A 144,179-nucleotide genomic window follows, 5' to 3' on the forward strand; every position below is an offset into this window, starting at 1 on the left:
TGTATACGACCCGGGAGGCCTGTAAACAGTAGCTATAAAAAGTGATTGAGAAGGCTGCATAGATTTCATGACTAGAAGCTCAAAAGACGAAAACGCAGTCACTTTCTTGGGGGGTAAATTGAAATTTGCTATTGTAACTGTTAGCAACACCTCTGCCTTTGCGGGATGCGCGGGGGTTTTGGTCACTGGTGTAACCAGGAGGAGAGGCATCATTTAACACAGTAAATTCATCAGGCTTAACTTCTTATGGCTTGGGGGCAGTATTGCGTAGCTTGGATGAATATGGTGCCCAGAGTAAATTGCCTGCTACTCAGGCCCAGAGGTTAAGACATTTTTAGTAGATTTGGATAGAAAACACCCTGAAGTTTCTAAAACTGTTTGAATGATGTCTGTGACTATAACAGAACTCATATGGCAGGCAAAAACCTGAGAAAAAATCCAACCAGGAAGGGGGAAATCTGAGGCTTGTAGGTTTTCATCTTTGCCTATCCAAGATACAGTGTAGATTTGGTCCGATTGCACTTCCTAAGGCTTCCACTAGATGCCATAGGTCTGTAGAACCTTGTTTGAGGCTTCTACTGTGAAGTGGGGGCGAATGAGAGCTGTTTCAACCAGAGGTCTGACTGAAGGCCATGAGCTGATCACACGCACGCCCGTGAGAGCGACCTGCGTTCCATTGCATTTCTAAAGACAAAGGAATTCTCCGGTTGGAACATTATTGAAGATTTATGTTAAAAACATCTAAAGATTGATTCAAAACATCGTTTGACATGTTTCTACGGACTGTAGCAGAACTTTTTGACTTTTCGTCTGGACCTAGTGATCGCAACTCAATAATTTGGATTTGTGAACTAAATGCGCGAACAAAAAGGAGGTATTTGGACATAAATGATGGACTTTATCGAACAAAACAAACACATCTGAGCGCTGTACTCAGGTTATTGCATGGGGTGCTTTTTCCGTAAAGTTTTTTTGAAATCTGACACAGCGGTTGCATTATGGAGAAGTGGATCTATAATTCCATGTATAACCTTGTATCTTTTATCAATGTTTCTTATGAGTATTTCTGTAAATTGATGTGGCTCTCTGCAAAATCACCGGATATTTTGGAAGCAAAACATTACTGAACATAACGCGCCAATGTAAACTGAGATTTTTGGATATAAATATTAACTTTATCGAACAAAACATACATGTATGTGTAACATGAAGTCCTATGAGTGTCATCTGATGAAGATCATCAAAGGTTAGTGATTAATTTTATCTCTATTTCTGCTTTTTGTGATTCCTCTCTTTGGCTGTGTTTTTCTGGGACTAGGTGCTGACCTAACATAATCATTTGGTGTGCTTTCGCTGTAAAGCCTTTTTGAAATCAGACACTGTGGTGGGATTAAAAACAAGTTTAAAATGGTGTAAAATACTTTTATGTTTGAGGAATTTTAATTATGAGATTTATGTTGTTTGAATTTGGTACCATGCACTTTCACTGGCTGTTGTCATATCGATCCCGTTAGCAGGATTTCAGCCGTACGAAGTTCAGTCATGTTTCAGTCAGGCCAATCACATCAAGATTATGATCAGTGATTAGTTCATTAACTATAACTGCCTTGGAAGTGAGGGATCTAACATTAAGTAGCCCTATTTTGAGATGTGAGATATCACAATCTCTTTCAATAATGACAGGAATGGAGGAGGTCTTTATTCCAGTGCGATTGCTAAAACGAACACCGCCATGTTTAGTTTTGACCAACCTAGATTGAGACAGACACTGTCTCAGTGGAGACAGCTGTGCTGACTACACTGACTCTGCTAGTGGCAGACTCCACTAAGCTGGCAGGGTGGCTAACAGCATGCTACCTGGCCTGCACCCAATCTCATTGTGGAGCTAGAGGAGTAAGAGCCCTGTCTATGTTCATAGATAAGATGAGAGCACCCCTCCAGCTAGGATGGAGTCCGTCACTCCTCAGCAGGTCAGGCTTGGTCCTGTTTGTGGGTGAGTCCCAGAAAGAGGGCCAATTATCAACCAGCGATTGAGTTGTGAGACTCTGCTGTAGAGCTCATCACTCCCCCTAACTGGGAGGGGGCCAGAGACAATTACTCTATGCCGACATCTTTCAAGCTGATTTACACGCTGAAGCTATGTTGCGCTTGGTGACCTATGACTGTTTCATCCTAACATCGTTGGTGCCGACGTGGATAGCAATATCCCTATACAATCTACACTCGCCAGTTTTAGCCTTAGTCAGCACCATCTTCAGATTAGCCTTAACGTCGGCAGCCCTGCCCCCTGGTAAACAGTGTATGATTGCTGGATGATTATTTTTAAGTCTAACACTACGGGTAATGGAGTCGCCAATGACTAGGGTGTTCAATTTGTCTTAGCTAATGGTGAGGCTTCGGCATCTCAGACCCCGTAACGGGTGGAGGAGAGACCAGAGAAGACTCAGACTCTGACTCGTTGCTTAATGAGGTTGAAAGTTTATGTCGGCTGAATGAGCGACACCGGTTGAACATTCCGTCAGCATTTCCTTCCAGAAGCCATGAGAAAATTGTCCGGCTGTGGGGACTGTGCGAGGGGATTTATACTACTATCTGTACTTATTGGTGGCACAGACGCTGTTTCGTCCTTTCCTACACTTAAATGACTCTTGCCTAACAATTACTTCTGAAGTTAGATTTGCAGCACGGCTATCCTCGCCATAAGGCGATCATTCTCCTGTATATTATGAGTACAGTGACTGCAATTAGAAGACATAATGTTAATGTTACTACTTAGCTTCGGCTGGTGAAGGTCGTGTAGAACCATGTCCAGATAAAGCATCCGAGGTGAAAAAGTTGAATGAAAAAAGTTGAGCGGGGGAAAAATAAAAAATGGTAATTAAAAAGTAAAAACCGTAAAGTTGGCAGGAAGCAAAGAAACATTAGCAACAAACTGCACAGCAGCACGTAAACAAGTCTACAAGTTTTTGATATTGGCCGCTTGGTAGCTACTTCCCACGCAGTTGCCGGACAGTACTGCTTGTCAAGCGGGAGTAAAGGGATTAAATTATGTATGACATGGATCCCCAGATCTTCAAATAGTCCTACAGCTGGCCTCCCGGGTGGTGCAATGGTTAAGGGTGCTGTATTGCAGCGCCAGCTGTGCCACCAGAGACTCTGGGTTCGCACAATTGGCATAGCGTTGTCCGGGTTAGGGAGGGCTTGGCCGGTAGGGATATCCTTGTCTCATCGCGCACCAGCGACTCCTGTGGCGGGCCGGACGCAGTGCGCGCTAGCCAAGGTTGCCAGGTGCACGGTGTTTCCTCCGACACATTGGTGTGGCTGGCTTCCGGGTTGGATGCACGCTGTGTTAAGAAGCAGCGGCTTGGTTGGGTTGTGTATCGGAGGTCGTATGACTTTCAACCTTCGTCTCTCCCGAGCCCGTACGGGAGTTGTAGCGATGAGACAAGATAGTAGCTACTAACAATTGGATACCACGAAATTGGGGAGAAAAAGGGGGTAAAATTTAAAAATGTAAAAAATAGTTCTACAGCTGCACCATCGAGAGCATCCTGACCGGTTGCATCACCACCTGGTGTCTCACCTGCTCGGTATCTGACTGTAAAGGCACTAGAGAGGGTAATGCGTACGGCCTAGTGCATCACTGGGACCAAGCTTCCTGACTTCCTGACATATACTTTGCGGTAGCAGAGGAAGGCCCAAAAATTTGTCAAAGACTCCAGTCACCCAAGTCATACTGTTCTCTCTGCTACCACACGGCAAGCGGTACCGGAGCGTCAAGTCGCGGACCAAAAGGCTCCTTAACTTTGGGAAAGGTGGGGCGCTAGCACCATCTCGACAACATCCGGTGAAATTGCAGAGCGCGAAATTCAAAATACAAAAATCGTAATATTAAACTTTCATGAAAATACAAAAAAAAGCTAATCCAGTCGCTTTGTCAGATTTCAAAAAGGCTTTACGGCGAAAGCATACCATGCGATTATATGAGGACAGCTCCCCGCGTACAAAAGCATTAAAAACATTTTCCAAACCAGCACAGAGGGGTCAGAAAACTGAGAAATAGCGATAAAATAAATCCTGTACCTTTGAAGATCTTCCTCTGTTTGCAATCCCAAGGGTCCCAGCTACACGACAAATTTTTTTTTCTTTTCGATAAAGTCCTTTTTTATATCCCCAAAAAGTCACTTTAGTTGATGCACTTGATTTAGTAATCCACCTGTTCCACTCATTCAAAATGCATACAAAGGAATCCCAAAAGTTACCAATAAACTTCATCCAAACAAGTCAAACAACGTTTCTAATCAATCCTTCGGTACCCTAATATGTAAATAAATTATTACATTTAAGAAGGAGAATAGTGTGTTCAATACCGGAGATAAAAACGAAGTGCACACCTTCGTCCACGTGCGCCACAAGACTACAATCCAAATGAGAGCCACCTTGAAAAACTACTAATTCCAACTAATTAAAAAAAAACAAGCCTGAAACCCTTTCTAAAGACTGTTTACATCTAGTGGAAGCCAGAACTGCAATCTGGGAGGATTTCCTTTGAATTTCCCATAGACAAGCATTTCAATGGGTGGTCATCTCAACCCAAAATAATTCAGGATGGATTCGGGTTTTTGCCTGCTATATCAGTTCTGTTATACTCACATACATCATTGTAACAGTTCTAGAAACCTCAGCGTGTTTCCTATCCAACACTACCAATTATATGCATATCCTAGCTTCTGGGCCTGAGTAACAGGCAGTTTACTTTGGGCACGTCCGAATACTGCCCCCTATCACTAAGTTGTTTTTAACAGCTTCTACCCCCAAGCCATAAGACGGCTGAACAATTAATCAAATGGCCACCCAGACTATTTACATTGACCCCCCTTTGTTTTTACACTGCTGCTACTCGCTGTTTATTATCTATGCATAGTCACTTTACAAATTACCTCGACTAACTTGTACCCCCGAACATTGACTCGGTACCGGTACCCCCTGTATATAGCCTAGTTATTGTTATGTAATTTTCTTGTATTTTTTTACTTTAGTTCATTTTGTAAAGATTTTCTTAACTCTATTTCTTTAACTGCATTGTTAGTTAATGGCTTGTAAGCAAGCATAACATCTGATTTGATTTGACCATGCTTCAAAGCAAATCAAATCAAAGTTTATTTGTCACGTGCGCCGAACACAACAGGTGTAAACCTTACAGTGAAATGCTTACTTACAGGCTCTAACCAATAGTGCAAAAAAGGTATTAGGGGAACAATAGGTAAGTAAAGAAATAAAAACAACAGTAAAAAGACAGTGAAAAATAACAGTAGTGAGGCTATAAAAGTAGCAAGGCTACATACAGGCACCGGTTAGTCGGGCTGATTGAGGTAGTATGTACATGTACTGTAGATATGGTTAAAGTGACTATGCATATATGATGAACAGAGAGTAGCAGTAACGTAAAAGAGGGGGTTGGCGGGTGGTGGGTGGCGGAACACAATGCACACACTTGACATTCAGGCCAAAACAAGCCTGAAATGTTGGTTTCTCAAGGTTTGAGAGTCTTTAGGTGTCTTTTGGCAAACTCCAAGCGTGCTGTCGTGCGCCTTTTACTGAGGAGTGGCTTCTGTCTGGCCACTCTACCATAAAGGCCTGATTGGTGGAGTGCTGCAGAGATGATTGTCCTTCTGGAAGGTTCTCCCATCTCCACGGAGGAAAGTCTATCAGAGTGGCCATCGGGTTCTTGGTCACTTCAATGACCAAGGCCCTTCTCCCCCGATTGCTCAGTTTGGCCGGGAGGCCAGATCTAGGAAGAGTCTTGGTGGTTCCAAACTTCTTCTATTTAAGAATGACATTTTTTGTGGGACCTTATAAACTCAGCAAAAAAAGAACGAGCAGTATGGCTGGTGGCATTGTCAGGCTGGAGGGTCATGTCAGGATGAGCCTGCAGGAAGGGTACCACATGAGGGAGGAGGATGTCTTCCCTGTAACGCACAGCATTGAGATTGCCTGCAATGACAACAAGCTCAGTCCGATGATGCTGTGACACACCACCCCAGACCATGACGGACTCTCCACCTCCAAATCTATTCCTCTCCAGAGTACAGGCCTCGGTGTAACCCTCATTCCTTCGATTATAAACGCAAATCTGACCATCCCTGGTGAGACAAAACCGCGACTCATCAGTGAAGAGCACTTTTTGCAAAAAAAGTATTTCTGTCTGGTCCAGCGACGGTGGGTTTGTGCCCATAGGCAATGTTGTTGCCGGTGATGTCTGGTGAGGCCCTGCCTTACAACAGCCTACAAGCCCTCAGTCCACCCTCTCTCAGAGTATTGCGGACAGTCTGAGCGCTGATGGAGGGATCCTGGTGTAACTCGGGCAGTTGTTGTTGCCATTCTGTACCTGTCCCGCAGGTGTGATGTTCGGATGTACCGATCATGTGCAGGTGTTGTTACACGTGGTCTGTCACTGCAAGGTCGATCAGCTGTCCGTCCGGTCTCCCTGTAGCATTGTCTTGGGCGTCTCACAGTACGGACATTGCAATTTATTGCCCTGGCCACATCTGCAGTCCTCATGCCTCCTTGCAGCATGCCTAAGCCACGTTCACGCAGATGAGCAGAGACCTTGGGCATCTTTTTTTGGTGTTTTTCAGAGTCAGTCAAAATATTATATTTATAATATTTCATACATTTGTATAAAATCAGCCACGCAAAACTGTCCTTTCGACACACCCACTCGCCCATACTCCAGTTGCCATAGTGGGCTGCAGCTACCCATATTTGTATTGCACACACGCACCTCACTAAGTAAGTGGCCCCTAATGAAATATGCTAATAAATGCTAGAATGCACCAATAGGTTCTCACTAGCTCTTGCTTGGCTCTGCCCACCTCCGTCCACTATGATTCAAATGCTCCCATTGGGAACGACAGGCTCTGGTCTATCTAGTTATACAATTCTTTGCTATCTGCGATAATATTGCTATTTTATAGAAAGCCCTTGTTGATACTAATCACATGGCCACAGCTAGATAACTACCTATCAAGATGATGAAGAAACTATTTAACTCCCATACTGCCATGCCAGCCCATAGCCAAATGTTTAGCTATCTAGCTAACATTAGCATATTCGCTATCTAGCACAACATAGCTAGCTAGCGAAGGACAGAGCACGAACACAGGCAGCTGTTTAATTAATGGGCATCTAATTGTGATTTAATTCTATTGTCAATACTAGCTACAGTGGTTAGCTAGCTTGGAGGGAGTATTTAGTATTGTCTGTGCACTTGCTATCTATCGTCCAATATAACCCACATTGCATATGAAGCGTGACTATCTCATCCGTGGATTTAAGGTGAAAATGCCCTCTTGTCCTTTAAATAAGTATTCCTTTAAATATAAGTCATCTGATTTATTTGTTTCTGAATTGTTTTAATTAAAACAATTGCCACCAGCTCCTGATATCAGGGCATAAAAACTACAATATGTCTCCTGAACTAGCCTAGTATGGTAGGCCCGAGCTCATTTTCCCTCGCTAAACTAGCTAGCTAGCTGAACTATGCTAGTTTTTGTCCTCATTGCCAAACTTCATAAATATTGCTCCCTCAACTTCAACACTCCTTTGCTAGTTATACAATCATTCAACTTAACAATTTGTTGGAAAGAAACTTTAAAATTATGTATTGTTTCGTTGGTCTGATTGGTCTTGGAACTGTGACAATGGGCAGCCTCTCCCTGCTTGGCTCGCCGTTAAGTAGTAGTAGTGATATGTAGTGATTTTGCCAAAACAGACATATGTACACAGTTGTACCTATTGTATTAGTTGATTACATTTACTTGATTAATGAGTAATCCAGGAATGTCACGAGTTAATTGACACCACAAGAAAATGGAGAAAATAGAAACTATTGCAATGACTACAATGAAATGGCTAAATTACTTCCGGACACTAAGGGTCCGCAGAGCTCCTCCTCCTCACCACTCTATTGTGATTCTACAAGTACAATTGGTAGGTTACAGTGTATTCGGAAAGTATTCAGACGCCTTCACTATTTCCACATTTTTGTTTTTAACGTTACACACAATACACACAATACACACAATACCCTAGAATGAAAAAGCAAAAACAGGTTTAGAAATTTTAGCAAATTTACATAAATATTCAGACCCTTTGCTATGAGACTCAAAATTGAGCTCAGGTGCATCCTGTTTTCATTGATCATCCTTGATGTTTCTACAACTTGATTGGAGTCCCCCTGTGGTACATTCAATTGATTGGACATGATTTTGAAACGCACACACCTGTCTATATAAGGACACACAGTTGACAGTGCGTCTGAGAAAAAACCAAGCCATGAGGTCGAAGGAATTGTCCGTAGAGCTCTGAGACAGGATTGTTTCGAGGCACAGATCTGGGGAAGGTTACCAAAAATGTTCTGCAGCATTGAAGGTTCCCCAAGAACACAGTGGCCTCCATCATTCTTAAATGGAAGAAGTTTGGAACCACCAAACTGAGCAATCCGGGGAGCAATCAGGGGAGAAGGGCCTTGGTCAAGGAGGTGACCAAAAACCTGATGGTCATTCTGACAGATATCCAGAGTTCCTCTGTGTTGGTTGGCTCTTATGTCACACTCAGTTGGATGTTATGATGTTCTTGAAGAACCTTATCAATTATTACAACTGTTTTACCCTGTCTTAACCCCAAATACAGTTACAGTTGTATTAGGCTTCTCCATTGTTTATGTTTTTGTCGTCATATGAGTCTTTATAAACAGTGATTCAAAATATGTTTAAAACTATCATGTCAATCTCATGAACAGCCAGTCCTTGTATAGCTCTGTAGGCAGGCTATAGAAATGACAGGTTGTGTCTTTAGAGCAAAAAAGATCGGCAGATTAACACATTAAAGCATTGCATTTAAAAGTGAAGTCTATTTATATCTTCTGATGACATACATTTTTAATGTAAATTGCAGCGAAACCTATGGTAATCGCTGCAAGTTGAGGGACTATCGGTTACAATGTAACAATAATTCTACGTATTGTCAATCATCAAACTTCCTTACTCATCCTATTTTTTCCCTCCTATCCTTATTTGCTCTCCTATAGGTCCATATCAGCCGGCAGATGACATGATGCTCATGTTTCATAGTTACTACAAGCAGGCTATGTTAGGGCCTTGTAACATTCCAAGACCCACAGGATACTGGGACACCGCAGGCAAAGCCAAATGGTAAATTCTGTTTCTGGACTGGGTCGTGTTCATTAGCACTCACCGTAGCAAAGCATTTTTGCAACAGAAAACAAACATTTGTGTTTCTCATTGGACATGTTCGGATAGAGTAGAACCTCCCAGTTTCACTCCGCTTTGGACCTCTTCAGTTCTGTGGCTACTGAACATGACCCTGTTGAATGATGTTGTTGCAGCAATAGGTTATCAAATCAGCTGATAGTCAATTTGCCCCATGTTAGGTATAAAATATTGCATATAACATATATTAACATATAAAAGAAAAACAAGTAATTGCGAACGTTGTTGACTCATTCGTATTTGACTACTAAAACAGGAGATATGCCAGCCTACAGCAAGAGCACTTCTGAAAGTACTGCTTGGCAAAGCAACCGCTTGAAAATGTGATTAAACAGCAGAAGAATGACATAGCGAGGCAAAGACGAATGAAAAGTAAAAACATTGGTTGAGTTTTTGCCTCAAGGTAGTGGGCTGCATTCCTGCTGGACCTGACAGAGATCATAGCGGCGCAGTCAGCATTTATTATGCTGCGGGCTGGAATGGGTGGTCAGACAGACAACTTTGGGATGAAAATGTGTTTTTGTCTCGCAGATTATTTGGAAATGGTCGTCTTTCTGCTTCGTATGCGTTAGCCTACCTATTGTATGAAAGTCAACTCTTTGTTGCATTTTTCACACACTATCAGTATTCCGCTGCTTCGTTCAGTAGACTACAGATGTTGTTCAGGATCATTGGACAGTGACAGTGATTTTGAGCACTTGAACAGTTGACTTTGAGTATTGAACAATCCATTTAAGAAGGTCAACAAAGCAAGTGTGAATAGCGATAACAAAAACCATGGCTAAATATTGTACGTATCCATTTGATCCTGAACCTAATGGGAAACGGTCTATGACTCTGTCATACAGTACATGCTTTTTGTTTTTGATGTCATAGGCTACCTGCCTAAAACGCTTGCTCGCTAGCCTAACTTTCTTTAATGGATAACGATGAGTTGACTGTGCCATTAAACAGCTTGAAAATTCCAGAAAATTATGTCATGGCTTTAGAAGCTTCCGATAGGCTAATTGACATAATTTGAGTCAATTGGAGGTGTACCTGTGGATGTATTTCAAGGCCTACCTTCAAATTCAGTGCCTCTTTGCTTGACCGCATGGGAAAATCAAAAGAAATCAGCCAAAACCTCAGAAAAAAATTGTAGACCTCCACAAGTCTGGTTCATCATTGGAGCAATTTCCAAACGCCTTAAGGTACCACGTTCATCTGTACAAACAATAGTACGCAAGTATAAACACCATGGGACCACGCAGCCGTCATACCGCTCAGGAAGGAGACGCTTTCTGTCTCCTAGAGATGAACGTAGTTTGGTGCTAAAAGTGCAAATCAATCCCAGAACAACAGCAAGGGACCTTGTGAAGATGCTGGAGGAAACGGGTACCAAAGTGTCTATATCTACAGTAAAACGAGTCCTATATCGACATAACCTGACAGGGCGCTCAGCAAGGAAGAAACCACTGCTCCAGAACCGCCATAGAAAAGCCAGACTATGGTTTGCAGCTGCACATGGGGACAAAGATCGTACTTTTTGGAGAAATGTCCTCTAGTCTGATGGAACAAAAATAGAACTGTTTGGCCATAAGGACCATCTTTATTTTTGGTGGAAAAAGGGAGAGGCTTTCATGTTGAAGAACACCATCCCAACCGTGAAGCACGTGGGTGGCAGCATCATGTTGTCGGGGTGCTTTGCTGCAGGAGGGACTGGTGCACTTCACAAAATAGATGGCATCATGAGGAAAGAAAATGATGTGGATATATTGAAGCAACATCTCAAGACGTCAGGAAGTTAAAGCTTGGTCGCAAATGGGTCTTCCAAATGGACCCCAAGCATACTGCCAAAATGGCTTAAGGACAACAAAGTCAAGGTATTGGAGTGGCCATAACAAAGCCCTGACCTCAATCCTATAGAAAATCTGTGGGCAGAATTGAAAAAGTGTGTGCGAGCAAGGAGGCCTACAGACTTGACTCAGTTACACCAGCTCTGTCAGGAGGAATGGGACAAAATTCACCCAACTTATTGTGGGAAGCTTGTGGAAGGCTATCCCAAAAGTTTGACACAAGTTAAACAATTTAAAGGCATACTACCAATTGAGTGTATGTCAACTTCTGACCCACTGAGAATATGATGAAAGAAATAAAAGCTGCAATAAATAATTCTCTGTACTATTATTCTGACATTTAACATTCTGAAAATAAAGTGGTGATCCTAACTGACCTAAAACAGGGAATTTTTACTAGGATTAAATGTCAGGAATTGTGAAAAATTGAGTTTAAATGTATTTGGCTAAGTTTTATGTAAACGTCTGACTTCAACTGTACATATTGAACTTCAATCCTCTCAGGCCAGGGGCACAATGTATTAATTTATGGTTGTATCAGAATCACCGCTATAATCATTGGCCAGTACGGAGAATTAAGTAAAACCACAAGGTTAAATCCCTATCTCCATCCATGGCTAATTTAGAAGGGACGATTTTAGCTAGCTTTTTTATTTTTCCCTTATTTTGCCAGGTAAGTTGACTGGGAACACATTCTAATTTACAGCAACGACCTGGGGAATAGTTACAGGGGAGAGGAGGGAGAATGAATAAGCTTATTGGAAAGTGGGGATGATTTGGTTGGCCGTGATGGTATGAGGGCCAGATTGGGAATTTAGTCAGGACACCAGGGTTAACACCCTACTCTTATGATAAATGTCATGAGATCTTTATGCTACATCTTTATGGACCACAGAGTGCCAGGATACCCTACACAGGGAAATGTCCACAATCACTGCCCTGGGGCATTTTGATATTTTTATTTGTAAAACTTTTTTTAGCTAGCTAGCCACCGGAGGACAACGACACAAGAATTTTGTTCTGTTTGTTTGTTCTGGAATTTAGCTTTTGATGTAACTGGTGTGAAGCCAAATCCAGACATACTTTTTTTGGTGTACCAGGACCATTCACAGTTGAGCTCACTCAGTTTGGCTCAGATTGGTGTTATTTTATTGTATTTTTTATCAAGGGAGGCCACATGCTCGCTGGCTTCCCTTACATTCAATGCTACGGGCGGCAACAACGTTATACTCTATTTGACCAGACAGCATCAGATAGATGGGCAACACATACTGAGACAGAGGGGCGCTGTTTTGCTCGTTTGGATGCTTTCTCTGCTTTCTCTGGTGCGAAACATTGCGAATTGAAGGAAAATGATTTAATGTTTTTTTTCTTGTTACATTTTTTGGGGAAGCCTGGCTTCTCTTTGGTATTAAAGACCTTATACCAAGGCCTTATACCTTTTAAAGGGTTAATAAATGATGTTATGATAAGGTCTCCTCCTCGGTGTGTGTGTTAAAACCTGTTTTGAGTGTTGTGACCTTCAGATACTATCACAAGGCATCTACATTCAGACTCCTCCTATCTGGATCCCACCGTGGTTATCTGGTTTTCTGAGAACACAAGGCTGCCACAGACCTGATGAAACTAGCCCCCTGTCAGAAGATGCTTACACTCGTTCACCTTGTTATGGTCAAAGGTCAAGTTTCGGTCAAACCCACTTCTGAGTTTTTACTTGCTGATAAGATGGTTGCTGCTGTCAGGGTGAGGTTAGATTTATTCAAATGTTGTTGCCAGGGAAAGTTACATAAGGGGGATTGGGGAGGCTATATGAGTTACAGGATGTCTTAGTTTCTCCCCAAGTTCTGCAAAATGTCTTTCATATACTGTTATATTGTACTCTGTACCAATTTCTGCCTACAAATTATTTTACTAAATTAGTATTTTTCAATACTTAAACAAAGAGTCTGTGTTTCCTTTCCATTACTAAAGTATGTTTGATAATTATATAGACCTGATCATATGTTGAAGAAATTGACCAACAGTACTCATGAATCCACACCACTGCTGATGTCATTAAACCATCAATACGAGTTAAAGTCACCCGCACAGCTGATCTCAATCGCAACCATTATTGGTCACCTCATTACTGCTCCCTAAAAGATGTCGGTGTTATCCTTAGACCTGCTTTCAAGATATGTTCACCCTCTGGTTGGTATTGTAATCGGAACAACTTAGTCTTTTTTTTTAAGTGTAAGGGTGATTTATTTATTTGAGAAGCATTCCGGAACAATATAAATAGAGCATTTAATTGTTTACCACGGCAAATCTACCGTGGTAATTTACCTGACACTTTGTATGAATGGGAACTAATGTTGGTGTAGGCTGCTGACTGTTATTACTTTATTTGTTTCCTATTGATGTTATCCAAAAGTGTCTGGTATGGTCATCTCTTATCAAGATCGGGTGTAAATATAAATGGACTGTCCTTATTTGAAAGGTGTAACTAAATCAAGTCCATCTGGAGGATTTAGTTATTTGTGCCAGAAGGGCGCAGGCCAGAATAAAACCGACACCGATATGGTAGGCCTATATGTGCAATCTGAAGGCAGCAGCCCTAACCGCTAGACCACCCCAGGTTACAATATATATATTTTTTTATATTAAGATACACTATGTCGTAGCCTAGTGGAGACCAATATCTATCTTGTGTTATATAAAATGATGGTTGCATTTTTGAATGTTGCAGTAATAAGATCTAGGCCTAGGTTTAAGCGAGCGAGAGAGGAAATGATTTTGTTAGCATGCCCTGATCCCAATGACTCGACTGAGAGAAAGAGAACTGCTCTTTTTAAGGGACTCACAAGGCTCATTTGATTTTCCTGGTGCAGCAGGAAAACTCTCAGTGACAAAAGAGTGATCAGATTAAGATTCAACATCTGTAGCTCTCTTGAGTTGGGCGTGTGCAATCAAGTGCACCTACAGTATATCTGTGGTCTCATTTCAATAGAGTAGGCTATAGCCTGTGTGTAGGCCGGAGAAGCACAGAGTGGTTATATTTCCAAGGAAAATAACTTCTTAAATAAGATTAGGTTGTAGATAACTATATTGCCTATAAATAAATATTTTCTACACTGTAGAATAATAGTGAGGACATTAAAACTATGAAATAACACATATGTAATCATGTATTAACCAAAAACTGTTCAACAAATCAAAATGTATTTTATATCTGAGATTCTTCAATCGAGCATAACATTTGCCTTGATGACAGCTGATGACAGCTTTGCACACTCTTGGCATTCTCTCAAATATCAAACCAACTTTGTTCTAAAACTCCTTAAGACGTCACGTCTCATCTTATGTGTCTGAACTGTGCTTTAGAAAGTAGCTCGATTTATCTTTCTTCATATAGGAATTGCATCTATTTCCCAATTGCCTGAAAAGCTGGCAATCAGCTACAGTCAGATTTCCTAGCTTTGGCGCAGGCCTGATTTCTCATCATATTGAAAAAAAAAAAAAAAAAAAGTTCTATGGAGAGCCAATGATTTTTTAAAATGTTAATTGCAAGGTAGTTCGATTCGGCCAAAGATGGTGATAAATACTGACTTTTGTGCGGCCCAAAACGCATACCGTAAATTCTGGGCCAAACTGTTGCTTCTCTCAGTCCGTGCCTCTCGCCTCCATAGCTAGCCTCGTTGAGAGTGAAGTAACAGTTTACACAACTGCACATGTAGATGTAGCAGGTCAACATCTATCTTATACTGCCACCTATTGGTCGAGCGAAATAGTGCCATTTGTGTTTGTAGAATTTTAAACCTCGGAAACTATTTGGGAGTGTGCTGTATTTGGTAGTCTGTACAAGTAAAACATTACCACGACTATGCCTGCTCTAAGGCGTTTGATGGGGGCGTGTTTGTCTTTCAGTGAGATAAAAATAGATTAGAAAAGTTTTAGAGCAGATTCAGGGTCAGGCGTTTATTGGTATGAATCTTGTCCTGAAGACAGAGCTGAGCGATTTCCACTAGATGGGCCTGCTGCAAAAGCAAGATACGCAATATATTGTAAAAATGAATGAAAACAAAAATGTGGTTTTTGGTCTTAATTCAAGGTTAGGGTGCGGTTAAGGTTAGGGTCAGGTTTAAAATCAGATTTTATGACTTTGTGGCTGTGCCAGCTAGTGACTATCCTGCAGAGCCTCCAGTACATGTGTCTTTCCAATAAATGCCAAATTGCAACCTTTTTATCAGGGCTAGTGTCATGCCCCCAATAAGACCAAGTGAGACCACCATGGTCTACATTTTGTGTTAATTTTACGACTAGATCGTCTTCTCAGGCTAGACAAGAGGACGCCTCATCCCTAGCAAGAAATGTATGTGCTTGTGTCTTACCATTAATAATAGTTCAAATATATATTTTTAAATCGAATATCTTAAAACATGTACACATTTAACAGGAGGGGTTTAAAATATGTAATTATAAACAAGAGAAGTGCATTGCCTTCTGTTGGCTACTCTTTAATGTCAACACAGATGAGAGAAATGATAAGTTGTCTATTTGGTTTTCCAGAGTCCTTTTCACCTGTCCCCTATCACTGTGGTGTTTGCTACTGGCTGGCCTTTGTTCGCTCATTGGCTGGTTCAGATTTACCTACAACAAAAGAGGAGGTGAGTGTCCTATACTGTATGTCATTTGTGCCCTGTGAATTTTTTGTATTTTTATTAAATCTTTATTTAACTAGGCAAGTCAATTAAGAACAAAATCTTATTTACAATGATGGCCTACACTGGACAAACCCGAACGACGCTGGGCCAATTGTGCGCCGCCCTATGGGACTCCCAATCACAGCCAGTTGTGATACAGCTTGGAATCGAACCAGGGTGTCTGTAGCCACGTCTCAAGCACTGAGCTGCAGTGCCTTAGACCGCTGCGCCACTCGGGAGCCAGTGAATCAGTCATATGTAAATACAGTACCATCAAAAGTTTGGACACACCTAATAATTCAAGGGTTCTTCTTTATTTTTTTACTATTTTCTACATTGTAGAATAATAATAATAGTGAAGACACCAAAACTATGAAATGACACATGGAATCATGTAGTAACCAACTTTTTTCTAAAACAAATCAAAACATATTTTATGTTTTAGATTTTTCAAAGTAGGCACCCTTTGCCTTGATGACAGCTTTGCACACTCTTGGCATTCTCTCAACCAACTTCATGAGGTTGTCACCTGAAATGCATTTCAATGAACAGGTGTGCTGTGTGTTGTAACAAGGTAGGGGTGGTATACAGAAGATAGCCCTATTTGGTAAAAGACCAAGTACACATTATGGCAAGAACAGTTCAAATAAGCAAAAACAAACAACAGTCCATCATTACTTTAAGACATGAAGGTCAGTCAATCTGGAAAATTTCAAGAATTTCAAGAAGTTTCTTCAAGCGCAGTCACAAAAACCATTAAGCGCTATGATGAAACTGGCTCTCATGAGACCCAGAGTGACCTCTGCTGCAGAGGATAAGTTCATTAGAGTTACCAGCCTCAGAAATTGCAGCCCAAATAAATGCTTCACTGAGTTCAAGTAACAGACACATCTCAACATCAACTGAGGAGATTGTGTCGACCGGTGGAAATCTGTCCTTTGGTCTGATGAATCCAAATTTGAGATTTTTGGTTCCAACCGCCGTGTCTTTGTGAGTCGCAGAGTAGGTGAACGGATGATCTCTGCATGTGTAGTTCCCAATGTGAAGAGTGAAGGAGGTGTGATGGTGCTTTTCTCGTGACACTGTCAGTGATTTATTTAGAATTCAAGGCACACTTAACCAGCATGGCTACCACAGCATTCGGCAAGCGATACGCCATCCCATCTGGTTTCCGCTAAGAAGGAGAGTGATGGAGTGCTGCATCAGATGACCTGGCCTCCAGAATCACCCTACCTCTACCCAATTGAGATGGTTTGGGATGAGTTGGACCGTAGAGTGAAGGAAAAGCAGTCAACAAGTGCTCAGCATATGCTAGAACTCCTTCAAGACTGTTGGAAAAGCATTCCAGGTGAAGCTGGTTGAGAGAATGCCAAGAGTGTGCAAAGCTGTCATCAAGGCAAAGGGTGGCTACTTTGAAGATTCTGTAATATAATATATATTTTGATTTGTTTAACACTTTTTTTGGTTACTACATGATTTCATAGTTTGATGTCTTCACTATTATTCTACAATGTAGAAAATAGTCAAAAATAAAGAAAAACCCTTGAATGAGTACAGTAGCAGTGTCCAAATTTTTGACTGGTACTGTATACTGTAGCTAAGAAAGTAATACTAAGTGTATGTTGTGTAGTACGTTTTTAGTAGCCCATGTGCCTTACCCTAATAATTTGGTTCCTTTCCCCCTCAGAACTTAGTCTACTGTTCTGACTTTGTGGTGCACATGTAGCCTATAGCCTGTTTTAGAGTAATGTCATTTAATATTGCAAGAGCTTTCTTTTGTCTGCTTATATTATATACCCCCTTTATTTATCCTACGGTTCTGACTTGGGGTACAGGGAGAATACTGTAAAAACGGCCCGTGTTCGGAATTCTGTCTGTACATTTCAAAAGTGCTGAACAAATAGTTATATTGACTACGTCCATCTTTGCTCGCTCATTAATGTATTAATAGAAATTACGGATTGCCTCTTATCCGCTCATCATTCCATAGTTTATACTTCTAAATGTTTATAGGCCTATTGCTTATATAGGTCTATCTCATTAGTATATTATTCATAATTTTAGGCTGTTGGAATGACTTGATTGTTTTGCTTACTTTGTGTATTATAATTAGCTCATGTGCTTTTCTTGACAAGGAGGAGATACTATATAATGTTGTATTTAATTTAAATACTTTAGAATTGCATTCATTCGTATGGAGGGCTGCCTCTCAATGGCCAATACATAGCATCAGCAATCCAGGGTTTATATGTTTTTACAGTCTGGTATACGTCATTGGTCATGACCCACACTTTATGATAAGATGCCTTAATTTGGGTGAACTATTCCTTAAGGGTTGTTTCTTTAAGCCTTTAGCCAGCGAATTTACTCCGGTTGTCAAAAAGAAAAATATCCGGTTGACCTTTAAAATGAGCAGCTTTCCTCTTGCGAACTTCACAAGCTAAATGGGTGGATCGCACATTGAACAGGAGTTTCAGTAACATTAGCTAAAGGAACACAGACAGAGAAAGAAGGAGAATTCGGAAAGGAACGTTGAAACATATTTGTTGGCCTGTCTAAGAGCGACATTGGAAATGTTTTCCTTGTCAACAACAGTCCAACCACAGGTAAGAAAGTAGCTAGCGTTAATGTAATAGAGTAACTAGCTAGCCATTGACATTGAGTGTTGAATGTTTACCAGTTAACGTTAGCTAGCCATAGTTGTGCAAAGCTAACCTTATCTCTGTCAGTCGTTTCTTCTCATGAGATGGTTATTGAGCAGTTTGGAAGGGATATGTTGTCAATTTCACCAGGGTTTTAAAATATACTTTCACCGGCAAACGTTAACTAGCCTAGGCTAATGTGTCTGCCGCTGCAGAAATGCTAGAAACTCAGCACTGCTCTCTTCCTGGGTAATATCAACAATCTAGCTAGCACAGCTAGAAGTCAAAGCTGTATATACAAGCCAAGAGTTGCAGACCCAGAAACATAATCAACTCTTCAATTGTAGCTAGTTTATGCTATTATTGTAATACCAGGTGGATAGCTTGTTACATTGAGGTCTGCAGAACAGTATCACGAGTTGTTATTTTGGTGCTGCTATTAATCTCTGGTGGACATATGAAACGGCGAGAATCTGTCAACGCTCACGACGTATAATTGTGTAATTATGAGCAGTAGTAGTTTTTTTTTCCATTATTTGGACGAATCAGGATTTGGCAAAGGCGGTGCTTAAACTAGTGCGGTGGTTTCCAAGCCCTTGTGCAGACGATAGACGGATTCTTCAGCCCAAAATTACTTTAGTGTGGCCAGGGAGTTGACATATGACGCCTCCTTGCGGCCATGTTGTAAAACCACACAATCAATTATTTCGACCACATCTGAGAGGCTACCCCAAGCTGCGTGCTAACGGTTCCTGAAACTAGTTGATTCATCACCACAGTCCATTTCTGTGCTGTATTTGGTTGCTCTATAACAAGGTAGAAAAGACAACGGGAAAATACGAGATAAGACTCAAGAACTGTCAGAAAAGCGAAGAAACCTTTTTGCCCGTCAAGACCTGAACCAACTGGTAAGTCCAATTTCGAGTTCCGCTGCTAACAAGGTGTTCACAACAAGACTATTAAAGTCAGCCAACATTAGCTAGCTAGATAGCTTGTAGTCTCTCTTACATAGGCAGCGCGTGAGTTTCAAGTTTTTGGGAACCCCCCCCCCCATAAAAATTCACCTTTGTGACAAAGGCTTGATTGCATGCATTTATCATTGCATTTGCAGTCTGATGTAAGCCTACTATTCCTAATGTGATGAGTAGATTGGATAGTCATAATTTAGGCTATTAATGAGCGCGTAGGCCTACAGGATATATCAGAGGAGTTTCTTTCCATTGCAAAAAATGTGTATTTTGTTAAACTTTTCATGACTGGAAACATTAGCAGAATCAGAATAGCCTGGCGCTGTAAACAGATAAATAAAAACGACCTTGTCTTGAATGCAACCATGTAATCTTGGCATTTGAAAAGGGGTCATGGCTAGAAGGGATCCAGCAAATTAACTTTAAAACATTTTATGGCATTTTAGCTTACCCTTTTCCTAACCTTAACCTACTATGAAAAGTTAAATTTGACATTCATTTTACAAAAGCTGGATCCCTTCTAGCCATGACCATGAAAAAGGGGAGACACAAATTGTACAATATGACTGACTACCATATAGAGTCGTGGCCAAAAGTTGAGAATGACACAAATATACATTTCCACAAAGTTTGCTGCTTCAGTGTCTTTAGATATTTTTGTCAGATGTTACTATGGAATACTGAGGTATAATTACAAGCATTTCATAAATGTCAAAGGCTTTTATTGACAATTACATGAAGTTGATGCAAAAAGTCAATATTTGCAGTGTTGACCCTTCTTTTCAAGACCTCTGCAATCTGCTCTGGCATGCTGTCAATTAACTTCTGGGCCACATCCTGACTGATGGCAGCCCATTCTTGCATAATCAATGCTTGGAGTTTGTCAGAATTTGTGGGTTTTTGTTTGTCCACCCTCCTCTTGAGGATTGACCACAAGTTCTCAATGGGATTAAGGTCCAGGGAATTTCCTGGCCATTGACCCAAAATAGTGATGTTTTGTTCCCAGAGCCTCTTAGTTATCACTTTTGCCTTATGGCAATGTGCTCCATCATGCTGGAAAATGAATTGTTCATCACCAAACTCAGAGGATGTGTTACCATTCTTTATTCATGGCAAAATTGTAAGTGAGCCCACTCCCTTGGCTGAGAAGCAACCCCACACATGAATGGTCTCAGGATGCTTTACTGTTGGAATGATACAGGACTGATGGTAGCGCTCACCTTGTCTTCTCCGGACAAGCTTTTTTCTGGATGCCCCAAACAATCGGAAAGGGGATTCAGAGAAAATTACTTTACCCCAGTCCTCAGCAGTCCAATCCTTTTGTACCTTTTGCAGAATATCAGTCTGTCCCTGATGTTTTTCCTGGAGAGAAGTGGCTTCTTTGCTGCCCTTCTTGACACCAGGCCGTCCTCCAAAAGTCTTCGCCTCACTGCGTGCAGATGCACTCACACCTGCCTGCTGCCATTCCTGAGCAAGCTCTGTACTGGTGATGCCCGGATCCCGCAGCTGAATCAACTTTAGGAGACGGTCCTGGCGCTTGCTGGACTTTCTTGGGCGCCCTGTAGCCGCCTTCACAACAATTGAACCGCTCTCCTTGAAGTACGCAATGATGACGGCACTTATTTCCTTCCAGGTAACCATGGTTGACAGAGGAAGAACAATGATTCCAAGCACCATGCTCCTTTTGAAGCTTTCAGTCTGTTATTTCGAACTCAATCAGCATGACAGAGTGATCTCCAGCCTTGTCCTCGTCAACACTCACACCTGTGTTAACGAAAGAATCACTGACATGATGTTAGCTGGTCCTTTTGTGGCAGGGCTGAAATGCAGTAGAAATGTTTTTGGGGGATTCAGTTCATTTGCATGGCAAATACAAACTGAGGTAGCAGACTTTGAATTAATATTTGTTTCATTCTCAAAACATTCTAAAAAAAAGTGATAGTCTAACATCAGGTATGCTTTTTATTTGTTTTACTGTAGGTTCACCAGCTGATCTCTATCAAGACACCCATGTTGACTGGATTCATCTACGAAGATGAGCAATGCTGCAGCATCAGTTTCTCCTTTACTAATTTGTCCTTTTCCAGATATGAAAGGAGACATCCCTCAGTTACAGTGCATTTGGAAAGTATTCAGACCCCATTACTTTTTCCACATTTTGTTACATTAGCCTTATTCTAACATGGATTTAAAAACAAATCCTCATCAATACCCCATAATGACAAAGTGAAACAGGTTTAGAAAGCTTTACAAATTGTATAAAAAATATAATTATTCAGAGCCTTTGCTATGAGACTTGAAATTGAGCTCAGGTGCATCCTGTTGCCATTGATCATCCTTGAGTTGTTTCTGCAACTTGATTCGAGTCGACCTATGGTAAATTAGATTGATTGAGCATTATTTGGAAAGGCGCACACCTGTCTATATAAGGTCTCACAGTTGACCGTGCATGTCAGAGCAAAAACCAAGCCATGAGGTCGAAGGAATTGTCTGTAGAGCTCCGAGACAGGATTGCGTAGAGGCACAGGTCTGGTGAAAGATACCAAAAATTGTCTGCAGCATTGAACAGTGGCCTCCATTATTCTTAAATGGAAGAGCTGGGCCCCCCCCCGGCCAAACTGGGCAATCGGGGAAGAAGGGCCTTGGTCAGGGAGGTGACCCAAGAACCCGATGGTCACTCTGACAGAGCTCCAGAATCCTCAGTGGAGATGGGAGAATCTTCTAGTAGGACAATCATCTTTGCAGCACTCCACCAATCAGGCCTTTATGGTAGAGTGGCCAGACTGAATCCACTCCTGAGTAAAAGGCACATGATAGCCTGCTTGGTTTTGCCAAAAAAGCACTTAAAGGATTGACCATGAGAAACAAAATGCTCTTGTCTGATCAAACCAAGAATTAACTCTTTGGCCTGAATGCCAAGCATCACGTCTGGAGTAAACATGACACCATCTCTACGGTGAGGCATGGTGGTGACAGCATCATGCTGTGGGGCTGTTTTTCAGGGACTGGGAGACTAGTCAGGATTGAGGGAAAGATGAATGGAGCAAAGTACAGAGAGATCCTTGATGAGAACCTGCTCCAGAGCACTCAGGACCTCAGGCTGGGGTGATTGTTCACCTTCCAACAGGACAACGACCCTAAGCACACAGCCAGGACAACGACCCTAAGCACACAGCCAGGACAACGACCCTAAGCACACAGCCAGGACAACGACCCTAAGCACACAGCCAGGACAACGACCCTAAGCACACAGCCAGGACAACGCAGTAGTGGCTTCGGGACAAGTCTCTGTCTTTGTGGCCCAGCCAGAGCTCAGACTTGAACCCAATCTCAGGGAAGCACAAATACATGCTCGTCATCCTCACCAGGGTCTTGACCTGACTGCGGTTTGGCGTCATAACTGACTTCATTGGGCAAATGCTCACCTTCGATGGCCACTGGCACACTGGAGAAGTGTGCTCTTCATGAATGAATCCCGGTTTCAACCATAACGGGCAGACTGCATGTATGGCGTCGTGTGGGCTAGCGGTTTTCTGATGTCACCATGATGCCCTATGGTGGGGTTATGGCATAAACTACAGACAATGAACACACTTGCATTTTATCAATGGAAATTTGAAGGCACAGAGATACCTTTACGAGATCCTGAGGCCCATTGTCGTGCCATCTGCTGCCATCACCTCATGTTTCAGTATGATAATGCATGGCCCCATGTCGCAGGGATCTGTACACAATTCCTGGAAGCTGAAAATGTCCCAGTTCTTCCATGACCTGCATACTCACCAGACATGTCACCCATTAAGCAAGTGTGGGATGCTCTGGATCGACATGTACGACAACGTGTTCCAGTTCCCGCCAATATCCAGCATCTTCGCACAGCAATTGAAGAGTGGGACAACATTCCACAATCAACAGCTTGATCAACTCTATGCGAGGCAAATGGTCACACCAGATACTGACTGGTTTTCTTGTCCACACCCATACATAACTTTTGTTTTTAAGGTATCTGTGACCAACAGCTGCATATCTGTATTCCCAGTCATGTGAAATCCATAGATTAGGGCCTAATGAATTTATTTAAATGGACTGATTTCCTTATATGAACTGTAACTCATTAAATCTTTGAAATTGTTGCATTCATTTTTGTAAAGTGTAAATGCAATTGTGTTTTAAAAAGTTTTTGCCACAATTAAAAAAAGCCTTTTATAAAGAAGACCGGCTTCATCAGCACGACACACCACTTTGCAATGAGCTGGAGGCAGTATGCATTTTGAAAACATCTAGCTACTTAACTAATTTTTTGAAACCTGAACGTTTTACTACATATGAGGCATGTTTTACCTTGCTTTCAAAGTAGCCTAGGCAAAATCCGACCATATCAGGGAATGCAATTATTTTATAAACATTCCCATATGCCATTGAAACCACTAGGCTATTTCTCTCATGTTCTATTGGTTTTCAACGTTCATTGTCCTGTAGCCAAATGCACACTTGCATGTTCCATACTGCCTTGTGTGCGTTGCTATAATAATAATAATAAATAATAGTTTATCAACATTTTAAGCTTAAACGTTCTGTGCTGTTACGTCAGGTTCTGAGTAGCCTAGTGGTTAGAGCGTTGGACGAGTAATCGAAAGGTTGCAAGTTCGAATCCCCGAGCTGACAAGGTACAAATCTGTCGTTTTGCCCCTGAACAGGCAGTTAACCCACTGTTCCTAGGCCGTCATTGAAAATAAGAATTTGTTCTTAACTGACTTGCCTAGTAAAATAAAAAAAATTAAAATGATGTACCTTGGCCTACTGGTTGTATGAATTTGGAATCTATCGTCTCACAGCTGTCCCCAGAGTCTGTTTGGGCTGTCTCTTTCACGACAAGCTGACCGATTGACATAGGCGCCGCGTCCATAATGCTAGGGGAAGCTTTCCCTAAGTAAATTGCCAAACTGATATAGCCTAATTTAACCTACAGTACTCCTGTCTATACATAAATAAATAAAATAGGCTACTAAAGCATGATTTGGGCACAGGGGATCATTAGCTTCCCCTAGCCTTAAACAAAAATAAGCTGTGGATTGTTTTAAATCACATGGCCTACAGTCCGGAAGGAAAGGCAGCGCGCGCAGCAAATACTTAATAGATAATTGTTGAGTTGCGACTCTCCGTGAAAAGTAGAGGCCCAGCCAGCCAGGCATATCGCAATATAATAAAATAAAATAAATTGTGGGAAATACGAAGACAACTTAAATACGAAGCTAACTCAACTTAATTGAGTGAACAGTAGGCCTGTCTTATTGGCATCAGCGAGTGCGCACTGCGCATGTTCACTCTATCATTGTTAGGTCAGTGCCACTTAAGTTTGTTTTTAGACAATATTTTCCTTCTTTTAGGCCTATTATATGATCTGTTTGTCAGTGTCAGCAGATTATGCTACCCTGTAAATTGTCATATTAAAAAAAGATTATGCTCATGTCTACCAGTCAAAATGTAGTATAATTGCTTGAAATGGATTTTTCCTGTGCGAAGAAAGAAGAAACGTATGTTATAGCCCAGGGCTATACACGCTCAGTCATTCATTGAACAGACTTTTTTTTGCAAACAGTGAATGAGTTCTATTGTTAGCCTGGCTAAATGCAGTGATTAAGTGCGCTGGTTAGCCGCGGGAAGTGCGCTGGAGGAGCGGATTTAATTGAAATACATTTTCCAAAGTTATAGAATTACTACTCTGTTCAGAAACAAATGAAATAATTCAGAATAGTCTACCAGGAGTATGCCTATAATTTATCCAGAGGACCAATGGCATCTTAAAATAAAAAAAATAAAAAAGCCTAGCAGGCCTCCGGAGTGGTGCAGTGCTTGAGGCTTTGCTACAGACCCAGGTTCAATCCCAAGGAGTGTCACACCTGACCGGGAGACCCATGAAACGAAGTGCACAATTGGCCCAGCATTGTCTGGGTTAGGGGAGGGTTTGGCCGGAAGGGATTTCCTTGTCCTTGGTGCAGCCGAATTTCGGGTTAAGCAAGCAGTGTCAAGAAGCAGTGCAGCTGGTAGGGTCATATTTCGGGGGACGCATGGCTCTCGACCTCTCCCGAGTCTGTAGGGGAGTTGCAGCGATGGGACAAGATTCTAACTACTAATTTGATATCCTGAAATTGGGGAGAAAAGGGAGTAAAAGTACAAAAAAATTGCCCCACTGTGGATTGTGATTGTAGCCCAATCACAAGGCATATAGCCCGGGAAAGCTCGGCAAATCTGTCAGTGAACAGTATGCAGCCAGAACAAGCTTTTCGCAATATTTCAAATACAATTGCGGGAAAACACAGGTTGGAAAGCAATTGGCCCCTTATGAGAGAATACTCAAATCTGACTGTAGGCTACCGAAATATTTGATCAACTTCCAAATAAGCCTATTGGGTGGAGAAAAAAATGAATACAAGTAAAACAAGCTGCACATCATTGGTTGAGTGAAAGCTTTTCTAGCACAACATTGTATGTCTCCACACACCTAGGCTGGTGGCCGTTTGTATTGATTTCAGATTCTCAGTGCCATTGTGAGGTATGAAGAAAGTCTCCAGTCATAAAATGACTGAACACATTTCATGCAATTCTAAAAGGGCAAATTCTTCCAGGACCCAATAATAAAATAAACAAATAATCCCCAATGTGTGCAACTTCTAAGTGCCTCAAGGCCTACTTTTTGTTTCAGCATCTCCTGATTTACAATTTAAGCATTGCCTAAATTATGACGGTCCAATCTACTCAGCACATTACAAATAGTAAGCTATTTTGCATAAGTCTGCAAATGCAATGATGCATGGAATGCTTCATTATAAAAGTGAAATTTTATGGTGAAAATTTGCTTCCCCAAACTTAACTCATACACCGCCACCTATGCATAGACTAGTGATTTTGCTGTTCGTTACTCATCTTGTTGGCTTAGGAAAAGTAAATGTGGACAGTTGGGTTGTGTCTACACTTGATACTTACATGCGACTTCTGCTACCAGAATCGAAGATTACATTGAAAAGACCGGTCTAGATGCACAAAAGTCACTTTATGGTCTGATTGTGTTCAGATCTGGCTGACCACTTCAGGAGGTGGAACCTTTTGCAAGCCCCTTTGACATTACTGTATCTAGCTAGCATCAAAGCAGTAAGCTACTGCCATCAGTTATGTTAACAATATGTTATCTATTCCACTATAGAATGCATACTGGCATTTGAATATAGCACGGGAAAAGCCAGTCCGGACACGGTAGACACATTTAAATGTAGGTGTAGACGCATGACGCCTTCGGAATTCCATGATCAGAATATTAAAGCTGCATGAACTTTCAAGTCTAGACAAGGCCTTATTCTAACATCTTCACAGTGCGCAATAAGGACACGCATTAAAGCATTGTTGACTTGCATGTTCGGTTAAGATTAATTACCATAATCTAAATGTGATTTGTCATTATGAGCACCGTGGGTGGACGTTATGTTCTTATTTTTCAGAGTAAATAACTATCGGACACTAGTTTAATTCTTCCCAAAGGGTCGTTACAGCTGTAATTTAGACGATTTCACACAAGCACTGATATTTAACCCTTTCTCCTAGGCTGAGTCTCCTCCAGTCTCGATCACTCCTTAGTGATATCGGTTCTTCCTCACTTCATCTGACCTGACCTCTACCCCAAAGTGCTCACTCCTCCCCAACTCAAGGCTGTCATGGTTATTGATACCAGACTGTCTCTTCTCCTCCCAGAGGATCCCTGATGGCTAACAATTAACATATCCTGACATAATGTAAACGTTATACATTACCCTCTCTCCTTATCAATGCCTTCCACATGTAACCGCTTCCCTGCACTCAACAAATTCCAAGCTTAGTTGCACCCACTATATACACCGTCCTCCTATAACCCTTAACTTCTGTTGTAGACCCCCAACCTTATCACTCCAGTGGCATGAAGAAGTAACATTTCATATTCTCAGAACCCAACAATGTCCTAATCAGGTTACACATCCAATGCATATGGGTCCGGTAAATTTAAAATGCAACTGGTCAAATGTCCAGCACATTTTTACAACGGAAACCCTGACAGCCATACACTCGTATCCCCCGTGGACCCGGTCGTACATAAAGGCATCAATTTCTTCAGCTTGATTTAATGGTGAGAAGGCAGGGGCGAAAAACGCACTCTTTTAATGACCATCTAAAAGGTATTGTTAACAGGGGTAATTTGAGACTGACCGTCCTGCCCACCGGCACAGTAAATTTAAATAAATGGTAGACTCGGCGATAGGACGTAGATGCAGAAAGTGGGTTAATTTCCACAACTAAGAGCGTTAAAGCGGGAGGCTCAACTTTTCCAGTTTTGGTCCCGTGGCTACCACGCTGTGAGCAGCATGAAGTGAACCCATGCACAGGGGGCTGCTGATGTGACATCACAGGTACGTCTCCTGCCGGTATGCATTTACCCCTACATAAGGCGGCGCATAATTGTCCCAGCGTCGTCCAGGTTTGGCCGGGGTAGGCAGTCATTGTAAATAAGAATTTGTTCTTAACTGACTTGCCTAATTAAAAAGGTCAAATTAAACAGCTCCAGGGACGCTGACTTGGCTCACAATTTAACATGTAAGTCAATACACTCGAAAGCCAGAGATACTAAATAAGACTAAGCTTTATTGACATTGAAAAAACATTTGTAGTAAAGTTTGACATTTTATTGCAGTAAACTTACAATTTACACACTCTGAAAAAAACTAATTCATGTTACCTTCAGTGGTTTCACAGACCTTGTTCTGGATTAATCAGAAATTCCCCTCAACCTAGACAATCACAGACCTACCAGAACTGCTGACATGGGTCATTTAGGATTTGATGGGCTCAAGCTACAAAGCTGTATGAGAAAAGACCAAATTAAAAACAAATTCATTGCTCTACTAAAATTAGGCCTACTCTGACAATTAGCCCGATTCAGAACATGGCAGATCGCACTACCCAAATGTCACTTTTGGTACAGTATTATTGCAATATGAAGGGAACTCACTCCAACCAATGTGCATGAATTGAGGAGCGAACTAAAGTAAATTAATACAGCTATAAGCAAAAACATAGTAAAAAGGATGAAAACAAATGTGAAATGTACAGTGGGATTGATGTACAATATGGGAAGATACAGTATCTCAATAGATATCCTCTAGGCTATACAGTGGCAAGAAAAAGGATGTGAACCCTTTGGAATTACCTGGATTTCTGCATACATTTTATCTATTAATTTAAGTCAAGACAAACACGGTGCTTGAACTAACACAAAATATTGTATTAAATATAGACAAGAAAAATACATTTAAACATTCAGTGTAGGTTGGAAAAAGTATGTGAACCCCTAGGCTAAAGACTTCAAAAGCTAATTGAGTCAGGCGTCGGCTAAACTGGAGTCCAATCAATGAGACAAGATTGGAGATGTTGGTTAGAGCTGCCCTATTAAAAATTAACCTCACAATTAAGAGTTTTGCTATTCACAAGAATTGACTGATGTTAACCATAGCTTGAATAGAGCTCTCAAAAGATTACGGATCATTGACTTGCATAAAGCTGGAATGGGTGACAAAAGTATCTCAGAGCCTTGATCATCAGTCCAAGGTAAGACAAATAGTCTATAAATGGAGAAAGTTCAGCACTTACTACTCTCCCTAGGAGTGTCAGTCCTGCAAAGATGATTGCAAGAGCACAGTGCAGAATACTCAATGAGGTTAAGAAGAATACTAGTGTCAGCTAAATACTTACAGAAATCCCTGGAACATGCTAACTCCTCTGCAGAGTCTACAGTCCGTGAACCACTGAACTAAAATGGTGGTCATGGGTGGATACCATGAAAGAAGCCACTGCTGTCCAAAAAAACCCATTGCAACATGTCTGAAGTTAGCAAAAGAGCACTTGGATGTTCCACAGCGCTACTGGCTAAATATTCGGTTAACAGATTAAACCAAAGTTGAGTTGTTTGGACGGACGGAACACAACACTCTGGAGAAAAAGGCACAACACACATCAAACCTCATCCCAACTGTAAAGTATGGTGGAGGGAGCATCATGGTTTGGGGCTGCTTTCCTGCCTCAGGGCCTGGACAGCTTGCGATCATTGATGGAAAAATGTATTCCCAAGTTGGACATTTTGACAGAGAATGTAAAGGCTATCTGTCCGCCAACAGACGTTGGGTAATGCAAAAGGACAATGACCCAAAACAAGTAAATCAACAGAATTGTTTAAACAGAAAAAAATGCACCCCTACCTCAACCAGATTGAGATGCTGTGCCATGATCTCAAGAGCGGTTCACACCCAAGAATATTGCTGAACTGAAACAGTTTTTTAAAGAGGAATGATCCATAATTCCTCCTGACCGTTGTGCAGGTCTGATCCACAACTACAGAAACCGTTTGGTCGAGGTTATTGCTGCCAAAGGAGTCAACCAGTTATTAAAACCAAGGGTTCACATACTTTTCCCACCCTGCACTGTGAATGTTTACATGGTGTGTGAAAATAAAGTCATGAGAAATTGTGTTTTAAGCAGTCTATTGTTGGATGAAGATCAGATCACATTTTATGACCAATCTATGCAGAAATCAAGGTAATTCCAAAGGGTTCACATACTTTCTTGCCACTGTATAATTCAGTCGGTCAGTGGCAGAGTTTAAATTGACAGGTGGATACATAAAGGAATGCATTTATATTCGAATTTCAAAATGGTCATGAGTTCATTGTGTTGAAACGCCTGATGTTTATTAACAGTGAGAATCGCAGAATGGTGAACTAAACGACGGAGAGTTTTGACTGTGTGTGATATTAGATTGCTTCTTGTGTAAATATTTTCTGTCTGGATTTTAATGATTTGTAAGTCACACATTTGTCCAGGGTCTGTGAAACCAAGTCATCCACAACTATAACATTTTTGTAATCAACCAGATTTTATGACAATGAACACATTAAAATGTCAAAAGAAAATTATTGAAAACAGACAAATCTAAAAATCTCTCACAAGCTGTCCTGTTATAAATGTTACTCCACTGGTTATGTCAAAGTAGGCCTAGTGATCAGGACTGACAGTCAACAAAAAAAAAACGACTTAAGTCTAAATCATAAAATGATCTGAGGAGTAACATTGATAAGCAAACTACAAGGATTCAATTGGTGAACAAACCCCTCAAGTTGTGAAACTGTACATTTTAATGTAGAAATTTGAGAGATGTTGGGTTCAAAGCAAATGCATTTGTCACACGCTTCATAAACAGGCGTAGACTAACAGTGAAATGCTTACTTGTGGGCCCTTCCCAACAATGCTTTCCTCCATTCCCCTTTCTGGTTTCACTTTCCTCAGTTCACCTTTCCCGTTTCACTGTCCTCTTCGACTGGAGGAAATCCTTCCTCGCTTTTTTCGTTGGAGTTGCAGGATCGATTGACTGGAGGTTCACCGTTGGCCTCATCTTGCTCTGCCTCGGTCTTATCTTTATTTGCTGCACTAGGGGGACGGCCCCTTTTCCGTGGGGGACCATCATAGATGGGGGGGTTGGGATTGGGGGGTTTCCGCAAGTGAGCACCCCTTTTCTCCTCAGACTTGCATGGGCGGCCTCTTCTTCTAGGCTCAGTGACTGGTGGGTCATTGCGGGGATGGATGCGTGGCCTTCCAAGTTGCTTCAACACTCTTGGCTGACTTTCCAGTTTCTTTCTCTCCTCTTCTTCCTCGGGTGTTAGGATCTTCTTTGGCCTACCCCTTTTTGATTTAACTTTAAAGGGTGTGGCCGGGGAGGGGTCAACCACTTTACTGGGTTGGCCTGGCGACGGTTTGCCTATAACCTTCAGCATCTGGGGTTTTGTGAACACGGATCCTTTGGCCTTAGGTGTTATGCAGCTAGCACCTAACCTGGAACCTTTTGGCTCACCTTTTTTAGGTGTTGTGGTGCTACTATTAGACAAGGCTCCACTTGGCCTACCTCTTCCCTCCTCGGGGACTGATCTTTTGGGCCTACCCCGTTCCCTCTTAGGTGTTGTGGAGCTACCATTGGATAAGGCTTGATCTGATTCAGAGACGAGTCGGTTTTTGGGGGGCCTACCCCTGCTTCTCTTAGGGGTTGTGTGGCTACCATTAGACAAAGCTTCATCTGACTTCTCTTCGCTGCCAGCCACATCCACCTGCACTTCTTCAGACTTGGTTGCCTCTTCCACCTCCATTGTAATCTCCTTTCCTTCTATTCTCTCAACCTGGCTCTTTTCAGATTGACCTGTGATCTTCAGGGGCGCAAAATACATTCACATGGTTACTTAAAACAAATATTCTTCATGGCTCCCTCCATTGCTTTGAAAACATAAATTCAACAGGTTGTATAATTAAGAGAAACAAAATGGTCAATAATCGATAAAGTGAGCAGAAATTTTACCCTAAATGTGTGATTTTGTTTAGGCCTATATTGTGTCAGTTAATTCCTGTTCCACCGCCAGACATAATTACTCCGTTTTATCGAGGGGAGCTAGTCAGGCATGTAGACGTAATGCTGAATTTAGTGGCATGCAAATGGCAATTTATTGTAATATCACGTTTCCAGCCCAGAACCACGTTACCCTGATGAGACATGGGCCGAATTGACTTCAATAAAAACCGTCAGCGAAAAGAAAAGCCTACTTATTGCAACCACCGAACGAAAATAAATGGTCGAGATCAATGTAAAAGACACCAGTCATATGAAATGGGCTAGGACTGCAGTGACGCTAATACAAACAATTGATATTAGTTATGACAATGTAAGTTTTGAAATGGCTTCAAATGCGTTTGCATGGCCCGCGTGTTGGCATTTGTCCACTTTGTGTAATCCAACCCCACACAAGGACACTTTTTCCACAAGCAACAGCATGATGAGAAAAGGATTATGGCAGAAGACAGGTTCTAACGCACGTTTTTCAGTTAGCTAACGTTATCTAGCGTTACTGATATTAGCTAGCTACCAAGAAGTTAGTCTAATAACGACATTTTAACCCACATTACACAGCAAGCTCGTTCATAACGTTACTAACTAGCCACAACAGTGCCGAAAACATTTTAGGCTAAACAAAGAAAAGCATACACGGTAATGGCGCCAACTGGGTTGGGTAATCAATTATTCTAGCTAGAGACGCATGCTGTTAGCCTTATTGCTAGTTACATTTACATTTAAGTAATTTTAGTTGACGTCTAGTTGAATAAAAATACACGGTATTCATGCATTACCTTGGCGGGAAATCTTATTTTCACCACGATGGTTTCTATGTCGTTGTTTGTAGCTACCCCGTCTGAGAATAATAAGTAACGAATCTTTATCAGCGTCTCGTCAGCAACAATAATAAAACATTTCCGGTCACAGAATTTCGGATTTTTTTCTAAATAAAGGTCCCCCACATAATAGTACACTAGTGTCAATAACCTGTATTTGTTCATGATATATTAATAATAATTGTCTAAACATTAACAATGATTCATGTGTTAATATTTAAGTCACATTTGCATAAATGTGGGGTTTTAAAACATGTTCCAAGGTCAAATAAATGCCCCCAATGGAAATCGCTGTATGAAATACATATTGGCGAATAGAGCAAATGTTATTCTATGTGCAGCAGTAAAAATGTTGTAGGGAATACTCAGTGGGATCTGTAGAATGTATATAAGGGGTCATTTCATAGTGCATTGAATAATACCGTGTTGCTGGCCTTTTAGTCCACCCATTGTACTTGTGCATGTGACAATAAAACTTTAAACCTAATTTGAAACTTATGTGTAACTGTTGATGATCAATTTGATTAATTAACTTCATTGTGATATTTGTTATCAATAAAATTTGCTTTCTTGGGCCAACTTTACTTGCATCTCTCTTGACTTTTTGAATAAAAATAGTGTGTTGTATTTTTTTCCAAAGTGTCCACCAGATGGAAGATTCTAAGATATGTCTTTTTAAATTCTAAAGTATTTTGGTATGACAATATATGTGGCCTATGACACAGTGCTATACTTGAACCGTATAGGGACCTGTCACCCTATTTTAAGCTGTTTGACCACAGTAAAAGACCAGCGTTCCTATGACTTCGCTTTTTGTTCAAACTCACCCTACTGAGCCTTTTTCACCCCACTTTAGCTGAGACCGGTAGTGGAGTCCCATACAGTGTATTGCATTGGGGACTATGGAGGTGGTGGAGTAAAAATCCAGCAACAGTCCGTACGACACCATCCCCTAAACATATTTGGTTGGTGGAGACCCTATTGAGTCTTGCACCTCACTTTAGCTGAGAGGTGTAGTAAACGTTTTCCTCTGCAGTCCAATATGTATTCCTTATATAGTGAACTGCATTGGCAGCTATGTCCTGTTGCATGGGTAAATAGTCACAAACTCTGAATGACCAAATGATTTGTATTTATTAGCAAGAGATGGCAAGACAACTCCTGGGCACAGCACATAGTGTTATGGTTTCACAGAGCTGGGATAAAACGCATGAGGCTTTAAGACACTAGTGACTAGGCCATATTATCATCCAGGAATACAACTCAAGCAAACTGGAAATAAATTATAACCGTGATAGGATCTGTAAGAACCAAGACACACATTTAAGCATAGCACCAGTCATACACATATCATAAAATTACATATTAAAAACAGCCATTTCTCATTGTGCTCCACTTTTTATAATATTATTTATCTTCTATAAAGTAGTCATTCTCTTTAGTTTAGTAGTTATAATTTTGTAACAATTTGAACATTATGCACCATGACTATGCAAAGCAGCAAAAATATATCAATTTCGTATCATACACATAGCGTTTTAAAGCAGACCTTTATTTTGAAGGCAAAACCGAAAGTCTTATTGTTGCTGCCAATAAGTTAATCAAATCTTTGCAGCTGTATTTAAATGTGCAACTGCTTCCGGTCAACCAAGGTTCATTTAACTAAGGGTTCTGCTTTTGCAAAATTCTACTTTGTTCTTGTTTTTCTTCTGTGGGCTATGATGGCGGTTGGCATAATTCTTTCTGCTCATAGTATTTACTATAGTGTAGAATATACTGGCCATTGTTCATTCATATCATTTTACTCCATAATAATAACAAAAAACACCCAGAATGTATCTTCACTCATAAATGCTTTCTGCTTCTCGTTCCTTGTTTACTTCCATCTTTCCTTGTTTCTTTACTTCCTTTTTATATAGTAAAATACAATACTTTTACAGCCTCACTTTGTTCATGACAGCGTTCGTGTTGTGTGGACAAAGGTTTAAATTGGTCTTGCCCATTTTGTAGTTTTATACTCAACAGGAATTAGTGTCTTTGAATGGATGTCATCCTGTTCTGTGTTTCCTGGCAGGTCACTGTCCCCCTGAGTCACCTGATCAACGCCCTCCACTACCTGAAGAGCTCAGTGGGAAGCAGCAGCAGTGCCACTGCTAAACCTCCGCAGAAACAGCATGCCTCAGAACAGGACTTGCATAGTAACGAGGTAAACACACACGTGACCTACAGATTATAGGCTTGCCAAGAACTAAGGCAAAGCAGCTTGCAAATACTGCTCTGTGTCAGCGGTCATGGGCAGCTTAGTATATATGGTGAAGGTGCTTTCTGTATCTACAAGTGTCCATGTATCTGTAACCTTTGAAATGTGTGAATCTTTTTGATATGTAATATGATTTGTGGATTCAAATAAAGCATTTAAAGTGTGTGTGTGTGTGTGTGTCCATCCCTGTTTGTGCTCGTATGCATAGCCCACATGGAGCCTGAGTGACCTGGGCCTGTCTGACCTGGGCGTGCGGCAGCTGGACGAGATAGTGAGTGGTGTGTTACCTCGTCTGAGTCAACAGGGTGTGCCGTCCTCATCCAGCCCCAGCCAAAAGGCCTGGAGGACCTCCCACCTGTCCTCACAGTCATTCTTTCACAACAAGCATGGTGAGGCTAAGGACATGCCTATTGATAATGAAGACTATTGTGTGTGTGTGTGTGTGTGTGTGTGTGTGTGTGTGTGTGTGTGTGTGTGTGTGTGTGTGTGTGTGTGTGTGTGTGTGTGTGTGTGTGTGTGTGTGTGTGTGTGTGTGTGTGTGTGTGTAAATTATGTACCGTTTGTCTACGGTGTATGTAATATGTTGGCACCTGAGCTGAGCCATAAGGGAGATTAGGCATCTACCACCCCACTACCACAATCAGATTATGGGGGACAATGTAGCCTGTTTGGTTCTGACATCCCCATCACCCACTAATTCACTTATTTTGGGTGATTTAAGTGTTTCCGCTAGTAATGTATCAATATTTATCGTTGACAAATTAGCTATGACATGAATATACAGTGGGGCAAAAGAGTATTTAGTCAGCCACCAATTGTGAAAGTTCTCCCACTTAAAAATATGAGAGAGGCCTGTAATTTTCATCATAGGTACAGACAAAATGAGAAAAAAAATCCAGAAAATCACATTGTAGGATTTTTAATTAATTTATTTGCAAATTATGGTGGATAATAAGTATTTGGTCACCTACAAAACAAGCAAGATTTCTGGCTCTTACACCCCTGTAACTTCTTCTTTAAGAGGCTCCTCTGTCCTCCACTCATTACCTGTATTAATGGTACCTGTTTGAACTTGTTATCAGTATAAAAGACACCTGTCCACAACCTCAAACAGTCACACTCCAAATTCCACTATGGCCAAGACCAAAGAGCTGCCAAAGGACACCAGAAACAAAATTGTAGACCTGCACCAGGCTGGGAAGACTGAATCTGCAATAGGTAAGCAGCTTGGTTTGAAGAAATCAACTGTGGGAGTAATTATTAGGAAATGGAAGACATACTTACAGACCACTGATAATCTCCCTCGATCTGGGGCTCCACGCAAGATCTCACCCCGTGGGGTCAAAATGATCACAAGAACGGTGAGCAAAAATCCCAGAACCACACGGGGGGGACCTAGTGAATGACCTGCAGAGAGTTGGGACCAAAGTAACAAAGTCTACCATCAGTAACACACTATGCCGTCAGGGACTCAAATCCTGCAGTGCCAGACATGTCCCCCTGCTTAAGCCAGTACATGTCCAGGCCGGTCTGAAGTTTGATAGAGAGCATTTGGATGTTATCCAGAAGAAGATTGGGAGAATGTCTTATGGTCAGATGAAACCAAAATATAACTTTTTGGTAAAAACTCAACTCGTCGTGTTTGGAGGACAAAGAATTCTGAGTTGCATCCAAAGAACACCATACCTACTGTGAAGCATGGGGGTGGAAACATAATGCTTTGGGGCTGTTTTTCTGCAAAGGGACCAGGTCGACTGATCCGTGTAAAGGAAAGAATGAATGGGGCCATGTATCGTGAGATTTTGAGTGAAAACCTCCTTCCATCAGCAAGGGCATTGAATATGAAACGTGGCTGGGTCTTTCAGCATGACAATGATCCCAAACACACTGCCCGGGCAACAAAGGAGTGGCTTCGTAAGAAGCATTTCAAGGTCCTGGAGTGGCCTAGCCAGTCTCCAGATCTCAACCCCATAGAAAATCTTTGGAGGGAGTTGAAAGCCTGTGTTGCCCAGCGACAGCCCCAAAGCATCACTGCTCTAGAGGAGATCTGCATGGAGGAATGGGCCAAAATACCAGCAACAGTGTGTGAAAACCTTGTGAAGACTTACAGAAAACGTCACATCTTCAATTTAAGCCTAGAAGACAGTGTGTGCCCTCAGGCCTGGAGGGAGGCAAAGGTCATTCCGCTGCCCAAAATAGCAAAGCACCCTTTTTAATGGTTCCAACAGCCGATCAATCAGCCTGTTACCGATGCTTAGAAAACTTTTGGAAAAAGTTTGACAAAATACAATGTTATTTTACAGAAAACAAATTAACTGACTTTCAGCATGCACTCCACATGCTCATCACTGACACAAATGACTGATGATTGGCTGAAAGCAATTGATAATAAGAAGGTTTTGGGAGCTGGTTTGTTAGATTTTAATGCAGCTTTTGATAGCATTGATCATAACTTATTGCAGAAAAAACATAGGGGTTATGGATTTACCTTATGGATTTACACTCTCTGCCTTATCATGGATTGAGAGTTTTATCTAATAGAACACAGAGGGTTTTCTTTCATGGAGGCCTCTCTCATGCAAATTCAGTTTAGTGTGGTGTACCGCAGGGAAGCTGGCTTGAGACATTATTGTTTTCTGTTTTTACTAATGACCATCCACTGACCTTGAATAAAGCCTGTGTGTCTATATATGCTGACGACTCAATTGTATACACGTAAGCTACGACAGTAAAATAAATAACTGACACCCTTAACATAGAGATCCAGTCAATTTTAGAATGGGTAACTAGCAATAGGCTGGCACTAAATAATGTCAAAAACTAAATACGTCATTTTTGGGACAAAAACTCATTCAACCCTAAACCTCATCTTGATCTATTACTGAATAATGTGGTGATTGAGTAAGTTGAGGAGACTTAAACTGCTGGGTGTAACCCTAGAAAGCAAGCTGTCATGGTCAAAACATATAGACTCAATGGCTGTGCTAAAATTGGAATAGGTCTGTCCATGATAAGGCATTGCTCTGCTTTCTTGACATCTATATCAACCAAGCAAGTCCTACAGGCCATAGTTTTGTTGCACCTGGAGACGCCAAATGAAGAACTGTTTGAAGTTGTGATCATTCTGTGTACTTGGTGACTGTACAGTTTAAAATAAGTATTTTTTACCAAGTTTTTTTATATTAAAAGGAGGACTTAAAAGAAATGCTTCCCTTGGCCTCTGTTGCTTCTTGTATCAAACTTCAGAGGTGCCAAATCTTTTCTCCTTATAGGTCAAAAAAGAGCAGGCAACTGATACTATCGATTTATATTTTATAACACATGTGTAGTCATGTGCGGCAAAGAAGGACAGGAAAATTGCAGTTGGTCCAGAACAGAGCAGCACTTATTGCACTTAGATGTACACGGAGGTTGAATGTCAGTGATATGCATGTCAATCTCTCCTGGTTTACTATCCTGACACTATTGGTCATTGTGCGTGGTGTTGATGTGTTAAATGTAGCAAACTGCCTGTTCAAGCATTTGGCACACAGTTCGGACAATCAGTTCTGCACAAGACATGCAAAAAGAGGTCTCTTCACAGTCCCCAGGTCCAGAACAGAGGCTGGGAAACACACAGTATTAAATAGAGCCATGCCCATGACTACATGGAACTCTCTGCCACCCAAGGTAACTCAAGCTAGCAAAAAAAACAGTAAAAGAAATGGATAAAAGAACACCTTACGGCATGATGGGGACTGTGAAGGGGCACATTGTTATACTGAACAAAAATATAAATGCAAATGTGTTGGCCCTATGTTTCATAAATTGTTTTATAAATTGAATTAAGATCCCAGAATTTATTCATATGCACAAAACACTTGTTTATTTCAAATTTTGTGCACAAATTTGTGACTGGTTTCAGGAAACTAGGCGTATGTCACGCGTCACTACCTCACAGGACAGCCATTTGAACGTAAACTTTTAAAACTTTTATTATTTTCTTTTTTGGGGGGCAGAAATGCCTTCTGGAACATGTAAACCTTCATGTGCCTTAGTAACAAACTTGTATGCCATCTGTAAATAGAAATAAAATAGTTAAATTACTAGCCTAGTTGGTTTAGCCACGGAATAAGACAGGAACCTTCCCACTAGCCATGATTAGCTGAGGTAATGGCTGGGCTGGACATGCCGAGAGATGAGTTCGGATTGGTCTGCCATGTAGCATGCTTTCTGTCTGTAACATGAGCTGGTCAGTATGTGTAGGCAGGGGCGCAACTTTGGTTTTAGAGGTGGGGGGACATAATTATTATAACTATTGAAATATTTTATCCTGTCGGATAAACACTCCAAACAGCCTACCCAGCCGCTCTGAGGTGTTTGCATGGTCCTAAAGCACATCATTGCCTCGTTTTGTATCACATTCCAATTATAAAACTGGTGGGAGCAAAAATGCAATTTAAGAATGTGGGGTGGACATGTCCCCCCAGTGAAAGTTGTGCCCATGACATTGTCAGTTAAAGTATATGGTCATTATTTGAACTGGCTAACTAGCTAACTTAACATTAGCTAGCCAATAAGCTAAAAGCGAACCAAAACAAGTTGCTTTTCATTTTTAAACGGGTGGGTTTATTGGTGTTATGCTATTTTGGACCACCAGAAAGCTGATGTCATGCAGCCTGTAGTTTTTGTGTTTATACCTTTTCATAACGACAACGACAAGTTTGATGTCGGATGACAATATAATGTCACTGCGACAACTGTCAATTTGATATAGTATAAACCAGCCTTTAGTCTTGAATTCTTTGGTTGTTTAGTACATGGCCTCACATGTGAATCCTTAGAGATGCGTGGGGCTAAGGCTTAAGAGGGTGTGAATGATGCTGAATGGGTGTAGAAGAGAGAAAGAAGAGCTCTCCAGTAGGTTTACCAAAATATTCAATGGCCATTTTCTCAAGTGAGGTTACAAGTTCCTCAACTGTAGTGTATATGATATACCATTTTGTAGCTCAAAGTCTATACTTTTATCCAGTGTTACAAAGAAAATGTTGCTACATAAGACCTAATCGAGCCGGTCGGTCACATTTGTTTACATCCCTGTTAGTGAGCATTTCTCCTTTGCCAAGATAATCAATCCACCTGACACATTTGGCATATCAAGAAGCTGATTAAACAGCATGATCATTACACATGTGCACCTTGTGCTGGGGACAATAAAAGGCCACTCTAAAATGTACAGTTTTGTCGCAAAACACAATGCCACAGATGTCGCATGTTTCGTGGGAGCGTGCAATTGGCATGCTGACCAGAGCTGTTGCCAGATAATTTAATGTTAATTTCTATACCATAAGCCGTCTCCAGTACGTCCACCCAGCCTCACAACCGCAGACCACAATCAATAGCCAGATCAACTCTATGCTGAGGAGATGTCACACTGTATGAGGCAAATAGCAGCCACACCAGATATGGACTAGTTTTCGGATCCACACCCCTACGTTTTTTAAGGTATCTGTGACCAACAGCTGCATATCTGTATTCCCAGTCATGTGAAATCCATAGATTAGGGCCTAATGAATTTATTTCAATTTATTGATTTTCTTATATGAACTGTAACTCAGTTCAGTATATGTGTGTATATATAAATTCTAATGAAATTTGCATTGTGTTGTATTATGTAGTGTTTTGTGTATATATTTTTGTGTGTGTGTTTTGTTTACTGTTTGGGCCCCCCGTAATTGGGGATCCTAATAAAATATAAAATACCAAAAATGCATGTTTTTGCATAGCACCGATTTGCTGTATTTTATAGAATTAATTGTGTATCGTTTATATGAACACGTTTATTTTAAAACAGAGAATCACAAATATGTGGTTATAAATGTAACTAAATCCTAAAAGGATTGTCTGAAGTGAAGAAGACCATTTGGGTTGAATATGTACATCCAACTCTCCTTATACTGTCTTTCTAGGGTTCTTTGGTGGCAAAATTGGCATTGACTCCCCTGTTTTCTGCAGACAGATCCCCTCACCTCTTCAATCCATTTTCACAGAGCTCCACTACTGGCCAGGTAACAGAAATTCATTCTATTCTATAATCTATTTAAGCTTAAAGTGCCCGATGCAGTTACTTGCTGACTGATAATATGCTTAAATTACTTATTTTATTAATTCCCCAACGTTTTGTAAGTCAGAGCACAAAAGACTAGCCATTCTATGCTTCTGTTTAATAAACATGTCTCTGGCTTCATCCACTGGTCATTTGCGTCATTACATCACATTTTGTCTCCTCTTTGCCACCTCACGTCAAGGGGGCGGTCCTTAGAAAAGCTGCTCTTTCGGTCCATACCTCCCGATTCCTATTCATAGCTGTATGATAAAGATTGCGACCTACACACTCAAACTGAAAAGTAAATAAGTAATTTTGTGTAGAAGTCAAAAAGTATATATATATATATTTTTATGTCGGAGACAGACAAGCACATCAGTAGAACCAAGAAAAAAGTTAAATGTTCAGAGTGCATCTCCCCTGGTCGATAAGGTGGACACACGCTGTTTAAATGGCCAAAATGTTGATTTAGACTTTCACAAATTTCCTACATTTTGACTATCACTTATGTCATGATATTTTGGCTAGATGTTCCTTAAACTAGACATATAAAGCAGCATATATATCAACTAGTGAACCGATTTAAAAAAAAAAAATTATTGAGAGGATGGTCAGGGGGGGGAACTTAATTATGAATAATTTGTAGACTCCAAGAAGCCCAAACAGATACAACATTTGACTAAGCATAATCATTTCAAATCTTTCATACATTTTGTGTATCATCACATACTCTATATCTCTCTATTATATGTGGGAATACTTTAGGACAGATTTCCAAAATTGAAATCACTTCTCAGAAAACTTTGGGGGCCAAATAAAATCACTTGCAGGGCAATTTTTGTTTACAAATGATTTCAATTAAAAAATGTTAATAATAAAATAATAATAATAATTTTATATAGATATCTGCCAGTTAGTTGGTGGAAGGATTGTTAATTCACTATGATATCATCATATTCAGCCTGGTCTCATAGATTAGATGTAACATAGTAAATGTAAATCCTGGACACTGAAATTAGTACGATATCTTATGGTTACTTTGGTGGGCTCCCGAGTAGCACAGCGGTCTAAGGCACTGCACCTCAGTGTTAGAGGCATCACTACAGACCCTGGTTCGATTCCAGGCTGTATCACATCCGCATGTGATTGGGAGTCCCATAGGGCAGCGCACAATTGGCCCAGCATCGTTAGGGTTTGGCCAGGGTAGGCTGTCATTGTAAATAAGTATATTTGTTCTTACATTTACATTTACATTTAAGTCATTTAGCAGACGCTCTTATCCAGAGCGACTTATTAACTGACTTTCCTAGTTAAATAAATAAAAACATAATGATAAGACAGATGGTTACTTAATGCAAAGTAGTTTGGTTGATCAGGGTTGGTGGCATTTAGCATTTTGGCTAATTAGAAACTTTTCCACTACTTACTACTTTTTTGCTACTTTGCAACTACTTAGCTACTTTGAAACAACTTAGCATGTTAGCTAACCCTTCCCCTAACCTTAACCCTTTTAGCTAACCCTACCCCTATCTGCAACCCTTTTAACCTAACTCCTAAGCTTAACCTTAACCCTAACCCCTAGTCTAGCTAACGTTAGCCAGCTAGCTAGAATTCATAAGATATCATGTGTTTTGCACATTCATAACATATTGTATATTTTTCAAATTTGTAACATTGTACGTTTTGCAAATTCGTAACACACTGTGTAATACGAATTGTAATTCGTAACATCTCATACTATATCATATCTTATGAATTCTTTATTGGGGGGGCAGGTAGCCTGGTTGTCAGAGCGTTGGACTTGTAAACGAAAGGTTGCAAAATCAAATCCCCGAGCTGACAAGGTAAAAATATGTCGTTCTGCCCCTGAACAAGGCAGTTAACCCACTGTTCCTAGGCCGTTACTGAAAATAAGAATTTGTTCTTAACTGACTTGCCTAGTTAAATAAAGGTAAAATTAAAAATACATAATGGGTGATGGCCATCCACAAATTAATACATACCATACAAAATGCTCTGAGACCAGGTTGTCATATTTGTATTTGATTGATTATACTTTTATTATGTACTAGATATGGTTTGAAAAGTGTTTTTTTTCCTCAGACATAAATAAACAATTCCAGGTGAAAGCCAAAGTTCATAGCTTTCAGGGGGGGGGGGGACACTACGACATTATTCAAAATATTCCCTTCTTTCTAGATTGATGAACACAGCTATAGCAAAACAGTGCAAAACATCTGTCAGCTCAATAGTCTATTCTATTGTATTGCAATTAAGTGACCAATAAATACTGAGCAAAAGTCACAGCTTAGGACTCCTGTAAATGCAATTCAATGTCAACAGTGGCAAGCTTGTGAGGACAGATAGAAACCTGCATGGGAGCCTATTCTACTCCTTGCTATTGGAATATTTTAGAGGAATAGTTCATGCAATGAAATGTTGGAGGGCAGGATGTTTTTTATATTGTTTTACAATCACTCTCCCATGTGAGTGAACGCCTGAAGTGCATTCAAATTTACCAAACATCTTATAAATGTGTAGTTTGATTTTCTATATGTTAAACATATGTGTGCCCTCGTTTCCAGTGTGGGTCCAAAGCCGAGGCTTTAAAACTCTAAGGAAACACAAGCGACTGCAGGCAGGCTTTGAGCGTCCCATGGAACCAGATGGCTTTACCCCATCATTTATGAAGGTGAGACCCCGGGTTTGTCTGTACTCTGTCACTCTATGGAAAGAGTATGTCACACCATACCAAAATGTGTTAAAATGTTTTACAACAGAAAACAAAAACAAGCATTTCCTCATTAGACAAGGAAGGATCGTACCTTCCAGTTTTGCAGCCTGGATGCATTGTAAACATCTATGACTTTGTTGTCTCATGGAGGGCCTCCTGACGCGTGATAAGGGGATGGAGGTGGAAACCTTGGACAAGCTCCTGAAGAGCAAGAACATTCCAGATGGGCAGCAAGATTCTTTTAAGACTGGGTTTGCCGAGGGATTCCTAAAATCCCAAGCGCTGACACAGCGCAAACAAGGCAAGTGTATACACACACACACACAACGCTACAGAACACCACACTACACAATAAGACCAGGGCCATGCACACTGAGACACAACATGGCTAAACATTTTGAGATGGAATACCAAAACGCAGTTCTCAGTGGACAAGCTCAGGTAGTATCTCCTTCATTTCACAACATTGTCTCTTGTTTCTTTCCTTCTAAATATGAACTAGGTCTGCGTTGCCTCCCATAATGTTGGCTGTTAGCGGATTCAGAAAATGAAAGTCTACTCTCCTTGCAGTGAGCATTAAATTACCAACGTTTCAGCCCGCAGGCCTCGAAGGCCTGCATTGATAATGAAATGCTCACTGCAGCAAGAGATAAGTGTTGTCGACTTACATTTTTCTTGAAAGCGGATTGAAACACACATTCTCTCCCCTTCTCTGCAGATTCTCTGAGGAGGACGAGATTTATACTGCTGGTCCTGCTGCTGGTGGGACTCTACGGCCTCTCCAAGACCCCCTTCCTATCGGGTAAAGGCTCCTTTTTCATTTTATCCATATGCATCTCTCTAATCAAGCTCAAAGACCTTCACTCTGGCATGCAGCTTGGTGTGTACTTTTTAAAGGAAAACTCCACCCAAAAACACAGGGATGATTTATTTTAAAAGTTACATATCTTGAAACTTGATTGCAGACAAGCAAAATATTTTGGGCCTATGTCAACAATGGACGAATGAAACAAATACCAAAAGTTTTGGGGTGGAATTTTACTTTAAAGCCACAATCTGGAGTTTGTGTTTTAGCCCAACTGCACTCCTCAATGCAGAGGGATGGGCCTGGAGAAGTGTAACCACTGTCAACTTCATATGCAGTCCATGAGAGTGACAGGATGGTTTATGACGCGGTATATTGTCTGTTTAAAGTTCCATTCTTCATAAATAAATGGGCAGCCTATATAATGTATTTAAATGGCAATTGAACAGTCTCCCAGATTGAGCCTTAACTTTTTGCTGATGCATTCAAATTTGCTGTGCATTCTTTTTGTGCATCAATTCTGATGATGAGAAATCGAGAACTTGATGTTGTGATATTGACGCTAATTGTTTCCATCGATTTACTTTACTGAATGCTTTTTAAAAAACAGTGATTTGTTGGGGGAAAAACTAACCATAGCTAAGAATGTGTTTGCATCCGAGCAGTGTGATTTCGAACCTTAATCTAACCATTCTGGACAGTGCGATTCCGAACCACATCAGGCCTGGACTCGGTGGACCCTGTCCAGATGAAGAACGTGACATTTGAGCACGTCAAGGGGGTGGAGGAGGCCAAGAACGAGCTGCAGGAGGTGGTGGAGTTCCTCCGGAGCCCAGAGAAGTTCACCGTCCTCGGAGGGAGACTGCCGAAAGGTGCAGCAGACCACTGAGCTGTTTTATAATAAGAATATATTCCATTTAGCAGACTCTTTTATCCAAAGCAATTTAGTTAGTCATCCTTGCATACATGTTATGGTCTTTACTTGATCAGGATTGTGTTCTTCAGGCACCAAACAAGAAAAACATTTACAGAAAGGACTACCTGGATTTGTTCAATAAGAAACGCTCACATTTGTTTTCTGTTGCAAAACATTTTGGAAAAAAATTGTTCTGTGTCCTAATGAACAAGACCCAGGTTTAGACTGATTGAACAATGCGGAATTCAAGAAGTTGCTTAGGCAGGCAGCCAGGCACACTATCTTCCTCTGATGGAAGATGAAAATGAAGAGGTAGGGTTTCAGGGGCTAACAACATAAACCACATGCATACGACACATACAGTACCAGTCAAAAGCTTTGACACGCCTACTCATTCATGGGTTTTCTTTATTTTTGACTATTTTCTACATTGTAGAATAATAGTGAAGACATCAAAACTATGAAATAACACATATGGAATCATGTAGTAACGTGGACTAAAAAGCATGTTTAATGGAGAATCCCCATTGAAAGCATTGAAAGTGCAGAGTTAGATTTTCTATATATTTACATATGACTGATTCACAGCGCACGGATGACATACTACAGTATAGGACACTCACCACCTCTTTTGTTGTAGGTAAATCTGAACCAGCCAATGAGCGAACAAAGGCCAGCCAGTAGCAAACACCACAGTGATAGGGGACAGGTGAAAAGGACTCTGGAAAACCAAAAAGACAACTTATCATTTCTCTCATCCGTGTTGACATTACATTAAAGAGTAGCCAACAGAACGCAATGCATTTATCTTGTTTATCATTACACATTTTCAACCCCTCCTCTTAAATGTGTACATGTTTCAAGATATTAGATTAAAATCAACTATTTTAACTATTATTAATAATAGTTAGACAGAAGCACATACAGTTCTTGCTAGGGAGGAGGCGTCATCCTGTCTAGCCTGAGAAAGTGATCTTGTCTGAGAATGAGCACCCAGAATTTAGACCATCAAAACTATGAAATAACACATATGGAATCATGTAGTAACCACAACATTGTTAAACAAATCAAAATATATGTCATATTTGAGATTCTTCAAAGTAGGCACCCTTTGCCTTGATGACTACTTTGCACACTCTTTGCATTCTCAACCAGTTTAACCAGGTAGTCACCTGGAATACATTTCAATTAACATGTGTGCCTTGTTAAAAGTTAATTTATGGAATTTCCTTCAGTGAGTCACCGTTTGAGCCAATCAGTTTAGTTTTGACAAGGTAGGGGTGGTATACAGAAGATAGCCCTATTTGGTAAAAGACCAAGTCCATATTTTTGGCAAGAACAGCTCAAATAAGCAAAGAGAAACGACAGTCCATCATTAGTTTAAGACATGAAGGCCAGTCAATCCGGGAAAATTTCAAGAACTTTTAAAGTTTCTTTAAGTGCAGTCGCAAAAACCATAAAGCGCTATGATGAAACTGGCTCTCATGAGGACCGCCACAGGAAAGGAAGACCCAGATTTACCTCTGCTGCAGAGGATAAGTTCGTTAAAGTTACCAGCCCAAATAAATGCTTCACAGAGTTCAAGTAACAGACACATTTAATCAACTGTTCAGAGGAGACTGTGTGAATCAGGCCTTCATGGTTGAATTGCTGCAAAGAAACCACTACTAAAGGACACCAATAAGAAGAAGAGACTTGCTTGGGCCCAGAAACCTGAGCAATGGACGTTTAGATGGTGGTTAAATTTGTCCTTTGGGTCTCAGTCCAAATTTGAGATTTTTGGTTCCAACCGCTGTCTTTGTGAGATGCAGAGTAGGTGAACGGATGATCTCTGCATATGTGGTTCCCACCGTGAAGCATGGAGGAGGAGGTGTGATGGTGTGTGGGTGCTTTGCTGGTGACACTCAATGATTTATTTAGAATTCAAGTCACACTTAACCAGCATGGCTACCACAACATTCTCCAGCGATACGCCATCCCATCTGGATTGTGCTTAGTGGGACTATAATTTGTTTTTCAACAGGACAATGACCCACCACACCTCCAGGCTGTGTAAGGGCTATTTGACCAAGAAGGAGAGTGATGGAGTGCTGCATCAGATTACTTGACCGCCATTCTCCCAACCTCAAACCAATTGGGATGAGTTGGACTGCAGAGTGAAGGAAAAGCAGCCTACAAGTGCTGAGCATATGTGGGAACTCCTTCAAGATAGTTGGAAAAGCATTCCAGGTGAAGCTAGTTGAGAGAATGCCAAGAGTGTGCAAAGCTGTCATCAAGGCAAGGGTGGCTACTTTGAAGAATCTAAAATATATTTAGATCTTTTTGGTTACTACATGATGGCATATGTGTTATTTCATAGCTCTGATGTCTTCACTATTATTCCACAATGTAGAAAATAGTAAAAATAAAGAACAACCCTTGAATGAGTAGTTCTGTCCAAACTTTTGACTGGTACTGTACATACATACATACATACGTGCGTGCCTACGTACGTACATACATACACACATACATACAGTGGGGAGAACAAGTACAGTGTCTTGCGAAAGTATTCGGCCCCCTTGAACTTTGCGACCTTTTGCCACATTTCAGGCGTCAAACATAAAGATATAAAACTGTACTTTTTTGTGAAGAATCAACAACAAGTGGGACACAATCAAGAAGTGGAACGACATTTATTGGATATTTCAAACTTTTTTAAGAAATCAAAAACTGAACAATTGGGCGTGCAAAATTATTCAGCCCCCTTAAGTTAATACTTTGTAGCGCCACCTTTTGCTGCGATTACAGCTGTAAGTCGCTTGGGGTATGTCTCTATCAGTTTTGCACATCGAGAGACTGAATTTTTTTTCCCATTCCTCCTTGCAAAACAGCTCGAGCTCAGTGAGGTTGGATGGAGAGCATTTGTGAACAGCAGTTTTCAGTTCTTTCCACAGATTCTCGATTGGATTCAGGTCTGGACTTTGACTTGGCCATTCTAACACCTGGATATGTTTATTTTTGAACCATTCCATTGTAGATTTTGCTTTATGTTTTGGATCATTGTCTTGTTGGAAGACAAATCTCCGTCCCAGTCTCAGGTCTTTTGCAGACTCCATCAGGTTCTTCCAAAATGGTCCTGTATTTGGCTCCATCCATCTTCCCATCAATTTTAACCATCTTCCCTGTCCCTGCTGAAGAAAAGCAGGCCCAAACCATGATGCTGCCACCACCATGTTTGACAGTGGGGATGGTGTGTTCAGAGTGATGAGCTGTGTTGCTTTTACGCCAAACATAACGTTTTGCACTGTTGCCAAAAAGTTCAATTTTGGTTTCATCTGACCAGAGCACCTTCTTCCACATGTTTGTTGTGTCTCCCAGGTGTCTTGTGGCAAGCTTTAAACGACACTTTTTATGGATATCTTTAAGAAATGGCTTTCTTCTTGCCACTCTTCCATAAAGGCCAGATTTGTGCAATATACGACTGATTGATGCCCTATGGACAGAGTCTCCCACCTCAGCTGTAGATCTCTGCAGTTCATCCAGAGTGATCATGGGCCTCTTGGCTGCATCTCTGATCAGTCTTCTCCTTGTATGAGCTGAAAGTTTAGAGGGACGGCCAGGTCTTGGTAGATTTGCAGTGGTCTGATACTCCTTCCATTTCAATATTATCGCTTGCACAGTGCTCCTTGGGATGTTTAAAGCTTGGGAAATCTTTTTGTATCCAAATCCGGCTTTAAACTTCTTTACAACAGTATCTCGGACCTGCCTGGTGTGTTCATTGTTCTTCATGATGCTCTCTGCGCTTTTAACAGACCTCTGAGACTATCACAGTGCAGGTGCATTTATACGGAGATTTGATTACACACAGGTGGATTGTATTTATCATCATTAGTCATTTAGGTCAACATTGGATCATTCAGAGATCCTCACTGAACCTCTGGAGAGAGTTTGCTGCACTGAAAGTAAAGGGGCTGAATAATTTTGCACGCCCAATTTTTCAGTTTTTGATTTGTTAAAAAAGTTTGAAATATCCAATAAATGCTGTTCCACTTCATGATTGTGTCCCACTTGTTGTTGATTCTTCAGAAAAAAATACAGTTTTATATCTTTATGTTTTAAGCCTGAAATGTGGCAAAAGGTCACAAAGTTCAAGGGGGCCGAATACTTTCGCAAGGCACTGTATTTGCAGGTTTCCCTACTTACAATGCATGTATAGCTCTGTAATTTTTATCATCGGTACACTTCAACTGTGAGAGGCGGAATCTAAACAGAAATCCAGAAAATCACATTGTATGATTTTTCATGAATTAATTCGCATTTTATTGCATGACATAAGTCTTTGATCACCTACCAACCAGTAAGAATTCCGGCTCTCACAGACCTGTTAGTTTTTCTTTAAGAAGCCTTCCTGTTCTCCACTCATTACCTGCATTAACTGCACCTGTTTGAACTCGTTACCTGTATAAAGACACCTGTCAACACACTCAATCAAACAGACTCCAACCTCTCCACAATGGCCAAGACCAGAGAGCTGTGTAAGGACATCAGGGATAAAATTGTAGACCTGCACAAGGCTGGGATGGGCTACAGGACAATAGGCAAGCAGCTTGGTGAGAAGGCAACAACTGTTGGTGCAATTATTAGAAAATGGAAGAAGTCCAAGTTGACGGTCAATCACCCTCGGTCTGGGGCTCCATGCAAGATCTCACCTCGTGGGGCATCAATGATCATGAGGAAGGTGAGGGATCAGCCCAGAACTACACAGCAGGACCTGGCCAATGACCTGAAGAGAGCTGGGACCACAGTCTCAAAGAAAACCATTAGTAACACACTACGCCGTCATGGATTAAAATCATGCAGTGCACGCAAGGTCCCCCTGCTCAAGCCAGCGCATGTCCAGGCCCGTCTGAAGTTTGCCAATGACCATCTGGATGATCCAGAGAAGGAATGGGAGAAGGTCATGTGGTCTGATGAGACAAAAATAGAGCTTTTTGGTCTAAACTCCACTCGCCATGTTTGGAGGAAGAAGAAGGATGAGAACAACGCCAAGAACACCATCCCAACCGTGAAGGTTGAAACATCATTCTTTGGGGATGCTTTTCTGCTAAAGGGGACAGGACGACTGCACCGTATTGAGGGGAGGGTGGATGGGGCCATGTTTCGTGAGATCTTGGCCAACAACCTCCTTCCCTCAGTAAGAGCATTGAAGATGGGTCGTGGCTGGGTCTTCCAGCATGACAACGACCCGAAACACACAGCCAGGGCAACTAAGGAGTGGCTCCGTAAGAAGCATCTCAAGGTCCTGGAGTGGCCTAGCCAGTCTCCAGACCTGAACCCAATAGAAAATCTTTGGAGGGAGCTGAAAGTCCGTATTGCCCAGCGACAGCCTCAAAACCTGAAGGGTCTGGAGAAGGTCTGTATGGAGGAGTGGGCCAAAATCCCTGCTGCAGTGTGCGCAAACCTGGTCAAGAACTTCAGGAAATGTATGATCTCTGTAATTGCAAACGAAGGTTTCTGTACCAAATATTAAGTTCTGCTTTTCTGATGTATCCAATACTTATGTCATGCAATAAAATGCAAATTAATTACTTAGAAATCATACAATGTGATTTTCTGGATTTTTGTTTTAGATTCTGCCTCTCACAGTTGATGTGTACCTATGATAAAAATTACAGACCACTACATGCTTTGTAAGTAGGAAAACCTGCAAAATCGGCAGTGTACCAAATATATGTTCTCCCCACTGTACGTAAATGCATACATACATACACACACACTCTCATCATATGCTGCTGCTACTCTGTTATTTATTCTTACTCTTATCTATTCTGATGGCTAGTCACTTTATCTCACAGCTAGTTGCATATCTTATTGTTTACTTCCACATTGGATTTCAGTCTTTTATGCAGTAATACAATATGAATAATTTATGTTTGTTTATAGCTTGTACACTCTCTCTCTCTCTCTCTGTAGGGATCTTGCTGGTTGGCCCCCCTGGCACTGGGAAGACTCTGTTGGCCAGAGCCGTAGCTGGAGAGGCCGACGTCCCCTTCTATTACGCCACCGGTTCGGAATTTGATGAGATGTTTGTGGGGGTTGGAGCCAGTCGCATCAGGAACCTTTTCAGTGAGTCCCATCTCATCTTCAAGTCTCAACCTAGTCTTCAACCCTGAACCTAATAATGTACTTTTCCCAGTTAAATAAAAAAAAAAAAAAAAACTGGTTGCGAAAATGTTTACAAGCTAGATGATATTGTGTCATAATTGATCAACCATACGTTTGAGACCCTGCCCTAGACAACCCAATCTCTCTATACATTACTTGTCTGCAGGGGAAGCTAAAGCCAACGCCCCATGCGTGATCTTCATTGATGAGTTGGACAGCGTCGGAGGGAAGAGAATCGAGTCTCCCATGCACCCTTACTCCAGACAGACCATCAACCAGCTACTGGCTGAGATGGACGGGTATGTTTTCTTCTGGGTTGTGTTCAATGACAATATACACTACCATTCAAAGTTTGGGGTCACTTAGAAATGTCCTTGTTTTTGAAAGAAAAGCACTTTTTTTTTGTCCATTAAAATGACATCAAATTGATCAGAAATACAGTGTAGACATGTTAATGTTGTAAATGTCTACACTGTATTTCTGATCAATTTGATGTTATTTTAATGGACAAAAAAATAGCTTTTCTTTCAAAAACAAGGAAATTAATAAGTGACCCCAAAATGTTGTGTGTGTGTGTATATCTTTAAAACGGAGTGAAATAGAGATCTTCTAACTGAATTTGTCCAATAAGAACACAGATTCTTTCTGGCAAAATGTATTGCACTGTTGTGCCATACTGAACACTACCGTGGTGTAGCACCGCTGTTACTTTCTGTGGGGAGAAACCTGACTTCCCTTAACCTTGTCAAGTTTGTCGCCCGCAGGTTCAAACCAAATGAAGGGGTCATCATCATCGGGGCGACAAACTTCCCTGAGGCTTTGGATAAGTATGTTAAGCTTTGTTCATCTCATAATATTACACAATCACAGGGCCTGTGTATTAGTTTACATAAGTACAGAATGGCTTGCCATGTTAAGATGAACTTAGGCTCTCCCTCCTAACTGTCGCCCCCTCTAGCGCTCTGATTAGGCCGGGACGTTTTGACATGCAGGTCACTGTCTCCAAACCAGACGTGAAAGGACGCACAGAAATCCTCAACTGGTATTTAAGGAAGATCAAAGTAGACCCTGGTACGTGAGCAACATCCATTTTTTATTTATTGAACCTTTATTTGAGTAGGCAAATCAGTTAAGAACAAATTCTTATTTACAATGAAGGCCTACACCGACCAAACCCTGACGGCGCTGGGCCATTTGGGCGCCGCCCTATTGGACTCCCAATCACGACCAGACGTGATACAGCCTGGAATCAAACCAGGGACTGTAGTAACGCCCCTTGCACTGAGATGCAGTGCCATAGAACGCTGCACCACTTGGGAGCAAATATATATATACGTGTGATCTGTGTTGGCCATAGCTTGAGTCTATTGCTAATGAGCACCTGCTTCACACAAGTGAATCTGCTTGGCTAAATGCTAATAGATACTGTAAATGCAAATAGACTATGACTATATGAGAATCTGTAGTGGTAACATGCTAATAGATTATATTATTGTTTTGTGCTCCCGAGTGGCGCAGCGGTCTAAGGCACTGCATCTCAGTGCTAGAGGCGTCACTACAAACCCAGGTTTAATTCCAGGCTGTATCACAACCGGACGTGATTGGGAGTCCCATAGGGCGGCGCACAATTGGCCCAGCATCGTTAGGGTTTGGCCAGGGTAGGCCGTCATTGTAAATAAGAATTTATTCTTAACTGGCTTGCCTAGTTAAATTTAAAAAACTAAAAATAGACTATGGCTACTTGCAAATGGCTACATTTTTAAATAGACTACGGTGACATGCCATTTGGATACATGCTAATAGAATATGGCTACAAGCTAAAGGCTACCAACTAAAAGACAATGGTTATAAAATAATCTGCACTGGCAACATGCTAAATAGACTATGGCTACATGCTAATAGATTGCTATATGAGAATCTGCAATGGTAACATGCTAGTAAGTCACACTGTAGTTGACCTAGCTTAGCTGTCACTGTTCCTGCTAACGACCTGGCTTCCTCATGCAGACATCGAGGCTGGGATCATCGCCAGGGGCACAGTGGGCTTCTCCGGGGCCGACCTGGAGAACCTGGTGAACCAGGCAGCTCTGAAAGCGGCGGTGGATGGCAAAAACATGGTGACCCTCAAAGAGCTAGAGTTTGCCAAGGACAAGATCCTCATGGGTGAGCACTGCTGTAGGAATAGGGAGAAAATAGAAATATACCCCCTTAATCACAAATCTGCCCTTACCCCTAGGCACTTGTTTAGATCTGAGAGGATTAGATAAGTGTAATCTATATGGTGGTAGCCCGTCTTAGGCCAAGTGGAATTGGCACCGTATTGCCTACACCTTACATGGAACCAAAACCGTCTGCGCGCAAGCGCCATCGTGCATAAATGTATTTTGTCCCCCCACACCAAACGCGATCACGACACACAGGTTAAAATATCAAAACAAACTCTGAACCAATTACATTAATTTGGGGACAGGTCAAAAAACATTAAACCTTATGGCAATTTAGCTAGCTTGTACTTGCTAACTAATTTGTCCTCTTTAGCTAGCTTACTGTTGCTTGCTAATTTGTCCTGGGATATAAACATTGAGTTGTTATTTTACCTGAAATGCACAAGGTCCTCTACTCCGATAATTAATCCACACATAAAACAGTCAACCAAATCGTTTCTAGACATCTCTCCTCCTTCTAGGCTTTTTCTTCTCTTGACTTTATATTGCGATTTTCAAATTTCATAAATGAGGTGCATTACCGCCACCGACCTCGTTCGTCTTTCAGTCACACACCTTGGTATAACCAATGAGGAGATGGCACGTCGGTACCTGCTTCTATAAACTAATGAGGAGATGGGAGAGGCAGGACTTGCAGCGCGATCTGCGTTAGAAATAGAACTGACTTCTATTTTTTCCCTTGGCAACACAGACGCTCGTTGGCACACTCGTGCAGTGTGGGTGCAATAATTGAATAACATAGATTTCTACATTTATTTTGCAAAACTCGCGCACGTGACACGAGCGGTGTAGTCAGCCTGTTGGCCTCGGAAACCCAGGCTTCTCAGAGGAAGGTCCGAAATTGTTTTCAAAAGTCTTCAACCACCCAAGCCATAGACTCACTCTGCTACTGTCCGGCAAATGGTACCGGATCATCGGTTCTCGGACCAGCAGGCTCTGAAACAGCATCTAACTCCATGCCAAAAGACTGCTAAATAGCCATAATACTGCTAAATAGTTGATTAAATGGTTACACTGACTATTTACGTTGACCCTATCTTGCACAGACTCTATGCACAGTCACAAGACTATTGGAAGTTGGAAGTTTACATACACCTTAGCCAAATACATTTAAACCCTGTTTTTTTTATTTTTTTTTAATGTTTTTTTTTACAATTCCTGACATTTAATCCAAGTAAAAATTCATTGTTTTAGGTCAGTTAGGATAAACACTTTATTTTAAGAAGGTGAAATGTCAGAATAATATTAGAGAGAATAATTTATTTCAAGCTATTATTTATTTCATCACATTCCCAGTGGGTAACAAGTTTACATGCACTCAATTAGTATTTGGTAGCATTGCCTTTAAATTCTTTAACTTGGGTCAAACGTTTCGAGTAGCCTTCCACAATAAGTTGGGTGAATTTTGTCCCATTCCTCCTGACAGAGCTGGTGTAACTGAGTCAGGTTTTGAGGCCTCCTTGCTCGCACACACTTTTTCAGTTTTGTCCACAAATTTTCAATAGGATTGAGGTCAGGGCTTTGTGATAGCCATTCCAATACCTTGACTTTGTTGTCCTTAAGCCATTTTGCCACATCAGAAATACCTTATTTACATAAGTATTCAGACCCTTTGCTATCAGACTCGAAATTGAGCTCAGGTGCATCCTGTTTCCATTGCTCATCCTTGATGTTTCTACCACTTGATTTGGAAACGCACACACCTGTCTATATAAGGTGCCACAGTTGACAGTGCATGTCAGAACAAAAACCAAGCCATGAGATCGAAGGAATTGTCTGTAGAGCTCTAAGACAGGATTGTGTCGAGGCACAGATCTGGGGAAGGGTACATAAAACATGTCTGCAGCATTGAAGATCCAAGAACACAGTGGCCTCCATCATTCTTAAATGAAAGAAATTTGGAACCACCAAGACTCTTCCTAAAGCTGGCCACTTTAGGAAATTGAGGGAGAAGGGCCTTGGTCAGGGAGGTGACCAAGGCAGAGCACCAGAGTTCCTCTGTGGAGGAGGGAGCATCTTCCAGAAAGACAACCATCTCTGCAGCACTCCACCAATCAGGCTTTTATGGTAGAGTGGCCAGACGGAAGCCACTCCCAGTAAAAGGCACATGACAGTCCACTTGGAGTTTGTCAAAAAGCACCGAAAGACTCTCAGACCATGAAAAACAAGTTTCTCTGGTCTGATGAAACCAAGATTGAACTCTTTGGCTTGAATGCCAAGTGTCACGTCTGGAGGAAACCCTGCACCATCCCTACGGTAAAGCGTGGTGGTGGCAGCATCATGCTGTGGGGGTGTTTTTCAGCGGCTGGTAGACATGTCAGGATCATGGGAAAGATGAACGGAGCAAAATACAGAGAGATCCTTGATGAAAACCTGCATCAGAGCGCTCAGGACCTCAGACTGGGGCAAAGGTTCACCTTCCAACAGGACAACGACCCTAAGCACACAGCCAAGATGACGCAGGAGTGGCTTCGGGACAAGTCTCTGAATATCCTTGAGTGGCCCAGCTAGAGCCCGGACTTGAACCTGATCAAACATCTCTGGAGAGATCTGAAAATAGCTGTGCAGCGACAAACGCTACCCATCCAAAGCGAGACACGGACCAAAGTTCTTCAACAAAGTACTTAAAAAAAGTAAACAGAAGGAAATGCACTGTATATGTGCTCCTAATTGGAAACAGCATTTCTACTTAGAGCCAATCAAATGTGAGCGCTGGATGCCACTGACTCTGACCACTCCCATTCAAAATATAAATCCAAACCTGAATTGTGCCCAGACTTCCAATAGTTGAGTGAACGAGATGGGACTACATACACCTATACAATCCTCTCGGACCTTCCTATGGGTTTATTTGGCATTCAGGGACCGAATGGCTTTGATCAGGAAATCAAGTGATTTATCTCTATCCATCTCTTCCCTCCCACAGGCCCAGAGAGGAGGAGTGTGGAAATTGACAAGAAGAACAAGGAGATCACAGCGTACCATGAGTCTGGCCACGCTATCGTGGCGTACTACACCAAGGACGCCATGCCCATCAATAAGGCCACCATCATGCCCAGAGGTCCTTCCCTGGGTCATGTAAGTAAGACTGGAAATAGGGAAATTGAAATATATAGGAAACAAGATGGGTAGTGAACATAACATGGTTAGACTAATTTTATACTGGTTTCTTATATGAAGGCTATGACACAGAAATAAACCACATTTCTGGTGAGCATGCCAATATAATAATGCTTAATTCCCCCTGGGTTTATGTCTTGCAAATGAAATCATTGTTTTTTTTATGTTTTTAGAATCGTCAAATTGAAGTGGTTGGTTTCGTTCGCTGCCAGGCCTCACTCCTCTTCCCCCACTGTTCATCCTAGGTGTCTATGCTCCCGGAGGATGACCGCTGGAGCGAGACGCGTGCTCAGTTGCTGGCCCAGATGGATGTCAGCATGGGAGGCCGCGTGGCAGAGGAAATCATATTTGGCAATGAGTTCATTACCACTGGTATGCAGGGGGATGTAGCGTTGGAGTAGGAGGGCAATTAGAGTACAGAGTTACAGTATACACCTAGCACAGTACTGTAGAACAATAAGCATTTTCCAGAAAACAGGATGGTGCATCCCGGTGTCGTGCTATGCCGGATTAATTGATATGACATGCTATTCTATAAAATAATTTCTCCGTAATTAATATCACCTGATTGAGCTAATCATGTAAATGTTTTTTTTATTTATAGAGCTGTTATCTTCCGTATAAACTCTTAAAGACCTAGTAATATTTTACATCAATAGCAGTCAATATTAATCGTCACCTTAATTCAGTCTCATCTGAAAGTTGTAAATTCTTAGTTATTTGCACGAACCCTGGCTAACAATTTGAATCAGCAATACAACATTTTGTTTAATTATTTATTTACTAAATAACTAACTAATCACACAGAATTACACATACACATAATTAAATCATAACTTGATTACAAATGACGTCATAAAGGAAAACGTCCTTAGCGGGCGGAACAGATATGACCGCTTGTTACACAAAAGAAAAGGGTCTGGGTTGAGTGAAGGAGCAGGAAGACTGAGGAACACAGGGAAGAAGCTGTGCTATCGTAAATGCAGTATCTTATGCATTCTAAATGACCGCCCATTTGGAAAAGGAAAATGCAATCAATATTTACTCTGAGCTGCGCTTCGGTAGGTTGGTGGTAGATGGAAGGCCGTGTTGCCAAGCCGAGTCCTTTGAAGAATGTCTCTGGTTGTCAATTGGATACGTTGTAGTAACATCGTTGTCTTTTCCTTCCTAACATGCGGTTGCTAACTCAACGGCTAGGAGGTATCACTTCTGTTGTGAATAAGAGTTCTAAGTTCATACCATTCGCAACCAAAACTCACGCTGATGTTGGCTTCGTTCTGTAGTTATTATCTGAACCATTCTGACATAGGACCGTCGTCCTACATCCCCGGAACAGGAAGTTCTATTGTCATCGAGGCTTTATATAGGAAGGGAGAACAGGGGTGTTTCATAGTTACCTCTGTCTCTTCATGTGGGTGGGCCACTGAGTGAGCAGCCCTATCTTATAAAAACCCACATCTCCCATTTTAGAAGCTAAAATCACATTTCATCCCATCACAAATAATTTCATATTCAAACATTTAAATTGAACAACAATTCCATGTGAATCCGATAACTCTGATGTGTAGACTTTCCACTGTAGAGTTTGTCATCTTATCATTGAATGTCTCAGATGACAACCGAACTGACATATTCATTAAGTACCACCGCAGATGTTCAATTGTTCGGATTACCAGAATATAGTTCATTTCCTCCCACCTTCTGATGTTCCCAGAATCTCTATGTTAACCAAGGCTTTTGCAAATGTAACCTCAGTAGGGTAGGGGTAATCCTGGCATCCAAATGTAAAATAAATAACAAGTTTTAGTGATTGATGATATGGTCATATAGCTGACACTTTTATCCAAAGTGACTTACAGAATTGTGGAACATTGACAGTGACACATATGTTTTCAGTATATGTGACCCATGCAGGAATCGAACCCAGGTCCTTACTGTTGCCAGCACCATGCTCTGACTCACTGAGCCATTGGTATCTTTTATCCCGTTAATAATCTTCCAAGAGTCCAAGACTAAACAAAATATATGAAATACATGTTCATCTTTTTTTTTTAGGGGCATCAAGTGATTTTGATGCTGCCACCAAAATTGCAAGAATGATGGTGACCAGATTTGGAATGTGTGAGAGGGTAAGTTATGTTTGTTTGGGAAAGAGGAAATGAATTAATGTCTTATACTGCATGAGCAAAGGCCTGCTGTTTGTGTTGTATGCCTGTCAATACTTACTACCTAGTGTGGAACCTTCACAAAGATCTATCTCTGTTTCTTAATTCAATGAGCTTCATTGGCATAAAATGGTAACCACCCTATGTTGCAGCACTACATACAGTGCATTCAGAAAGTATTCAGACCCCTTTTCCACATTTTGTGGAATGTCCTTAAATGTCCTTATCAATCTACACATAATAACCCATAATGACAAAGTGAAAACACGTTTTTAGAAATGTTTGCAAATGTATATTTTTAAACAATTAAAATAAATAAATACCTTATTTACATAAGTATTCAGACCCTTTGCTATGAGACTCAAAATTGAGATCAGGTGCATTCGGTTTCCATTAATCATCCTTGAGATGTTTGTACAACTTCATTGGAGTCCATCTGTGGTAAATTCAATTGATTGGACATGATTTGGAAAGGCACACACCAGTCTGTATAAGGTCCCCCAGTTGACAGTTCATGTCAGATCAAAAACCAAGCCACGAGGTCGAAGGAATTATCCGTAGCCCCCCGAGACAGAATTGTGTCGAGGCACAGATCTGGGGAAGGGTACATAAAACATGTCTGCAGCATTGAAGGTCCCCAAGAACACAGTGGCCTCCATCATTCTTAAATGGAATATGTTTAGAACCACCAAAAGCTGGCCTGGCCAAACCGAGCAATTGGGGGAGAGCACACAGACAAGACAGATGTGCCAAGCTTGTTACACCATACCCAAGAAGATTCGAGGCTGTAATCGCTGCAAAAGGTGCTTCAACAAAGTACTGAGTAAAGGGTCTGAATACTTATGTATGTGATATTTCTGTTTTTTTATTTATACATTTGCAAAAATGTCTAAACCTGTTCTTGCTTTGTCATTATGGGGTATTGTGCGTAGGTTGATGGTGGGGGGGGGGGACTATATTATTCATTTTAGAATAAGGCTGTAACGTAACAAAATGTGGAAAAAGTCAAGGGGTCTGAATACTTTCCGAATGCACTGTATATATTGTGACAGTATATCTTTCTCTTTTTTTTTCTTTTTTTTACCCCCTTTTCATGGTATCCAATTGTTAGTAATTGCTATCTTGTCTCATCGCTACAACTCCCGTACGGGCTCAGGAGAAAGCCATGTGTCCTCCGAAACACAACCCAACCAAGCCACACTGCTTCTTAACACAGCGTGCCTCCAACCCGGAGTGTCGGAGGAAACACTGGCTACCTTGGTTAGTGCGCACTGCGCCCGGCCCGCCTGGGCGCGAACCCAGAGTCTCTGGTGGCCCTAGACCACTGCGCCACCCAGGAGGCCACCATATCTTTCTCACTCACTCACACTCACACTCTCTCTCACCTGTGTTGTAGCTGGGTGTCATGACCTATGCCGACCAAACGAAACAGAGCCCGGAGACACAGGCTGCCATCGAACATGAAGTCAGGATACTTTTAAAGGTAAGTTTCCACATACATCGTCCTTCCAAGACCCTGATTTGGTGCGCTTTGTCTTGTGGTTGCATCACCGCCTGGTATGGCAACTGCTCGGCATCTGACCGCAAGGCGCTGCAGAGGGTAGTGTGTACGGCCCAGTACATCACTGGGGCCAAGCTTCCTACTGTCCAGGACCTCTATACCAGGCGGTGTCAGAGGAAGGCCCTAAAAATTGTCAAAGACTCCAGCCACCGTAGTCATAGACTGTTTCCTCTGCTACCCCACGGCATGTGCTGCTGGAGCGTCAAGTCGTCAAATGTATTTTTAGCTATCCCATGAGTGTCTGCGAACTATCAGACAGATCAGTGCAGACAGCTGATGTGAGACAATGCCCCTAGCTGTGTCAAAATAATTTCCTGACTTTTCTGGTGGTTTGTGTGGTCTTCCAGGATTCGTACGAGCGGGCCAGGGCGCTCCTCAAGTCTCACGCCAAGGAGCACAAGAACCTGGCCACCGCCCTGCTGCAGTACGAGACGCTGGATGCCAAAGAGATCAAGATGGTACTGGAGGGCAAGGCCCTAGAGATCAGATGAGACTTCAAGGGTGGAGGCGTCACTCTGTTTATTGGGGAGATCGGGATGGGGTGGGGAGTGGAGACAAAATATGGCTGTGGATTAGGGTAGGGAAGCGTAGGAACTGTTGGCACTGGCTTTTTGGAAGGTGTTGGAACGTAAATATATGAAAATCAAGGTTTCAAGATAGGATCATTTTTTTATGTAAAATATGCACGCTAACTACGCACACAGTCTTATCTTCCTGTTAATGTCTGGATAGTTGTTAGGATCCTTAATGTCGATAAAAAGGAGGATTGTGGGATTTCCCTTCAAATTGGTAGGGGCAATCAGCAGTTGCTGCATCCAATTTGGGATTTATAAATTAATGATATGTACCCATTTGATTCTTGAAGAATATAACTTGTAAATGCCTCATGACTTTAGTTCAACTGTCGTACCCCATCAGAACCCAAAATATAAGCTTGTATTACGGCAATGTTTGTAAACAAACTAAATGTAAACAAACACTGTAAAGCCTAAAAATCGCCAGATTTACACATTTTAGTTTGAATGTATCCCATTGTCATATGACCTCTTTTTCAATGTACCCTGTTGTGTGTGTGTGCACATGTGTATGTGTGTTGAATGTTTTATGGCTAGTAAGTCCAAGTCCAGTGAGTCCATGCCCTGTCTCCTCAGAATTGTCTCTACCTGAGACTGTCAATCATGTATTTGTAATAAGGAATCTGATTCCCCCTAAATAGTCTAACAACTTTTCCCAGGTTTACCAATATTCCCAGGTTTGTCTGAGCCTTGTGTGCTAGTTGCCGTTTCGAAGATGGCCTTTTGGGAATGTACATGTACCCGGAGTAGGGACTCTTTTGGACTTGAGCCACAATTCAAATGTTGTCTTAGCACTTTGGTCAGTCTGAACACTTACTCTATGTATTTACGTTATCAAATATGTCAATGCTGTGTGTATATATATAGATGGGAGTGCTGCTGTGCTTTGAAATTATGCTTTTATTCACTTCATACTCAACGTTGGCAAATTAAGCTGCGACAGGCCATTGGATTCTGTTTTTTGATCAGATTAGGTCATCTATTTAGTATGAAATACCTTAAAGTTATCCGGTTTCTAGGTCTAAACAATTGTAACGGTTAAACCTAAGAGACCCTGCAACTCCTCATATCCTGGTTCACTCCCCACTACTGATGTGTACTCTCTATTCACAGCTGTCTCTCTAGCATTGCTTGAGTAGATCTGTGAATCTGTTTTTTTTACATTTCCTCACTTTGAATGGTTTTAAGCACAGTAGCTCAGAACCTCACAGTGTAAGCAAGGACCGTCATACTAATTTGCTGACGTGTAGGCCTATAAGGAAAACGGTCAAATGCATCTGTAGACAATCGACTCAATCGCTTCAACAATGCAGTATCTCCATCTTTGGTGAGAATGAACAGTTTTTACAGAATGCTTTAGGCAAGAATATTGAACTCCTTTTGAAATAATGTTGAGTTGGAAGCGTTAAGATTGTGATACAATGGAGGTTGAAAGCCATACCTTTTAGGATGTAATGTTCTTTTAGAGGCAAAGTTTATTATGTCTTGCAAAAGTATTCATACTCCTTGGTTTTCTTCATGTTTTTAATTGTAATTTTTTGTCAACAATCTACACTAAATAGTAAAATGTCAAGTGGAAGAATATATATTTTTTAAGATTGATAGAAATTAAATAACTAAAATGTACACATTGAGTATACAAAACATTAAGGACACCGGCTCTTTCCATGACAGACTGACCAGGTGAATCCAAGTGAAAGATATGATCCCTTATTGATGTCAGTTGTTATATCCACTTCAGTCAGTGTAGATGAAGTGGAGGAGACCGGTTAAAGAAGTATTTTTTTAAACATGTGTGCTATTCAGAGGGTGAATGGGCAAGACAAAATATTTCCGTTGAACAGGGTATGGTAGTAGGTGCCAGGCACACTGGTTTGTGTCAAGAACTGCACCACTGCTGGGTTTTTACACTCAACAGTTTCCCGTACTTACCAAGAATGGTCCACCACCCAAAGGACATCCAGCTAACTTGACACAACTGTTGTAAGCATTTGAGCCAACATTGGCCAGCATCCCTGTGGAACGCTTTCGACACCTTGTAGAGTCCATGCCCCGACGAATTTACATTGTTCAATTCGTACGGGGGGTGGGACAACTCAATATTAGGAAGGTGTCCTTAATCATTTGTACACTCGGTGTATGTTAGAAACACATTTGGCAGTGACTACAGCTGTGAGCCTTCTTGGGTAAGTCTCTAAGAGCTTTACACATCTGGATTGTGCAATATTAGCCCATTATTATTTTTAGAATTCTTAAAGCTCTGTCAAGATGTTGGGACTCATGGCTAGACAAAAATGTTAGTCTTGCCATAGATTTTAAATCAGATTTAATTCAAAACTGTAACTTGGCCACTCAGGTACATTCCCTGTCTTCTTGGTAGGCAACTAGATTTGTGTTGTAGGTTATTTTCCTGCTTTAATGGTGAATTCCTCTCCCAGTGACTGCTGTAAAGCAGACTGAAGCAGGTTTTCCTATAGGATTTTACCTGTGCTTAGCACCATCCCATTTCTTTTTATCCTGAAAAAACTATTTGCCGACGTCAAGCTTACCCATACCATGATGCAGCCACCACCATGCTGGAAAATAAGAAGGCAGTTAACTCAGCGATGTGTTGGATTTGCACCGAACATACGGCTTTGCAGTTAGGCCAAAAAGTGTGTTCCTTTGCCGTTTTTTTTTTCTTTTCAGTCATACTTTATTCTGTATATTTGTATTCTTCTTTTGACTCTGTCGTTTAAGTCATTATGTCGTCATTACAATGTTGCTGATCCATCCTCAGTTTTCTCCCATCACAGCCATTGAACTCTGTAACTGTTTTAAAATCACCAATTATCTCGGCTCAGGATATGACACAGATGCAGACAAAGGAGACAGTACAATACACAGAGTAGTTTATTAAACCACAGGAGGCAGGCAAAGGACAGAGATATTCAATGTCTGATTTGTTATTGTTACCCATCTTCCAATCGCTGCCCTTCTTTATGAAGCTTTCAAAAAGCTCCCTGGTCTTTGAAGTTGAATCTGTTGCTTGAAATTCAATACTTGACTTGGGGACCTTACTGATGTTGTATGTATCGGGTACAGCGGAAGGGTTAGTCATCCAAAAATCTGGTCAACTCCTATTATTTCACACAGTGAGTCCATGTAACTTTATTATGTGATTTGTTAAGCCACATTTTACTCCTGAACTAATTTAGGCTGAATACTGATAAAATGAATATATTTTTGTTCTCATTTTTATTTATCTTAAAAATAAATAAACACACACACACACACACACACACACACACACACATATATATATTATATATATATATATAATCTTCCACTTTGACATTACAGAGTAGATTGTTGGGCAACAATTCCAATTTATTTTACACCCCCCCAAAAAATGTGAAGAAATCCGAGGGGTCTTAACTTTTGCAAGGCACTGTACCTACTGTGTACCCATTCCCAAGTGTATAACCAGTATCATTATGTGTAGGCCAATACGTACATTTGAGTTTTTCTTGCCAAAGTAACACATTTTGAGCTCTCAATGATATGACAGACGTTGGAGGAATTTTTTGTGCAGCTCAAATAAATAAATGAACAGAAATGTAATAAACTAAACCCTACTATAATATTAACTGTGGTTTGTGGTTGGTTATCTGTTTGATTTACACAACTTTCCTGACATCAGAATTATGCATGTTCAACTTCAGTGTAGTTGCTACATGCTCAAAAAATGCTTGCCAGGAGATTCTGAACGTTGATACATAACCAGCTAACGGTTTGAGTAAAACGACAGCACCCAAGGTAAGTCGGAAATCAGCAAAACTAGATTTTTAATTTTTTTTTATATTAAAATAACATTTCTGAAAATGAGCATAACTTTAACTAAATGTCCCAATGTACTAGCCGGTGCAAACATTTGCACCGGTGTAAATAAACTGATAGAATCCGAATTTTAGGTAACGTAGTCTCTGTATTTTTAATACAGTATGCCCAATATTTTTTGTTTTAATGTTTATTTGGATAGTGAAGCAAAAACATTTAATTTGGCTCTACAGTATACTCCAGCATTATGGATTTGGAATCACATTTTTTATATTAGGCAGAATATCACCTTTGACTCAAAAGACACCGTTCATTATTTACATTTAATTTATATTGGATAATAACAACACGATAACAAGACTCCCAGCAGCCTTGTTTAGTGAATTTATCATACTTCCCTCAGAGCACAGATACACACTCCCCAAGTTTAAAATGAACAGGTCTATACTGTCCTTCACTACAGATGCTACCATCGTTGTCAATAACCTGTAGTAGCAATGTGTGCCGTCTACATATAGCTGTAAAAACTGTTGTTTTTTGGTCATGTGATCATGTTTTTATTACTTGCTGCAAAGTTAATTGCCCCTAGGGGACAATAATATACCCCTCTACTATTTTTAATGTTGATATATTTAAAATGGCAGTTAAGTGGTGTTTGTTTCCGAAACAAAAAAACTTTTTAAAGAGAATCTTGTTATTTTTCCACTTAGTTGGAGTTACTACCGGCAACTTATTTTGGAGATATATACATGTGAAATCGGAAGTTTACATACACCTTAACTAAATACATTAAACTCCGATTTTCACAATTCCTGACATTTAAGCTGAGTAAAAATTCCCTTTTTTAGGTCAGAATAATAGTAGAGAGAATGATTGATTTATTTCAGCTATTATTTATTTCATCACATTCCCATTGGGTCAGAAATGTACTACACTCAATTAGTATTTGGGAGCATTGCCTTTACATTGTTTAACTTGGGTCAAACGTTTCGGGTAGCCTTCCACCACCTTCCCACAATAATTTTGTCCCATTCCTCCTGACAGAGCTGGTGTAAATAAGTCAGGTTTGTAGGCCTCCTTGCTCGCCCATGCTTTTTCATTTCTGCCCACAAATTTTCTATAGGATTGAGGTCAGGGCTTTGTGATGGCCACTCCAATAACTTGACTTTGTTGTCCTGAAGACATTTTGCCACAACTTTGGAAGTATGCTTGGGGTCATGGTTAATTTCGAAGACCCATTTGCAACCAAGCTTTAACTTCCTGCCTGATGACTTGAGATGTTGCTTCAACATAGACACATAATTTTCCTACCTCACGATGCCATCTATTTTGTGAAGTGCACCAGTCCCTCCTGCAGCAAAGCACCCCGACAACATGATGCTGCCACCCCCCTGCTTCATGGTTGGGATGGTGTTCTTCGGCTTGCAAGACTCCCTCTTTTTCCTCCAAACATAACGATGATCATTATGGCCAAACAGTCCTGTTTTTGTTTCATCAGACCAGAGGACATTTCTCCAAAAAGTACAAACTTTTGTCCCCATGTGCAGTTGCAAACTGTAGTCTGGCTTTTTTCTGGTGGTTTTAGAATAGTCCTTGCTGAGCAGCCTTTCAGGTTATGTCAATATAGGACTCGTTTTACTGTGGATATAGATACTTTTGTACTTGTTTCCTCCTGCATCTTCACAAGGTCCTTTGCTGTTGTTCTGGGATTTATTTGCACTTTTCTCACCAGAGTACGTTCATCTCTAGGAGACAGAATGCGTCTCCTTCCTGAGAGGTATGACGGCTGCGTGGTCCCATGGTGTTTATACTTGCGTACTATTGTTTGTACAGATGAACGTGGTACCTTCAGGCATTTGGAAATTGCGCCCAAGGATGAACTAGACTTGTGGAGGTCTATAATTGTTTTTCTGAGGTCTTGGCTGATATCTTTTGATTTTCCCATGATGTCAAGCAAAGAGGCACTGAGTTTGAAGGTAGGCCTTGAAATACATCCACTGGTACACCTCCAATTGACTCAAATGATGTAACAGTTTTCTTGAGTCGAAGGAGAGGCGGACCAAAACGCAGCGTGGTTATTATTCATGGTTCTTTAATAAAGAAACTATACATGAATAGACAAACAAAACCAGAAATGTGAAAAACCAAAACAGCCCTATCTGGTGGAAACACAGATACAGGAACAATCACCCACAAAACCCAACACCAAACAGGCTACCTAAATATGGTTCCCAATCAGAGACAATGACTAACACCTGCCTCTGATTGAGAACCATATCAGGCCAAACACAGAAACAGACAAACTAGACACACAACATAGAATGCCCACTCAGATCACACTATGACCAAACAAAACATAGAAACATACAAAGCAAACTATGGTCAGGGTGTGTGTGACAAATGATGTCAGTTAGCCTATCAGAAGCTTTTAAATGACATCATTTTCTGGAATTTGCCAAACAGCACTGTCAGCACTGACCCACTGGAATTGTGAAATAATCTGTATGTAAACAATTGTTGGAAAAATTCCATGTGTCATGCACAAAGTAGATGTCCTAACCGACTTGCCAAAACTATAGTTTGCTAACAATACATTTGTGGAGTGGTTGAAAAACTAGTTTTAATGATTCCAACCTAAGTGTATGTAAACTTCCGACATCAACTGTAGTTAATGCAAGGTATTTGTATAATGTAGACTACACATGCAGAACGTGCATGCTAGACATACAATAACTTCCCAGAGGAGTTAGGAGTTATCAAGACAATAACAACGAGGATATATAAACTACTTCAATCAGATCACAAGGGGATCTCCCTTATTAACCAGTTGTAATTGTTGTACTTCATTATTAACCATACATCGTTGTTGAACCTGGTCATGACACAGTAACTGACAGATGCAATTCTATTGCCTTTTGGATAGGCTTGAGTGTCTTGTAAAGGAAAATCAGTCCTCTGTCTGACAGGATAGACAATCTGTGTTATACCAACTACCACCCGATGGGAGCTGTTATCTTAATAGTAGATGTTTGAGAGCCACTTTCATGTTGGGCTGATCTGTGAACTGGCAGCACATTCCCAGGTAGGAGAGGAATATTTCCTCACAGTCTGCATGTAAGTCTGTGAGGAAACATTCAGATCACAATGTGTCTTTTGATTGTCTACACGTGTCGCTAAAGCTGGTTAAAGGCACAGTCAACTTAGTGTATGTAAACTTCTGACCCACTGGAATTGTGAATTATAAGTGAAATAATCTGTCTGTAAACAATTGTTGGAAACATGACTTGTGTCATGCACAAGGTAGATGTCCTAACCGACTTTCCAAAGCTATAGTTTGTCAACAAGAAATTTGTGGAGTGGTTGAAAAAGGAGTTTTAATGTCTCCAACCTAAGTGTATGTAAACTTCCGACTTCAACTGTCAATGATAGGAGCACATCCTTGTGTCGCTCCCTCTTTGAACTATCGGCTGCCCGATTAACAAAATAACATTCTGTGTAACAATAAATCCATAGCACTTACAGCACAATAAAATATATACAAATTCATAGGTCTTTGTGAACTCTTGAAAAATGTAAATATGACAATTTAATTCACACAGTAACATTAATTTTGTTTATTCACGTTGTCATCACGCTGTCTTCACACCTCCCCTGGCATCAGTGACTTTAGGACTTCCATGAGAACATCTCTTCTTAGAGAAGATATGGTATGTGTGAACCTTGTGATAGCCCACAGATTGTCTGCCTCCCAGACAATGTAATAAATTGTCATTCAGTCATTATACTGGGCTTTGCATGCCAGCCAGTCACCTTCTCTCATTCTTACACTACAGCCGTCATTCATGGAAAACAAATGAAAAATCAAAGGGCCTATGCAGAGCATCAACTTTTTGTTGTTGCTGTTTTTACCGATGCCTGGAAAACACAACCAGATTATAATCGAATCAACAATATTTAAATGATAGGAGTGCACCCTTGTGTCTCTCTAACTGAACAGTGCAATAAATATATCAAAATTCATAGCCCTTTACAAACTCTTGAACAATCCAAACACGGCAATTTTATTCACACAGTAAAATTAATTTAACAAAAATTAATAAGCAGGCCTTTCGAATCGACCTGGCCGGGGTATCCTGGAAGGATATTGATCTCATCCCGTCAGTAGAGGATGCCTGGATATTTAAAAAAAATGCCTTCCTAACCATCTTAAATAAACATGCCCCATTCAAGAAATTTAGAACCAGGAACAGATATAGCCCTTGGTTCTCCCCAGACCTGACTGCCCTTAACCAACACAAAAACATCCTATGGCGTTCTGCATTAGCATCGAACAGCCCCCGTGATATGCAGCTGTTCAGGGAAGCTAGAAACCATTATACACAGGCAGTTAGAGAAGCCAAGGCTAGCTTTTTCAAGCAGAAATTTGCTTCCTGCAACACTAACTCAAAAAAGTTCTGGGACACTGTAAAGTCCATGGAGAATAAGAACACCTCCTCCCAGCTGCCCACTGCACTGAAGATAGGAAACACTGTCACCACTGATAAATCCACCGTTATTGAGAATTTCAAGAAGCATTTTTCTACGGCTGGCCATGCTTTCCACCTGGCTACTCCTACCCCGGTCAACAGCACTGCACCCCCAACAGCAACTCGCCCAAGCCGTCCCCATTTCTCCTTCTCCCAAATCCGTTCAGCTGATGTTCTGAAAGAGCTGCAAAATCTGGACCCCTACAAATCAGCCGGGCTAGACAATCTGGACCCTTTCTTTCTAAAATTATCTGCCGAAATTGTTGCCACCCCTATTACTAGCCTGTTCAACCTCTCTTTCGTGTCATCTGAGATTCCCAAAGATTGGAAAGCAGCTGTGGTCATCCCCCTCTTCAAAGGGGGGGACACTCTTGACCCAAACTGCTACAGACCTATATCTATCCTTCAATGCCTTTCTAAGGTCTTCGAAAGCCAAGTCAACAAACAGATTACCGACCATTTCGAATCTCACGATACCTTCTCTGCTATGCAATCTGGTTTCAGAGCTGGTCATGGGTGCACCTCAGCCACGCTCAAGGTCCTAAACGATATCTTAACCTCCATCGATAAGAAACATTACTGTGCAGCCGTATTCATTGATCTGGCCAAGGCTTTCGACTCTGTCAATCACCACATCCTCATCGGCAGACTCGACAGCCTTGGTTTCTCAAATGATTGCCTCGCCTGGTTCACCAACTACTTCTCTGATAGTTCAGTGTGTCAAATCGGAGGGTCTGCTGTACGGACCTCTGGCAGTCTCTATGGGGGTGCCACAGGGTTCAATTCTTGGACCGACTCTCTTCTCTGTATACATCAATGAGGTCGCCCTTGCTGCTGGTGAGTCTCTGATCCACCTCTACGCAGACGACACCATTCTGTATACTTCTGGCCCTTCTTTGGACACTGTGTTAACAACCCTCCAGGCAAGCTTCAATGCCATACAACTATCCTTCCGTGGCCTCCAATTGCTCTTAAATACAAGTAAAACTAAATGCATGCTCTTCAACCGATCGTTACCTGCACCTACCCGCCTGTCCAACATCACTACTCTGGACGGCTCTGACTTAGAATACGTGGACAACTACAAATACTTAGGTGTCTGGTTAGACTGTAAACTCTCCTTCCAGACCCATATCAAACATCTCCAATCCAAAGTAAAATCTAGAATTGGCTTCCTATTTCGCAACAAAGCATCCTTCACTCATGCTGCCAAACATACCCTTGTAAAACTGACCATCCTACCAATCCTCGACTTTGGCGATGTCATTTACAAAATAGCCTCCAATACCCTACTCAACAAATTGGATGCAGTCTATCACAGTGCAATCCATTTTGTCACCAAAGCCCCATATACTACCCACCATTGCGACCTGTACGCTCTCGTTGGCTGGCCCTCGCTTCATACTCGTCGCCAAACCCACTGGCTCCATGTCATCTACAAGACCCTGCTAGGTAAAGTCCCCCCTTATCTCAGCTCGCTGGTCACCATAGCATCTCCCACCTGTAGCACACGCTCCAGCAGGTATATCTCTCTAATCACCCCCAAAACCAATTCTTTCTTTGGCCGCCTCTCCTTCCAGTTCTCTGCTGCCAATGACTGGAACGAACTACAAACATCTCTGAAACTGGAAACACTTATCTCCCTCACTAGCTTTAAGCACAAACTGTCAGAGCAGCTCACAGATTACTGCACCTGTACATAGCCCACCTATGATTTAGCCCAAACAAATACCTCTTTCCCAACTGTATTTTATTTATTTATTTATTTTGCTCCTTTGCACCCCATTATTTGTATTTCTACGTTGCACATTCTTCCATTGCAAAACTACCATTCCAGTGTTTTACTTGCTATATTGTATTTACTTTGCCACCATGGCCTTTTTTGCCTTTACCTCCCTTCTCACCTCATTTGCTCACATCGTATATAGACTTGTTTATACTGTATTATTGACTGTATGTTTGTTTTACTACATGTGTAACTCTGTGTCGTTGTGTCTGTCAAACTGCTTTGCTTTATTTTGGCCAGGTCGCAATTGTAAATGAGAACTTGTTCTCAACTTGGCTACCTGGTTAAATAAAGGTGAAATAAATAAAAAAATAAAAAAATGTAATCTGTCTTTACACCTCTCCTGGCGTCAGTGACCCCAGGACTTCCATGGGAACGCCAGCCAGTGATGAGTATTATCACCGTTTCATCCTTCCACTACAGCAGTCATTTATAGAAAACAAATGAAAAATCAAAGAGCCTGTCATGTCAAATAGTGTCCCCCTGCAAAAAAAGTTTTTGGGTTCCCAGGACTGCCGAAACATTGCAAAAAATACTATCCAAAGATGTTTTGGGATTTAAATTGCAAGCTAATGTTACTTGTTTGCTTACATCAGCTAGGTAGCCATACAGTTTTGTTTAGCTAACATTAGCTAGCTAGCTAATTGTTTTTGTAGCTTTCAGTTTGTATATAACGTTAGCTGCACTTCAATGGCATGCCTTGAGGAGATGTTATTTTATCTTTCCAACCAGGTGAAGTACTATGAAGGCACCGCATGAACAACCATTTTTCAACAACAGTTTTCCATCTAGGTAGTTGGTCATCTATAGGTTGCTAGTTATACATGTAGTTATATGTCTGTCATTTTGAGGTATCTAGCTATAAGTTAACACTAATCAATCAAATGGATAGGTCTAAGCAATTATGGTAATTCCAACTGCCCTTAACTAGGTATCTTTGCTAGACAGACACACAGACAAAGAGAGAGGGGGAAGAGGGAGAAATAAAGGGTGAGAGTGAAAGAGAGAGGTGGGAAAAGCGTGAAAGACCGAGAGACATGGAGGAGAGAAACATAGAAAGTCATTAGTGCAAAATGACTTAGACTTGAGTATTTCAACAACTCTTGTCTTCAAACTTGTCAGGGAATCACATGTACCTACGGGGGAAGGATTGTCAGCCACACAGGAGGGTGATTTTCACTGAGGAGAAGGAGACCATGCTGACCATGCCGAGATGCATGTTGGCCATTTCAGAGTGAAGCACATGATTGCCAAAATCAACATACACTTCTTTTGGCATTGGATTGTCAAGGATATGGACAGCTGGGCAAGTGAAATAACAGTTTGTTTATCGATCACATTCTGAAATTATTATGATTTCAATGAATGTCATATCAGAGAGAAAACTATGTTTCAATTTGTCACATTGTGCTTGAAGGTGAATACCTGTCTAGCCTGATGGCGACCTATTATTTTACCAAGTGGGTGGAGGCAAATACCCATTAAGGTCTGTAAATGAAGATAATGTGCTTAACTCTAAATTCCCTTCTGTAAACCCAAATGAAAAGGGTGCTTGGAACCAAAAATTTATTTTCTTTTGTATGATACCCATCAATGACCAGACAGACTGGCGAGGCTACCTCCAAGGCGATGATGGACATCTTCAACACCCAAGGTTCTCGTACACAACAGCATCGTCCAGGCCTCCAGAGTACTCACTCTATCGCCTGCTGTACGGACGGGAGCCGCAGCTGTTTACTGAGGTAAACAATGCAATTATACATAAAATGATTGCCTATACTGTAGTATAAAAAAAATGTGTGATTGACTTAGTGTTTTTTCATTGCTGTTTTTGTATAACGTACATTGAGATCACTGATACTCCACCTGGTGTGGTGGAAGTTGTCAAACCAGATCAGAACGCCTTCGAGGACCTGAGGAGGATGTGGAGGTTTTTGACCACGTCAAAATTATTGTCTGCTGTTTATTTTCTGGCCTTCCAAGAGATATATAAGAGATGTATTTGTAATAACATGAAATAAAATTGCATTTATTTATTTTATCAATCAAGGTGAGACTGAACATGGACAAGGCTCTTGAGAAAAAGGAGAGCCACACCGAGGAGAATCAATTGGCTTGGAAGAAAGGAAAATGATACCTGGGAAAGCTTGATGCTATTTTTCTCCTCGCTGGGGTCACCATCCGTTAAGGTGAATATAAAATCTCAGATGATTACTATTTGTATTTGCTGCCTCATGGTGGGTGGCATCACCATGCTGTCAGCAGTACCAACACTGGCCCAGTGGTTTCTCCAAATAGTCAATCTCAAGGCTAACCACTGGGTCACATTAAGTAACCGCCACTTCCAGGTAGGTACTGTTAAGGTGAAGGACCATGCCCTACCAACCCCACTGACATAAACAATTTGACGGGTATCCTTTCTTTTCTGTCTTCCATTAACATTATTTCATGTTGAATCAAACATTTAAATTGAATCATTCAATAACTGTATTTTTACATACCTGATCATCCTTGAACCTGTGTGTTTGCTTGTTTACATCTGTCTCCTATCCGGTTCCCTTTACTCTGCTCCTTTTCTCAAGGACCTAGTGGTTCTGCCTAACACCCAGACCTGGATCCACCTGATGTCCTCCATTACCAACCACCCTCCAACTTTTCATTACATCAGCTACTGTTATTGTCATGTTGTCAATATCTGCTAAGAAAGAGCAAGACAAATATCATACTGGCCACATAATGTGAGCTGCACAAATTAGCTAAAAACACTAGCACTGTAAACCCTCAGAACAAAGAGGGCAGCAGCGCCTGGACTTTGCAGTTTCCCTCTTCGAGTCCACCTTCCAAGACTGACTACATGTTGAAAACAAGTGACAGGCTCCCATCCGCGCAGCACCCAAGTGACAAACTCCCATCCGCGCAGCACCCAAGTGACAACCTTCCATCCGCATAGCACCCACCTCCTCTCTATTCCACACACCAGAATTCAGTATTTCAGTCTTTGATTGCCATGTGAGTGAGTGTACAAGAAAATCAGAAAGTAAGTTGACACACATGTACCAACAATATATATTTTTAATGTATTTAAATCTAAAATATTGCTGGATTGGTTTTCACAGATGTTTCATAAGGTGTTCGTTATTGTAAATTGTTACATATCCCTTGATGGTATTTGTTCAACATTATGAATTGTGGTATAATAAGATATTCAACCACAAGGGTGTACTAATGAGGTAGGCTCCCAAAAAATGTCTGCAGCATTGAAGGTCCTCAAGAACAGTGGCCTCCATCATTCTTAAATTTAAGAAGTTTTGAACCACCAAGACTCTTCCCAGAGCTGGCCGCCCGGCCAAACTGAGCAATCGAGGGCGAAGGGCCTTGGTCAGGGAGGTGACCAAGAACCCGATAGTCACTCTGACAGAGCTCCAGAGTTCCTCTGTGGGAATGGGAAAACGTTCCAGAAGGACAACCAAAAAAATGGGGTATTGTGGGTATTAATCCAATTTAATCCATTTTAGAATAAGGCTGTAAATGTAACAAAATGTGGAAAAAGTCAAGGGGTCTGAATACTTTCTGAATGCACTGACTGATATAGTTCCAGTCCTCTAGGGCTGCACTGTCTCTGTTTTTTGTTCTTGGCTAATAGACGAATCAGAGACTGAGTTATAGAGGTGTTTGAGATCTCCCTAGCCAATCATTGACATTAAATGATCAACTACACCCTTTTTACACTACTGGGCCAAACGGAGACAAGTCGAGCTCTACTGGGCAGGCCAGGTTACAGATCCACCATAGTTGCTGGAACCGTACTAGAAACAACAACGTAAAAAATAAAACATCTGAGCCAGGACAGTTTGGTTTGGGTAGGCTTTACAGTGTAAGTCCGGTAAAAGAGTGAGGAAGAAACATGGATTGGAGTTGTACAACTGTGATAAAGGGCCCGTAAAGAGAACTAGGCCTAATCTTTTCTCTTCAATACTGACCATTAAGACATACAAATGTCAGTTAGTGTTACAGTCTCTCACACACACTGCTGATAGGCAGTGGACTGAAATAGGTGCCTGTTCTCATATTGGGTGCCGGTAGAAAATGTGAGGTTTCGGAACTCAGTTCCGGTGTGAAGTCAAGCACTGCTGATGGGACGATTTTCCTAATATTATTTATGGCCTGGCCCTGGTCCTAAAGTAACCCTAGGTTCTATACCCTTTTCGGTGGTGACAAGGAACCAGATAGGTACAGTATTTCTATAGGCAGGGTCACTGCATTGGATATAAAAGCAATCAGTTCTGACAGAAGCAAATTTGGTGGGTTTCTAGACGTTGTACTCATGTTTACCCTTGAGCTAGGCCCCTAAAATTGCTCCAGGGGCACCGCAATGTGGTTGACCGTGGCTTCCAAACCCTTGGGGTGTTTATGTGTGTGTTTCTGTGGAGGTTGGGCTAGGGCAGGGTAGCCAATTCGGGCTCTGGAGAGTTGCAAGGTGTACAGATTTTTGTTGAGGTTGGTGGGCCAGGGGTTGATTTTGGGCTGGGAATCCCTATTTCTCTGTGTCACTTCTGCCATAAACACACAAATGCACACTTACTGATGTAAATAATGTATATGTTCTCTCTCTGTCTTTCCCTGGTTGTTGTTGTTGATTCAGGTTTACATATGTGTCAGATGGAGGCCCTGTGCATCTCCACCTAGAGATGCACCTTCAAATCAAATGTATTTGTCACATACACATGGTTAGCAGAATTTAATGTGAGTGTAGCGAAATGGTTGTGCTTCTTGTTCCGACAATGCAGTAATAACCAACGAGTAATCTAACCTAATAATTCCAAAACTACTACCTTATACACACAAGTGTAAAGGGATAAAGAATATGTACATAAAGATACATGAATGAGTGATGGTACAGAACGGCATAGGCAAGATGCAGTAGATGGTATCGAGTACAGTATATACATATGAGATGAGTAATGTAGAGTATGTAAACAGTGGCATAGTTTAAAGTGGCTAGTGATACATGTATTACATAAAGATGCAGTAGATGATATAGAGTACAGTATATACATATGAGATGAGTAATGTAGGGTATGTAAACATTACATTAAGTAGCATTGTTTAAAGTGGCTAGTGATATATTTTCCATCAATTTCCATCAATTCCCATTATTAAAGTGGGTCCTTCTGTGGCTCAGTTGGTAGAGCATGGTGCTTGTAACGCCAGGGTAGTGGGTTCAATTCCCGGGACCACCCATACGTAGAATGTATGCACACATGACTGTAAGTCGCTTTGGATAAAAGCGTCAGCTAAATGGCATATATTATTATTATTATTATAAAGTGGCTGGAGTTGAGTCAGTGTGTTGGCAGCAGCCACTCAATGTTAGTGGTGGCTGTTTAACAGTCTGATGGCCTTGAGATAGAAGCTGTTTTTCAGTCTCTCAGTCCCTGCTTTGATGCACCTCTACGGACCTCGCCTTCTGGATGATAGCGGGGTCAACAGGCAGTGGCTCGGGTGGTTCTTGTCCTTGATGATCTTTATGGCCTTCCTGTGACATCGGGTGGTGCAGGTTTCCTGGAGGGCAGGTAGTTTGCCCCCGGTGATGCGTTGTGCAGACCTCACTACCCTCTGGAGAGCCTTACGGTTGTGGGCGGAGCAGTTGCCGTACCAGGCGGTGATACAGCCCGCCAGGATGCTCTCAATTGTGCATCTGTAGAAGTTTGTGTGCTTTTGGTGACAAGCCAAATTTCTTCAGCCTCCTGAGGTTGAAGAGGCGCTGCTGCGCCTTCTTCACGATGCTGTCTGTGTGGGTGGACCTATTCAGTTTGTCTGTGATGTGTACGCCGAGGAACTTAACTTACTACCCTCTCCACTACTGTCCCATTGATGTGGATAGAGGGGTGCTCCCTCTGCTGTTTCCTGAAGTCCACAATCATCTCCTTAGTTTTGTTGACGTTGAGTGTGAGGTTATTTTCCTGACACCACACTCCGAGGGCCCTCACCTCCTCCATGTAGGCCGTCTCGTCGTTGTTGGTAATCAAGCCTACCACTGTAGTGTCGTCTGCAAACTTGATGATTGAGCTGGAGGTGTGCGTGGCCACGCAGTCGTGGAGACGCACCAAGAGATGCACCTTCACCACATGGGACAGGTAGGCTGAGAATAATGTACAATGTAGGGAGTACAGTAGATGTACACTTTGCATGTACTGTACAGCAGTGGTGGGCAGTCTCACCCTGCAAGATCTGGTTTATGATTGCAGTATTTAGTAGTGTTCCAGCACAGGCAATACCCAGACTACGGGAAGTTGAGTAGTAGAATCAAGTGTGCTACTGCTTGGCTGGAAAAAAAGCCTGCACTCACACAGGCCCTTGTTGATCACCAGGACTGAATAATTACAGTATGCGTGTACCTGTTGATATCCCACCCCACACCTCTCTCTTTCTTTTTCTACATCTCTCTTACACACACACACATGAAAACGGGAGTTCCCTTTCACAACTTCATCAGCTGGCAGGAGCTGAGCGCAGCAGAACTGATGAGGTCCTGGAACAACTGCACCATGATGGGTCGGTCTGGGGTCACTGGGGTCATACAGTAGTTTAGCAGACCCTAGCTCTAATTATGATAATACAGTTGAGTGGCCTCTATCTTTGGACTTTGATTATTAGTAATGATAACAATAAATAGACTTTCTTTGATTTTGCTAACCCAAACGAAATGTGCCAAATGTGTTGTAACTACCAAAGCAAATAACATTACGTTAAAACATTGATTTGTATTTGCTGTTGTTTGTACTTCATGTCCAGAAATAAGTGCTTCCAGGTGGCAAGCCTATTTTAATTAAGATTGAAATTAAATCTATTTTAATCCCACTTTGTAACACAATAAAATGTGAAGAAATGCAAGGGCTCTAAATACTTATGCAAGGCACTGTATATCTCGTAACGTATGAATTGTGTGTGTATCTTTAAGCTTTATTTATGATAAGGACGGTGGCACACACTCCAGGGAAATTCACATATTTTCTATCTTTTATTTATTTTTAAGTCTAAATCTTAACCAAACAGAAGCCAGATCCCAGCAATTTCGCTATTGTCAAGCACTCTACTCCAAATCCGTATCTTTAAAACAATAGTATGTGTTACGATTGTCAACATGTCAGTAGTGTGTGTTATCATGTTAATTATTCATTTTCACAAGGTTTAGCTTAATCTTAGTCTACTACACACAGTTTTGTCAATCCTATTGATTCATCATTGTTTCTTCTGAAATTCCTCAGGCACGCTGCAAAACAGTAAAGAGGGAATATGAGCAAATTATGAAAGAGAACGTTATTGGACAATGTTGCAGATGAAAACAACCTTTTTAGTTAACATCTGGTGCCATGTATGTTAAAATATATAGTAGTATACTGTATAATATAATATATGCAATTTAGCAGATGTTTTTATCCAAAGCAACTTAATGTCATGCATGCATACATTAAGTATGGGTGGTCCCGGGAATCAAACCCACTATCCTGGCGTAGCAAGCGCCATGATCTACCATTGGAGTCCCTGTCAAATACATTTGTACCTCATCTCTATACAATTCCAGATTTAGTCCATGCCATAGACTACTCTAATGCCAGTTTAATTACTGTGTATCAGGGTAAGGTCATTGCATTTCAATTAGGTCAATCAAGGAAGTAAACTGAAATTACAATTCACATTTTTTCTAATAGAGAAGCAATGAATGTTTGTTTACTTACTGTGTGTGTGCTGGAGTGAATTCCTCTGCTTTCTGCCTTTCTCCATCCTCCCCCAAGTACTGAACACTGGTGAGTCACATGATACTGGTCACATGACTCACATGATGCCCCCAGTCAAGAATGTAGTCAGTCATAAGTGAGAAATCAGTGTAGAAAAAGCCACACAATGGCAGTTAGAATCCAAAAAGAAGAAGAAGAAGAAGTTTCAATCACATATGGTCTATTTGTTCTCCCCTCCTCTCCCTTATATCAAGTTACAGCGATAAATTATTCGATGTTTATTATTATAGTGTCATGTAATACCTATTTATTCGTACATGATCTCCTCTTCACCCTTCTGCTTCACCAGTCACCACTTTGCCTTGACAGATCCCTCTATCTTTGGAGAATTGATCCCTATTATGTCTGTTGTGAGTATCTCATCAATACATCATCATCCCCACATCTTGGAATGAGTCTGTTATCTTTATGGGATTAAGGTAGCTTCGTTTTGTCTGTGTAATCAGCCATGCTAGGTCAGTGGAGCTTCAGGTTATTTTGTGTGTATATCTTTGTGTGTGTATTACCTTTTGTGTGTAAAACTGCTTAATTCTAAGCATAAGCCATTTATTGCGTGTTTATATATACAGGCGAAGATGGAGAGGAAAAAAATAATACATCTATAACTGAGGCTTGAATGCAAAATAAAGATGCTTATTTGGACATCATGGGGCCCAAAGAATCATAGTGCAAGACAGAGCATAAATGAAAGATCTCAGGCCATCCTCAGTGTAAATGGTCAGCACACACACCTGGCTTCTATTTCAAGAACAATTAGATTTGTCAAGCAAGAAAATACATCAGAAAATCTATAAATCAGTACCTGGTACGATCGAATGTATGATCTAGATTATATAGAAAAGCGGACAGAAAAATATAATAAATGATTGCTTTTTCATATAGCATGTGAACATTTCGCCAGAATAAATAACATAGAAGAGTAGGGAGCCTAGAGAGACCACTATGTATATACACACAGGTAATATAAACATGCACTAACTGACTGATACATAAGATGAATGTGGATAGGAGGTGATATTTTGAAGCAGTATAATAGCAATTGATATGTTTGTTACAACGTGGGCATTTGGACATTGGTTTATGGACTCAAGGTAAATATTTAACTGATAAAGACACACTGTGATATTATCTTAGCTGTTGTTGTTAAGCAAAGTATGTGTTTCAATGAACACTTATATTTTCTGCATTAATCACTGGTTGATAGAACCCTTAAAGTGACAGTTCACCCCAAAATCAAAGTTAGTTATACTATTGGATTGCGTCAATTCCATGCCATTTATTTGGGTTTTATGGGTGTTATGTGGGGCTCTACAACAGTCAGTTTTCAGTTTAAGTTTAGGCTTTTTTTAAATGATTTTTTAAACCCTTATTTTACCAGGTAAGTTGACTGAGAACACAGCAGCAACCTGGGGAATAGTTACAACGGAGAGGGGGGTGGGGGTGAATGAGCCATTGGAAGCTGGGGAGGATTAGGTGGTACAGTGGCTTTCAAAAGTATTCACCCCCTTGGCATTTTTCCTATTTTGTTGCCTTACAACCTGGAATTTAAAAAAAAAATTGGGGGGGGGGGTGGCGTTTGTATCATTTGATCTACACAACATACCTACCACTTTGAAGATGCAAAATATGTTTTATTGTGAAACAAACAAAAAATAAGATAACTTGAGCGTGCATAACTATTCATCCCCGCCCGCCCCCCAAATTCAATACTTTGTAGAGACACTTTTTGCAGCAATTACAATTGCAAGTGTCCCTATAAGCTTGGCACATCTAGCCACTGGGATTTTTCCTCATTCTTCAAGGCAAAATTGCTCCAGCTCTTTCAAGTTGGATGGGTTCCGCTGGTGTACAGCAATCTTTAAATCATACCACAGATTCACAGTTGGATTGAGGTCTGGGTTTTGACTAGGCCATTCCAAGACATTTACATGTTTCCCCTTAAACCACTCAAGTGTTGCTTTAGCAGTATGCTTAGGGTCATTGTTCTGCTGGAAGGTGAACTCCCATCCCAGTCTCAAATCTCTGGAAGACTGAAACAGGTTTTCCTCAAGAATGGCCATGTATTTAACTCCATCCATCATTCCTTTAATTCTGACCAGTGTCCACATGATGCTGCCACCGCCATGCTTCACTGGGGCGGGATGGTGTTCTCGGGGTGATGGGAGGTGTTGAGTTTGCGCCAGACATAGTGTTTTCCTTGATGGCCAAAACTCTCAATTTCAGTCACATCTGGCCAGAGTACCCTTTTCCATATGTTCGGGGAGTCTCCCACATGTCTTTTGTCGAACACCAAATGTGTTTGCTTATTTTTTTCTTTAAGCAATGGCTTTTTTTCTGGACACTCTTCCATTAAGCCCAGCACTGCAGAGTGTACGGCTTAAAGTGGTCCTATGGACAGATACTCCAATCTCCGCTGTGGAGCTTTGCAGCTCCTTCAGGGTTATCTTTGGTCTCTTTGTTGCCTCTCTGATTATTTCCCTCCTTGCCTGGTCTGTGAGTTTTGGTGGGCAGCCCTCTCTTGGCAGGTTTGTTGTGGTGCCTTATTCTTTCTATTTTTTTATATTGGATTTAATGGTGCTCCGTGGGATGTTCGAAGTTTCTGATATTTTTTTATAACCCAACCCTGATCTGTACTTTTCCACACCTTTGTTCCTAACCTGTTTGGAGAGCTCCTTGGTCTTCATGGTGCCGCTTACTTGGTGGTGCCCTTTGCTTAATCGTGTTGCAGACTCTGGGGCGTTTCTGAACAGGTGTATATATACTGAGATCATGTGACAGATCATGTGACACTTAGATTGCACACAGATTGACTTTATTTAACTAATTATGTGACTGAAGCGAATTGGTTGCACCAGATCTCATTTGGGGGCTTCATAGCAAAGGGGGTGAATACATATGCACTTTTCTGTTTAGATTTTTTTTTTAACATTTCACTTCACCAATTTGGACTATTTTGTGTATGTCCATTACATGAAATACAAATAAAAGTCCATTTAAATTACAGGTTGTAATGCAACAAAATAGGAAAAACACCAAGAGGGATGAATAATTTTGCAAGGCACTGTACTTATCAACCATCAGTGAGATGGATGTTCTATACAGAGGCCTTCCATTCTTGGTGCTGTTGCACCTACAGTGCCTTGCAAAAGTATTCATTTCAGGCTTCAAACATAAAGATATAAAACTGTATTTTTTTGTGAAGAATCAACAACAAGTGGGACACAATCATGAAGTGGAACGACATTTATTGGATATTTCTAACTTTTTTAACAAATCAAAAACTGAAAAATTGGGCGTGCAAAATTATTCAGCCCCTTTACTGTCAGTGCAGCAAACTCTCTCCAGAAGTTCAGTGAGGATCTCTGAATGATCCAATGTTGACCTAAATGACTAATGATGATAAATACAATCCACCTGTGTGTAAATGCACCTGCACTGTGATAGTCTCAGAGGTCTGTTAAAACCGCAGAGAGCATCATGAAGAACAAGGAACACACCAGGCAGGTCCGAGATACTGTTGTGAAGAAGTTTAAAGCCGGATTTGGATAAAAAAACATTTCCCAAGCTTTAAACATTCCAAGGAGCACTGTGCAAGCGATAATATTGAAATGGAAGGAGTATCAGACCACTGCAAATCTACCAAGACCTGGCCGTCCCTCTAAACTTTCAGCTCATACAAGGAGAAGACTGATCAGAGATGCAGCCAAGAGGCCCATGATCACTCTGGATGAACTGCAGAGATCTACAGCTGAGGTGGGAGACTCTGTCCATAGGACAACAATCAGTCGTATATTGCACAAATCTGGCCTTTATGGAAGAGTGGCAAGAAGAAAGACATTTCTTAAAGATATCCATAAAAAGTGTTGTTTAAAGTTTGCCACAAGCCACCTGGGAGACATACCAAACATGTGGAAGAAGGTGCTCTGGTCAGATGAAACCAAAATTGAACTTTTTGGCAACAATGCAAAACGTTATGTTTGGCGTAAAAGCAACACAGCTCATCACTCTGAACACACCATCCCCACTGTCAAACATGGTGGTGGCAGCATCATGGTTTGTGCCTGCTTTTCTTCAGCAGGGACAGGGAAGATGGTTAAAATTGATGGGAAGATGGATGGAGCCAAATACAGGACCATTCTGGAAGAAAACCTGATGGAGTCTGCAAAAGACCTGAGACTGGGACGGAGATTTGTCTTCCAACAAGACAATGATCCAAAACATAAAGCAAAATCTACATGGAATGGTTCAAAAATAAACATATCCAGGTGTTAGAATGGCCAAGTCAAAGTCCAGACCTGAATCCAATAGAGAATCTGTGGAAAGAACTGAAAACTGCTGTTCACAAATGCTCTCCATCCAACCTCACTGAGCTCGAGCTGTTTTGCAAGGAGAATGGGAAAAAATTTCAGTCTCTCGATGTGCAAAACTGATAGAGACATACCCCAAGCGACTTACAGCTGTAATCGCAGCAAAGGTGGCGCTACAAAGTATTAACTTAAGGGGGCTGAATAATTTTGCACACCCAATTTTTCAGTTTTTGATTTGTTAAAAAAGTTTGAAATATCCAATAAATGTCGTTCCACTTCATGATTGTGTCCCACTTGTTGTTGATTCTTCACAAAAAAAATACAGTTTTATATCTTTATGTTTGAAGCCTGAAATGTGGCAAAAGGTCGCAAAGTTCAAGGGGGCCGAATACTTTCGCAAGGCACTGTAATTGAAGCCTTATGTTGTAAATGCTAGCTTTCAGCTTGCTTGTGTATACGGTTGTATACCACAGTTGAAATTCTGTGTTACACTGTTGGGTAATTATATTCTGTTGCATCCTGTGGTGGATACAAAGATGTCCCAGGGACTCATCTGAACTAAGTTAAATGATGAGTTATCCAACTCTTTGGACTCTTTGGTACAGCCTCTCCCATAGATCGTTTGGTGACCCTTTACGAAAACGAAAAAGAACATTGGGTTGCGGATGTAACCTTGGTTCTCTGAGTAGAGTAACGGGTCGCCAAGCTTTCATCTCGTTCCACCACCTCCTTGGAGTTTGAGTGAAGTAATGGATCGTATGTCATGCCACACCACCTTTAATAGTGACAGGTCATGTGGGTACACTAAGGGTGTGGCGTGACTGTAAACATGTTTGATATTAAGCATCTCAATCACGTTCCCATAGGTCTTTTGGCAGTCCGTGGATTGCCATTGCAATGGACAGATGAATTGTGAACAAATGAACTGTATTCTTGCTATCATTTTGCTGGTATGAGAAAGAGGGGAAACTAATTGGGCACAAAGAGAAGGGCTCTGCAGACTACGAAAGGATTGTGTGTGATGTGGAATACTCATACACTGTACTGCTCTCTGTACTAATTTCTTGCATCAATACACACAGTTCTCACACTATCTTCTTGCATAATCTCCCCCTACACAGAAGCACCCACTTGCCATCTCCCAGTCTTTCTCACACACGCACACACCACCTATTCTAACACGTATTCACAGTTTCTCATTTCTCTACCTTTGCACTTCCTCTCTCTCACTCTCTTGCTCACTCACTCAGTCACTCACACACACTCTCTATCTCTCTCTCTCTCTTGCTCTCTATCCTTTCTCTCTCACACACATGCACACTCACAGAGAGAGAGAGAAAGAGAGAGAGAGAGAGGTCCTGTTTGCCTGTGGGCTTGGCAGTGGGCTGATTTCACAAGGGAAATGTGTTCGAATGAGATAGAGACGGGCCTGGCCTATGAATCAACACACTTTGTGCTCACACCAATCAGACTATGGCAAAACATATTTATTGTGTGTGAATGCATTTGCTTAAGTGTGTATTTCGTGTACTTCTAACAGACCTAGTGTGTCTGTCATTTTGATATAAAAAATGTGTGGGTGTGTATGTGTGTGTATGTTTGTGATTGTGTGGGTATGTGTGTTGTATTGTACAGACTCTTAGAAAAAAAACATTACTTATAGAATCAAAAAGGGTTCTATATCACTTGCTTCATGTATGGAACCCCAAAAAGTTATATATAAAACTATTTTATAGAGTTCTTTATAACTCAGTCAATATTCACATCATAAGAAGGAATTACCCTTGACCATGACCACACATTTGGGAAAATAAACATTCTTTCCCATTGAACCTATTGTAAAAGAGCCAACTTCGTTGTCGATTTTTAGTTATACAGAAATAACAAAACAATGCCTGAAAAGCTACGGTGTTGTTCAATGTACATGTAACCAAGTCCAAAACCCTATGGTTCTCAATGCTCCCACGTAGGAAAAAAGAGCCTGTGAGTAGAGCCCTGTGGCAGGCTATTCGGTGTGGGAGAGTGGGAAATGAGTGGACCTGGTGTCCAAATAGCTACTGTATGGAAAATATTTCATCACAGGTATGACATATAACTTGTTTAGTAAAGTCGTAACTTCACTCACTACTTGTAACTGTATAGTCTGTTTGTTTGTGTTTGTCTTGGCTGGCTTAATGTTCCGGTCGGTACTAGCACTCACTCGCTCATGTCAATCTTTGTACCTATTCTGTCTGTCTGAGTATGGGTTGTTGCCTGGCTTGTTCCTGAGAAGAAGAAGAACATCTCCAGAAGTAAGCATGAGTTAATTTGCCAAAATGAAGACCTGCAGACACATCACATTTGGGAAGTATTCAGACCGCTTGACCTTTTCCACATTTTGTTACATTACAGCCTTATTCTAAAATCGATTAAATTCATTTTTTCTTCATCAATCTACACACAATACCCAATAATGACATAGCGAAAACTGGTTTTTAGAAATGTTTACAAATTTATATAATTCTGACTCCATTCTGAAATACTGAAATACAAGTAATAATTAGCTAATTGCCAATGTCACGATGGGTCTTTAGCTCTATTTGGCATATTTCATAATAAAAAAAAACATTTATTTATAAGAGTTAGCTAGCTAGCTTGTAAAGTGTCTCATTAAGTAGGCTAGCTAGCTCACAAACGGTGCTCAAATTCTAATTAAACCTTATCTAGCCTATGTCACACCCTGACCATAGTTTGCTTTGTATGTTTGTATGTTTTGTTTGGTCAGGGTGTGATCTGAGTGGGCTTTCTATGTTGGATGTCTAGTTTGTCTGTTTCTGTCTTTGGGCCTGATATGGTTCTCAATAAGAGGCAGGTGTTAGTCATTGTCTCTGATTGGGAACCATATTTAGGTAGCCTGTTTTGTGTTGGGTTTTGTGGGTGGTTGTCTCCTGTGTCAGTGTTTGTACCACACGGGACTGTTTCGGGTTTTCACGTTTCTTGTTTTGTAGTTTATTCATGTATAGTTTCATTATTAAAGAACCATGAATTATAACCACGCTGCATTTTGGTCCGCCTCTCCTTCCCAGGAATAATCCCGTTACAGCCTAGCTATAGTTTATCAGACTTTGGCTTCATATATTTGAATTAAATAATCCATTTTGCTTACCTTAATAAATTGAAGGTAAGCAAAAGTATGTGCTTATTGGTACACTATTTGCAAGTTCAACCATCGTCCTGCATCGTCATGCAGGAATGGCAGTTGTTTTTTTAATCAGAATGGCAGTTGTTTTTTTAATCAGAATGGCAGTTCAATTTTGAATGGCTCAAAGGGTTTTATATATACAAAAAGTTTTTATCTAAAAGTGTAAGATTTTAATAAACACATGATTTCCTTTTGTTTCTAGCTAGCATTTAGCTTGCAACAGCCAAGTTTGTATGAAGCTTGCTGTTTGCCACTCCAACCTCGGAGTTAACTGTAATTTCAGAGTTTGATGTGACTGGGTTTGTTTTTATTAGCTATTGTTAAAATCTACATTACACTCTGGGTTAGGGATAGAACCCTCAAGGTTCTATGCCTTCACCGGGTACATACTGTATATATAACCTTTTTTAGCAAAGGGTTATTTAATGATTGTCCAATGAACTGAAAGGTTATACATAGAACACCAAAGAGTGTACTATATGCTGTATAGTATGAACAAGTTCTGGTGGAACTGCAACAAATTCATTCTGACAGCAGGAACTGAATGGATTTCAACCTCCACTCCAGCCCCTCCCACGGTCCTATCTATCCACCAAACACTAAATCAATGGATGTTATATAACTCTCTCTCTTTCTCTCTCTCTCACACACACACACACATACACAAACTGTGCTCTGTCATTGTGCATCAATGCGTGCGTGGGTGTTGTGTGTGGGGCTTTAGGTGATTATTTCTATAGCTTTACTTCACTCTCCCTCGGGTCCACAAATCCTATGTTTTGAGGAAATTCTGTATTCTCTCTTTCTATCATCTTTCTCTCCCTCTTGCTCAGTTTGCTGGCATTGCATTTCAGTGATGCTGTACCTCCATGGCAACCACGATTGTTAAAAGCCCAAAATATCTGTTGAGCTAATTATATCATGGGTGGGTCTAATCCTGAATGCTGATTGGTTAAAACCGCATTCCAGCCTGTGTCTATTCCACAAGTTACCACCGACCTAAATCTATTATGTTAAAATACCTATTTACTCTGTTCCATCTGACTGTGCAATCCACTGTCTCATCAGCCCAGCCAAGCAATTTATAAACTTGATTTACAATTTAAACAATGCAGTTAAGAAAAAATAAGTGTTAAGGAAAAAATAGATAAATAAAAAATAACAGTAACATATAACTAAAGAGCAGCAACATAACAATAGCGAAGCTATATACAGGAGGTACAGGTACAGAGTTAATGTGTGGGGGCACCGGTTAGTCAAGGTAATTGAGATAATATGTACATGTAGATAGAGTTAAAGTGACTATGCATAGATAATAAACAAAGAATAGCAGCAGCATAAAAGAGGGGGGGGGGTGCAATGCAAATAGTCTAGGTAGCCATTTGATTAGCTGTTCAGGAGTCTTATGGCTTGGGGGTAGAAGCTGTTAAGAGGTCTTTTGGACCTAGACTTGGCACTCCGGTACTGCTTGCCGTGTGGTAACAGAGAGAACAGTCTATGACTAGGACATTATCCCAGAAATCGGCCATGGAAAGCGTGATCCCACAGTCACCTGGAACAGCTGATGCTCTCATTCATGTTTCAGTGTTTACTTGCCTCGAAGCGAGCTTAGAAGTAATTTAGCTTGTGTGGTAGGCTCGTGTCACTGGGCAGCTCATGGCTGTGCTTCCCTTTGTAGTCTGTAATAGTTTGCAAGCCTTGCCACATCCAACGAGCATCGGAGACAGTGTAGTACGATTCAATCTTAGACCTGTATTGACACTTTGCCTGTTTGATGGTTCGTCTGAGGGAAAAGCGGGATTTCTAAGAAGCTTCCAGGTTAGAGTCCTGTTACTTGAATGTGGCAGCTCTCAGTGCGGATGTTGCCAGTAATCCATGGCTTCTGGTTGGGGTATGTACGTACAGTCACTGTGGGGATGATGTCATAGATGCATTTACTGATGAAGACAGTGACTGATGTGATGTACTACTCAATGCCATCAGAAGAATCACGGAACAAATTTCAGTCTGTGCTAGCAAAACAGCCCTGTAGCTTAGCATCTGCTTCATCTGACCACTTTTTTATTGACCGAGTCACTGGTGCGTCCTGCTTTAATTTTTGCTTGTAAGCAGGAATCAGCAGGATAGAATTATGATCAGATTTTCCAAATGGAGGGCGAAGAATAGCTTTGTACTCATCTCTGTGTGTGGAGTAAAGGTGGTCTAGAGTTTTTTTTCCCTCTGGTTGCACATTTAACATGCTGGTAGAAATGAGATAAAACTGATTTAAGTTTCCATGGCCACTAGGAGTGCCACCTCTGGATTTTACCTTTATCTAACCAGGCAAGTCAGTTAAGAACATATTCTTATTTTCAATGACGGCCTGGGAACAGTGGGTTAACTGCCTGTTCAGGGGCAGAATGACAGATTTGTACCTTACCTCAGGGGTTTGAACTCGCAACCTTCCGGTTACTAGTCCAACGCTCTAACCACTAGGCTACGCTGCGCAGATGGGTGTCTTCCTGTTTGCTTATGGCTGTAAACAGCTCATTGAGTGTGGTCTTCGTGCCAGCATCTGTTTGTGGTGGTAAATAGACAGCTACGAAGAATATAGATGAAAACTCTCTTGGTAAAATAGTTTGGTCTAACGCTTATCATGAGGTACACTACCTCAGGAGAGCAAAACCTTGAGACTTCCTTAGATTACGTGCACCAGCTGTTGTTAACAAATATACATAGACCGTCGTCCCTGTTCTATCCTGCCAAAAAAATATGAAACCCGCCAGCTGTATGTTATTCATGTCGTCATTCAACCACGACTCTGTGAAACATAAGACATTACAGTTTTTAATGTCCCGTTGGTAAGATATATGTGCTCGTAGTTTGTCTATTTTATTTTCCAGTGATTGAACGTTGGCTAATAGTATCAACGGTAAAGCCAGATTACCCACTCGCCGTCGGATCCTTACAAGGCATCCAGATCTACACTACCGTTCAAAAGTTTGGGGTCACTTTAGAAATGTCCTTGTTTTTGTACATTAAAATAACATCAAATTGATCAGAGTTGCCTCTTCACTGTTGATGTTGAGACCGAAGTAAGAATCTAAATAAACTCAGCAAAAAAATAAACGTCCCTTCTTCAGGACCCTGTCTTTCAAAGATCATTCATAAAAATCCAAATAACTTCACAGATCTTCATTGTAAAGGGTTTGAACACTGTTTCCCATGCTTGTTCAATGAACTATAAACAATGAATGAACATGCACCTGTGGAACAGTCGTTAAGACAACAACTGCTCACAGACTGTGGGCAACTAAGCTCAAGTTATGAAAACTTAGGACACTAAAGAGGCCTTTCTACTGACTCTTAAAAACACCAAAGGAAAGATGCCCAGGGTCCCTGCTCATCTGCATGAACGTGCCTTAGGCATGCTGCAAGGAGGCATGAGGACTGCCGATGTGGCCAGGGCAATAAATTGCAATGTCCGTACTGTGATACCCCTAAGACAGCGCTACAGGGAGACAGGATGGACAGCTGATCGTCCTCACAGTGGCAGACCACGTGTAACAACACCTGCACAGGATTGGTGCATCCAAACATCACAACTGCAGGTAAGGGACAGGATGGCAACAACAACTGCCCGAGTTACACCAGGAACGAACAATCCCTCCATGAGTGATCAGACTGTCCGCAATAGGCTAAGAGAGGCTGAACTGATGGCTTGTGGGCCTGTTGTAAGGCAGGTCCTCACCAGACATCACCGGCAACAGTGTTGCCTATGGGCACAAACCCATCGTCGCTGACCAGACAGGACTGGCAAAAAGTGCTCTTCACTGACAAGTCGCAGTTTTGTCTCACCAGGGGTGATGGTCGGATTAACGTTTATCGTTGAAGGAATGAGCGTTACACCGAGGCCTGTACTCTGGAGCGGGATCGATTTGGAGGTGGAGGGTTCATCATGGTCTGGGGTGGTGTGTCACAGCATCATCGGACTGAGGTTGTTGTCATTGCAGGCAATCTAAACGCTGTGCGTTACAGGGAAGACATCCTCCTCCCTCCAGCATAACAATGCCACCAACCATACTGCTCGTTCTGTGAGTGATTTCCTACAAGACAGAAATGGCAGTGTTCTGCCATGACCAGCGAAGAGCCCGGATCTCAATCCCATTGAGAAGGTCTGGGACCTGTTGGATCAGAGGGTGAGGGCGAGGACCATTCCCCCCAGAAATGTCCGGGAACTTTATCTCTCAGTTGTTGAATCTTGTTATGTTCATACAAATATTTACACATGTTAAGTTTCCTGAAAATAAACGCAGTTGACAGTGAGAGGACGTTTCTTTTTTCCCGAGTTTATTAGCTAGATATTAGGGCTATAGTTTAAATATTTACCTGACAAAGTGCAATAAAAACTTTAACAGATTATGAAATGGCATATCAGTCTGTTCCTCCATGCCGTGCTCTGTTGTCCCCACACATGCAACACTCAACTATTTCAAAGGCCTAGGGCTACGTTTTTAGACAATAAAATAATTCTCCCTGGGCTACAACACCAGTGCAATGAGAAATATATTATTGTTATCAAGTGAATACACACTTACTGTCTACTATGCTGTAAACTGCAGTGATGTAGGCTAGTTTGATTAACTGCTAGAACTTCCTGTTTTGTTTCATGCCGAAATAACTGCATACAGCCTAGTCTTGATTTTGCAACCATCTGCATAAGTTTGTGTCTATTCTCGACAGTTTAGAAGGTCCATAAAGGTACATTAGCAGGCCACTCATATGGTGTATTTAGTCAGTATGTAGCCTATTGGTGTTAAGATAGGCCTACTATAGGAACATATGGGCTTCTCCTTTCCAACTCCCCACCCGTTCTTTATGCTGTAGTCTATTTTACTTTCAGGAAGCAAGATCAATCGTGCTGTCTCACCTAATAGGCCATTAGTAAAGAAAATAAGTTAAAATAAGTGTCCTACAAGCTTTTGTAGTTTGGCTTTTCCTGGGACTACACAATATTGATTAGGAATAGCCGAGGCAGCAGAAAGGCCAGGTGCATAATTGTGCAACAGAACAACGAGGACAAGCTCAAGATATAGTTAGAAGCGTACGCATATTACCCTATAATTCCTCAACTCAATTTTGGGATTATTACCGCAGTGAATATATCCAGTCAATTTACACAGCGAAAGAAACAAATGTGATCAGATAGTCTAACGAAATCATAGGTAACCTACTGTGAGCTCCCGAGTTTGCGCTCCCAGACCCCGGGCACACTACTCGAAAAGCTACCTACCCTATTGATTCCGTTTTTTAGGGACAAGGAATGTATCCTTCCTAGGCTACAACAACACAATATAAGGAATAATGTCATTATTTTTTTCAAGTAAGTACAAAACTCTAGGTTCGCAAAGCAAATAAAGTTGAATGGATACTCAATGTGTGTGTGTGTGTGTGTCAGTTCAATAAAGTAAATTCAATAAAGTTGAATGAATAGTCAGTGGATGTGTGTGCGCGCGGGGGGGCTCCTAACAACACTGGTTGTGACACACTTCAGTATTATTTTATTTTAATTGCAAATTCAGCATGAATCTTTCTGAATTTGAAATAAGTGGGTAACTTTGATTAAATAACACTGGAAAGAATGTGTTGTCTCTTATGGTTGCCAGACACACACACACCAGAGAGCAGGTTGATGCTCATTGTCAGCACAACTCACACATATTTTTTCCATGTAGTCTGACTGAATAGGCTCCATGATAGGTGTGCTAGGCTACCACAGTCGGAATTCATAAATAGCCTATTACTGTATGGAAAGCCTATTGTCAACACCATAATCTCTAGATATTTCCAGTTTGCATTTTATTTGTTCGGTACCCCATATTCTCAAATTTTCTCAGGTCATGATAAATGGATAAATCCAGCGTTATTATAGCGTCTTGTTTAGTGTCTTGGCTATCTAGGCTTCTCTGTCCAAGCCGCTCTTTTATCATGACTATTTTACTGTAGCCGCAGCGCTTTGAGTAGCGGAGCGAGGCTTCCGCTAGTGGCAGAAAACGTCACAGATTTTTCAACAAAAAAAATCAACAAGAGCATCATTGCTTCACTGTGCCGCCCATTCCATTCCAACAATTGACCCAACCACATACCGCCTACATCCCTGATTTCGCCTCATACCATTGCCCGGTGTTCCTCGTATTTGTAAAGAAAAAGGCATCCCAAAATTTCCACAATGGCAAGTAATGAAGACAAACCGGCGGCGAAAGAGGATGAGAATGCTGGAAGCTGGAAAGATTCTATCTTCAACCCAAGGACCGGAGAGTTTTGTGGGCGCACAGCGAAGAGCTGGGGTAAGAAAACCTGGACCGGGGCTGGGGCATAGCCCACTGTCTGAAACCATTTCTATTTGATTTGTATTAATATAATTGCTGGCTATTCGATTTGTGATGTGCATATTGTCACAGCCTAATATCGGATAGTAATATTATATTATATCCACCCATTCATTCATAGTCTCTATCACTGCGAGGCAGTGGTGGCCTGATAGTGTGACAATGAATCTATTTCTGTCTCGTTGGTTTTGAAGCATCATATTGTCAGCCTCATGATGTGTGTGTGCGCGCGCATACGTGTGTGCATGGTGCGTGTGTGTGACACTTTGTACATTTCAGCACTGATTAGCTCAAGACAGATGAATAGGACAAGCCCACTTTTAAGCATAATAATTAGAAACCAAAATCAGTGTATTTCCATTGAGACCACAAATAGACATATAGTCTACAACTCAAATACACGGTGTATGATATATAAGGTGAGCTATACCTTGTCTATGCCTTTTTCGGTAACCCCCCAAATTGGAATTATAAACTATATGCAAATTATATTCATTCAGATTAGATCATACATTAAATGAATGTGCCCTTTTCACAACAAATTGATCAGAAATCATCAATATCTGCCCTGTAGTGTATCGTACTACATCAGTAGTATGCAAAAAAAAAAACCTGCAGTGTGTGCTTGTGTGTGTGCACGTGTATGTGCATGTGAATCCTCTGGAACAGACCAATTTATGGCTAACAACCAGCTAGCATGATTATGTAAAGACCTTGATGTTAACACCTTCACTGGTGTTACTAGTGAGATATACCACTGACACACACAGATAATATGAAAGTATTCACATTTATGGAATTTAAATCATCAATTTATAGCAGTAATCTATGGTTACTTTGAAGATGGTGAGCAAGCTCAGCTAAATCCATGCGAGCTAGCAGCTAGCAGTAAGACCCTGTGTGGTGCTGCGCAGTGGGATGCTCCTCTCCTCTCTCACTCTGTCCCAACATCTCCTCCCTCTATGGCTGCATGGCTTCCCACATTAGCATGCTTGTCAAGGTCAAATGGGTTTCCCCCTTGATCAAGATGCAGGTGCATGATGGGAATGTGTTGGAGGAGAGTGGAGGGAGGGGGAGGTAGGACAGGGCAGGCAAATATTTTGGAAATCCTCCATTCTCTGCTGGCTATATGAGAGGTATAGGCTGGAGGCCTGTAGTGTGTGGTGAACAACCTGATTGTCTGTTTGCATGGTAGTCCCAGTTCTTATGTTATAGCCCATGTTGTTCAATGGATTCATATGAATTGCTTACATCCATTGTAACATTATATGGTCTCTACAATAGACATTAATATGCATTAACATGCAGTTATGCAGGATTTGAATTATGTACCAATTCTTGGGGATGGGCTGGATCGAAATACACTGAGTATACCAAACTTTAGGACTACTATACCCTGTTCAAAGGCCCTTACATCTTTTGTCTTGCCCATCACCCTCTGAATGGCACACATACACAATCCATGTCTCAATTGTCTCAAGGCTTAAAACTCCTTCCTTAACCTGTCTCCTCCCCTTCATCTACACAGATTGAAGTGGATTTAACAAGTGACATCAATAAGGAATCATAGTTTTCCCCTGGATTCACCTGGTCTATCTATGTCATGGGAAGATGTTTTGTATAGTCAGTATATATTTCTAAAGCTTATGGGTTGCCCAATGCCCAGCACCGAGCACTCATGGGCAGCCCTGTCATTTGATGAGGCTTCAGACATGGACCTCTCAGTCAAAATTCTAGGCTGTTCTGTCATCTTTGATCATTCTGCCTATCATCATAAGAAAACAAAATGCATACCTTTGCTCAACAAAATGTTGAGGCTGGAAATTGGTCCTTATCTCTCCTTTCCTACTTATCCAGTTATTTACATGGAAAGCTGTCCTTATTGAAACGTCTACATTTACATGGATGAATGATCTAAATACACATTGATATGCTACTATGGCAGAGGCAGTTCACCAAACGACCCTCGTCTGATCAGGTGTGTAGACCTAGCTTTTAGCTCGGAGGGATAACATAGTCTGGAATCGTGCTAATCTCTCTCTCTCTCTCGATCAATCTCTCTCGATTGATCTCTCGCTTTCTCTCTACAGGCCTCATTCTCCTGTTCTACCTGGTGTTCTATGCGTTCCTGGCTGGAATGTTCGTCCTCACCATTTGGGTCATGCTGCTGACACTGGACGACTATGTGCCAAAGTACCGCGACCGGGTGCCACACCCAGGTGAGTAGCACCACAGGGAGATGATTTATTCAATCAATCAACCAACCAACCGAATAAATCAACCAATCAGTCAATTGGGTCAGATTCGGCAGATTATTTATTATTGGGATTTTATTTGCGTACAAGGACATTCTGAGGGAAAACGGAACTGAAATATCCAAGAATTGTTGTATTTTGTTGATTTTGAGCACACGCTTTGTCGGTTAGGACAGGTAGTTAGCATTTTTTCAATCCTGAGAATCCTGTGGACTACGATTGGTCAATATTGCCCAGCACTATATACAGCCACTGTTGAATGATGAGATTTCTGGTTTGAACTCTAATAGTAATGGCCAAACTCTTTATATACTGTCTGTTTGGCAACACTTTATTTAAAGGGTACCTATAGAAGGATGAATGTGTTTTGTATGGGTTATGAATGTGTCATGTATTGGTTATGAATGTGTTATGTATGGGTTATGAATGTGTCATGTATTGGTTATGAATGTGTTATGTATGGGTTATGAATGTGTTATGTATGGGTTATGAATGTGTTATGTATGGGTTATGAATGTGTTATGTATGGGTTATGAAAGTGTTATGTATGGGTTATGAATGTGTTTTGTATGGGTTATGAAAGTGTTATGTATGGGTTATGAATGTGGTATGTATGGGTTATGAAAGTGTTATGTATGGGTTATGAATGTGTTATGAAGCCCTAATGTAGGTTTTCTTTAAATTAAGGGTTACTGTTTGTTTCTGGGTTTACCACACAACATTGGTGACCCTGATTTATTTGTCAGTAGATTTAACTATGTTTTACCAGGTATTTTTGATGAAGGTAGTCGTGATCTCATACTCTACTCTCTCTGTTTCTTAGGGTTGGTCATCCGGCCCAAGCAATTGGACATGCTGTTTAACAGATCTCAACCTCTCCAGTTTGCCCAGTATGTCCAGACCTTAGAGTCTTTCCTGCAACGTGAGTATGGTTCTAGTTGTCTCCTTGCCAAATCTGTGCCCTTTTCTCTCTCTCTCTCTCTCTCTCTCTCTCTCTCTCTCTCTCTCTCTCTCTCTCTCTCTCTCTCTCTCTCTCTCTCTCTCTCTCTCTCTCTCTCTCTCTCTCTCTCTCTCTCTCTCTCTCTCTTCTCTCTCTTTGTACTTTTCAATCATGCTTTATTGGCATATCTATGAAATACAATGTTGCATTATGGGTCTTTCCAAAAAATGAGTGCCTTTTGAGCCCCTTTGACATTTTAAGTAGAACTTAATAAACTTAATCAATTCAATAATATGAATAAAGATGATAAAGTGCCCAAATGGAGCATTTTGACATCATCTAGGAAGATTTTAACCCACTTAACCCCATCATTTCTTCAACTTTTCACCATCATTGTAAAGCCTTAATTATTTTGTTGCTTTGACAAAGTCATTTCTGAAGATGATTATTTCTTTAATGTGATTAGGGATTCATTTCAAGGGCAAAAACAACAATCCTTCCCTCATTTTACGGTCTTCCCTGTTACGTGACCTCACATTTTAATATGGTGAAACTATTCCTTTTTAAATATTTTTTTCAAAAGAAACATTAAAATAGTCAAACCGTTGTGCAAAAGCAGCTGGTTACTGTTGCCCATAGATAGACACAGGCCCTAAATGTTTTCACAATGAACTTTTTTTTGTTACGCTTGCATTCAATTGCCCATCCCGCACAACAAGCTACTGAATATTTCCACACTACGAGGTTGGAATGATACTGTGAAATTGATGATGATCATGCCCTTTTTGTGTAAGACCTGTTTGAAAAGACTGCCTGAAATTACTGTTTTAGCGGAATGGAGTGGACATCACCAGACGGTAAATTAGTTCATAAACTCAGCAAAAAAGAAACATCCCCTTTTCAGGTTATTGAAATGTAACATCCAATAAGAATCTTGCCCGATCATTCAAAATTCACCAGACCTCCAAGGGAGGTGCGACATTGATGTGATTTTGGAGGTATGGCAACACGAGACTAATAGAGCAATAATAAAATGTCATACAAGTCTGTCATTATCGTTTTTTCTCAGATTACAATGACACGGAGCAGGAGAGGAATGTGGCGTGCGCGGCGGGGGGCTACTTTGAGCAGGAGGGCGAGGTGGGCGAGCAGAGGAAGGTTTGTCAGTTCAAGAGGAGCGATCTGAGCCTCTGCTCCGGCCTGTTCGACTCCACGTTCGGTTACACCGAGGGGAGACCCTGTATCCTCCTCAAAATGAATAGGGTAACTCCTCCTTTCCCTCTTCTCTTTGGATACATATTTGTGTCCCAATTCTCTCTCTTTCCAAAGTGTGTACTCGCACACTCCCCGTCATCTAAAAACATTGGATTGGTTTAAGCATTGGCTTCCACCACTTTTCAATCCATGACAGGGAAGTGCACATTTTGGGAAAATGGTAGATAATTGGGATGAAGCCAATACTCACCAGATGCATGTCATTGACTTACACTCGGCACCTGATGAAGTGCACATTGGATAAGTGCAGACCCAATTAAATCCAGGGCAGTGCTGTGTAGTTCACCAGTCCCAATTCAAATACACATTCACAAGAGCCTTGCATGTATCAGTAGACGACATTAGCCAATAGTGGATTTCTCTCCTCCTCAATCTAGTTATTTCCATTTGCTTCTCTTTGTTACCATTCTCTATTATTAAGTTTTGCTGTCCTTTTCAGCCTGTCTTATATATGTTTCTATCCCATTGGATAGCTCAGAGTAGACCACATTGATGGTAATGATTTAAATCAGCCGATTGTGTGACTGCGGCTCTCTGATTCGTTGATTGGTTAATTGGTGTTCCATTCACAGATCATTGGGCTGAAGCCGCGTGGAGATCCCTATGTCAACTGCACAGCAAAGGTAAATGTCATCATGATCTCAGTATGTGTGTTTTTGTCTGTGTTGGAAGATAGTCATACACTCTGGTTACCTTTATATCATTTTTGTTATTTATTGTTTATGTTGATATTTGTGTCTTCTTTTTTTCCTGATTTGGTTTGATTTTGTTTTACTGCATTGTTCCAGTTGAAGGTTTAGGGTAAGCTTAGCGATGTGGAAGTGTATATGTTTATACAGTATGCAAGTTACTACTTCGTGGAAATAACTTGCATTGTACTAGCAACTTACAGGGTTGTTTTGTTGTCTCCCCCCTTTGTAAGTGCTATATTGTGTTATCTGCTTGATTTTCGAGTTGCTTTTGCTTCTTGTGGTCCTGTTTGATGCAGCATACCAACATTATAATAGGAACCTTTTAGAACCTACCAGTGTTATTATACGAACTGGCCATTGACTCTGACCTCTCATGGAGCCCAGAAAGAGTAGGCGTTGCTTAATGTAAAAGCGAATGGTTTTACATTACAGTGAACGCAGCTTTAGGAATATATCAAAATCTTGGATAATATATTATTCTTACATACTCATATGAACTTGTGTAGATCTGAAAAAGATTTGATAGGTGTGCGCAATATGGCAAAATTGACACACAACCTAGAGGGCTATTAACCGGAGGAGAAAGTAAGCCGGTCCGGTACAGAGTACCAGGCAAATTAAATAGTGCAGGTACAGTGTACTGGTTAAATACGAGCCTATCACAATAATGAATACAAAGATGACACGAAAACGGTAGGTTATTACACAATAATTTATCATTACCACTTGTCAGCCACACTCCAAAATGTCCTGTGGATCGACATGAACACTAACATTTTGCGAAAGCAGAGATGACTGGCCAGGACCGAGATGCGCACAGACAGCAGTTGGACGCATCAATCAATTCTGGCTTCAAGTGTGCCTAATGTAATGACAATTGACAATTGTTGAACGTGATTAGCCTACCATTTTCAGTGTTTTAATAGATGCTGTTTTTTTTAGGCAAGTGGACGAACATGTAGCCTACTTAAAAAAAATAATAATTGTTTGACAATCAGATGATTGTCTTCTTGCCCTATTAAAAGGTAAATACATTTTGACAGTTAAATGACATGTCTGTACTATTAGGCTCATTAAAAAAATGTGTGCATGCGCTACATAGGAGGTCCCATACCGGGAATAAATAAATCTACTTTCACCGCTGCATTTTATCTACTGATGCAAGAATTTGGAAGACCATTGGATAGACCTATGGTTCCTTCAGCTGTTCTATCCAACCCTTTCAGATCTATATGAAGTCCCAACAGTAGACATGGGATAGGATATACATACTCTTGCTCTTTTATTATTTTTCTGTGTTGACTATTATTCTTTCTCTTCCTCCTTTGCCTCTTCAGAGGGACACCCCCATACAGATGCAGTACTTCCCTAGTGAGGGGCGGTTCGATAAAATGTATTTCCCTTACTACGGCAATAAGCTTCATGTAAGTTTGGGTGAAAGGTCAAGGTTTATCCATTTCTTTATCCATTTCTTTTGTCTTGTCGTACTGGTTGGTGCTATATCGGAAAGCATTATTATACAATGATGCAAGAATTTGGAAGACCGTTGGATGAGCAACAACAGTCTTTGTTGGTCAATTATAATTTTTTCCCTTCCATTCCTTTGCCCCTCTTTTCTTTACTGTAGGAGAGGTATGTGCAGCCCCTGGTTGCGGTTAAGCTGTTGCTGAACAAGGACGACTACAACACAGAGCTGACCATCGAATGCCGGATCGAAGGATCTGACTTGCGCAACAACGACGATCGAGACAAGTTCCTGGGCCGTGTCACCTTCCGAATCACAGTCAAAGAGTAGGGAGTAGCGAGGAGGAGGATATAGTGTGGAGAAATGTGGTTCTGACCTTCCCCGGACGATTCCTATTAGAATAAAAATGGGCCTAATTCCAAACCAATCCCTCCACCGTTGCTCCATATCCTAGGCGAGGGACATTCAAATCTGGTATTATTCATACTGCCTCGGTAGTTCATTGATTGGCCAGATAGTCTACTCATCTGGTGTTACAGGTTAGTCTCTGGTTAGGTGTGTTAGGGAAAGCTTAAAAAACAGCAGTGCTGTGAACCCCGAATCCTGGATTTGAAAAACTTGTTTTTAGGTTCTTGTTGACACGATCTTGTACTTCTGATAGTGTTGGATATGTGTAAGTATAGCAAGAGTGCTAGATGGAGCAATTATCATATAATAGAGGATACCATTCCTTTTAGATCTACAGTACATCACACTCAAAACGGGTCTAGAATAGTGCCTCGTGGTAGGGGGTGAGAGATCAGTTTGGGATTGGATCAAAGAAGGATAGGGCAGTGATGTCATCCATTTTTAACTACTGTATCTCCTGGAAAAAACGGTAATCCTGCCAAATTCAACGGAACATCTTGTTCCCTTGTTTGCTTCTATGTTTACTATAATATGGCATCATCTTTTTCCTATCCTTCATCTCATTCTAGCAGGAGTCTTTCACGATTTACCAACCTAACGGCCATCATTCCCTTCTATTTGTCGGCTTTTGTTGTCTGACCCAGTGCTCTAGTATTGATCTAGGAGCTTATTTTCTATTCCCAATGGTTTAGATTGGAGATTAAATGTGGTAAACTGAACCTAGATCCTTGCTTAGTGCTATGGGTTGGATCAACAGTCAGGAGCCTCAATCTGTATTTCACTTTCATTCATCCACTGCCAATACAATCATGTTTACAGTTGACCCTCTCACCAACAATTATTCCTCAAAATCACATAGGGACAACTAAATCATAAGGTCAAAGACAGTTAAACACTGTCAAACCGAGATGACCTCAACAATTAAATGTCTTTGAGAACCCTTTTCCTCTTGGGACCACATTTTGAACTTCGTCATATTATAATAGGGAACTGTAGATAAGTATGTGTGGTGTGGTCTGAACACAACCCAGTCTTGTGCCGTCTGTCTGTCCCGGCTGCATGTCTATGTGTCTGTTTACTTTACCCCTATACCTCGCCACTGTAATAGCCATTGTTTGGTGAGCGTTCGGATGCAAAATGGATGCTGTGCAACGCCCAGGTGGGTGCTATACATTGAGGGGAGTTATCCTACCACACGTACACACACACACATACACACCACATCACTTACGCACGCACACACCACCCCAACACACAATGTAAAGCGCTTGGAGACCTGTGAGAAAGCGCTGTGTAGATGAAATCCATTGTGTCTATGAACTGTATATCCTTGTATGTATATGTACCTATCTTTGGGTCTGAATGCTTGTCTGTCTATATATTCTCTCTCCTACACTCTACCGTCTGTGTCTGTCTTTCTCAATGTATATATTTAATGGATTCACACTGTATTTTTTTTCTGTCACAGAACAATGTCTGAGCACTGTAAAGAAATAATTTTAAGAAATATTTACAGGATATGATCATATTCAAAGCTATGTTTATACAGTCTGAAATGGAACCTACATCTTGAAAGAACAACCTGTGCAACAATTATGGATTAAAAGGTGATTTGGGAGAGGGAAAAAATCAAACCTGTGGTCCTCTTAAGTGTGGTTAATTATTGATTGTCCAGATGCAAGTAACATGTGATATTCTACTTTTACCACAAGAGGGCAGCAGCATTAAGACAGAAATCGGTCGACTGAAGATTCCTTCCTTGCTTGCTGGAAGGAATCTTGTGATGGTGCTACCCAGTGGTGATATTTAGCATAGTAGTAACCTAATGGTTTGCTCTCATGCGATAATTGTGTTTAATTACCCATTTTCATGAGTAGTAGATCGTATGGATCAGCTTCAATTAAAGGAGCTTGGTTGGCAATTAGATAATTACTTTGATTACCATAAGTCATTTACCTTAAACTGATATAGAGGAATACATTAATTGAAGGGGCTTGCTTGCCGAGAGAAGTATAATGTTTCTTGCTTGCTATTGATTCCAGTCATCGTGACACTGTTTGTAAGGATATTGGAGCAAACTAATATGTTCAGAACCGTACACATAAACATTCACTTGCTAGCTTTATTGGCTACATGTTTAGCCAAGGTATTACACTACTTGTATAGTAGGCCTATGTTCAAAGGCTGATGCAGGAATGTGACTACAACACATTTGGAGAAGAAAAAATAGAAATAAAACTGAAAAGGACTTCTTGCTATTTAATTTCCATCAGGAAAAATAGGATATTGGTTTGGGGATAAGTATATTTCAATCTTGGAGGATAATGTCATGATCAGAAAAGCTTGAATTTCTAATCAATCAGGAAAATCCCTGCGACAGGCAATAGCGATACAATGTTGAACTCTAGGATCCAACAGTTTGAGGCAATGTCCTTCACCATCAATAGCTGTCAACACCTGAGTCCCGCTCCTAAAAAGATAATCTCTCTGCTTTTAGCTCTAGGAGCTTCTTCTACCTTTGTCACTAAGCCCCGCCCTTGGAATATCGTCTCTGCAGTAAGGGAGCGAAATGCCGCACTGGGGTAAATGTCAGGGATGTCCCCTCCACCCATTCTGTTTCACTCAAAAACGAATAAAAAACACACAGTGTTCTCTTTATACATCTCTTGCTCTGCTTCCTCTCACACTCTTTCGTTCCTTTTCCATGTCTGTTTCACCCTGTGCTTACTCCCCTCCAGTAGTCTATTGATTTGGTCGCCTAAACAAATCCGAGGGTTGAGCTCTATTTTCCCCACCTATCCTTTTCAGTAGCTAAATGCCATTTTGTAATGCATCTATTTTGGGGCTCCCGAGTGGTGCAGCGGTCTAATGCACTGCATCTCAGTGCTAGAGGTGTCACTACAGACCCTGGTTCGATTCCAAGCTCTATCACAACCGGCTTTGATTGGGAGTACCAGCATCGTCCGGGTTAGGGTTGACCACCGCAGGTAGTAAGAAAAAACACAAGCTGTAAAAGACATCTTTTTTTTATTCAAATAATTCAAAATTCAAGCAAGTCCCTGATATATGTCTGACATTCCTACAGTAGCATATGTAATGTTTTTCTCTCATATTATATTTACAAGTATATTTATATTCAGAGTATAATTAACATATTTACTGTAAAAACATAATACTGGTCAAGATCTGGAAAGTTTGTCAATTTAAAGTTATATGAAATAAGTCTTGAGACAAGACAAAAGGGAAATTTGATTTTTTTTTTGTTGGTTTTGAAGGCTAGCTAGCTAACTAGATTCTAACTTGAGATTTGTACATATATCTCGAACTTCAGACAAATCACATCAATGGAAGCAATTTTCTAGTTAAAGGTGCGCACACATATATCAGGGAGGAAGAAAGCCCTAAAAATTCACATTTTGGGGGGGGGGGCTGGTACAAGAACACAACTCCTCTAAATGTTCAACTTTCGAATATAGAGTCCAACGGTCTTTTCGCTACATTCCTCTCTCCTGACAAACCAGGGCATAGAACCTTCCCAAACACAAGAGTTAAGCATTCTTCCAGTTCTGACTAGCACCTAATCTGTGGATTTCTCCCCTCTCACTGCATAAATATACATATTTATATTCATATACAACACCGTTTTAAAATAAAACTAGATGCTGGACTGTGAAGTCCACCTGCTTGGAAATGTAGTGATTGACTTCACTGGGTTTAAAGTTGAAGAGTCACTGTAGGTAAGTAAATGTTACCTCCACCACATTTAATTTGAAATCATTTCTGTTGGTATAAATCATAATTTATTTGCTTTTGATTGCTTCCAGGTGAAATTTGTAATATAGGTGAAGTGTCCCAAAAAAGTTATCACCTCTGCCTTTAGAGAGGCAAAAGGAATGTAGGGGGGTGGGGGGAGCGAGAAAAGAAATGTAGCCGTATCAAATTAAATTAATGCACCACAATCAAGAACGAGATCCCAATATTCCTGAACTAATTCATTCAGCATATCGTGCTCCATTGTGGCCAATGCCTAGGTTTGAGAGCTAGCACTGCTGTCTGCATATGCTAATATTTCTGGTGCGGGTTGTATGCAACCAGAGGCCTGTATTTATCCAATAATCTTATAATATTTTAGTATCCACAATATGAATTTGTTGTATTTTACTCTTTTACTCTTACTCCATGTTGACCAGGAGGGCACTACTACATCATGTGAAACATCTGGGAGTAGCTGCAATCTGAAGAGACAATACCAATCAATACCAATCAATACCAATCAATACCAATCAATACCAATCTTGGTAAAGCCTCATTTGGCTACTAAAATCAATGGCAAGCAATCCGTTCCAGGGAAGGCTACCTCATCTCTCTCTCTCTCCTGCTGCTCTCCTCCCTTGTAAAATAATTTGTGTGTGTAATTTTTTGTTGTAATTTTACAGAACATGAGCGAATCAGTTGATATGTTGGTGACACACTTGTGTATATACGTGCCAACTTTGGTTGCTCACAGCAGTGTGCACGTGCCAGACTTTCCCTCGTCATCACCCCCCCCAACGGACTCTTTCCTGTTGGGGTCATTGAGCTCGTCAAACAGTCCCGTTTCTATCATCTCCTGTTGCCATGGAATGGCCACGGCTCCCGTGCCAATCTCCTTGAAGAACTTCTCATCGTTGGCATCGAACACAATGCCCTTGATCTCAGAGAACTCAGCAATGTCGCCAGTGTCCTTGGCGTACACCACGTTGGGCTTGGGCACCCAAGGTGGGTCGATCAGACCAGCCTCCAGACGAGGGAAGTTGATGGCCTTGAACCACTCGTGTTTTCGGGGATCCTCGCCTCCTCCCCTGTAGAGGACAGAATTTTGACACCTCCGCATTAGGATCATACTGGCAGGTCAAGGCTAAATAGGTTTACTACACAGTTGACTAGTTGTTTTCGGAGTGCATTGGATAGTCTTGATTCTGCCTTGATCAATTGTAATGTAGGTAGATGACTAATAACCGAGTTGAAAATCTGTTGTATCAGCATGCTAGCATGTTTGCCATCAACAGGGTTGGGGTCAATTCCACTTAAATTCCTGTCAATTCAAGAAGTACACTGACATTCCAATTCAATAAGGAACACTTGGAACTGGAAATTAAATGGAATTGAAAAGGAATGGCCAACCCTTGCCATCAAGCTAGCCAGACAGCCAAAATGCTATTATCCCAGCAATGGTGAGCTACCTGACTTGAAAGGGCTGTTTCTTCATAAATGACAACATCAGTAGAAAATAGAGAATTGTTATTATTGCAAATATTAGTCGTAGCCTGGACGGACCGATGCTCTTACTTGCAGCCCAGGCGTTCATCAGTCTTCTTCTTAAGGAACTCCTGGATGATGGCCTTGGTGGGCGCGTCAAAGTTCTTGTGCTCCCATGGGGGTTCATCATTGATGATGCGACGCTGCACCTCCTCCTTCTCCACCTTCTGCTTCCCGGATTCGGGACCCTTGAAAGGGGTGTAGGCGGCCACCATCTCGTAGATGCTGCAGCCCAGGGCCCACCAGTCCACGGACGTCCTATAGGGGACATCCTGTAGGATCTCAGGGGCCATGTATGCTCCGGTTCCAGCCTGGGACGGGGTAGGGGAGGTAGGAGAGAGATTCAGGGAGTAAGGGTAGAAAGATGAAGGAGACAATAAGAGGACAACTCATCATTGTACAGTATGTTTGAAATATACGTTTTAGTTTTAGTTTGGCACATTTTCTATACACACAGACAGACAGACAGACAGACAGACAGACAGACAGACAGACAGACAGACAGACAGACAGACAGACAGACAGACAGACAGACAGACAGACACTCACACATCTATATGGATAACCATGCACAATCATAGCATTACAAATGTGACTAGTAATACATCCTGTTGAGAATGATCAAACCTGTGGTCTTGAAACTGTGGAGCAGGGATCATCAACTAGATTCAGCCACGGGGCGATTTTTTCTTGACTAAAACAATCATTTCAAACCTTGCTTTGTATATGATCACATGTATCGCTCTATTATGCGTGGGAATACTTGGGAACAGATTTCCAAAATTAAAATCACTTGGAGCTAATTTCCTGATGTTTTTACAGTCTTTTATGGCCAACAATGAACATAAAATAAAATACAAATTATTTATTTAGTTTTGATTAGAAAACTTGGGGGGGGGGGGATAAATTTGCCCTGCAGGCCACCAGTTGGGGAACCATGCTGTAGAGGATGATACCTTCAAGCACACTTTGCTACCAAAGCCCTATAAATTAAATCTTTAGCATGATTTCAAGGGCTTCTCCCCTTGTCTGACTGGTATCAGATATCTATTAGATTTTTATCCTGCATGAGTTTAAGCAGGCCTGCTTGCCAGGTTTCTCCTTGTACACTTATTTAAGAGGGATGGACTTGTCACTCCCATTCTTAAGTTGACTATTGACCCGGGGCTTAAACACTAAGCACGTTGAAAGCACCTCTCCAAAACATGGATTGCATTGGATTTTTCATTTCATCAGCTATGGAATACTCCCTGTGATTGGTCAAATCAAAGCCCTCCAAACACCTGATTGGTCCAGCCTTGACTCAGTGAGGACATTGGCCAAACAGCTGGCCAAACATTGGCCAAACAACTTTGTCCTCTAATTCCTTGACTTTTTTTGTAGATCCAATGGCAATGGACAAGGGAGAGATCACCTTGCTTACTCCATTGAGTACCTTGGGTATTCTGCATGACCTTTTCAACTTTTATTGTAGTAAAATCTAAATCTAAATCACTTTAAAACTGCCCAACAATGTGGACATGTATGCTTTTTACATGAAACCCCACAGGCAAAGTTATTTTATTGGGCTCACTAATACATAGTCAAGAAATAACAACACTACACATACATTCTTTAATGTATGGTTTACCTGATTTGACCAGTCTGATCAGGGAACAGATTTGTGTAATGCCTGCTAAGTAAGAGGATTAAAAGGCCAAAGCCAGCCAAGCCTTTGGGGGGTTAGCCACAGCTCCCTGGTCTGCCAATGAGGACCAGAGAAGATCACTGGATAATGAGCTTACTGGGCTTCTATAGAGCCTGCAACTTGCTCTTTGCCACTATTGACCTGCAGAGATGCCCCAATCTGTAAAACTCTCTAATGAATCATTTTTACAGGACAGATAATGGTAGTCTGGTTCACATGATTGATACACATACACACATCATCTTAGGAACTAGCACAGGAAAAAGTCTTCCACATATGCACTTTTCATCAAGTATCAGTTAAACACCCAGGTACCAACACAATTATAACAATTAACACAATTAGCCTTGTCTACTTTGAATCACCTAGACAACTTTGCAGTATTTAGTTTTTTAAGTGTTATTCTTTACATTATTAGCCCAGAATGTTTTTGTGTTATTACATACAACCGGGAATACATTTTGGATATCAGAGCGGCGGTAACTCACCAGCATTACCAACATTACGACCAGGAATACGACTTTCCCGAATTGGATCCTTTGTCCAGGGCCGTTGAACTGATTAGGCAGGTAGCCTAGTGGTTGGAGAGTTGGACTAGTAACCGAAAGATCGAATCCCCGAGCTGACAAGGTCAAATCTGTCATTCTGCCCCTGAACCAGGCAGTTAACCAACTGTTCACTGCCCGTCATTGAAAATAAGAATTTGTTCTTAACCGACTTGCCTAGTTAAATAAAGGTAAAATAAAAAACTTTAAACATTCCAGAGGCTGATCTAAAACATTGCAGGTGGAGAAGAGGTATTCGGAGTGGACTTCTAGTCCAACTAAGGAGGCACACACACCACCCACCACTTCCGAGTATATTACTCACTCATTTTTAGTCTCTGGATAATAAACTTGACAAGCTCAGGGCGAGGATTTCCTTCCAGAGAGAAGAAGGGCAGGGGTGAGTTTTTCATGATTAACTACTCATGGTGTGATTGTGATAACATACAGGAACTTAAGTCCTTTTGTTCACCCAACCTAGAGTACCTCACAATCAAATGCCAACTGTATTACCTCCCAAGAGAATTATCTTTGGTTATAGTCACAGCTGTGTATATTCCCCTTCAAGCCGATACCACGATGACCCTTAAAGAACTTAACTGGACTTTATGCAAACTGGAAACCACATATCTTGAGACCGCGTTTATTGTAGCTGGAGATTTTAACAAAGAAAATTTGAAGAAAACGCTACTGAAGTTCTATCAACACATTGACTGTAGTACTCTCGCTACTAAAACACTTGAGCACTGCTACTCCAACTTACGGGATACCTGCAAGGCCCTCTCCCGCCCTGCATTTGGCAACAAGCAGGAAGTACCCGTGCTAAGGACTATTCAACAATGGTCTGACCAATCGGAATCCATGCTTCAAGATTGTTTTGATCACACGGACTGGGATTTGTTCCGGTTAGCCTCTATGAATAACATGAACGAATACACTGATATGGTGACTGAGTTTATCAGGAAGTATATAGAATATGATGTACCCACTGTGACTATTAAAACCTACCCTAACAACAAATAAAACCTACCCTAACATCTGTGGATAGATGGCAGCATTCGCACAAAACTGAAAGTGCAAACCATCACATTTAACTATGGCAAGGTGACTGGGAATATGGCCGAATACAAACAGTGTAGTTATTCCTTCCGCAAGACAATAAAACAGGCAAATGTCAGTATAGAGATAAAGTGGAGTCGCAATTCAATGGCTCAGACACGATACGTACGTGGCAGTGTCTACAGACGATCACGGACTACAAAGGGAATATCAGCCATGTTGTGGACACCGACGTCTTGCTTCTGGACAAGCTAAACACCTTTTTTCGCTTTGAGGATAACACAGTGCCCCGATGCAGCCCGCTATCAAGGACCGTGGGCTCTCCTTCTCCGTGGATGACGTGAGTAAGACATTTAAGAATGTTAACCCTCGCAGGGCTGCTGACATCCCTAGTCGCGTCTTCAGAGCATGCACAGACCAGCTGGCTGGGGTGTTTACCAACATATTCAACCTCTCCCTATCCCAGTCTGCTGCCCCCGCATTCTTCAAGATGTCCTGGACTTCCTGACTTGCCGCCCCCAGGTGGTGAAGGCAGGAAACAACAACTTCACTTCGCTGATCCTCAACACAAGGGCCCCCGTATGGTGCGTGCTCAGCCCTCTCCTGTACTCCCTGTTCACCAATGACTACATGGCCATGAACGCCTCAACTCAATCATCAAGTTTTCGACACAACAGTAGTAGGCCTGATTACCAACAATGACAAGACAGCCTACAGGGAGGTGGTGAGGGCCCTAGGAGTGTGGTCCCAGGAAAATAATCTGTCACTCAACTTCAATTAAACAAAAGAGCTGATCGTGGACTTCATGAAACAGCAGAGGGAGCACCACCCTATCCACATCGATGGGACCGCAGTGGAGAAGGTGGAAAGCTTCAAGTTCCTTGGCGTACACATCACAGGCAAACTGAAATGGTCCACCCACACAGACAGTGTGGTGAAGAAGGTGCCTAAAACCTTCAAAAACTTTTACAGACGCACAATTGAGAGCAACCTGTCGGGCTGTATCATTGCCTGGTATGTCAACTGCACTGCCCGCATCTGCAGGGCTCTCCAGAGGGTGGTGCGGTCTGTCCAAATCATCACTGGGAGCGAACTACCTGCCCTCCAGGACATCTACAGCACCCTATGACACAGGAAGACCAAAAAGATGATCAAGGACAACAACCACCCGAGCCACTGCCTGTTCACCCCGCTGTTATCCAAAAGGTGAGGTCAGTACAGGTGCATCAAAGCTGGGACTAAGAGACTCTCAGGCCATCAGACTGTTAAATAGCCATCAGTAGCACCTTAGAGGCTGCTTCCCTATATAGACTTGAAATCACTGGCCACTTAAATAACGGAACACTAGTCACTTTAATAATGTGTACATATTTTGCATTACTCATCTCATATGTATATACTGTATTCTATTCTATTCTACTGTATCTTTGTCTATGCTGCTCCGACATTGCTCATCCAAATATTTATATATTCTTAATTCCATTATTTTACTTTATATTTGTGTGTATTGTGTGTATTATTGTGAAATTGTTATATATTATTTGTTAGATATTACAGCGTTATTTAAGTGGAGCTAGAAAAATAAGCATTTTGCTACACCTCAATAACATCTGCTAAACACGTGTATGTGACCAATAACATTTGACTTGATTTGATTTGAGGAGATGCCTCTAAACTATCTGTTTTTTTGTTATTTGTCTTGCAAACTCCTGTACTGTGTCTTTGATTGGTCAGATTTTTGAATCCTGGTTTGTTGTAAAAACAGACATGTTCCATAGAGACCATTCTACATTCTCAATAGGCTACATAAGTATAGCCTATCTTTAAATAGCACAAAGGTGCTGTACACAAGTTTAGGCAGTAAACTGTACACAAATGATCCCAGAATCTCTTTTTCACTGTTGAGATCAGTGTTTTTTGCAAGAGGACACCCCTTGACATATTCCCTACCCAAACCCCCAACTTGACTTTCAACGCAGTCACTCAGCCCCAAAAATGTTCATCCTGTAATTGGCTGGGCTATAATAACCACTAGGGATCAAATGGATTATATAATGAAGGCAGTCTCCTCTTGGACAGATCCTTAACGATCCAGTAAGCCCTCTCCAGATTTACAGCAAATGCTTTAGAGACAGAGAGAGGGTCCAGATAGAATATAAATTAGGTCAAAAGTCACTAACCCTAACCCTGGCAGGACCCCATTTGGAGGGAAAATATATTTAGCCCCATCATCTAATAGCTCATCCTAGGCAGGTATAAAAATTGTCAAAAGCTCCAGCCATCCAAGTCATAGACTGTTCTCTCTGCTACTGCATGGCAAGCGGTACTGGTGCACCAAGTCTGGAACTAAAAGGACCCTGAACAGCTTCTACCCCTAAGCCATAAGACTGCTAAATAGTTAACCAAATACACTATATATACAAAAGTATGTGGACACACCTTCAAATGTGTGAATTTGGCTATTTCATCCTCACCGTTGCTGACAGGTATATAAAATCGACCACACAGCCATGCAGTCTCCATATACAAACATTGTCAGTAGATTGGCCTTACTGAAGAGCCCAGTGACTTTCAACGTGGCACCGTCATAGGGTAGCACCTTTCCAGCAAGTCAGTATGTCAAATTTCTGCCCTGCTAGAGCTGCCAAGGTTAACTGTAAGTGCGGTTACTGTAAAGTGGAAATGTCTAGGAGCAACAACGGCTCGGCCGCGAAGTGGTAGGCCCTACAAGCTCACAGAACGGGAACGTTGAGTGCTGAAGCGCCTAGCGCGTAAAAAAACGTCTGTCCTCGGTTGCAACACTCATTACAGAGTTCCAAACTGCAACGTCAGCACAAGAACTGTTCGTCGGGAGCTTCATGAAATGTGTTTCCATGGCCGACTAGCCGCACACAGGTCAAGGACTACCATAAGCATTGCCAAGTGTCGGCTGGAGTGCTGTAATGCTCACCGCCATTGGATTCTGGATTCTGGAAAGGCATTCTCTGGAGTGATGAAACATTTCATGGTTCGGACTAGGGAAATCTTAACGTTACAGCATACAATGACATTCTAGACGATTTTGTGCCTTTTCCTGATTCAGCATGACAATGCCCTCGTGCACAAAGTGAGGTCCATACAGAAATGTTTTTTTCAAGATCGGTGTGGAAGAACTTGATAGGCCTTCACAGAGCCCTGACCTCAACCCCATCAAACACCTTTGGGATGAATTGGAACGCTGACTGCGAGCCAGGCCTAATCACCCAACATCAGTGCCTGACCTCACTAATGCTCTTGTGGCTTGTGGCTGAAATGGAAGCAAGTCCCCACAGCAATGTTCCAACATCTAGTGGAAAGCCTTCCCAGAAGAGTGAAGGCTGTTATAGCAGCAAAGGGGGGGACCAACTCCATATTAATGCCCAGGATTTTGGAATGAGATGTTTGACAAGCAGGTGTCCACATACTTTTGGTCATGTAGTGTAGCTACCTGGATTATCTGCATAGACCTTTATTGCACTCTTGCACTCTTTTCACATACGCTGCTGCTACTGTCTATTATCTATCCTGTTGCCTAGTCACTTTATCCCTACCTATACACTGAGTGTACAAAACATTATGGATATCTTCCTAATATTGAGTTGCACCCCCTCACTCCCATTTCCCCTCAGAACAGCTCCAATTTATTGAGGCACATATTCTACAAGGTGTTGAATGCGTTCCACAGGGATGCGGGCCCATGTTGACTCCAATGCTTCCCACATTTGTGTCAAGTTGGCTGGATGTCCTTTGGGTGGTGGACCATTCTTGATACACACAGGAAACTGTGTGAAAATCCCAGAAGTGGTGCAGTTCTTGACACAAACCGGTGCACCTGTCATTGACAATTCATCAGAAGTCCCTTGCAAATACATTAGAAGCTACAGACATGTGAACCATTGAAATTGTCACACTATGTTGAAAAGGTCATTTTTCTGCAAGCTTGCTGTCAGATCGCAATCATAAAGGAACCTTTCACATCTTCAACTCTCTCTCTTATTGCCTTCATTGTCATGACATTCTCATAATCTCTTCATTCTCCACCATCCCTACTGCTACCGACTTTTGATAGTTTCCCATTGTCACAGTCAACTACAAGTTCTTTAAAAAATCCAACTTTACCTTCTGGGAGATGGTCTTTCCGGCGGGCAGCTCCACGGCCAAACCCAGATCAGAGAGTCGGCACTGGCCAAAGCTGTCCAGCAGCACGTTCTCTGGCTTCATGTCACGGTATATGATATCCATTTCATGCAGATGAAGGATGCCTGTGCAGATCTGTGCTGTGTAGTAGATGATACGTGGCATCTCGATACCCTTGGTCTTCTCACTGACGTAATAGATGTGGTACCTGAGGTCACCGCCGTTCATCAGAGTCATGACAAGGCACAGGTGGGTCTTGGTGTCGTAGGCGTAGGCCAGGTTGACAAGGAACAGGCTGTTGACCTTTTCCAGGATCTGCTTCTCCAGCAGGGCCATCTTCTCACCATGTTTCTTCTTCAGGCGTTTCTTGCACAGTTTCTTGGAGGCGTACATCTGGCCTGTGTTTTTCACCTGTACGGCACATACCTGGACAGAGGGAGGCCATGGGTTAAGAGGACTCCTGAATACCTCAGCAAAGCTCCCTAACGGTTGTATGAATGGCGCCTCATGACATTAAGCTTTGATACTGCCCCTATGCTCTATAACAAGGAGACATTTGGTTTTTATTGACAATTCTCATCTTTCGGAACAACTCGATAATGATACAACCTTGAAAGTATGCATAGAAGAGTAAGGTGTGATGAAACGGATAAAAAAATTACGATCTGTGGGTCAACTTTTAGAGAGAAGACAAACTGTGGGTCAACTTTCTTTGCAAAGACAAACTGAGGTGCTAACTGAGGTGTATTTTGTATTAATAGACACCGTGCATCAGTGAAACTATGGGAAAGACTACATAGGATTAATCATTTATTTTGTGCATAGTTCTTGCGTGCATTTTCCTGTTGTCACAAAGGTTTTACATATTCAATAAATAGATAATATTGCAGATACATATTACTGACACATTTTGCACATGTTGCCAAGACATGCTGCTACTGTATTGGTTTCTACATGCTTACCTCTCCAAAACCTCCCTTGCCCAGAGTTCTGAACTCGTAGAAGGTTTTATCACTGATGGGCTGCTTCTCGTACTCCTTCCACTGCAGAAATTTGTCAAAGAAGGGGCTAGTTTGGTAATCCGTGAAGGGTTTGCCTTTCAGAAACTCCCGTGTGGCTTCCTTCACCTTAACATTGATCACATCATCAAAGTCATTGTCCGTCACTGCCTTGCACTTGTCGGCTATCTCCGCAGTGAGGTAGGTCAGGAAGTTCTTGGAGGCGTCCTTACAGAACTTGTTTATCATGTTTGTCCTCTGCTTGTCCTTGTCAGCGCCTTCCGCCAGATCCCAGTCATTCAGCTCATCCAGAAACTCAGCGGCATTGATGTACTCTGGGGTAGCAGCCAGGAACTGCCGGAAAAACTTCTTGCCGATCGGCTGCCTCTCGCAGAGCGACTCAAAGTTCTTATCCACAGTTTCCCTGATGGCGACACACAGCTCGGGCTTAGGTAGTGACAGACTTCGACGACGCTTTTTCATCTCCTTGTCGTCGCCACCCTGGGCTTTCAGGTAGGCCGTGTTGGCCACAAGGTTATCCAATCCCCCCATATCACACATCTTGGCGGCTTTGTCGATCTGTCCCACCTACGCGACTGGGTTCTTCAGTGGTTCCTTAGGATCCCTTGCTCGGTGCAGTGTGTTTCTGACTGTGCGTGTCTGTGTGAGTGTGCGTGTCTGTGTGAGTGTGCGACTCACTCCAAAGCCAGGGTGTGAATGAGCGACTACACCACAAGTACCTGCAGACCTAAGACACACTGACACACCCAGTAATTACTCATTCAGAATTAAATACCTGGGAGGGATTTTGACTTAAGGATATTTGTGTGGTCTATTCGTAGATGCTGGTCACGGAAAGGGAATCGTAAGAAGGTTCTCTCCTAAGAGGATTTATGGCTCTCTATATTTGGCCCGTTGTCGACCTGTGACTTGTGGGGCCCATCGAGTTCTGTTGACTAAAAACTAAGTGCGAGATGATGTGAAGAAAGAAGAAGATCTGTCTGCACACACTCATACACACAAACAACACACATACTCACTCAAACATCCCTCATCCACATGCCCTTTTGTTTTCAACAAACCAACATTTATTGAAAACAAGAGAGGGATCAAGAGTTGTAAGTAGAGTAGAGTAAACAATGGCCTTGCAAAGAACCAGGTCAAGAAAGGTAGCTCTCTTGACTTTTTCGCTCTCTGTCTCCCAGTATCAGCAGTTCATTTCAGAGAGCTTACTCGTAATCTGATTGCCTCTCCTTCCTCCCCACCGCTCTCTCTCTCTCTCACGCACACGCACATGCACACACACACTGAACTCAGAGCACAGACTGCATGGGATAACTTGTTCTTCATTTGAGCAAACATACAATTATTTGCATCTTTTTCTTAAAACTCCTCACAGTTTAAAACATTCTAAATGTTCTATTTATCTCATAATATAGCTATAATTTCCCACATATACCCTTACAATGAATATGACAGTTTATCCTCTTGTGAAAATTTGAAAGTAAATGTTAAACCTTGGGCACTCTACCTCCCAGGGCTCCTCTGGCCTCAGCCATGTGACAGGCTAAATGGGGGATATCTGATCGGCAACAGATCAGAGCGATTCATATCGTTTGGGAATGATTGGATATTTTTACTGTGGAGCCAGTACAGATTGATCTCCTAATGATTCCTGTGTGCTGTGTCAATGTCACTTAAATACAGTGAACCACGTGGACATTATATTGATGTTGCTGATACATTTTGCCAAACCAAATATCAAATACACTACATGACCAAAAGAATGTAGATACCTGCTCGTTTAACCTCTCATTCCAGAATCATGGGCATTAATATGGAGTCCCCTCCATGCTGCCATAACAGCCTCCACTCTTCTGGGAGGCTTTCCACTAGATGTTGGAACATTGCTGATGGGGCTTCCTTCAATTCATTCACTAGAGCATCAGTGAGGTCAGGCACTGATGTTGAGCGATTAGGCCTGTCTCACAGTCGGCGTTCCAATTCATCCCAAAGGTGTTCGATGGGATTGAGGTCTGGGGTCTGTGCAGCCCAGTCAAGTTCTTCCACCAACCAACCATTTCTGTTTGGACCTTGCTTTCTCCACAGGGGCATTATCATGCTGAAATAGGAAAGGGCCTTCTCCAAACTGTTGCCACAAAGTTGGAAGCACAGAATCATCTAGAATGTCATTGTACGCTGTAGCTTTAAGATTTCCTTTCACTGGAATTAAGGGGCCTAGCCCGGACCATGACAAACATCCCCAGACCATTATTTATCTTCCACCAAACTTTACAGTTGGCACTATGCATTGAGGCAGGTAGAGTTCTCCTGGCATCCACCAACACAGATTTGTCCATCAGACTACCAGATTCTGAAGCGTGATTCATCACTCCAGCGAAAGCGTTTTCATTGCTCCAGAGTCCAATGGTCGGCAAGCTTTACACCACTGAAGCCGAATGGCATTGCCCATGGTGGTCTTAGGCTTGTGTATGGCTGGTTGGCCATGGAACCCATTTCATGAAGCTTCCGACGAGCAGTTCTTGTGAGGACGTTGCTTCCGGATGTGATCCAGTTATAAAAGATTCCTGTGGAAGTAATTGGACTTTCTGCTTATGTCCTGAAAGAAGAGGACATTGTTGTGTAATGAGTTGTGTACCTTTTAGTTGTTTGAGATAGTAGTGCAAGGATAAGGGACATTGTTAATAATGAACATTAGGCCTAATTAGCCATTCAAAGGAGAAGAATATTACTGCGACAATGTTGCAGACTACTTCTATTATTTAGTCCCCTCATAAAGACTGCATCAACACAGTAATAGGTGTCATTCTTTATTTTTGTTTGTTTGTTATTGTCGTCATAGGTATTGGGATGTATTGCAGGTGGATGCTCCATGATATTAACCACATAATCTGAGGGGCTGTATACAGTTAGTTATTTTTAACTGTTCACCCTATACTATTAGGAAAGGTGCCACTACTCCTAAATACTGTGGTGAGGTTAAATGTTTTGGGCAACAGGGACACAGCTCTGTTTGTCTGAAAAAAACCCTACAAGAAAAGGTATTTCCTACCTATTACATGTGGTCGTTTCAGGTTGTGTATTCATTATCGTTTATGTATTGCCTTGGAATCAATTCCAATTCCAATGTTAGTCCATTATAGCTTGTTAACTGGCTTACAGAAACAAAATAACAAAATGTAGACCTATCCCATCTTTGCTAAATACAGTGCATTCGGGAAAGTATTCAGACCGCTTCACTTTTTCCATATTTACATAAGTATTCATACCCTTTGCTATGAGACTCGAAATTGAGCTCAGGTGCATCCTGTTTCCATTGATCATCCTTGAGATGTTTCTACAACTTGGAGTCCACCTGTGGTAAATTCAATGGATTGGACATGATTTGAAAAGGCACAATTCTGTCTATAGAAGGTCCCACAGTTGACCATGCATGTCAGAGACAGGAAGATGGCGGAAGTGGATGCTGAGTTTGAATTAAGCAGCGCGTCAAGTACATTTTGTGAAGACGAATGTTCTGAATGGACAACATTAATACTGAAAACTGGAACAAAAGGAAATTGTCTAAAATTGGAGTGCAGGATACGTGTGTAAATAATAATGAATCGCTTCTTGTTGGGATGCTCGTTTGAGGTGTCGAAAAGGGTGAAGTATGCGCTTGGAAAAGTGGAGTCTGTCCGAGTGACCAGAAGTGGTCTTATTTTGATTAATTGTATTTCTGAAGAGCAGAGGAAGATTGCAGTGGGCCTTAAAAGAATCCGGACAACAGAAGTTTTGTGTTTTGAACTTATGTAATAGAGCACCCATCAAAGGAGTCATCTTAGGGGTGACGACTGATGTTCAGGTTGAATACCTGAAGAGAATTTCTGGTGTTGTTGGTTCCCGGCGTCTGACCCGCTTGGTGAATGGAGAAAAAGAAGAAAGTCTGTCGGTCCTGTTGTTTTTTGATAAAGAGCAAATACCTACATATGTGAAGCTTTGTTATGTAAGATAAGCCATAGGAGCTTTCGTCCCCAAACCACTGCAGTGTAAGAATTGTAAAGGATATGGCTATGTTTCAAGTGTGTGCAGACGAACGGAGTCTACTGAAGAAAGGTATATAGAAGGAGGACGGTGTTGCAAATGTGGTGGTGATCATGTTCCTGAGTTCCTGGAGTGCCCTGTAAGGGTGAAAGAAATTGTGGTGGCAAAAGTTAGAGCGGTCAATCGAATCTCCTATGTGGAGGCGATTAAAATAATTGAGAAAACAAGTGATGCAAGTGAAGAGATGGTAGAGGATACACCTCAGCCTGTAGTAAATGTTTTCTGCCAGACAAAATATACCGTGTGTGTTAAAAAGGTGGATTTTGTTGCGTTCATTGCCACAGTTATAGACTGTACAGCACAAGTCTCAAAGAAGTCGAAGAAACTAGACATTATTGTGGCTGCAGCAGAAAAGTCTTTGGGATTCCAGGATTTGACATCGAAAGTCTTGCAAGGGTTACTGGCACCGAAAGACCCTACATCCCAGGTTCCCCTTGAGCCTGTGTAGGGATCAGATCTGTTTTATTTATTTATTTCTGACAGAAAAGTTGTTTTATTTATATTATTTTTTGTTGTTGTAGTTTTGGTAGTTCAGTTTTTTGGGGGAGTACAGTTTCCATCACGCATAGTAGGTTGGTGGGATGCACATTAAATTGTGTGATCACCAATATGCAATAGAAGAAGAAGAGGAACATATCAGAGCAAAAACCAAGCCATGAAGTCAAAGAAATGGTCAGTACAGCGCCGAGACAGGATTTCGGCGAGGCACAGATCTGGGGAAGGGTACCAAAACATTTCTGCAACATTGAAGGTCCCTAAGAACACAGTGGCCTCCATCATTCTTAAATGGTAGATACTTGGAACAACCAAGACTCTTCCTAGTAGAACTGCAAAAGTGTTGCTCTCCACTTTCTGGAGGACCGAGTTTTCAAATCAGTGGAATTAGAGTGATAGCTATGATGATGGAGAAAATTCTGCCTTTTGATTGCAAATATGCAAAGAGAGTCGAAAAGAGAACACAGAAGACTGTGGGACAAAACACCTGTCTCCAGATTACATCTTCAAACTAAGGGCAACCATGGCATCCATCCATGTATATGGTAAGATAGTCTAGCTAGCTACATTTTCATATATTACATGTTTCTAATTGGTCAGAAAGTAATTTTCATTTCAAGTTAAAGCGTACTGTTAGCTAACGTTAACTGACTGGCCTTCTTTAGGAATTTAACGACTGCATAGCGCTATGTTTTGGATGACTGGCTGCGAATGTTTATTGAATTGTTTTATTGCTGCCTTTTCTATTCCAGACATTCTGAAATTCACTAAAGCATCCCATGTATGTAACTTTAGTCTTTCACTTTTCAATGTATGTGATCTGTGTAGTAATATAATTTCTATCTCAAAGACATTTGTATTGCTAGTTATATCTTAATGCTAGCTAGCTAACATTGAACCTGGTTGATTAGCTACTTGCAGATTTATGCAGGGCAGTAATGTTATGAGTTGGGATTATGGTTCATTGTTCAGATTGCTAGATGTCTAAACAAAAGACTCCACTATGCAAGTAACCATTTCAATAGAATTTTCATGATGTCACTGCGACAACTGTCGATAGACGTAGCTGGTAAATTTGCTCTGGCTATCTACTCCGATTTCAGAGCACTCCCATCGGTGTAATGTTTGTTGTATGGAGGAGACCAAAGCGCAGTGTGATTAGAATACATACTTTTTAATGAATGACAAAGAACACATAACTATATAAAACAACAAACCGAACGTGAAGCTATATAATACTAGTGCAGACACAGGCAACTAGACATAGACAATACCCAAAGAAGATGGCTGCCTAAATATGGTTCCCAATTAGAGACAACGATAAACAGCTGCCTCTAATTGAGAACCAATCTAGGCAACCAATAGACATACAAAACACCTAGATAGTAAACGACCCCATAAACCTACAAAACCCCTAGACAGTACCAAAACACATATATCACCCATGTCACACCCTGACCTAACCAAAACAAAGAAAGCAAAGAATACTAAGGTCAGGGTGTGACAATCGGAGTGTGGCAGAGTGCAGAATAAATTATGAATTGAAGGCCGGTGTCAGTGAACGTTGGAAAACAATTGTAATTCAATTGTTACTCGCAGAACAAACGCAGTAACCAACATTCTGGATAACATAAAAAGCCTAACCAGCTCTGCTAGGGCGAGTAAAATGGTCAGAGTGAGCTGTTCATTTGTGTCTGGAAGTAGCTAGCAAGCGAGCCAACATTAGCCAGTTAGCCTGGGTGCTTGACTGCTGCTGTTAGGTCAGAACGCTCGGATCAAACCTACTCCTTGGCCTTGAGCGAAAAGCTCCAAATTTACGAACGGACACTCTGACAACGCTCTGAGTTTACGAACACCCAGAGTGCACTCTGGCACTCCAGATTGAATTTACTAACATACCCATAGTATAAACCAGCCTTTAGTACTGAAGTCTTTGGTTGTTTAGTACATGGCCTCACTTGTGAATCCTTAAGATTGGTGGGGCTAAGGCTTAAGAGGGTGTGAACGATGCTGAATGGGTGTAAACAAAGAAGAGCTCTCCAGTAGGTGTACCAAAACATCTAAGGGCCATTTTCTCAGAAGTGAGGTACACGTTTATAAACTTTCAAAGTAAAATTGCTTTTCCATTGTCCCTCAACTGTAGTGTATGATATACAATTTTCTCTACTTTTATCCAATGTAAAAAAAAACACATTTCGCTACATAAGACTGAATTGAGCCAGCTACATTTTTAGGTTGCTCTTGTTGCATGCGCATATGGGCATTGATGGATAGGCTGTGTAGGCTGGATAGGCTGTGTTTCCACTGTAAAAATTCATGGCATAACCAACTGCGTTACCGCTAAAACCAGCTTTTAGTTGGTCTTAAATATCCCTATCAGCGCTGCATGAAATTAGCACTTTGGATCATGTTATTTCAAATATTTCCACCCCGGCCATATAAGACTGGTGAATTACTGAATCGTTAGGGCTGGAAAATGCCATTGTGTCAGTTTTTACATGACTTGCAAACTAAAGTGCATTTGACACTAGCGCTGCAAAGTAATTATATAGGCATGTTTTTTCACATCCAGTGTCCAATGTCAAAAGCTCTCAGTTTCCATGTTATTCCCATTTAACAGCATTTGAATGTTTAAAGTGTCAAATCCCCCCCAAAAAACATCTCATGGTGCTTTTCCACCTATAGACTTACCCCCACACCAGGGTGTCACAAGTGTTTAATGTTAATGTCAGCTCTAGTGTTTCCATTAGGAGTGTGACACTAAAGACATATGGCAAGCAGAATCAACAACCTCTGCATCATTCAAGACCCTTGCTTTGTGAGAAGGTGTTAAAGTTCAAAGTTGGCACATTTTCATAACAATGGCTAAGTCAATACAGGTCTGCCAGAGAGAGCCATGGCCCAGTGAGACACGTGCCGGCCCGGCGAAGATGGAAACAGAAAAGTCTGAGCTTTTTGGGTAAAACACTGGGGTAAATGCTCAGTGGAAATACGTGTGTTTAGTATGTCACATAAGCCATTTAGTTCATAAACAAAATTCAAGCACTATTTGCATGCTGTTCTGAATATGGCATCTTGCCTCGTGTATTTGGCAATGTTGTCAGACATGCCCCAAATCCCCAAACTGATGCGCTTACCCTGGGGCCACCTTACACTGCCAGCCTACTTCTAATGTCACTCTGCCACTCTCTCCATTACTGCCAATTAATACACCAGGGCCAAGCTGTGTTTGTGTGAAGATTCACTAGCTTTCTCTCATTTTCAGCATCTCATTTTCTCTGTTTTCTCACTCTCTGTCTGTATTCTTACAGGGGCAACTACATCTGTCAGTGGCTACACAAAAGCTGACTTTACAGCAACCCCATAGTTACAATGGATAACGGGCCAATGTTCCAATGCTCTAATTCAAACTTAATCAATTGATTAGTCATTAATGATGCCACCTACAGGGGGATTTAATGTATACCCCTGTGACCAGAGGCAGGTGACGGGGGCAAATTACATCATCATTACTTGTCCCATTGGTTGGCAGAAACCTCAACCTAAGGCTATGGAGCTATATAGGCTAATTCAGTCCGATAAACCTAAGTTAATATGAGCTTATCCACGCCCAAAGTGTCCCCAGCTCCCAGTGCAGTGCATAAGACCAGGGAGTAAACGTCTTTTCCATGGCTTGTACGCTTTAGCTAGGAGCTGCGGCCCCAGTTCCCTCCAGTGTCACGTTGTACACAAGCCAATCACTTGCCCATGATGCACTTAAGTGGGGGCAGTGGGGGAGAGCCTATGTCAGTGCCAAAGGTTACGCTGTTGTAACAGACATTAAAGCTACAGTGGATGCCTTTAACTTTGACGTTTGCATAGACTTGGGCAGATGTCCTTTTATGTTGATTTAACATTCAAGTTTTAATACGCAGACACAAATTCCTGCAGAAAATCTGTGATATTTTCTTAGTGGTATATCATGTAATATTATGGATGTTGTGTTATTGGTATGTTATTAATGAAATTGAACATTTTGCTCTTATGAATATAACTACAGGTGCTAAGAGGACAGTTTACATCCTTTCACAACAAATGGATTGTTGGTAGAGCATGGTGCTTGCAACACCAATGTTGTGGGTTCGATTCCCACAGTGGTCGCCTATATGAAAAATGTATGCATGCAAGACTGTAAGTTGTTTTTGATAAAAACATCATCGAAATGGCATATATTATAATATTATATTACTAACCCACAGACACCTCAACAACTAACAAATTCACCTACAGGGACATCTCGACAGCAAACATATTCGCCCACAGAAACACCTTAATAACAAGCAAATGATCTTACAGGGACATCTAGACAACAATGTTATGCACTCGCATTAACAAACACACTTATATGCATTGCTTTTAATACATTTGTGAAGTGCATGAAGACTTTCTAAATACTGTATAATAAATAATAAACAAAGTGCCTTCAGAAAGTATTCACACCTCTTGACTTTTTCCTTTGTTACAGCCTGAATTTACAAAATGGATTCAATTAAGGTTGTGTCACTGGTCTACACACACTACCCATAATATCGAAGTGGAATTATGTTTTTAGAAATGATTACAAATGTATAAAAAATGAAAAGCTGAAATGTCTTGAGTCAATAAATATTCAACACCTTAGTTAGGGCAGCCTATATAATTTCAGGGGTAAATATTTGCAAAAAGGGATACCTCAGCATTTTGGCAATGAGGGCCTTTATCTACTTCCCCAGAGTCGAATGAACTTGTGGATACCATTTTTATGTTCTGTGTCCAGGATGAAATTAAGAGGTACTTTTGCGAGCCAATGCCAACTAGTTATAGCAATTGCGCAAGCGCTAGTTAGGGACTTCCATCCAACTGCACTGTTGGCTGTCTGGAATTTTAAAAAACACTATTGGCTGCCTGGCTGCCTGGCTGCTGTCTGGTTGATCGCTGCTAGCTGTCACCTTCATCTCAAACAATTTCCATCTCGATGCGCTGCTACCGGCCACCTCCTTTTCCTCCCCTACCTGTACTGCCACTGCCTCGATCGGCTGATCAGGCTCATTTTTTCTTTTATTCACTGCTTTTCTCGATTTGGCTAACTGAGATTGACCATTTTTATTCACATACTGTAGGTATATTTGAGATTTTAAGTGGATTCTTCGCGGGATATATTTTCAAAAAAGGGAGTGCTGCCAGAAACGGCTTTTAAATGCCAGTAACCAATCGGATGTCAGGAAATTACTCACCTTTCAGCACTAAGCACTACATCTACAAAGGATACTACAGCCCTGTATGGACTAGCTGACGATATGCTCTTGGAAAACAAGCTTTTGAATGATATATGATTCAACATGCAGAGTTTTAAAATTGCAGTTGAAGTTCTAGATGAAACATGCTAACAAGAACTACATTTATGCTAGATGTAGTTGACGGAGTTGGGTTAAAATGATATAAATCAAGTATGTATATACATTATTTACGATGTATTTGTATATTTTACGAAAGTATGGTAAAATATCCCAAAATCTGAAAATGGACAAATGGATTTTTTGCCTGTGGTGCATGGTCTTAACAAGTCACATAATAATTTGAATGGATGCACTCTGTGTGCAATGATAGTGTTTATGAATGACCACCTCATCTCTGTACCCCACACATACAATTTTCTGTAAGGACCCTCAGTCGAGCAGTGAATTTCAAACACAGATTCAACCACAAAGAATAAAGAGGTTTTCCAATGCCTCAAAGAATGGCACCTATTGGTAGATGGGTAAAAAATAAAAAAGCAGACATTGAATATCCCTTTGAGCATGATGAAGTTATTAATTACAATTTGAATGGTGCATCAATACACCCAGTCACTACAAAGATACAACCGTCCTTCCTAACTCAGTTGCCGGAGAGGAAGGAAACCGCTCATGGATCTCACCATGAGGCCAATGGTGACTTTAAAACAGTTACAGAGTTTAATGGCTGTGAAAGGAGAAAATGGAGGATGAATCAACAACATTGTAGTTACTCCACAATACTAACTTACATGACAGAGTGAAAAGAAGGAAGACTGTACAGAATTAAAATATTCCATATAATACATCCTGTTTGCATAAGGCTCTAAAATAAAACTACAAAAAATGTGGCCTGAATGAATACAAAGTGTTATGTTTGGGGCAAATCCAACACATCACTGAGTACAGCTCTTCATATTTTCAAGCATGGTGGTGGCTGCATTATGTTATGGGTATGCTTGTCATCGGCAAAGACTAGGTAGTTTTCAGGATTTAAAAAATTACCTAATGCAGCTAAGCACAGGCAAAATACTAGAGGAAAACCTGGTTCAGTCTGCTTTCTGCCAGACACTGGGAGATGAATTAACAATTCAGCAGGACAATAACCTAAAACACAAGGCAAAATAGACACGTGAGTGGCTTACCAAGATGACATTTAATGTTTCTGAGTGCCTTTTGAGTTACAGTTTGACCTAAAATCGGCATGAAAATTGACACCAAGACATACAAATGGCTGTCTAGCAATGATTAACAACGAACTTGACAGATAATTTTATAAGATTAATGTGCAACTACTGTACAAATGCGGTGTGCAAAGCTCTTAGAGAATTACCCAGAATGACTCACAGCTATAAATCGCTGCCAAAGGTGATTCTAACATTATTGATGCAGGGGTGTGAATGCTTATGTAAACTAGATATTTCGGTATTACATTTGCAAACATTTCTAAAAAACATGTTTTTACTTTGTCATTATGGGATATTGTGTGTAGAGAAATCCGTTTAATCCATTTTGAATCCAGGCTGTAACACAACAAAATGTAGCATGTGGGTTTGAATACTTTGTGAAGGGACTGTATAATTAATATCAACCATGACAAATGAACTATAATTAGCACATATTTCAGTGCTTGCACATACAGTCGTGGCCAAAAGTTTTGAGAATGACACAAATATTAATTTCCACAAAGTTTGCTGCTTCAGTGTCTTTTTGTCAGATGTTAGCTGGAATACTGAAGTATAATTACAAGCATTTCATAAGTGTCAAAGGCTTTTATTGACACTCACATGAAGTTGATGCAAAGAGTCAATATTTGCAGTGTTGACCCTTCTTTTTCAAGACCTCTGCAATCCGCCCTGGCATGCTGTCAATTAACTTCTGGGCCACATCCATCATCCGACTGATGGCAGCCCATTCTTGCATAATCAATGCTTGGAGTTTGTCAGAATTTGTGGGGTTTTGTTTGTCCACCTCTACCTCTTGAGAATTGACCACAAGTTCTCAATGGGATTAAGGTCTGGGGAGTTTCCTGGCCATGGACCCAAAATATCAATGTTTTGTTCCTCGAGCCACTTAGTTATCACTTTTGCCTTATGGCAAGGTGCTCCATCATGCTGGAAAAGGCATTGTTCATCACCAAACTGTTCCTGGATGGTTGGGAGAAGTTGCTCTCGGAGAATATGTTGGTACCATTCTTTATTCATGGCTGTGTTCTTATGTAAAATTGTGAGTGAGCTGCCTGCTGCCATTTCTGAGCAAGCTCTGTACTGGTGGAGCCCCGATCCCGCAGCTGAATCAACTTTAGGAGACGGTCCTGGCGCTTGCTGGACTTTCTTGGGTGCCCTGAAGCCTTCTTCACAACAATTGAACCGCTCTCCTTGAAGTTCGCAATGATGACGGCACGTGTTTCCTGCCAGGTAACCATGGTTGACAGAGGAAGAACAATGATTCCAAGCACCACTCTCCTTTTGAAGCTTCCAGTCTGTTTTTCAATCTCAATCAGCATGACAGAGTGATCTCCAGCCTTGTCCTCGTCAACACTCACACCTGTGTTAACGAGAGAATCACTGACATGATGTCAGCTGGTCCTTTTGTGGCAGGGCTGGAATGCAGTGGAATTTTTTTGGGGGGGGATTCAGTTCATTTGCATGGCAATTCATCTGATCACTCTTCATAACTCTTCATAACATTCTCGAGTATATACAAATTGCCATCATACAAACTGAGGCAGCAGACTGTGAAAATTAATATTTGTGTCATTCTCAAAACTTTTGGCCACGACTGTACACTCACTAACACATTGTAAGCATGCACACGTGCTAAGAGATATTCACTTTGGTCGTTTCATGCTCTCCTTCTAACTTTTAACTAAATGCTTAGTGCAAACCTGTCATCTCAGCTGACTAACAGTGTTAGCCGAATGGGGGGAATTCATTGGGGGGTAGGAGAGTTAAGAATCAGACCACCAATTCCCCATCTGCTTCATGGTCTGGAGTGCCCTCCAGCAACCCCTCCCAAAACATCAGGGTGAGTTTGCGGAGTCCAGTCCAGCAGAGTTTTATAACTGTAAGGTTTTGAAAGAGCACAATACTGGTCTCTCACTTTGCACCCACACACAAATCCACTCTCACTATTTCAAACACTAGTAGATCCACAGGTATTTGGTCACACACTTCAGCAAATGAACACACACACACAAGTGCACACACACACACACACCTGCACAGTCACTTTATAAGCTATGAATAGTACCTCATCACCATCGCAATGCTGCTTTATCTGACATATGTGTGTTGACAGACAGCTCTCATAATGCTCTAACAACTAACCCAACTCGTGTACGACAGTTCCTGCCAGAGCATGCTACTACAATATACTGTATTGTGCCTCCCATTATGGCTCTAATACATTATGACTCCATGGTACACTAACCATGGCTATAGATCCAATAGATCCCAGTCTTTGGCTGAAAGTGTATGCCCTCTAGTGGCCTAATTGCAGTCCAGTGAAGCTCATTAGCTGAAGTACCAATCATAATCCTATGTCACAAGTGAGAGATTATTTAATGCTAAATGGAAATTCAAGGAATATGGTGTATTAAAGACCAGGTTTATAAACAGATCCAGGACAATCAAATAGTGAAGAGATAATCTGATGGACACCTGTTTTATGGCTGGGCTAGCTGGCAGAGGTTTATGGTACCATCATGGCACAAGGCGAGACCCACATGCAGGCAGATGGTAGATGGTTGGAGTCTTACAATGTTTATTAATCCAAAGGGGTAGGCAAGAGAATGGTCATGGGTAGGCAAGAGAATGGTCATGGGTAGGCAAGAGAATGGTCATGGACAGGCAAAAAGGTCAAAACCAGATCAGAGTCCAGGAGGTACAGAGTGGCACAGAGAGACAGGAAAACAGGGATAAATACACCGGGCAAAATAAGTGACACCTGGACAGGGTGGAGGCAATCACAGGAACAGGTGAAACAGATCAGGGCGTGACAGGTACTATAAGATCACTTCAAGAGAATAATGCAAGCCAGAAATGAGGCTCATTCACACGAACACTGAAGGCACAAAGACATTTTTTTCAAGTGTTGAAAAAGTGTTAACTGGATTAGTGGTTCTCATATGTGCTCTGTGAAGTGTTATTATTAACACTTTCTGACTTAAATGTCGATGTGAGTTTGCTGTGAATGTTATTAATATATTTACTCTACAGCCTCCTATGGCCTACTTCACACTTTTCCAAGTTGAAATGTAACGTAGTTCATTTAATGTGTGACACACACCTTTAGTAAATACTGTATGTGAGATGTAACAGTTTCTATTTATACATAACATATTGTGTTATTCCCTGATGGAGATTGGAGATTGGAGATTGGAAGAAATGGCAGAGTGGGCCAGACTGCCTCATCGCCTGTATCCGCCACGGAGCCGCAGTCAAACGACCACCCCTCATCACTGTCAAACGCTCCCTAAAACACTTCTGTGAGCAGGCCTTTCTAATCGACCTGGCCCTGGTATCCTGGAAGGACATTGACCTCATCCCGTCAGTTGAGGATGCATGGTCATTCTTTAAAAGTAAATTCCTCACCATTTTAGATAAGCATGCTCCGTTCAAAAAATGCAGAACCAAGAACAGATACAGCCCTTGGTTCACTCCAGACCTGACTGCCCTCGACCAGCACAAAAACATCCTGTGGCGGACTGCAATAGCATCGAATAGCCCCCGTGATATGCAACTGTTCAGGGAAGTCAGGAACCAATACACGCAGTCAGTCAGGAAAGCTAAGGCCAGCTTCTTCAGGCAGAAGTTTGCATCCTGGTTTTCTCCAACTCCAAAAAGTTCTGGGACACTGTGAAGTCCATGGAGAACAAGAGCACCTCCTCCCAGCTGCCCACTGCACTGAGGCTAGGAAACACGGTCTCCACCGATAAATCCATGATTATCGAAAACTTCAATAAGCACTTCTCAACGGCTGGCCATGCCTTCCGCCTGGCTACTCCAACCTCGGCCAACAGCTCCGCTCCCCCCGTAGCTCCTCACCCAAGCCTCTCCAGGTTCTCCTTTACCCAAATCCAGATAGCAGATGTTCTGAAAGAGCTGCAAAACCTGGACCCGTACAAATCAGCTGGGCTTGACAATCTGGACCCGCTATTTCTGAAACTATCTGCCGCCATTGTCGCAACCCCTATTACCAGCCTGTTCAACCTCTCTTTCATATCGTCTGAGATCCCCAAGGATTGAAAGCTGCCGCAGTCATCCCCCTCTTCAAAGGGGGAGACACCCTGGACCCAAACTGTTACAGACCTATATCCATCCTGCCCTGCCTATCTAAGGTCTTCGAAAGCCAAGTCAACAAACAGGTCACTGACCATCTCGAATCCCACCGTACCTTCTCCGCTGTGCAATCTGGTTTCCGAGCCGGTCACGGGTGCACCTCAGCCACACTCAAGGTACTAAACGATATCATAACCGCCATCGATAAAAGACAGTACTGTGCAGCCGTCTTCATCGACCTCGCCAAGGCTTTCGACTCTGTCAATCACCATATTCTTATCGGCAGACTCAACAGCCTCGGTTTTTCGGATGACTGCCTTGCCTGGTTCACCAATTAATTTGCAGACAGAGTTCAGTGTGTCAAATCGGAGGGCATGCTGTCCGGTCCTCTGGCAGTCTCTATGGGGGTGCCACAGGGCTCAATTCTCGGGCCGACTCTTTTCTCTGTATATATCAATGATGTTGCTCTTGCTGCGGCCGATTCCCTGATCCACCTCTACGCAGACGACACCATTCTATATACTATACTCGGCCCGTCATTGGACACTGTGCTATCTAACCTCCAAACGAGCTTCAATGCCATACAGCACTCCTTCCGTGGCCTCCAACTGCTCTTAAACGCGAGTAAAACCAAATGCATGCTTTTCAACCGATCGCTGCCTGCACCCGCATGCCCGACTAGCATCACCACCCTGGATGGTTCCGACCTTGAATATGTGGACATCTATAAGTACCTAGGTGTCTGGCTAGACTGCAAACTCTCCTTCCAGACTCACATCAAACATCTCCTATCGAAAATCAAATCAAGAGTCGGCTTTCTATTCCGCAACAAAGCCTCCTTCACTCACGCTGCCAAGCTTACCCTAGTAAAACTGACTATCCTACCGATCCTCGACTTCGGCGATGTCATCTACAAAATGGCTTCCAACACTCTACTCAGCAAACTGGATGCAGTCTATCACAGGGCCATCCGTTTTGTCACTAAAGCATCTTATACCACCCACCACTGCGACTTGTATGCTCTAGTCGGCTGGCCCTCACTACATATTCGTCGCCAGACCCACTGGCTCCAGGTCATCTACAAGTCCATGCTAGGTAAAGCTCCTCCTTATCTCAGTTCACTGGTCACGATGGCAACACCCATCCGTAGCACGCGCTCCAGCAGGTGTATCTCACTGATCATCCCTAAAGCCAACACCTCATTTGGCCTGTTTTTATTTATTTACTTTTCTGCTCTTTTGCACACCAATATCTCTACCTGTACATGACCATCTGATCATTTATCACTCCAGTGTTAATCTGCAAAATTGTATTATTCGCCTACCTCCTCATGCCTTTTGCACACATTGTATATAGACTGCCCATTTTTTCTACTGTGTTATTGACTTGTTAATTGTTTATTCCATGTGTAACTCTGTGTTGTCTGTTCACACTGCTATGCTTTATCTTGGCCAGGTCGCAGTTGCAAATGAGAACTTGTTCTCAACTAGCCTACCTGGTTAAATACAGGAAAAAAAAAAAAAATTGTGTGATAGATTTAGTTGGCTGGCTAGCATCAAATCAAATCAAATCAAATTTATTTATATAGCCCTTCGTACATCAGCTGATATCTCAAAGTGCTGTACAGAAACCCAGCCTAAAATCCCAAACAGCAAGCAATGCAGGTGTAGAAGCACGGTGGCTAGGAAAAACTCCCTAGAAAGGCCAAAACCTAGGAAGAAACCTAGAGAGGAACCAGGCTATGTGGGGTGGCCAGTCCTCTTCTGGCTGTGCCGGGTGGAGATTATAACAGAACATGGCCAAGATGTTCAAATGTTCATAAATGACCAGCATGGTCGAATAATAACAAGGCAGAACAGTTGAAACTGGAGCAGCAGCACAGTCAAGTGGACCGGGGACAGCAAGGAGTCATCATGTCAGGTAGTCCTGGGGCACGGTCCGAGGGCTCAGGTCCTCCGAGAGAGAGAAAGAAAGAGAGAATTAGAGAGAGCATATGTGGGGTGGCCCGTCCTCTTCTGGCTGTGCAAAGGAAAAGAAGCTAGCCTGCATAGGTACAGTGCATTCGGAAAGTTTTCGGGCCCCTTACTTTTTTCCACATTTTGTTACGTTACAGACTTATACTAAAATGGATGAAATAAAATTAAATCTATCTACACACAATACCCCATAATGACAAAGCAATAACATATCGTTTTTATTAATAAAACAAATATTTTAAAAATACCTCATAATTCCCGGCTTCTCAAGCCTTATTGCTTAATTAATGGACAAAGTAATTTATGATGTTCAATAGGTTCTGAGAGCGATAAATGTCCCACCCAGCCAAAGTCAGCCACACCCTTAGTATTTCACTCATCTGGTTTCCGTAGTGTAGTGGTTATCACGTTCGCCTAACACGCGAAAGGTCCCCGTTTCGAGACCGGGAGGAAACACTTTTTAACAAATTGGACAGTAAGCCTATTCACTTCGGGCTCGGTCCCAATTTCGGAATTCATGCTTTTCCTTCGCACTTCTCAGTATTTGGTATTCAGACTTACCTATTTTAGTCGCGTAACGCACTCTGCATGTGTGGCGAGCTTGGGCACTCTGAATACATTCCTGCTCCGTGTGGTCTGAGGTCCATAATGATTCAAATAGTTTATCATGCCAGGGTAAGCCGACAAGAAACACAGCCCTTATTTTAAGTGTTTTTAAAATCCCCTGTGGGGAACATGAAGGGTGGAAAAACGATTGGAACCATTTTCCTGTTTGACCGCTAGTTTTTAATGGGTATTATGGCTCTTTCTGTGGTACTCACTTTGGGATATTATGTGAGGTAGACTTGTGGGCATTCCTAATATTTTCCACGACTTCCTCTTTTTGTATTGTAGTTTCAGTAGTGTAGTGGTTATCACGTTCGCCTCACGCGCGAAAGGTCATATTCAATATTTCCCAATGCCCAGAGGCTAGCATTTGGTTTGAAACAGTTGTGGTTTATCTAAACCTTGCTGTCTACCTCTCCGACCTGTGGATCAATGTTGCCGTTTTTTTGGGGACCTCCACCGTGCGATCTGTATGAATGTGAACAGACTGACAGCTTCTCTGAGCCAGGCAAATTAATTTATCAGGGTCATTGTAATGGATATATCCAAACAAATGGCAATATAATCCAAGGTAAAACAAACAAAAATGTAGATCGTTTTCTGTCATTTCAGCTGCTTGATGTGATTGTGTGATAGATTTAGTTGGCTGGCTAGCATCAAATCAAATCAAATCAAATTTATTCATATAGCCCTTCGTACATCAGCTGATATCTCAAAGTGCTGTACAGAAACCCAGCCTAAAACCCCAAACAGCAAGCAATGCAGGTGTAGAAGCACGGTGGCTAGGAAAAACTCCCTAGAAAGGCCAAAACCTAGGAAGAAACCTAGAGAGGAACCAGGCTATGTGGGGTGGCCAGTCCTCTTCTGGCTGTGCCGGGTGGAGATTATAACAGAACATGGCCAAGATGTTCAAATGTTCATAAATGACCAGCATGGTCGAATAATAATAACAAGGCAGAACAGTTGAAACTGGAGCAGCAGCACAGTCAAGTGGACCGGGGACAGCAAGGAGTCATCATGTCAGGTCGTCCTGGGGCACGGTCCTAGGGCTCAGGTCCTCCGAGAGAGAGAAAGAAAGTGAGAATTAGAGAGAGCATATGTGGGGTGGCCCGTCCTCTTCTGGCTGTGCAAAGGAAAAGAAGCTAGCCTGCATAGGTACAGTGCATTCGGAAAGTTTTCAGGCCCCTTACTTTTTTCCACATTTTGTTACGTTACAGACTTATACTAAAATGGATGAAATACAATAAAATCTATCTACACACAATACCCCATAATGACAAAGCAATAACATATAGTTTTTATTAATAAAACAAATATTTTAAAAATACCTCATAATTCCCGGCTTCTCAAGCCTTATTGCTTAATTAATGGACAAAGTAATTTCTGATGTTCAATAGGTTCTGAGAGCGATAAATGTCCCACCCAGCCAAAGTCAGCCACACCCTTAGTATTTCACTCATCTGGTTTCCGTAGTGTAGTGGTTATCACGTTCGCCTAACATGTGAAAGGTCCCCCGTTCGAGACCGGGCGGAAACACTTTTTAACAAATTGGACAGTAAGCCTATTCACTTCGGGCTCGGTCCCAATTTCGGAATTCATGCTTTTCCTTCGCACTTCTCAGTATTTGGTATTCAGACTTACCTATTTTAGTCGCGTAACGCACTCTGCATGTGTGGCTAGCTTGGGCGCTCTGAATACATTCCTGCTCCGTGTGGTCTGAGGTCCATAATGATTCAAATAGTTTATCATGCCAGGGTAAGCCGACAAGAAACACAGCCCTTATTTTAAGTGTTTTTAAAATCCCCTGTGGGGAACATGAAGGGTGGAAAAACGATTGGAACCATTTTCCTGTTTGACCGCTAGTTTTTAATGGGTATTATGGCTCTTTCTGTGGTACTCACTTTGGGATATTATGTGAGGTTGACTTGTGGGCATTCCTAATATTTTCCACGACTTCCTCTTTTTGTATTGTAGTTTCAGTAGTGTAGTGGTTATCACATTCGCCTCACACGCGAAAGGTCATATTCAATATTTCCCAATGCCCAGAGGCTAGCATTTGGTTTGAAACAGTTGTGGTTTATCTAAACCTTGCTGTCTACCTCTCCGACCTGTGGATCAATGTTGCCGTTTTTTTGGGGACCTCCACCGTGCGATCTGTATGAATGTGAACAGACTGACAGCTTCTCTGAGCCAGGCAAATTAATTTATCAGGGTCATTGTAATGGATATATCCAAACAAATGGCAATATAATCCAAGGTAAAACAAACAAAAATGTAGATCGTTTTCTGTCATTTCAGCTGCTTGATGTGATTGTGTGATAGATTTAGTTGGCTGGCTAGCATCAAATCAAATCAAATCAAATTTATTCATATAGCCCTTCGTACATCAGCTGATATCTCAAAGTGCTGTACAGAAACCCAGCCTAAAACCCCAAACAGCAAGCAATGCAGGTGTAGAAGCACGGTGGCTAGGAAAAACTCCCTAGAAAGGCCAAAACCTAGGAAGAAACCTAGAGAGGAACCAGGCTATGTGGGGTGGCCAGTCCTCTTCTGGCTGTGCCGGGTGGAGATTATAACAGAACATGGCCAAGATGTTCAAATGTTCATAAATGACCAGCATGGTCGAATAATAACAAGGCAGAACAGTTGAAACTGGAGCAGCAGCACAGTCAAGTGGACCGGGGACAGCAAGGAGTCATCATGTCAGGTAGTCCTGGGGCACGGTCCTAGGGCTCAGGTCCTCCGAGAGAGAGAAAGAAAGAGAGAATTAGAGAGAGCATATGTGGGGTGGCCCGTCCTCTTCTGGCTGTGCAAAGGAAAAGAAGCTAGCCTGCATAGGTACAGTGCATTCGGAAAGTTTTCGGGCCCCTTACTTTTTCCACATTTTGTTACGTTACAGACTTATACTAAAATGGATGAAATAAAATAAAATCTATCTACACACAATACCCCATAATGACAAAGCAATAACATATCGTTTTTATTAATAAAACAAATATTTTAAAAATACCTCATAATTCCCGGCTTCTCAAGCCTTATTGCTTAATTAATGGACTAAGTAATTTCTGATGTTCAATAGGTTCTGAGAGCGATAAATGTCCCACCCAGCCAAAGTCAGCCACACCCTTAGTATTTCACTCATCTGGTTTCCGTAGTGTAGTGGTTATCACGTTCGCCTAACATGTGAAAGGTCCCCCGTTCGAGACCGGGCGGAAACACTTTTTAACAAATTGGACAGTAAGCCTATTCACTTCGGGCTCGGTCCCAATTTCGGAATTCATGCTTTTCCTTCGCACTTCTCAGTATTTGGTATTCAGACTTACCTATTTTAGTCGCGTAACGCACTCTGCATGTGTGGCTAGCTTGGGCGCTCTGAATACATTCCTGCTCCGTGTGGTCTGAGGTCCATAATGATTCAAATAGTTTATCATGCCAGGGTTAGCCGACAAGAAACACAGCCCTTATTTTAAGTGTTTTTAAAATCCCCTGTGGGGAACATGAAGGGTGGAAAAACGATTGGAACCATTTTCCTGTTTGACCGCTAGTTTTTAATGGGTATTATGGCTCTTTCTGTGGTACTCACTTTGGGATATTATGTGAGGTTGACTTGTGGGCATTCCTAATATTTTCCACGACTTCCTCTTTTTGTATTGTAATTTCAGTAGTGTAGTGGTTATCACGTTCGCCTCACACGCGAAAGGTCATATTCAATATTTCCCAATGCCCAGAGGCTAGCATTTGGTTTGAAACAGTTGTGGTTTATCTAAACCTTGCTGTCTACCTCTCCGACCTGTGGATCAATGTTGCCGTTTTTTTGGGGACCTCCACCGTGCGATCTGTATGAATGTGAACAGACTGACAGCTTCTCTGAGCCAGGCAAATTCATTTATCAGGGTCATTGTAATGGATATATCCAAAGAAATGGCAATATAATCCAAGATAAAACAAACAAAAATGTAGATAGTTTTCTGTCGTTTCAGCTGCTTGATGTGATTGTGTGATAGATTTAGTTGGCTGGCTAGCATCAAATCAAATCAAATCAAATTTATTTATATAGCCCTTCGTACATCAGCTGATATCTCAAAGTGCTGTACAGAAACCCAGCCTAAAACCCCAAACAGCAAGCAATGCAGGTGTAGATGCACGGTGGCTAGGAAAAACTCCCTAGAAAGGCCAAAACCTAGGAAGAAACCTAGAGAGGAACCAGGCTATGTGGGGTGGCCAGTCCTCTTCTGGCTGTGCCGGGTGGAGATTATAACAGAACATGGCCAAGATGTTCAAATGTTCATAAATGACCAGCATGGTCGAATAATAACAAGGCAGAACAGTTGAAACTGGAGCAGCAGCACAGTCAAGTGGACCGGGGACAGCAAGGAGTCATCATGTCAGGTAGTCCTGGGGCACGGTCCTAGGGCTCAGGTCCTCCGAGAGAGAGAAAGAAAGAGAGAATTAGAGAGAGCATATGTGGGGTGGCCCGTCCTCTTCTGGCTGTGCAAAGGAAAAGAAGCTAGCCTGCATAGGTACAGTGCATTCGGAAAGTTTTCGGGCCCCTTACTTTTTTCCACATTTTGTTACGTTACAGACTTATACTAAAATGGATGAAATAAAATAAAATCTATCTACACACAATACCCCATAATGACAAAGCAATAACATATAGTTTTTATTAATAAAACAAATATTTTAAAAATACCTCATAATTCCCGACTTCTCAAGCCTTATTGCTTAATTAATGGACAAAGTAATTTCTGATTTTCAATTGGTTCTGAGAGCGATAAATGCCCCACCCAGCCAAAGTCAGCCACACCCTTAGTACTCCACTCATCAGGTTTCTGTAGTGTAGTGGTTATCACGTTCGCCTAACACGCGAAAGGTCCCCGGTTTGAGACCGGGCAGAAACACCTTTTAACAAATTGGACAGTAAGCCTATTCACTTCGGGCTCGGTCCCAATTTCGGAATTCATACTTTTCCTTCGCACTTCTCAGTATTTGGTATTCAGACTTACCTTTTTTTTGTCGCATAACGCACTCTGCATGTGTGGCTAGCTTGGGCGCTCTGAATATATTCCTGCTACGTGTTGTCTGAGGTCCATAATGATTCAAATAGTTTATCATGCCAGGGTTAGCCGACAAGAAACACAGCCCTTATTTTAAGTGTTTTTAAAATCCCCTGTGGGGAACATGAAGGGTTGAAAAACGATTGGAACCATTTTCCTGTTTGACCGCTAGTTTTTAATGGGTATTATGGCTCTTTCTGTGGTACTCACTTTGGGATATTATGTGAGGTAGACTTGTGGGCATTCCTAATATTTTCCACAACTTCCTCTTTTTGTATTGTAGTTTCAGTAGTGTAGTGGTTATCACGTTCGCCTCACACGCGAAAGGTCATATTCAATATTTCCCAATGCCCAGAGGCTAGCATTTGATTTGAAACAGTTGTGGTTTATCTAAACCTTGCTGTCTTCCTCTCCGACCTGTGGATCAATGTTGCCCTTTTTTTGGGGACCTCCACCATGCGATCTGTATGAATGTGAACAGACTGACAGCTTCTCTGAGCCAGGCAAATTCATTTATCAGGGTCATTGTAATGGATATATATCCAAAGAAATTGCAATATAATCCAAGGTAAAACAAACAAAAATGTAGACCGTTTTCTGTCATTTCAGCTGCTTGATGTGATTGTGTGATAGATTTAGTTGGCTGGCTAGCAAAGGAAAAGAAGCTAGCCTGCATAGGTACTGTGCATTCGGAAAGTTTTCGGATATTTTAAAAATACCTCATAATTCCCGGCTTCTCAAGCCTTATTGCTTAATTAATGGACTAAGTCATTTCAGATTTTCAATAGGTTCTGAGAGCAATAAATGTCCCACCCCGCCAAAGTCTGCCACACCCTTAGTATTCCATATCTTAAGGGAAGATTTCGGCAGTTGCTGTATGGTTATTGAGAAAGTCCATATTGCAAATGTACGGTCCCTTACTAGACGTCCAAAATCGTTTGTAAAATTCGCGGACGGCGTCGGGCCGAGCAGCAGGGCCGGACCAACCAGGAAGTCATCAAATGAACTTTGTCTGACATTCGGTTTCCGTTTGACAAAAATAACAAGATTTTGGTCATTTTTCCGCTGTCCCGGAAATTCCCACAAGAGGGCATAAGCAATCATATTGCTATTGGACAAAACATCACGATTCACGACGGGGCCTTATCTCGAAAACGGAAAATATTTTGAAGCCGAAACTCGTGAGCATAGGTTTGGCATAATGGGCAGTTGGCCCCGAACAAGATGTCTAGGCGTCTTGTTCGGGCGTCTAGGCCTCAACAGTTTTTGAGTTATGGCCATTTATCTGGGATTAAAGGTCCAAAATGAAAATAGAGAAATTATTTTTCCACTTCACGTCAAAGTCAAGGAGCCTCCGGTGTCAATAAAAAAAGAACCAGCCATTTATCTATCGTCATTTAAGAGAAATCGTACAACGACAGATTGGTGATGTTCACGAATAGGTTTTTTTTTCTCCAACGGTTACAGATCCAGTTGCAGGGTGTTCTTACGAATCTTTTTAAAGTGTGCTGCGGAGCTCTGCGAGATTTCTGTGATTTTCTATGATTTTCTGAAATAACACACACTCACTAAACCCTCCGTAAATAACTCAGTTCTTAACGTAAAGACTTAAAACTCAGGATTCTGTAAAGGCATACCCCAATCATGATATGAGTTTATTTATAGCTTCCTGTGCCAACCGGAAGTGCCTTAAATAGTGTCACAGTGGCAGTTTCCAAGGGTTAAAAAGGTCTGATCTTTTCAAAACTTCATATGTGTGATTAGGCAACCCCCATAAACTGTAAGTCAGTCATTTCTCCCAACAGATGTCAAAGAAAAGCTCTCTCTCACACACACACACACACAGAAACACACACACAGCAAGGATGGAGTGACAAAGTGCAGTGCTTAAAGACACACAAAGCCTACAATGGCATTTCCATATTCTCTAGGCCGTGCCGAGTTCAACAAGATGCCCCGCTTGACCGTAGCTCGCTCGGTCTAAGCACAGCGACCATTACAAAAGTAGGCCCAAAATGAAGGCTGGCCCTCAATGTCATTTGCTTTTGGGTGACAGTGAGAGAACCGTTAAGGTGAGAAGCACAATTCGACCTCAGGTACATTCCTAAGGTCCTCCCGATCTGTGCAAGCCTAACCGTGACCCTGTGGCAATAACCCTTAACAGTTAAAAGAAGGTGTTTACATCAAAGAGTTTGCATTGACTTCTCTCCCCATAGGAATACATTGCCTGCACCTCTAAATTCAACCTGAAGCCTATGTGGGTTATGAATGCCTAATGAACCTGTCTTCTATGACAGTCCATCAGACCACTATGAGGTCTACCTGTGTCGATTCTAAGCTTCCTGGAGCAAACGGAAGTGGTTAAATTGACCCAAAAGGTGTTTTAATGTACATAACCTTCAAAGGTGAAAATGACTACATTCAACTCTGTGTAGATCGTAGATCAGTCAATTCTTAACTTAAAGACTTAAAACTCAGGATTCTGTAAGTGTCTATGTCAATCAAGACATGTGTTTACTTATAGCTTCCTGTGCCAACCGGAAGTGCCTTTAATTGGGTCACATTGTCTGTTTTGAAGGGTTAAAAAAGTCACATCTTTCCTAAACTTCATATGTGTGACTAGGTAACCCTCATGAACTGTAAATTAGTCATTTCTCCCAACAGATGTCAAAGAAAAGCTCTCACACGCACACACAGCGAGGATGCAGTTAAAAAGTGCGGTGCTCAAAGACACAGAGAGCAGGCAATGGCATAAACATAATCTCTAGGCCGTGCCGAGTTCAACGAGATATCCCGCTTGACCGTAGCTCGCTCGGTTTGAGCGCAGCGACCATGAGAAAAGTAGGCCCAAAATGAAGCCTGCCCCACAACGTCATTTGATTTTGGGTGACAGAGAGAGAACCGTTAGGGTGAGAAGCACAATTCAACCTCTTGTACGTTCCTAAGGTCCTCCCGATCCGTGCAAGCCTAACCTTGACCGTGTGGCATTAACCCTTAATAGTTAAAATAATGTGTTTACTTCAAAGAGTTTGCATTGACTTCTCTCCCCATAGGAATACATTGCCTGCACCCCTAAATTAAACCTGAAGCCTATATGGGTTATGAATGCCGTATGAACTTGTCTTTGGTAACAGTCCATCAGGCCAGTATGAGGTCTACCTGTGTTGATTCTAAGCTTCCTGGACCAACCGGAAGTGGTTAAAATCACCCTAAAAGTGTTTTTCCATACCCTGCCTGCAGTTTGATAGACATAGTGCATTCAACCCTGTGTAAATCAGTCAGTTCTTAACGTAAAGACTTAAAACTCAGGATTCTGTAAGAGCATACCCCAATGAGGATATGTGTTGACTTATAGCTTCCTGTGCCAACCGGAAGTGCCATAATTGGTGTCTCAGGGGCTGTTTCGAAGGGTTAAAAAAGTCAGATCTGTCCAAAACTTCAGATGTGTGATTAGGCAACCCCCATGAACTGTAAATCAGTCATTTTCCCCATAAGATTTAAAAGGAAAACTAAATCACACACACACACAGCTTGGAAGTAGGGACCCATTGGGGTGCGTAGAGACATACACTGCCTGCATTGGTTAACCTTGTTGGAACTTTTAAAGAACCGAGTTCCGAAACTTTAGAATCCTGTTCTAGACCTCAGGTCGATAGTGCGTGGTGAGTTACGTGGCTCTAGACGTTTCTCGGACCGAGAAACAGCTTCGTACATTTGCAATGACTTCAATTCATTTTTGCATCACGAAAATGGCGACATTTAGAAATGTCCCAGAGTTGCAAGACTAGGTGCATTGCGACCGTCTCGGCCCATATAGACAGACCCCAACGTTTCTGTCCGATAGCTCATTCAAGGACCCCGTAGCAAGTCATGGAAAAAAGTGAATTTTCAGCACCAATTAGGGTTTTGCTCGGACACCAAATGACCGATCGAGCCGAAACTTGGGATTCGGGGTCGCCTCAGCTAGGCCTACACATAACATATGAAATGGACCCGCAGCTAGAATGTAACTACGTGTTTTATGGTTTTTTTTAATGGTTTGAACCAAAGGCGTTGTGAATTCTGGGCCAGCTATGAAGTATGTGATAGTTGGCTACTAAACGAGTTGGAAAAAGTGGGTTTAGTGTCAGTTTGTATCAGTTTGGTGTCAGAATGATATCTAATTGACTGATGGATGGTGACTTCCTGGTGACTCTTGTCCATTTGCAATATGTTTAAACAGTGAGGTACCATCACCAAAAGTGACATTCTGAAATCAACCCTAACGAGCCATTCAGATGAACCAGAATCACTGCCCAGCCATCCCGAGTTCATAGGGCCAGTCAATTTCACATTCCTGCAGGATTTCTATAGCATGACAAATTCGTGATGGTACCTGCCCATTGAACCATATTGCAAATGCACAGTGACTTTGCAAAAGTGAGAAAACATAAACAAATGGACATGATGAAATCAACACAACGAGTGATGGAAAGGTACAACTATCACTGCTCGGCCATCCTGTGTTCATCAGGCCAGTCAATTTAGCATTTTTGAGCATGTCAAATTTCATATGGTAAATGCCCATTGAAACATATTGCAAATGCACGTGCACTTGCAATATGATTCTATAGTGAAAAAACATCACCAAATGGACATGATGAAATCAACACAACGAGTGATGGAAAGGTACAACTATCACTGCTCGGCCATCCTGTGTTCATCAGGCCAGTCAATTTTGCATTTCTGCAGGATTTTTGAGCATGTCAAATTTCGGCATTTGGCCCCAAAAAAGTGCCTTTTGACTTTGACTTTTGACTTCCTATGAAATCATATTGTAAATGGACAAATCATATTCCTTATGCACAAGTAAAAAAAAAAAAAAATGATAATAAAATACAACTAAAGTATGTTGATACAGTTCTTATACATGTGTAATTGACACAAAATTCGAAAGAATTTCGAAAAACGGTCCAGAAAGCACTTTTATAAGGGTGTGTGAAGTTTTTGACAAAATTTTGACATTTTTGACTTTTGACTTTTGACATCCTATGAAATCATATTGAAAATGGACAAAACATATTCCTTATGCGCATGTAAAAAAAATAATAAATTATGATAATAAAATTGGACAAAAGTATATTCATACAGTTCTAACACATGTGTAATTGACAAACAAATCGAAAGAATTTCGAAAAACGGTCCAGATAAGTTTTTGACAAAAAAAAAAATTTTTTCAAAATGTTGCTTTTGGACGTTGACTTGGGTTACATTTCCAATATAAAAAACCAAGGTGGAGCGGATTCGCCACCTATTGGATTTTTAAAGTGTTACAACTGGCAATTGCCATATGGCATTTGCAATACACTTTGCATGAATCAACGCCGAATTGGGTGGTATTGGACAATGTGTATATCGTTTGTCCGATGCCAATGACTTCCCATTCATTTTTGTCCAATACAGGGGGTATTCCCTTACACTCATTAGGTTTCCGTAGTCTGAGCCAGGCAAATTCATTTATCAGGGTCATTGTAATGGATATATCCAAAGAAATGGCAATATAATCCAAGGTAAAACAAACACAAATGTAGATCGTTTTCTGTCATTTCAGCTGCTTGACAGTAAGCCTATTCACTAAGGGCTAAAATCTATCTACACACACAATGCCCCATAATGACAAAGCGATAACATATCGTTTTTATTAATAAAACAGATATTTTAAAAATACCTCATAATTCCCGGCTTCTCAAGCCTTATTGCTTAATTAATGGACTAAGTAATTTCAGATTTTCAACAGGTTCTGAGAACGATAAATGTCCCACCCCGCAAAAGTCAGCCAAACCCTTAGTATTCCACTCATTAGGTTTCCGTAGTGTAGTGGTTATCACGTTCGCCTTACAAGCGAATGGTCCCCGGTTCGAAACCGGGCGGAAACTGATTTGTCCAAATTGGACAGTAAGCCTATTCACTAAGGGCTCGGTCCCATTTTTGGAATTCATGCTTTTCCTTCGCACTTCTCAGTATTTGGTATTCAGACTTACCTTTTTTGTCGCGTAACGCATTCTGCATGTGTGGCTAGCTTGGGCGCTCTGAATATATTCCTGCTACGTGTGGTCTGAGGTCCATAATGATTCAAATAGTTTACCACTCCAGGGTAAGCCGACAAGAAACACAGCCCTTATTTGAAGTGTTTTTAAAATCCCCTGTGGGGAACATGAAGGGTGGAAAAATGATTGGAACCATTTTCCTGTATGACCGCTAGTTTTTAATGGATATTATGGCTCTTTCTGTGGTACTCAATTTGGGATATTATGTGAGGGATTCTTGTGGGCATTCCAAATATTTTCCACGACTTCCTCTTTTTGTATTGTAGTTTCAGTAGTGTAGTGGTTATCACGTTCGCCTCACACACAAAAGGTCATATTCAATATTTCCCAATACCCAGAGGCTAGCATTTGGTTTGAAACAGTTGTGGTTTATCTAAACCTTGCTGTCTACCTCTCCGACCTGTGGATCAATGTTGCCGTTTTTTTGGGGACCACCATCGTGCGATCTGTATGAATGTGAACAGACTGAACTCTTCTCTGAGCCAGGCAAATGCATTTATCAGGGTCATTGTAATGAATATATCCAAAGAAATGGCAATATAATCCAAGGTAAAACAAACAAAAATGTTGATCGTTTTCTGTCACTTCAGCTGCTTGATGTGATTGTGTGATAGATTTAGTTGGCTGGCAAGCAAAGGAAAAGAAGCTAGCCTGCATAGGTACAGTGCATTCGGAAAGTTTTCAGGCCCCTTACTTTTTTCCACATTTTGTTACGTTACAGACTTATACTAAAACGGATGAAATAAAATAAAATCTATCTACACACAATACCCCATAATGACAAAGCGATAACATATAGTTTTTATTAATAAAACAAATATTTTAAAAATACCTCATAATTCTCAGCTTCTCAAGCCTTATTGCTTAATTAATGGACTAAGTAATTTCAGATTTTCAACAGGTTCTGAGAGTGATAAATGTCCCAACCCGCCAAAGTCAGCCACACCCTTAGTATTCCACTCATTAGGTTTCTGTAGTGTAGTGGTTATCACGTTTGCCTCACACGCGAAAGGTCCCCGTTTCGAAACCGGGCGGAAACACATTTGAAGAAATTGGACAGTAAGCCTATTCCCTTGGGGTTCCTTCGCACTTCTCAGTATTTGATATTCAGACTTGCCTTTCTAAGTTGCGTAACGCATGTGTGGCTGACTTGGGCGCTCTGAATACATTCCTGCTTCGTGTGGTCTGAGGTCCATAATGATTCAAATAGTTTACCAGTCCAGGGTAAGCCGACAAGAAACACAGCCATTATTTTAAGTGTTTTTAAAATCCCCTGTGGGGAACATGAAGGGTGGAAAAATGATTGGAACCATTTTCCAGTTTGACCGCTAGTTTTTAATGGGTATTATGGCTCTTTCTGTGGTACTCACTTTGGGATATTATGTGAGGTAAACTTGTGGGCATTCCTAATATTTTCCACGACTT

At 41.5% G+C, this 144,179-nt stretch overlaps 4 protein-coding genes and 6 non-coding genes across 14 annotated transcripts; 8 read left to right on the forward strand and 2 right to left on the reverse strand.

Moving 5' to 3' along the window:
• The first annotated feature begins 18,102 nt into the window (after positions 1-18,102).
• Positions 18,103-64,917, forward strand: LOC118402301 (ATP-dependent zinc metalloprotease YME1L1-like). 5 transcript variants are annotated; one of them, XM_035800393.2, is made up of 19 exons: positions 18,104-18,416; positions 34,776-34,907; positions 35,170-35,350; positions 40,910-41,008; positions 43,632-43,738; positions 43,931-44,081; positions 44,499-44,582; positions 45,287-45,457; positions 51,457-51,609; positions 51,815-51,947; positions 52,413-52,475; positions 52,607-52,719; positions 53,656-53,811; positions 56,800-56,951; positions 57,239-57,365; positions 59,049-59,122; positions 60,555-60,641; positions 61,067-61,214; positions 61,892-64,917. In XM_035800393.2, the coding sequence occupies exons 1-18, from the start codon at positions 18,384-18,386 to the stop codon at positions 61,208-61,210; spliced, it is 2,160 nt and encodes a 719-aa protein (XP_035656286.1). In that variant the 5' UTR covers positions 18,104-18,383; the 3' UTR covers positions 61,211-61,214; positions 61,892-64,917. The 5 variants fall into 5 exon arrangements, with proteins under 5 accessions (XP_052333158.1, XP_035656286.1, XP_052333157.1 ...); XM_052477198.1 differs by having other exon boundaries at positions 18,103-18,416; positions 45,308-45,457; positions 61,067-64,917; XM_052477197.1 differs by having other exon boundaries at positions 61,067-64,917.
• Positions 28,065-32,881, reverse strand: LOC127911057 (myoneurin-like). The gene is made up of 2 exons (XM_052477201.1): positions 32,660-32,881; positions 28,065-31,686 (listed from the first exon to the last, which is right to left on the reverse strand). Exons 1-2 carry the CDS (start codon positions 32,864-32,866, stop codon positions 30,775-30,777), a joined length of 1,119 nt encoding a protein of 372 aa, XP_052333161.1. The 5' UTR covers positions 32,867-32,881; the 3' UTR covers positions 28,065-30,774.
• A 27,870-nt stretch (positions 64,918-92,787) lies between the features above and the next one.
• LOC118402302 (sodium/potassium-transporting ATPase subunit beta-3-like) lies at positions 92,788-101,749 on the forward strand. The gene is made up of 7 exons (XM_035800396.2): positions 92,788-93,038; positions 95,171-95,299; positions 96,159-96,257; positions 97,345-97,538; positions 98,123-98,173; positions 99,580-99,666; positions 99,870-101,749. Exons 1-7 carry the CDS (start codon positions 92,921-92,923, stop codon positions 100,035-100,037), a joined length of 846 nt encoding a protein of 281 aa, XP_035656289.1. The 5' UTR covers positions 92,788-92,920; the 3' UTR covers positions 100,038-101,749.
• A 1,376-nt stretch (positions 101,750-103,125) lies between these two features.
• LOC118401708 (rhodopsin kinase grk7a-like) lies at positions 103,126-114,564 on the reverse strand. The gene is made up of 4 exons (XM_035799288.2): positions 113,822-114,564; positions 112,842-113,285; positions 105,444-105,724; positions 103,126-104,956 (listed from the first exon to the last, which is right to left on the reverse strand). The coding sequence occupies exons 1-4, from the start codon at positions 114,416-114,418 to the stop codon at positions 104,617-104,619; spliced, it is 1,662 nt and encodes a 553-aa protein (XP_035655181.1). The 5' UTR covers positions 114,419-114,564; the 3' UTR covers positions 103,126-104,616.
• A 16,824-nt stretch (positions 114,565-131,388) lies between these two features.
• trnav-aac (transfer RNA valine (anticodon AAC)) lies at positions 131,389-131,461 on the forward strand. The gene has a single exon. It is a non-coding gene; the product is annotated as a tRNA-Val (tRNA).
• A 1,613-nt stretch (positions 131,462-133,074) lies between these two features.
• On the forward strand, positions 133,075-133,147 carry trnav-aac (transfer RNA valine (anticodon AAC)). Its single transcript has one exon. It is a non-coding gene; the product is annotated as a tRNA-Val (tRNA).
• A 1,609-nt stretch (positions 133,148-134,756) lies between these two features.
• On the forward strand, positions 134,757-134,829 carry trnav-aac (transfer RNA valine (anticodon AAC)). The gene has a single exon. It is a non-coding gene; the product is annotated as a tRNA-Val (tRNA).
• A 1,610-nt stretch (positions 134,830-136,439) lies between these two features.
• Positions 136,440-136,512, forward strand: trnav-aac (transfer RNA valine (anticodon AAC)). The gene has a single exon. It is a non-coding gene; the product is annotated as a tRNA-Val (tRNA).
• Positions 136,513-142,510: 5,998 nt separating this feature from the next.
• trnav-uac (transfer RNA valine (anticodon UAC)) lies at positions 142,511-142,583 on the forward strand. Its single transcript has one exon. It is a non-coding gene; the product is annotated as a tRNA-Val (tRNA).
• A 1,138-nt stretch (positions 142,584-143,721) lies between these two features.
• trnav-cac (transfer RNA valine (anticodon CAC)) lies at positions 143,722-143,794 on the forward strand. Its single transcript has one exon. It is a non-coding gene; the product is annotated as a tRNA-Val (tRNA).
• Positions 143,795-144,179: the final 385 nt, after the last annotated feature.

Source organism: Oncorhynchus keta, chromosome 23 (genome assembly GCF_023373465.1).
Source record: "Oncorhynchus keta strain PuntledgeMale-10-30-2019 chromosome 23, Oket_V2, whole genome shotgun sequence".
In the NCBI taxonomy this organism is placed as follows: domain Eukaryota; kingdom Metazoa; phylum Chordata; class Actinopteri; order Salmoniformes; family Salmonidae; genus Oncorhynchus; species Oncorhynchus keta.

What these genes read in the sequence shown, in the direction of transcription:
- LOC118402301 (XM_052477197.1), top strand. Translation starts at nt 18,384, where the DNA reads ATGTTTTCCTTGTCAACAACAGTCCAACCACAG. An exon ending in TTCCCTGAGGCTTTGGATAA is followed by an intron (nt 52,476 to 52,606) that starts GTATGTTAAGCT and finishes CGCCCCCTCTAG; the next exon opens with CGCTCTGATTAGGCCGGGAC. An exon ending in CAAGGACAAGATCCTCATGG is followed by an intron (nt 53,812 to 56,799) that starts GTGAGCACTGCT and finishes TCCCTCCCACAG; the next exon opens with GCCCAGAGAGGAGGAGTGTG.
- LOC118402302 (XM_035800396.2), top strand. Translation starts at nt 92,921, where the DNA reads ATGGCAAGTAATGAAGACAAACCGGCGGCGAAAGAGGATGAGAATGCT. An exon ending in GCGCACAGCGAAGAGCTGGG is followed by an intron (nt 93,039 to 95,170) that starts GTAAGAAAACCT and finishes TTCTCTCTACAG; the next exon opens with GCCTCATTCTCCTGTTCTAC. An exon ending in TCCTCCTCAAAATGAATAGG is followed by an intron (nt 97,539 to 98,122) that starts GTAACTCCTCCT and finishes TTCCATTCACAG; the next exon opens with ATCATTGGGCTGAAGCCGCG.
- LOC118401708 (XM_035799288.2), bottom strand. Translation starts at nt 114,418, where the DNA reads ATGTGTGATATGGGGGGATTGGATAACCTTGTGGCCAACACGGCCTAC. An exon ending in GCAAGGGAGGTTTTGGAGAG is followed by an intron (nt 113,286 to 113,821) that starts GTAAGCATGTAG and finishes CCCTCTGTCCAG; the next exon opens with GTATGTGCCGTACAGGTGAA. An exon ending in GAAAGACCATCTCCCAGAAG is followed by an intron (nt 105,725 to 112,841) that starts GTAAAGTTGGAT and finishes ACCCCGTCCCAG; the next exon opens with GCTGGAACCGGAGCATACAT.
- LOC127911057 (XM_052477201.1), bottom strand. Translation starts at nt 32,866, where the DNA reads ATGAACAAATACAGGTTATTGACACTAGTGTACTATTATGTGGGGGAC. An exon ending in AAATAAGATTTCCCGCCAAG is followed by an intron (nt 31,687 to 32,659) that starts GTAATGCATGAA and finishes GCGCCCCTGAAG; the next exon opens with ATCACAGGTCAATCTGAAAA.